The sequence below is a fragment of the Bolinopsis microptera genome, chromosome 6 (assembly GCF_026151205.1).
Source record: "Bolinopsis microptera isolate Bmic1 chromosome 6, MBARI_Bmic_1.0, whole genome shotgun sequence".
NCBI lineage: Eukaryota > Metazoa > Ctenophora > Tentaculata > Lobata > Bolinopsidae > Bolinopsis > Bolinopsis microptera.
In genome coordinates, this window is record NC_087077.1 from 11,522,830 (window position 1) to 11,642,079 (window position 119,250).

A 119,250-nucleotide genomic window follows, 5' to 3' on the forward strand; every position below is an offset into this window, starting at 1 on the left:
AGGCTCCACATTGTTTTTAGTTTATTATACAAGATAATATGGTCTCTCGCCTTATCAGTTGCAACCTTCATTAAAATCAAGATAATCGCTTTAACCGCAGTGCGACATGCAATGCGTAAGATCATAGTCAGGCGCAAGCCAGCTCTTATCACTAACAGTTCGCCCAAATAAGGAATAATAACAGCGTAAAGTTTAGGGTCGGTAAGGCAATTGGAGTTTGGGTTCGGTAAGGCAATATAAATTTGGGGATTGAAGTAGTTCGAAGTAACCAGAGAGATGGTTAGACGTATACATTTGGGGATAACACAAGATAGCTGGAAGGAGCTTCTGAAACTGAATTGTGTTGCTTCATAAATATTATCTGAATGTGTTCATGCTGAACTTTTGCTGTGCTGCAAGCAAAGTGCCTGTAAGACGTTTTTAGCCCGGGATACCAAAATTAAGTACATGTTTGATGTTACTATTTTAGGATGCACGAAAGTTAAAACAGTTTTTAATGAATATCTCCAAAACTAAGCACTATAAACCCTATGTTGCTTTATAGCTTGTATGTAAATGTGGCCTTTGCAGTTAGTTTGAGCTAAAAGAGAGGCCCCTAAAAGAGAGGCCCCTACAACGTTCAGAAGCCGAGATACAAAAGTCATATATTTGCGCCTGAGGGTAATTTAGAAATTTCCCCCCTAGGGTTGGAACTACTGATAGAAATTGCGTACCTTATCAATTCTGATCCAGAATGACCTTACAAAGGACCTGGTTTCTAGAAAAGTTGTAGACACCAAACTGCATACTCGATTTCAATTAGCTTCTAGAGTAGATTTTTTTCACTTCCCCAGTGAAAATCAGTTTTTCTGGATTTTTTCCAAAAGTAAGCATTTTGGGCCTTTATGACCTTTATAGTGTCGATATAAACATGTGCATTGCAGTCATTTTAAGCCAAAGTTTGAGTCTCTAAGACCTTCAGAAGCGGAGATACAAATTTGATGAAATTTGTGCCTACGCCTGAACTTAAAATTAGTTTTTTGCAGATATCTCGGAAACAAACAATTTTAGACCATATATTGATTAGTAAGTTGTATATAAATGTGGCCATTGCGGTGATTTTAAGCTAAAAATTAAGTCTCTATGACCTTCAGGAGCCGAAATACGAAAATCCCGTATACGCGACTGAGGGTAATTTAGAAAATTTGCCCTGTAGGGTTGTCTCTAGCGAAACAAATTGTCCACCTAAACGATTTTGGTTTAGAATGACCTAACAAACAACCCTGTGTTGTCAGAAATAGTACACATCGAAGTGCACACTCAACTACACCCTGCTACTAGAGTACATGTATTTGTTAACTTTTCAAAACAACATATTTTATGGCTATGACTCTATGATTGGCAGAAGAACTATCAAATAATGAGTTTAAAGGGTTTTGAGGACACCTCACAGTAGAAAAGAGGTCTCGTATTCTGAGTGTGACAAGGTTTACGAAATGTTGCCTTAAAGCCGTTCGATCACTGCCCTTTAGGCCTACATTATATCATAATTGTTAGATTGACCTAATCTACTATATTTTAGACCAAAAAATGCTAATTGGGCAGCTATGGTAAACAATGTCACAAAAATGTGACATTCTTTACATAATAGTGCCTAAAAGCAATACATTTTATTTTTGAGCAGTGCATATGGGAGTATGGGTCACGTGGCTAATGTTCAGAACTTATGAACACGCTAGATTAATATATGTTAAAATTAAACCATTATCGTCAAAAACGCTGTTTTAGAAATTTACCAATTTCCTCAAACTTCAATGAACGTGTCCATAAAGTACCCTGACATAATAATCAAAAAGAGATGATATTTTACCAAAACCCATAATCATGGGTAGAGTGGACCGCTGCCAGTGTCTCTCTTTCCCAAACAAAAGGAAATGATATTAATTTGATTGACCGTTCTCAAATGCAAAATGATACCGAGAATGAAATCGGTCGCTCGCTTTTCCCATTTATTTACAATTGTAATAGATTAAGACGAACTACCCAAAGGCAGCTGTACTCGGCAATAAACATTCAATAAACTTCAGCTTATTCAATAAGTAATAACTACCACCCTTGTCCCTTACCCCGAAATACTAGGTATATCGACCCGAACGCAACCCAAAGAGATTTTTACAGCATCTGATTGATGTAATCAATCGAAACTTATTTATACAATTCGTAAGCCGTGAATGAATGGGAAAAGCGAGCGACCGATTTCATTCTCGGTATCATTTTGCATTTGAGAACGGTCAATCAAATTAATATCATTTCCTTTTGTTTGGGAAAGAGAGACACTGGCAGCGGTCCACTCTACCCATGATTATGGGTTTTGGTAAAATTGATTATACTTACCACTTTAAAAGTCGTTTTCAAGCACATAATAAAGAAAATATTTACAAAAACTCACTATACTATTTACAAAAACTCACTATACTAGTATATATATACTAGTTTATTTAATAAGCATTCTAATTATAATGAGTATAACACATATAATATGTGTTGTACTCATTATAATTAGAATGCTTATTAAACAAACTAGTAAAGTCGTTGAGCTATAAAATCTGGATTGCGTGTGTGGGGGAATTGGGAGATGAGGTTTTCCAATATACGGCCACTATATACGGCCACTATATGCGGCCACTATATGCGGCCACTATACGGCCACTATACGGCCTATCATGGCCGTATAGTGGCTGTATCATGACCGTATAGAGGCCAAATCGCGTCTCCCAATTTCTCGCGTGTAGATAACACCGAAATATCATCACTGAGCAAAGACCCAATTTACATTATTAAGAAATGTTATTAGTATCATGATATAATAACAATTTTCGTATCTTGAGTTTTAATTGTCCTGCCACGCTATGTTGGTTCGGTACTAGGTCAAATAATAGGTCAATAAATGGATTTTATTCTAACGAGTGGTACTCAAGGATCGACCGGGACCTCTTATTGGCCGGGCCCGGGACTGGGAAAAAGTGCCGGGACCGGGATTAAGCCGGGACCGGGATTAACCGGGATTGGGACCGGGATCGTAGCTAACCAAAATTTTACTTTCAATATTCTTTGATCTTATAATGCATAATCAATAATGGCGTTAGGTGCAGTATTTGAACAATGTGCTATGTCAGCAAGTTGGTTGATCAAGTTGGTTGATCAGTGTATTGGATTTCTAGAATATTCTACATTCGATTTTAGCGTAAAACATATTACTGGTATTTGGTTATCCGAATCTATTGGAGTCCGATTAGCCGTCGCGTTGTGGTTTATCAGGGCGACTCTTTACCTACAAGGCCATCCCAAGCCGCCAAAGAGTTCCTTATCTCCAAGTCTAAGAGAGAGGTGGGCTTCCGACAAAGAATGGGTAAAAGAATCAGTGCGAACAGTGATATCGAGAAGGGAAGAAACAGTCAGAGAGATTGACGATGATCATGATGCAGCATCTTGGAACCAACTGACCAACTCCTACGCAGTACTTCAGACGGGCCCGGATCTCTGAACAACGTGGTAAAGGACGAGGTTACCAGATATTTGAAGGAAAAGCTGGAGCCCCAGAGACGTGATCCCCTGGAGTTCTGGCGAAAAAATCACACTCTGCACCCCATCTGAACCAGCTTGTCTGGATCTATCTGTGTCCACCTCCTTTCTCAATCGAATGAAGTGATTGTGAAAGGCGAACAACATTGTAGGGGATAGCAGACTGAGCCTCCTGCCGGAAAACTTAAAAGGAAGAGCCATAAACTACGAAATATATATCAGCTCAAGTTCCCTCCTGATTGGTTATTGGTTATATTACCTTGCCCCGAACAATCTTAACAAATATGACTCGGACGACGAGAGTATGCCTATGGTTACGGAGTTTAATGACGAGGCAGTTAGATTTACTGACGAATCAGATTATGAGGACGTTAATTTACTGACTCTGACACTATACAACCTTGGTATCCTTTACTGATTACAAGCACAGCTCACCACAACAAACCAGCACTTAACTCTTACACTAAAACCTGTTATCCTTTACTGATTACAAGCACAGCTCACCACAACAAACCAGCACTTAACTCTTACACTGAAACCTGTTATACTTTACTGATTACAAGCACAGCTCACCACAACAAACCAGCACTTAACTCTTACACTAAAACCTGTTATCCTTTACTGATTACAAGCACAGCTCACCACAATAAACCAGCACTTAACTCTTACACTGAAACCTGTTATCCTTTACTGATTACAAGCAAAGCCTAGCTCACCTAACAAACTGGTACTTAACTCTGACAGTGTTTTGTTGATTAATTGGTAAAGAATATTGCTAAAAATTTCAGTTTTTCAAAAAAATCGTTCATTTGTGCACACATTTTGTTGATAATTTAACAAAATTAATATCATCAACAAAAAAAAACAAAAAAAAAAATCTCAGTTCGGTCCCGGTCAAAATTCGGCATTTTAGCCGGGATTCCCAGTCCCGGCCGATTTTTGATCGGGACCGGGATTAAGCCGATATCCTGGTCGAACCTTGGTGGTACTCGATCCTATTTCTACAGAGAAGTCCTGGAGAAATCTTTGGACAGTCTAAAACGATTTTGTCAGAAGTCGAATATATTAACCAAAAAACGCTTTGGTTATAAAAATCATAAAATGCTTGAAATATGGAAATCAGTTCAAATCTACTAGTATTATTTGTTACTCTATAATTTATATATTATTATGACGTCAATATACTTATAAATTATGATCTGAAGCTCTTAAAATAGAATTACATGATCAACAGGGCGTAACTTTCTTATCTGATTAAACAGTTTTTAATCGGTTTTGATTGTTCACCTTCCCATGTTATCTTGATCTAGATTGGGTGAGAAAGGGCGCGACTGTCTGGCAGCCATGAATGGTTTGACCATGCTTCGATCTATTTATAACTGCAAAAGACTAAGTATAATACACAATACAAAGATACAAACACTGTCAGTACCGATGTTGCCAACCTTAAAGCTAAAGTGATATACCCATTTTTGGCGTGACAATATAGTGATAATTATAACTTAGGAATAGGACCGTCTGAACAATAGTTCGATACCATTCGATCACATTCCGAATATTTTGCCGCCCTTATTAAGGTCATGCAGCTATACTAAAATATATGAAATTAAAGATCTATCAATGAATAAACAACCAATGAATTTGTCAGGTGACCCTTACGTTGTGGTGATTTTAAACGGACAAAAGGTTCATAAAACGGCTGTAAAACACAGCACTCAACAACCTTCTTTCAACGAGACTAAACAGGTTGGCATTATTTTTGCGTTCATAATTTAGGACATATTAGGCATTAGAGTTATGTGGAACTATCCTCACAACTGTTCAGTAATTAACAGAGACACAGCTTTTGTTATTTCATCACTTAACATCCAATAACAGAGTTGGTTTCACTTCCAAATTTATAATTAAATTAGAGACAACAAAGAAAATGCGTTAAAGCGTGGTCCTGGTCAGTGTTATCACAAGGTTTTATCTTGGAGTCGCATTATCGGATCAAAAAGGCCCTGAGGCCTGAGGGTACAAATATACGGTGGCGATTAGAATTGAACCATGCTTTGTGTAGGTTCATAGTACACGTTGAGTTGGTGTTTATACGGTTGGGGCTAATGTACAAACGGTTGAACTAAACCCGAACCATAACCGGAACCCTAACCTTATACAGAGTGGTTCGGATGCACGACATGATCTGATCACCGTGGGACCCCTGATATCAGGGGTTTTAGTTGTCGGCCTCCCGAGTGGTTCAATTCTAATCGCCACCCTAATATAATTTTGATAGATAGTTTCACTTCCAAAGGTCGTTAATCATGGTAACACTGTCAAATGTGCGAATGAATTGCTTTATCATTATGATGACACGTTTCGATATCGAAGTTTAAGATTTGATAACGACTCTCAGTTAAAAAAACATTTTCAGAGCCTGCTGTCCGACGTGACCAAATCTCATCTCACGCTCAATGTTTACGATGAAGACAAGTTTGGGGCTGACACTTACTTAGGATCTATCGAGTTCAACTTAGTCAGACTGAGGACTAGTCATCTCGAGGTAAGAACTAGAACCAGGTCAGACTGGACACAAGACGAAGATAAGTTGAATCGAACACGCTCTCAGAGCATTGCTATCAGGTATTTGTAGTACAATGCTCGATTATGCAGAATAAACATTAATGAATAATGAAACACAGAGGATAAATAAATAAATATGTTCATTGTCCAGTGAAGCATACGATAAAGAAATTATGTAACCACAAAGACGTACAATCTATGATTCACGATAGTCTTCAAAGATAGTTTCACTCCTTAAATAGCTGGCCAGCGATCCAAGTGCTAATCGTGAACTGGAAATCTCATTAAACATAAGAGGGTTTCAGATGTCAGTGCCAGATAAAAATCAATGTCACTGTTAACACTAACAGCAAAGTGGTGATTGGATGTCGTGGTGAAACTTGGGCGAACAAAAGTGCGACATCTCGGATTTGGGGTTACTAACATTCAAATTGGCAATCATGATTGAAAGTTGCTGATCCCTATAAGAAGCTGCCAAACCTAGTCAACCCTAGTAGTAGTCAAACGGTACTTATATATTATAATGGTATATAATATAGTGCTGCCATTTTCTGACAAATGTGCTTAAAGACCACTTATAAGAATCAGAGGTTTTTAAGCACTTTTGACACATTTTCGACAAATTTTGGCATTTAAAACGGTCTGCAGTTCTAAAAGGGGGTTTCTGGGAGCTGGAGATTGGTTCTAAAATGATCTTTAGCAAATTTATTAGAAATTTGTACCTTTACCTTTTTCTGATAAGTTTTATTTTCTAAATATACGCGTACGTGCAGATTCATTAATCGTTCGTGATGCAGCTCCTGTTCTAAAACACTTTCTAAAGTATATAGCTTACTAGCTGCCACTCCTCTCTCAATAAGAATTTAGCTACTTGAGTACCAAAGGATCGCATTGTGCCATAAAGTTTGATTGCTCACACTTAGGTACGTCAATGTGAAAATAGCACAGTACGCTATTAGTATTAAAAGATTAAAGTGTATCAAGAGCTGTTAAACGTCAAATTCCAAATAAGAGATTTGCTGTCTCACTAGTTAATGGACTATTCATGCATACTGTTTCATGGTTTATAGCTTTATAGTAACTTCTAATTTATAATTACTACTTATCGTTAACAAATTATTTCAGTTCAAAGCACTGCCACTAGAAAGAGCAGAGAAGGAAGCACATGGATCCCTCTACATCTCACTATCCTTCAACCCAATGCCGATCATTAATCCTATTCTTGTTAATCATTACAAATGAAAGTTAGCATTGCCATAAAGTTGTGATCAAATAAACTTTAAACTTAAAAGCTAATTTGAGTAATAAGTCAAAAATGTTAAAAGGACGCATGAATTGTTTTTTGATCGAACTCATCTAACATACGTGTCAAACCTAAATTGTAATTACACAAAGTTTTTATGGTTTACACAGCAAGGAATGCATTTCAGTTTCCATGCTCATTTACCAAAATTGATTAATTTACCATTACTGAGTTTTGATATTTAGTAGTAAGTAAAACTGATATATTTGAGCAATGTTAAAATATAGTAGTACATAATGATATAACTGTTTAAAATAATAGCCAACGGAAGTTTTAAAATAACACTAACAAAAATTGAACCTTGCAATGCCGATACAAGGGTGTATCACTTGTCATACGTTGTATGACCCGCCGCGCACGAGTGCGCGGCTCCCCCTGTATCGTTGAAACTCTACTATAGTGAAGCGACAGTGGGGGTCACGACGTGATACAATGTATCACCACGTATACTTATAGTTATAGCTGGTGCTCAGGTTGCCATTACTGCGCCCATGTTGCCCATAGGTTTTGTTATTGATGAGATAGATGCCATCGTTTAATGAGATTTGTGCTGAACTTGTAGCGCGATGCGTTACTGTGCCGCGCCGCGCACTCAATGAGGCTTCTCACAGCCTGGCTAGATCGGCGAGATGCGCTACTGTGCCGCGCCTAGCTGCCATGAATTGACATCGTCAATTAATGCTGAACACATAACCTAAACCCATGACAAATGTGTATCGTGCATGTATACCTATAACTATGTATGAGTTTTAAATGAGGTGATGCAAAGGATGAGCTTTTAATAAGTACAGCAAGGCTTGTTTACAAACAATGGAATTGTGTGCAGGGTTCTGGGTTAATTGTTAGAAGCCAACTATTAGATAATATACCAGCAAAATGCATTATTATTTATATAGTAAAGTCAATAAAAAAGAGACTGAAATTTTATGGTGTTTCACCGAATTGATTTCAATCTTTCATTTGTAGTGTGATTAGAAATAAACTGACCGATAAGTGAATTTATCTATTTCTTGAATCTATTATATAATTATATTATATACAGGGCCGGGGGGGGGGGGGCAAAATTCAGTATACAAACGTTGGGTCTTATACTTCCACCGTGTTTTATATTTGAGAGTTTTTGCTTTGCAGATGGTATACTGTACCTACTAGTTTGAGGATTCCGTCTCCAAACTTTGAAAATTCGAATATTTTAGACCACGCCCATTCAATATTAAAACACCTATATTGTTTTGTTTGAACATGCTGGACCTAGCTGGACTGTGGACGCCTAATTTTCTCAGAGACGGTAGATTATTAAATGTTGCATCTGATCTGAAAAAAAATTGGCAAGATTGATTAGAAATGCAACGAAATTATCAAAAATTTTGTGCATCTCGTTTGTATAAGCGCGATGCGTTACTGTGCCGCGCCGAGCTGCCATGAATTGACATCGTCAATTAACATCTCGTTAAAAAAATTGAATGGGTGATTATGTTACATGACGCAGCCTTAACGATTCTCATAACGTTTAACGGGGTGGTTAACCATTAACGGGGTCATTTAATTACGTGATTAGGTAAGCCAATCCACAATCACCTGATCACACGTAATGAATAAACTCGTTATCAGTTATGCTTTATATCTCGGTCATCTGAGAAGCTTAATTGACGATGTCAATTCATCGCAGCTCGGCGCGGCCCAGAAGCTAGAACTCTCATTTTTTCAGGACAAACGTAATTTATAAACACAATTCAATAAAATTTGGCTTGAGCCGACTATCAATATTTAAACTAGGTAGTGCGCCATCAACAGTGAGCCGCGCGTACCGACTGTAGGATGGTTTTTTAGCGCTAATTTCGGCCAGCACAATTTTCTTCAAACAAATAGATATTAAGTATCCTTCCCGACCTCCGATTGCAACAAAAATTGGTAAGCTTACTCATAGACTTACAAGAAAAGTGTCCGAAAAGTTTAAAGCATATCCAACCGTCAGACATTATGTAAAAGCTAAAAGCAGCGTATTTTGCCCCATTTTGATCACTACATCAACTCCGATATCCACCAAATTTTTCGGACAGTTGTGAAAGCCCTATTGGAAGGTCGTCGCCAATTTTCAGAATGATCTCATTCAAGGAACTGAAGATATATCCAAATAATACGACAAAAATCAACGAATTTGGTCAAATTACGCGACTTTTACAGCTAATTTTGCTCCAAAAGCCGCGCACCATCAAATATGGCACCTAGGCGAAACTCACTGATCTTTCCAAAAAGGTATGACAAATTTGGTATTGTGAAAATTCTCACAGTCTCTAGAAAACAATGGTACAAAAATTTTTAAAATCCGAGCAAGTTTATTTTTATGGTGCACCCCCTATTTAAACTTTAACTATCAGTATCAAATTAATGCGAATATAAACCTTCATTTACAAAAATGAACACGAATATTTTTCGGTTTGAAAAATTCCTCGAACCAGTGGTGGCGGTGCTGGTAGTAAGTCATACCAGAAATAACTATTTCAATCGGGTAATTAAGGCCAACGTTTGCAAACTGAATTTTGGCCACTCATATAATATAACCATATTATATACAATTACGTACAAGTAACACCCGTTAACCCTTACCAGCTAACCGATTAATTGTAGGCCGTGCGCCATCGACCGTAAGACGCGCGCGCTGACCATTGAATAGTTTTTTAGCTCGTATTTCGGCCAGCACATTATTTCGGAAACAATCTTGACGGATGTTACTCTGTACTCGTCTAAATTTCTTCGAAGTAGCGCCGTAGCGCGCTTTCTTCTCGAAATGTTGCCCGACGGCAAGTGCTACGAAGTAGCGCGCGCCGCGGGCCAGACCATTAACAATGGTCAAAAACAATCAAAAAGTTATAATACTTCCCATATTGACATACGTTGCATGCCACTTTTCGCGCGCGAAGCGCGCGCCGCCGAAGAAATTTGGTCAGCGTACGTAAACACTTATGTTCTACTAGACTGAACCTAAATTAGTTTGAGCAATTTCGATGGTCAGAATTTGATTTATCAACAAATTTATACTTGACCATTGTTAATGATCTGGCCAACATTTCGAGAAGAAAGCGGCGCGCGCTACTTTGAAGAAATTTAGACGAGTAACATTCGTAAAATTTATACTTATTTTGTCATTTTTAGACCTCTTAGCTTAATCAAATCAAGGCCAATCTCTCCCAACTAAATAAGGTTTAGTAGTTAAGTATGATTGGAAGGTTCTGACAAATTTTCAGCATGATTTATGTTCAGGAATCGAAAATATGATAAAATAATACGACAAAAATCAACGAATTTCGTCAAATTACGTGACTTTAACACCTAATTTTGCTCCAAAAGCCGCGCACCATCAAATATGAAACTTAATTAACGATGTCAATTCATGGCAGCTCGGCGCGGCACAGTAGCGCATCTCGCCGATCTAGCTGTGAGAAGCCTCATTGAGTGCGCGGCGCGGCACAGTAACGCATCGCGCTACAAATATGGAACCTAGGCGAAACCCATTGATCATTTGAAAAAAGTATGACAAATTTGGTACTGTGAAAATTCTCACAGTCTCGGATGATGATTAATCACTCCACACTCTACACTCGACTGTCACGTGACTTTTTCAACCCGTTCTCTAGCTGGTCCTGAACGACTATTCGAAACCATAACCCTTTAATCTGATCCCAACCCTAACCCTTACCCAATCCTTGGCCTTAACAAAAGCATATGCTGAAACCCTAACCCTAACGAGAAATTAGACTAACTTCCTTATACGGTCATATCACGTGATCGAGACAGTTTTTCGCCAATATCTCGTCAGGGGGGCATTTTAACCCTATGCACAGGAGGAGCAAAGTGCAAAGAAACTGCCACAAACTGCTACAAACTGCTACAAACTGCTACAAACTGGCACTAACTGCCACAAACTGGCACTAAATGCTACAAACGGGCACTGACTGCTACAAACGGGCACTAACTGCGGCAATCGCGCTCACGCATTCGCGCGCCGTTTGTAGCATGAGCAGTTAGTGCCCGTTTGCATGTAGCAGTTTGTAGCAGTCGCGCGTGGCGTGCGTTGCGCAGTTTGTGGCAGTTTCTTTGCACTTTGCTCTTGACGGATGTTACTCGTCTAAATTTCTTCGAAGTAGAATGGCAAGTGCTGTCAGGCTATATATTTCCAGTCCTATATATTACACCTTTAGTTTATATTATAGGACCTTTGGCTTATATACTGTTACCTTAACTTTGTTATCTCTCAGGATATATTGTTAACTACATGTGCTTGTGTTAATCCTTTGAACACTCTTTTACTATACCCAGTGGAGTATCATTGCCTCGGAACACAGGCCGACATTATATCCTCAAAGAATGATTACAGCAATTGAAATTCCTCATCTGGCTAAAGGCCAGAAAATCGCACAGTTTCAGAAGGTTTTCTTAGCGGCTACAGCAACCCTTAAACCTGAACAGCAGCTTGCATGTTTACCAGTTTATATTCACCGGACTGAGGGAGAGAAGCAGCTCGCATTCACCGCATCAGAAGAGGAAGATGTGAAAACAGCTTTTAAGTTCCTTGAAGATCTCATTGATGGCCCACCATGTCAGTTCACCGAAAGCATGACATTTTTCAACTTGCCGCCGGTTAATACTTCGATGGATGGGATACGGTCTTATTTCTTCCAACTGGACGAGTTAGCCAGGCGTGCTAAGATCCCATCTGATGTCTTCATCATGCGGTTTCTGACAAACGTACCTGGGGGGAAGAAGCTGTTTGAGTGTAAGAAAGATAAAATCAAAAGCGAACTAGATGCAGCCGGTGTAGCCAGCTTTTTCAAAGACTGTATGGAAAAGCTTCAAAAGAATTCAGCAAGTTCAGAGGCTTCGACTAGTGAAACATTTGCATTCCCGGTAGAGCAAGAAGAGCAGATACCTCAATGGGCTCGGGAGTAACTGAAGGAGGTGGATCAACTTCGTTCACGGTTAGAAGTGACAGATGAGGAGGATACTGAAATGTATGCTGTCCAGTCAGATCGTAAGTTTGAAAAAAAAGACAGACCAATATGTGATATCTGTAAGAAGACAGGTCACCTTAAAGCAACATGTTATCAAAGAGTCTGTAGCTGTTGTGGTGGAAAAGGACACGATGAGGAGAGTTGCCCCTCCAAGAGAACCTCTAGGAATAAGAAGTTCCCTCCAAAGCGGAACAACCATGACAGAAGATGACTATATGACAGCAAAGTTGAAGGACAGATTGAGTTAGGTGAGAGCTGGCATCCTAGACAGTTTCTTGTAGACAGTGGGGCAGAAATCTCTATCATTGTGTGGCAGTTCTGCTACCACACACGAGATAAAGAGTATCGATGACCGCCCAATTAGGAGCAAAATAAGGAGAATTCCAGCAAAATGGTCAAAGGAGATTGACACACAGGTCACAGAAATGATAGAACATGATATCATAGAACCATCTTCCTCACCTTTCAACAGTAATCCCCTACTGGTCTCGAAGGATGACAATTCAAAACGATTTGTGGTCGATTTCAGAATGGTTAATCGTAACACGGTGCAGGATACTTACCCTTTGCCCACTGTTGAGGAGCTGGTAGATGAGGCCTTTGGGTGTACCCTCTTTTCTCAGCTGGATTTGGCAAGTGGCTACTGGACAGTGCCAATTTCTGAGAGTCATCGTCACAAAACAGCATTCAGTATACCCCGGGGAAAGTATCAGTTTAAGAGAATGCCGTTTGGGTTGAAGAATGCACAGGCAACGTTTCAGAGAGTCAGAGGTGTATGGACAAGATTGTAGAGGAGTGCAAGGAAAAGGGTGCAATCGGCATAGATGCGTATGTTGACAACCTGATTGTGTGCTCCACATCCATGGAAGAGCATATCAATACCCTTGAGATCCTGCTGCAAGTGCTGGAGAGCAACAACATGTCACTGAGAAAGGACAAGTGTGAGTTTGCGTACCAAGAGATCCAATTTTTAGGATTCAGGATAGATGGGAAAACCCTGAAACCAGGAACCAAAAACATGGCTAAGATTAAAGAATTCCCGGCTCCCACTACAAGGAAAGAGCTACAAAGCTTCTTGGGCTTAGCCAATTACAATCGCAGATTTATTGATGGGTACCTACTCTGTGATATGTTCCCCGTTGAATCGCCTAACATCGTCAAAGGTCCCGTTTGTTTGGACAAGTCAAGAACAAGCTGCATTTAACAAGTTAAAGACCACCTTTCATGCTGCTCTTTCGCTGTTCATACCAGATTGGTCTAAGCAATTTGTGATAAGAACAGATGCTTCTAAGATTGCAGTGGGGAGTGTGCTTGGGCAGTATGATGGGGATGGTTCGTTCAAACCCATTGGTTATCACTCCGAGACCCTTAACCAGAAGAATACAAAGAACTGGTCTGCTACAGAGCGAGAACTTTATGGTATCATAAGTGCTAGCAGAAAGTGGAAAGCTTTTTGCTATGAAAAGATCACGTTCTATTCGGATCATGAGCCACTGAGGAACATTCATAGACAGAAAGATCCCAGAGGGAAAATCGGCCGTTGGATATTAGAGTTAGAGAATCTTGATTACTGCATCAAGTACCTGAAGGGAGCGGACAACCAGGAAGCAGATTACTTGAGCAGAATAATGGGGAGTGATGCCCCATCAGAAGACCCTTCAGTGTTTGTGTTAGGGGAGAATCTGCTCCGAGAGGCTCAGATGAGAGACAAAGATATTGCTGAAGCAATAGAATCACTCCGCCAGGACAAGATCGTGGATAAAGGCTTATTCAGGAAATTCTTGAACCTGAAAGTCTCTAATAACCTACTATGCAAAGGCTCCCGGGTCATTGTACCTCAGGGGATTGCCCCATATATCATCCAAGAATACCACGGACAAGGCCACCCAGGAATCGATAATACCTGCCTGATGCTATCTGAAAGGTTCTATTGGAGGGGTATGAGAAAACAAGTGGAGTCGTTTGTTTCTAACTGTAGAACATGTACACAGTGCAAACATGGACCTAAGCCTAAAGCACCAGTGCAGGATCATAGAGAGGTTGAGAAGATCTTCGAGATGATTTCTATGGATCTAGCATCCATGCCTGTGTCCAGGAGAGGCAACGGAAGCTTTCTTTTGGTGACAGATATATTTACCAAGCTGATGACAGCAATAGCTTTACCCAATGCACGGGCTGAGACAGTCGTGGACGCATTATGGTGCAGATGGTTCAGCTACTATGGGCTTCCTAAATTACTGCAATCAGATCAGGGAAGTAATGTTGATGGCACCAAAGTTAGACAACTGTGTGAAGAATTTGCAATCAAAAATCTCCGATCTTCTGCATATCATCCAGCTGGTAATGGCAGTGCAGAAAGAGCTATTGGGTCCCTCAAAACAATTTTGCGATCTATGTGTCTATCTAGAGGCATCCCTATTACTCAATGGGATGAGCTCCTGCCAGAAGCTATATTGATGTTTAATAACACTCAAAACAAATCTTCGAAATTCTCTCCTTTCGAGGCTGCTTACGGAGTGTCAGCAAACTTGCCAATCGACAATAGGTTGGGTGTTAATCAAAAAGAAGCTCAAGACACACGGTTGGTTAGGCAAAACATCCCTCTCAACAAGCAGGAGTCTCGACTAAGCTATCAGAAACAGGCTAACAAGACTACTAACGTCAACGAATACCAGGTCGGGGACTGGGTTCTTCTAAAAAGAAACCATGGTGAATATCCCAAGATGAATCCAATATGGGATGAAATTTTCCAGATCTCCAAGAAGATTGGAAAAAACTGCTGGGGAATTGTAAACTTCGTTTCCGGCAAATCCAAGGTAGTTCATCACGACCAGATTCAGCCTGCAGGCACGAAGCAGGATGCCTCTATGGTTATGGGTAGCTAAGTTCCGGTACAAAACCCTCAGGCACCAGCAGGAAAAGTTTATGTTGATAACAGCCTCCCTCAGCGTAACTTACCACTGATAGATCGGCAACAATTTGCGAACAATGTTTTCAACATGCCAACGAGTGCAGTATTTGCCCCATCAGCTCCACAGCCGGCACCATCATCCCCACCTACAGAACCCTCAACAACTACAACCACCAGATCAGGGAGGGTAGTCAGGCCCCCAAATAGACTAATCGACCAGTTATAGGTCACACAATTTATAAATTTATAAACTTGAATATGTTATTGAAAGGATACAATTTTATTATTGAATGGAAAGATAAAACAGATTTATCATTGAAATTTATATTTTTCTACGAATTTGCTAATTTTAAGTCAATTTTTATAAATAAGTTATTTTGACTATTGAATTCCCATGCGCATGGGTTATTTGTATTTTTTAATTTATTTGACAATATTTGAGAATTTAATCCTGGGAGACTTTATTATATCTATTTCATATAAATATTGAGCACTTATAGGATCTTATAAAGATTTTATGCATTCACTTTGAAGGGAGGTAGATTTTTTAAAGGGGAGAGTAATGTCAGGCTATATATTTCCAGTCCTATATATTACACCTTTAGTTTATATTATAGGACCTTTCGCTTATATACTGTTACCTTAACTTTGTTATCTCTCAGGATATATTGTTAACTACATGTGCTTGTGTTAATCCTTTGAACACTCTTTTACTATACCCGGCCAGTGGAGTATCATTGCCTCGGAACACAGGCCGACAGTGCTACGAAGTAGCGCGCGCCGGGCCAGATCATTAAGTGTGAAACAAATTTTAAACAAATTTAAAATTTTATCCTTTATTTTACAATCATAATATAATAATATTTATAAGCCTCCGTTTTGAAAGTTTTAAATTTTAATATATTCACATTTCTATTTAAAATTCAATTTAATGTATAAGTCAATAACTGGCCGCCAAAGCCGCGCATTTTTTTTGAAAACAGGATTAAATTGTTTATGATTATACGTCAAATAGAAATAAATTTAAACTATCCGTGGTTTTTTAAATAAATTATAATCTTACCTAAATCCAAAGCCAGCTTTGTAAAATTTACTATTAGATCATAATATATTGTCAATTCTCAATATTTACAATGCAACATTTCATTAATTTACATACAAGCGTACTCCAGCCCCTGCACGCATCCGTTCTTATGCGGCGCGGCTCAAGCCGCGCACGCACGTATTATTTCATACTTTTTGCTTTCTAATAAATATCGTGTCAATGTGTACGTCTAAATGTTCATGTTTTGTGTAAACCGAATCCAATTGAGATTAGTGACAAGGATAAGGACCCAAGTGCCTGTACGGCTTTTTCGGACCCCTGTGGACCACTACTCTTGAAATCGCTCTACAACTATTGAACATTTATAACTGTTATATAATATATAACGTCATTTGAAAATTATTATCATTAATCTATAATCTAACTGTCTTGCTGAGGGGAGGAGTAAACGCTTCAAAAACTAAAATATAATACTTACAACATACAAAATTTAAAACCATCAACACGGTTAATATCAAGGGCCAATTTGGTATACTAGTTAGTGTAATAAGCGCCAAGCGCGAGCACAGAATTTTTTTTCTCCGATTGTACAAAATTATATATCAATGTTTTAGTCAAGATGTAAATAATTTTTATCCACCGTGTAGCAATGTTAGCTCAGCGTTCATCAAGATTGCGATTTTTACGCCGCGCACTCGTCATACGCATGAAAAAAATCGAATCGACGATAGAAATCGAGCGCTATGCGCACATTATTCGCTTCTTCACTGTTAATTTCTGGTTGATTTCATAAACGTTTTGTTTGAAACGCTTGAAACCAAGAGTTGTCCACTATTTTATTGCAATTATCTACTTGAAGTTTCTTTTTATGTTATCAAACTGTTTAAAGTGGAATATTTTCTGTGCTTGATTATACACTGTAATTACATGATAGGGCCTTGCTAATGTAAATTGGCAATTACAAATCACTTAAGTTTTCAAATCTATCGCTCAGCTTATGACCTATCTTAAAGTTCAGCTGCTTGGTTAAATTAAAGCTGGGCACAAATATCATTTTTGCAAAGAATTCATTCAAAAGCAAGTAAAGTAAGTAAGTACAGCACATAGCATGTTCTAGCAGTATTGCTATTCACTTGATCTTTGATTTTACTCTGTGTTTCGGAGTTTTTGTTAAGTAGCAGGGTCCCCTGTGTTTTACTGACCAAATTAAGCCGCAAGTCTATGACTGCCTACCTCATTTTAATTTAATTAAAGAAGTATAGAACTGTATGACATATGTCTCTCTACTTTATCCGTTTACGTCTGACCGGTTGCCATTTTTCACTCTATGGTTATATACTTCTTTGTACATAATTCTGACAACAAATATAAAAGTGCCAAGTGGGTATCTATGTAATTTTCGTATCATTTTAAATTTAATGGTTACCTTCATATACCCAAAGTTTAATGTTATATCTCACTGTACCATATTCATTAACTTATAGCTTATGACATATTATATGTTTTGATTTTATGTCCAGCCTATACTCGAAAGGTATTCTTCTAACAGTTTTTGACTGACTTGAATGTCCTGCACAGCAGTTTGAAGCTTCTTTAAATTATTTTTATTCTTATTGTATTGCTGTGTAAATTTAATTATAATTCTAATTTATTTCTAATTCTCACTTTAATTAATTTTCACTTCGTTACTTTTCATAATGAATGTTTTTGGCACATCAGAATGAGCAAATGAATCGGGAGAACTGCTTCCTTTGACTCTGTCAAGTAAGTACATTATTTCCAATGTATTTGTTGTTTTGATAATCTTTCTTCGCTCTTATGAGTGGGACAATCATTTATTTTAATGATATTGTTGACGAAGTGAGAATCTCCACTCAGTGTTTTTAAAACAATGAGTTGAGATTCTCAACTCAGTGTTGATATAACTCGGTTTCTGTTTGGAGTAAGGAACTAATTTTGGGCATCAGGCTGTTGAGTTTTTATCAAATTAACTCGGCTTCTGATTGGAGTATAAAAGAGCTAAATTTGGGCATTAAATGATCATATTTAGTAGAGCGTAATTAACTCCTCAGACTTCAGGTTAATGAGTTACTACTGTCATATGACCACACCCTTTTGAGCTCTCGCGAGTAACAATAACAGCACTTACAATCAAAATAACTCAGTTTCTGATTAGAGTAAGGAGTAAGGAGCTAAACTTGGGCATTGAAGTGTTCTAAATTATCACATTGAGTGGGTAGAGTGTTATTTAAAAATCCTCAGACATCAGGTTATTGAGTTATAATACCCCAAAAACTTCTTACGCTCTTGCGAGTAGCAATTGACACATTTCATACTAAATGTTCATCTTGGACATGAAATTGTTCAAAATCATCACATTAAGTGGGGTAGAGCATGGTTTTAAAGTCAACATGCTTTAGATTGTTGAGTTATTAGTCCATATCTTATTTTACGGATCATCACATTGAGTGTCGTAGAACATGGTAAAATCTTCAGACTTTTTGCTGTTGTATTTAAGACAATATATGAAATGAAATGAGCTATTTATATCCCGCTCATATGATTAACCAACAACACAAGGAAGGTGGTTAACCATGTCAGAGCGGCTGACTGTGAGTGATGTGAGCAAATGTGTAAAAGTGAACAAAACTATAACTCATCATACCGTAAGGCAAATAATGTTTTAGTAAATAATATTAATGTATTATAAATCAAAATCTTATGATATTGTTATTATCTTAACAGTTACTGCTGTAACTTACAATTTTAAATTTGTATTCCTTGCATTCCTTGTATTCCTTGTATTCCTTGTATTCCTTGTATTCATTGTATTCCTTGTATTCCTTGTATTCCTTGTATTCCTTGTATTCCTTGTATTCCTTGTATTCCTTGTATTCCTTGTATTCCTTGTATTCCTTGTATTCCAGTACGTAATAAAGGGTGTTTAAGCTGGTATTTCAATATTTGCTCAATATTTGCTCAATTTTCACAGATATCATCAAGAGTTTTGTGACAAAGTAAACTTATTTGTGCGACTGTATGATATTATCGTAATTCCCAGTACTTCCAGATCATCAAGTAATCCTACTGCACTACTCAGAATTCCTTGTCAGGGTGCCCTAAACATTCCTCATATATTTCCTTAAATGCAACAGCATAAAGTCTGATTTTAAAACCAAAATTGAGCAAATATTGAAATACCAGCTTAAACACCCTATATTACGTACTGGAATACAAGGAATACAAGGAATACGAGGAATGTAAATTTAAAATCTTAATTTGCAACAGTAACTGTTAAGATAATAACAATATCATAAGGTTTTGATTTATAATATTAATATAATTTACTAAAAAGAAAAAGAAAGATTTTGAAAATAAATATTTAGTTTACAGTCCTCCTGTTAATGCTTAATCAATTAACACTAATACAACCACGCACCAGTCACATAAATTATTATGTGGTGGTTATACGTTTACAGTGTCATAATTGAAACATCTTATTACATGGTAAAAATAGGTTAATTTTGTCACAAAAAATATTATAACTCTGTTTGCTCCTTGCTGGAAGATAACCAGTTTGTCGAAATTTGTATGATGAAAAAGTTATATTGAATTCTAATAGAGGTATGGTGATCTTCAAAATAGGGCATGCATTGTTAATGTCGCCACATAATTTGTTGTGAAAGTTTGATAATTTTTCGTTCACATCCATATCCTTATTATTGTTGGAATTGATTAATACAAGAAATATAGTAGCCCATACCAGTTTTCTGCATTAAATTTATATTGTTGAGGCACAAAATGGTAATTCTGTCACTTTTTTGTGACTTTAAGGTAGCATTGTTAAACTTGAGGTTTGATGTGCTGGACAGTGGACAATAATCTACCACTTATTTCTAAAAGAATATTGAAATCTAATAGAGGTATAGTTCTTCAAAATAAGGACAAGAAAGGTTGACTTCCTTACATCATTTTTTGACAATGTTAATATCAACTGTCCTCTCTTGGATAACTCTGACCAAACGTAAAATGAAGGCAATCGGTTTAAATCTCATATGAAATATTTTCAGGTACTGATTCTATATAACGAGGTCTGATCGTCATCTTCTTACAGCGTTCGATGTCTCTGTGAAGGTAAAATGGTGACATCCTCTGGATCAGGCAGAGGTCGAGTGTTATCGGGATTAATACAGATTGATGATCCCGCTCGTCGGAGAAGATAAAGGCCTTGCTCAGCAATGGGTAGGGTTTGCAGTTTAGATAGCCATGTGGCACGCTGCAACTAAATTATTCGAGATTCTTCTCGAATAATTTTCAAGACTTGATGTCAATTTATTATTGGAGAAAATGGAGATTTACGAAGGTCAATAGATGCCAGGGTCGGATTGAGCTGACAAAGCTCAAGATGAAAAGGTAATTTAATACTCAGATCATAATGTTTTGTTGCATTTACCTAGAAGTTAATTGTTTTGGAAATATGCTGTGTAATAAAGGTTAGTAAGTTCTAAAAACATTGAATTAAAGTGGACGCCAACCTTCAGAGAAATTTAAATTTATTACCTTCCCAACCTCACTTTAACTCTGTATGTTAATGTATTCTTGTGTAAAATTGTATTGATCCCGTTTGATGCGACAAGGAAAAATGCTCTTATCAGGAAATGAATTTACTCAACGTTTCAATGTAGCAACATCGTATTCATGATCTCAAACTATTTGTTATATGGTAGTGTTGAAAGTATTAAAATAGTATGTTAACAAGCATTTCGTTCTTGGAAAGAATTGGCTTATATATCATAAACTAACGATGATTATTTCAATTCAATCAGGATAAGAAGATTAAGAAGCACAAGTTCAACTTCAACTTCAACTTCAACTTCAACCTCAACTTGTTAGAACTGGAGAAAGAAGTACCACACCGTACTCAAAACCCAAACGAGATATCATTGATCTTATTGACGAGGAAGAAACAATGAAAGAACTGCAAGACTGCAAGAGCTCTTAGACAGCTCTCCCACAAAAAGTACAGCCAGCACAGACAGTTTTGCATATGCTGAAGTTGTTCACAAGGAATTTTTTGGCTCATTGCTCTAAACCGAAACGATAACCATACATATCAATATCTTCAAAATCAGTATCTAGGACGTGTAAGGTTAGGTTTTATATTTATTCGCATTTTGAGATGTAACGGCCATTTCCACACTTAATAAATCTGTCGGAAATCCGAATTTATCTTACTGCAATCACGTATATATATCAGTTATCTGCGCTTATCGGCAACGAGCCGTTATATTATATTAATGCTTTTCAAACAAAGTTACAACGAATTCTTCATGTAGTAGGTACATCCTGGGTTTGGACAGGATATGCCCATTTAAAATATTTCCATCACGTTACATTACATAATTCTCAATAAATATAATAAATTTGTAGTGTTGTAATTAGTTCAAAGTTTTAATCGGTCTCGCCGCTTTATTCTGTATTTGCCTAACTCATTTAAGAGTGAGCACACGACAGTATAAAAAAAGCAGACGACATGGCGTCAATTTGGGGAGGACCAACTCCATTTCAACGGATCATACATCTTACATGATTATACATATTAAACATCGTTTTTGATTTATTAGATTTGGTCCATTACATAAGCGATTAAACGGATAATAATTGTACGTCATGTTGCCAGTTATGATAATCCAGGATAACTGCACTTGATAAAGGGAATAAAGGTCACTTTTCCTTAACATTTAAAAAGCTTGCACATACTGAGGTAATTTATGTAGTTAAAGTGGATACCTCCCGAACTACCGTAATTTAATATACTCAACGGATTAAAAATCTTAAATACGTCCTTCGAGGTCACATTTCACAGGACAAAAAATGCCTACCCATTTTATTTTAATATTAATAAGTTATTTGAATATTAATAAGTCCGGCATCAACTTGAATTATTCTTAATATCATAACTCGCAAGGTCTTGTGAAAGGATTAGGGAACGTATTTTAACTTAAACTTTATTGCTGATATCTAACTGAGAAGGAAATCTGCTGTATTTTTGTTATAAATTTATTCGAATCATAGTACATATTATGAGTAATGGTTTTAAAAATATTTCTTATCTGATGATGTAATAAAATTGTTTACGAGAAACAAATGTTACATAAACGCTAACCAGTTTTGAGGGGTACAAATGAAGAGGACTTAAAGGCTGTACATTTTTTACCGTTGATTAAAACTTACATCTATGGAATGATTAAAAAGCAGCCGCAACCTTGCTATTCAGCAAGTCTTGTTGTATGAAACAAATATTATATTGACTGCTAGTAAAATAGACATTTTAACTTCAAAATTTTAAACTGTATAAGCATCTCTCGATTCGATTCGATTAAGGGTCTGATTTTATAGCTTCATATTCGATTTGAGCTTCATATATGACTGTTAATGACTGTACATATGTTTTAATTGAAATTAAGTTCAATCAAATGCAATCAAATGCGCCGTTTATTTTTGAAATCACAAAAATAGCAGAGAAATGCCCTCTTCCATTAGACATGTAACTTAAACTTCAGTTTGACCTCTGTACTGCTGTTACTGCTAGGAAGGCATTCTTTTTATTTTACGTACACGCTATAAACAATAGCTTATTTTACGGATGTAGTATATCTAAGATTTTATCCAGTATGTATATATACAATAATTATACATGCTGGATGAAATCTTAAACTTAAACTTATGGCTCTGAACTTGTACTCACCGGCCTCACTATAGTTTAGCATGGTTTAAGTAGATAATAAAGTTAGTAGCTAAAAAATAAGCATGAAACCTGCAGCTTAAAGTCTGATAATAAAATTCTGGTGCAAATAGTATTGGATCCCATAAGAGTTGCGAAAATAACAAGAGAGCTTTTCGAATATGTTGCAAGGAAATCTGACCGAAAGGACCGTGGCCGTACTGCAAAAAGAAAAGGTTCGCCATTTTGTTGTTTGCTGAGAATAAGAACCATATGCTTTTAGCAAGAATTAGCGCCGGCGCGCGCGCCAAATTTATTATGTGTATGTAAAAAGTCAATGCGTTAACACTTTGATCTGAACGTGAACTCTTCGTAGCGCGGATCACTGGAATTTTTATTTTGAAATAACTCGCATACCAATGCAGGAATTCATAATATGAAGGTGTAGGACTCATAACACATTGATGAGATAAATATTGGTATCAAAATTTGACCAAAAAACTCATCGGATGATGGTAAGAAAACGTTTTTACACATTGACAATCAAAACCCAAAAAAAATAATATCAGTGTCAAATTAAGCGAGTGAAAATTGCTACACGGTGAATTTCGATGCTTCCGTATCCCCCGCACACTTTAAAAAGCATATAAACGATATTTGGACAAAAAAATTCTGTGCTCGCGCTTGGCGCTTATTACACTGACTATACCGCTATTTCGTTGTAATATCTAGTATATCTTTACATTTTAATACAATAATGAAATACAATAGGATACATGTTTCGAGAAAGAAAGATTGGTCCGATTATTAACAAAAGTAAACAAAAGTCCATCAGGGACTCCACGGAGTCGAAAAAGGTATACGGCTGCTGTCTGGTGCTGCTAGGCATTTATTGATCAAGATGTTTTATTGTATTGGTTTTTGATGATTCTATTGTTCGTGACTAATCAAGTTCTAAGTGGGGGTATAAAGTGCTGCTTAAGATACTTCGTCATTAACAATGGTAAAACTTTGCTCCTCCTGTGTATGTCATGGGGGGGGGGGGGGGGGGGGGGGGGGTGATTCGGAATCAGCGTTCGAAAATACATCGATTGAATTAGGTTTCAACTGTCGGGGGCTCTTTTTGTCATACGTTGTATGACCCGCCGCGCACGAGTGCGCGGCTCCCCCTGTATCGTAGAAACTCTAGTGACGCGACAGTGCATGGGGGTCACCACGTGGTACAAGGCTCTTTTAGAACAATCTCGAAGATCGATTGACTGATGTTATTGACAATGTTACTCGTCTAAATTTCTTCGAAGTAGCGCGCGCCGCTTTCTTCTCGAAATATTATGGCCCGAAGGCAAGTGCTACGACCATTAACAATGGTCAAGGTTAACTTTTCGCGAAGGCGGGACATATTATCATATTATGTCTGATATTTGTGATATAAACGCAATGTGTATCAATGATCAAAGTGATATTTCATTTTCCGTCTAACCCAAAAGTGGTGTTATAAAATTAGTCAAGACTCAAAATTCTTTTTAAAAAAAAAATTATTAATGATTTTTTATTATGATTTAATTTTACCAAAACCCATAATCATGGGTAGAGTGGACCGCTGCCAGTGTCTCTCTTTCCCAAACAAAAGGAAATGATATTAATTTGATTGACCGTTCTCAAATGCAAAATGATACCGAGAATGAAATCGGTCGCTCGCTTTTCCCATTCATTCACGGCTTACAATCAATCACATGCTGTAAAAATTCCTTTGGGTTGCGTTCGGGTCGATATACCTAGTATTTCGGGATAAGGGTGGTACTGGTAGTTAGTATTCATTCACGGCTTACAATCAATCACATGCTGTACAAATTCCTTTGGGTTGCGTTCGGGTCGATATACCTAGTATTTCGGGATAAGGGTGGTACTGGTAGTTAGTAAATTAGCTGAAGTTTATTGAATCTTTATTGCTGAGTACAGCTGCCTTCGGGTAGTTCTTCTTAATCTATTACAATTGTAAATTAATGGAAAAAGCGAGCGACCGATTTCATTCTCGGTATCATTTTGCATTTGAGAACGGTCAATCAAATTAATATCATTTCCTTTTGTTTGGGAAAGAGAGACACTGCGCAGCGGTCCACTCTACCCATGATTATGGGTTTTGGTAAAATATCATCTCTTTTTGATTATAATGTCATATCAGGATACTTTATAAAATCGAAATATAAACTGATGTCTTCATTAATAAGGAGGAAGTTTCAACGATTTCGAAATTTTTACTTTAAAAACATTTCCTTGTGTTTAAGTAAGCATATCGGTCTATCACTGACTGAACATAAAACATTATAATCATTCAAGTTGCCATTAACTTCATTTATAATGACATTGAACTGTCGTGGTAAAGCAGAATTTGTTCGAAATCACGAATGAGCATAATTCTCACCGTTCGCACGTGCAAACTTTGAGCGGACGTTACGTGCGCATCCAATACTGAATCGCCGTAAATTTTTGCATAGCGGTATTTTATATATAGTTTGATAAGCGTGCAAAGTTTCAAAAGATTTCAAATAGAACTTGGATCACAACGGGACTCCAAAGTTGATAAAAATCGTGAAAACACCAATTTTCAGTGATTTTAGCAATTTTTAATCAATTTGGGCGTGTCCCCACGTGTGCAACTTTTTGATTTTCAACTTTAAAACTAGCCTAATGCACAATTTATACCTATAGGAAGCAGAACTGAGCTCCACAACCCAAGGGATAGCCCAACACCAGAGAATACTAAATCGCAAAATTGACGTTTTAAAAAAATAATTTTTCTAAAAAGCACTAACTTCAAAGGCAAATATCTTTATGAAGGAGTAAGATAAGAAAACTTTCCGGTAGATTTTCAGAATGCTTGAACAATTATCTAAGGTGAAAATTTCCTCAGATGTTGAAAAAAATTACTTTTAAATAGTGTTAAATCAATTTTAGAAGTTATTACTTTGTCGAAAATCAAGTTTTAAAAACGGTTAACTTGATGACGTCATCAAGGGGTGTTTATGACGTCAAATAATTTTTTTATACAATGTAAACTAAAGTGTAAACAATTATTTTAAAGACCTGTGGTCGGAAATGGCTGTATCTTTTATACTTTTGAATCTATGGACACCTAAATTTAGGATACAATTGACTATATTTGACTGTCAAAGCGTCTATCCCTGAGTATGTATCACGACAATCTGTCTTAAAACAGGGGTTCTAGAAAACCCACTTCCCGATGCTCCTGAAACCTGAAACTTTTTTTGCAGTCGATTTGGTCAACGTCTAGACGCCCTGAAAAATTTCAGATCTCTAACTCAATTTTAATATGGTTTTTAAGGCACCTGAATATGGCGATTTTGGGTTTTTTACCGAATTTCGTATAACAGTGCTGGCGAGTATTTTATGCAAATTTCTTAAAAATCTCAACATAACTATTTTTTATTCCTGTCATCTTTGACATCAAATTAGAATGTTTTGAACTAAAAATAAATCTGCTGAACGACTTCTTAATGCCTGAAAAACTCCTGCCGGAGGCGGCGGCCTTCGGCCGCCGCCTCCGGCCGGAGTGCACGCTTCGCGTGCACGAAAGAAGCTTGTAATTTCAGATCTCTAACTCAATTTTAATATGGTTTTTAAGGCACCTGAATATGGCGATTTTGGGTTTTTTACCGAATTTCGTATAACAGTGCTGGCGAGTATTTTATGCAAATTTCTTAAAAATCTCAACATAACTATTTTTTATTCCTGTCATCTTTGACATCAAATTAGAATGTTTTGAACTAAAAATAAATCTGCTGAACGACTTCTTAATGCCTGAAAAACTCCTGCCGGAGGCGGCGGCCTTCGGCCGCCGCCTCCGGCCGGAGTGCACGCTTCGCGTGCACGAAAGAAGCTTGTAACGTGTACCAAAGGGGGTATAATTATAGTAAAGGGGGTATAATAATAAATGGGGTACATAGTATACCCACAATAAATGCAACGGTCGTGCTTGCCAGCACTGTGATTTGCATTTTTGACACCACTTGGGTGTCTAAATTTTGGGCACTAAAATTTTTATTCCATGGTCAATTATTTATTTTTACATGCTGATTTGAAAAGCATTGTATTAAAGCATTTGGCCAGGTCAAAAAGTTTCAGTTGTATATCTTTATTCTTTAACGGCCGTTTTTATTTGGAAAGTCGCCGCGTTATTTGCCTGTTATTCCCACTTAAGCACTTACTGACTGACAAGCTTATCTATGATTACCATGCTTGAATTTAGGTAAACAACATACAACTCATTTCCAAGTTACGCTGAGCGCAACCGCCGAATGACTCAGCAATATGGAAACGCGCGCGCATAGTATTGCGCGCCGATGCTGTGCGCGCGCGTTGTCGGCCGAAACTTGGGAAGTTCCCGCTCTAATATTCAGACGACAGTGATGACTCATTAAGAGCACTAATTTCGACCACTTTCCCGGTCGAACCATACCAAATCAAACTAATTGACCCACGTGTATAGCCAATGTCCTGGCGGTGCTGAGCCGATGTAAAACTCTTCTGTAAACTCTTTTGTCTCTTGTAACTTGTTTATATTTTATATTTTAGTTATACTGTGTACTGTGTACAATAGTTATAGCGTATAGTGTGTAGTGTGTAGTGTGTAGTGGTTATTTTGTTGTAACGTGTCACTTTATTATTTGCTACCAACGTCAGCCTTGACTTACCATTTATTGTAAATGTAATTGGTACAGCATATATCAAAATTAAAACACTGTTTTCGATCTGACGGGTGATGGGCTCTCTCTGATGGGACATATAGTTCTAGGGGGTACCCGGGGTACGAGTTAACGAATAGTGTTCGTGTCCTTCCACAATCCCCTCTCATTGTGTTTTTGACGGAGGAGGAGCCTAGTTCATCCGTCTGCATCGCTTAATCGAGTTAAAAATTTAGCCAATAACAAACTAAATTACATGTTATACTGATATCAGATGTAGAGTTTATAACATACAAATTCTAAATTTTTGACGGCTGACGATGGTAAGTCGCTACGTTTAACTCGGGACTTTTATAGTCGTAAGTCTTGGAGCTCAAAATGTCTCGTGCTGTGGGCCGTATAAACGGCGCACACCACCGCCCCGCCTTACTGCTTACATTACTTCATGGTTGCAGGGCGGAGCCGGTGCCGTTTGTCTCGGCCTCGAGTGGCGAGTGCTTGCCCATCGAATACACGATTGAAACACTAATTATTTACTGGCATTCTACAGTTTCCAAAACGAAGTACGAAGGTATATTAACTTTGAGCTTTGTTTTGGCGACTGCTTCATCGATGGGCGAGTAGGTATTTGTTGTTTAGCAGTGTTGAATATTGGAGCAATTATATAATGTATATCTCCATCATAATATAGGCTAGTGTAAACATATATAATCAATAATACAAACAAATAGTATTATATTATTGGTAACTCGCTAGATTATAAATGTTATTTAAACACATATGTTTACGTCAATTATTACTAAAATTAATATTCTTTTTGCTTTAATATAATTACATGTCACATAATTGATTAGTTGAATGAAACGTGTGCTACAAATGTCTACGCCTCACGCAGAACTGCGTACCGCTTAGTACTTCATGCTTGAGCGGTACTGCTGTTCACAGAGGCGCGCATATAATAGCACTCAATTTAATCACAAATAACGAGCGCGCGGTTTTTGGAATTTCTCCATTATTATTTTTCGATCTATTAATTAGATCGCAGTGCTCACGGCCTGTACTGCGTGAACGACAGAAATATGTTTTAAATTATTTTGCTTCTGAAATTTTGGCTCTAGTAATTAAGAAATGCGACATGTAATTGTAAAATAACAATTAAATAGATCCTGTGCGCGGCGCCTACAGCTGACCTACGAATTTCTGAACAATTGAAAATTGTGGCTGTGTGCGCGGCGTACTGTATATGTGTTTGAAATTGAAATTTGAATTTATTTATGAATATAACATTATGTATTGATTGTTTTGTGGTAAATAAAAAATTTTTCTTTCCTTTAAAAAAAAAAATTTTCTTTCCTATTTAAAGTTGTTGACGAACGTTACTCGTCTAAATTTCTTCGAAGTAGCGCGCGCCGCTTTCCTCTCGAAAGAAGTTTGGCTTTTACAATTTAGTCCTGGAGGTTGGGGGTCAGGGGACTGTTTTGGAGTTTACCCGTCTGATTGATGAGGTGGGTACTCTTCCCTGCAGCCGTAGACTGGAAATCCTTAATTTGACAAGTGAAAATACTGGCAGAGTGGCGAATACGTGGGGACCTCATAAAAGCTTTTAAAGTAACAAGTGGTTTGGCTAATTGTGGATCGGGGATGTTTAGAATTGGCAGATCCGGTCTTAATCTTGTCCCAAGCAATAGATGTAGTAGAAGTTTAATTAAAATCAAAAATATCCAGAAGTAATTTCTGCCGGAGCAAGTTATTCCATATTGAAACAAACTCCCTCCGGACGTCAAGAACTATGTGACAGTTTTAAGCTTTAAAATTAAATTAGAAGGATTTAAGAAAGATATGATTTCTAAAAGTATTACAAATTATTGCTTTTTTTGGAATGTTTCTTATGAAGTTGTAGCAAGAATTGAGGGAGCCAGTTATCTCAGTAATAATAATAGTACTTTTACTCTTACTCTTACTCTCTCTCAATGAAACAAGAAATTTTTTCAATGAAACAAGAAATTTAATTTTAGCACATTTTTACAGAATAAAAAGATGTAAAACAATTCATAAAATATAATGCCCATTTGGTGTATGACTTTTTGTCCTGACTGCTAGTTTGGTTTATGAAGGACAGGTAACTAACGGGGCAAGGAATGCGCGTGCCTGGAAGCTTTTGCACACACCGAAACGCTAGTTCAGTTAAGTTTTTAGAGACAAGGCTCAGATTAGGACTAGAAGAAAAATTGTTAGTAGACATTAGAGGTTCTGTTTATAATTGTTACTCTAGCTGGCCCTGAACGACTTTTCAAAACCAAACCCAAAAAACTCATCCCAACCCAAACCCAATCCCTAACAAAAGCATATGCTGAAACCCTAACCCTAATGAGAAATCAGACCAACTTCTGTATACGGTCATATCACCAATCACGTGATCGAGACAGTTTGTTTCCGTTATCTCGTCAGGGGACTGGGGAGCATTTTAACCCTATAGGTCATAGGGGGGTGGGGGTATTTCTTATCATGTAATTAAGTAAGATAACACGTATATTTGCCAATCTTCAAGAACAAAATCAACAGGCCAAACTTGCTTTATTTTCAGTTTTATCATTGACTTGATGATATGATTATATGTCAGTTCTGCATGCATAGTTCATCAGCTCAGTAAGCTTTAGTCTGGACTTTGCCCGCAAGCCCTGTCAAATGTTCCAGTGGCAGGATAGATTGCCGCAATGGAAACTCATTATTGGATTGGAGTGGAATAAAGGCAGCGACCTCGCTGTCCGGGTGGTCAGCAACTCTGATGACCCGATAGAGGATTCTATGAAGCAGTACATACTGGTGACATGCCATGTGACATGGCATGTTGGTACCCTTGTTATAGCATTGTATATATTTGATTATTATGCAGTTGAAATTCTACTATTGAGTGTAGCTAAATTCATTAATAATCACTCTGTTTTAAGGTTTGTTAATTGATTATTTAAAAAGAGATCACACGTTCACGAACAGCACATATTAAAATCAGCGTCCTCTAAATTAAGCATATTAAGTGTGACATTATAATCTTAGCATTATTTATTAACATATTCAGAAAAAAAAGCAGCTGAAAATAAACATAACTTGAGAAACAAGCAAGCATAATCTATCAGTAACTGATATAACTGTACCTCGAAATGAGTATGAAGTATGAACTCATGTTAATGTCACATCTCTCTTATCGTACCACAAAACTTTATAATCAAATGGAAGCGGTATTCCATATTTCTAAGTTTGCTTAAATACATTTTTGAATACAAATTAGAGAACATCAGACAGTCGACCCCCTGATGAGGGATCTCCTTGCGTAGCTGGGGTGGCAATGCCTGACTGTGTTAAGGCTAGCATGTTTATGCATGGCTCATCTGCAACTGTTTCCACTGTCTTCAGCTTGTAACATTTTTTCCATGACCAGCCTTTTACTTCTGGGCTTTCATGATGTCTGCTAGTAGTTTCCGTCTGAACAGATGTTAGATATGTCTTTGGCGTCAACCTGAAGGAAATTGTGTTAGTTCACTTGCACACCAGTTATGTCTCATCACTGATGTTTTCAGTGATCACCAATCAATTGAAACGAGCATGTTGTTTGTTCTTTTAAAAAGGAATTTATCACGACACCTAACTAAAGTCTTACTCTCTTACACTCTTTATCCCAACTATTATTATCATTTCAACCCGATAACGTTCATCAAGTGAGGCAATGATAGTTGTAAAATGTGACATTGATAAGATTGCTTTGAAAATTTGGTAGCTACTTTCGATTTTTGCAATCCTAAGTATTGAATCAATACCATTGTTTTTGATGGCTGCACACCAGGACTGTCAATCCGACTCAACCTTTTTATGCCCCTGAAATCCAGGTCGTGAGTTAAAGATTGCATTATTCTCATAGGTGCTACACATTGCATTGGCAAGGCTTTCATTTTCGTAAGATTGCAACTGTGCAACAGCTTTGCCACTGAATTTGCACAATCTGGTGGCAGGTATTGAGCCTAAGTGGTTGATTAGTGGCTTGGAATGCATCTGATTTTACTAATGGTTATTCTGTCTACATCGATGTCTTTTTAAGTTTATGAGTGTTTCGCATACCGTTGATACCTAGCTTTTAAAATACAGATAAATTTCTCTCCAACAATTGCAATACCTTGATTTAAGATGACTTCCCAGTCCTATGGTGCGTCTCCGAGGTCTGCTTGGAAGTCTGAAATGATTGAGAAGAATACCGTTAGATAACATCATGAGACGCTGACTATTAATTTTTAATTTAAGGTTTAACAAAAACAAGAGTCGTAAGTTTTCCCAACTGTGATAAATGCTCAGCAAGTAAATTGAAAACCTTCCAATCAACGATCTGATCTGTGCTTGAAAATCTGCTCCTCGGAAGTAGAAAATAAAGGGATTGAATGCACTATTAGTGCAGGTCATTACGGTGTATGCTACCGTGAGGACATATCCATAACCAGTTGACTGAAATAAGTAGGTTATTATGAAATATAGGGTTTGTTGGTCGTCAGCGTGATCTTGCTATTAAAGTATTATACATTAGAATACGCTTTATATCAACCATGCGGCATGCATGGCACTTAATTTAGTAGCAGTCTTCATGAAACACTCAAAGGAAATCGTATTAAAAGTAACACCTACCGTATATAATTTTGTAGTCAGTTCTTTAGGAACAAATCCTAACTTGATAGCGAAGTTGAGTGTCAAAATGCACCAAAGAGGGATATAACACACCAGGAACGTAGCAATTATCATCAGTATTGTTTTTGTAGGTTCAATTAAAAACTTCTTCCGACATTGAGTAGAGATAGACTTGCTTGCGGCGTCACCCTACAAACAAGATATGAGATAAAGAGATGATAGCACTGATAAAGTGATAAGACATTCATTAATATTTCCCTGTATTGTCAGAAACACCAACCAACCGAACCATAAACTTAAAATATCTAAGAATTGATAAGAAATTGTTGAAATAAAATAACTAGTGAACTTGATAGAATTCGTAATCTAACAACTAACCTTGTTATTTTGTGTCGAGTTTTGCCCAAATCCCATGTTTTCAGACATCTTGTGACTCATATACACTTTTGGTATGATGATACCCGTACTAATAATTATTCCAATTCCTGAAAAAGTTTGAGATTCAAAATTTGAGATTGAAGCCCTTACAGTTGTGATGAAATAGCAACGATCAATGAAACAAGATTCCAATAATTCTAAGATAACAGCTATAAAACAGATCTATATAACAGAACTACCTATATGTCAATGTGTATAATACCTGGAATGACAAAGGGGAAGATCAGCACAAAGAAGTAGGTTGCTTTAAATGCTGCTGTGGTCCACCCATCTCTATCAAATAGGTCCTCCACCTAAAATAGTCACATTATGGGACTTTAAAATTTCATTCTTAGTAAGAGCTTTCAGAAAAACCTTCTTCAGTGTAAGAATTACAAAGTGGGGGGGGGGGGGGGGGGGAGGATAAAGGACGAAAGTTCCACCGAGCTCTGCAGTTTTACTAATTTTATGTAAACGTATAAAAGGTTTCATACCTGCCAAACATAGAGAAGTGCCCAGGGGTTGTACTTGTATTTGGTTTGGAACATGAAAGGAAAGAAGGAGATGGTGGTACAGATAACCCTGAGAAAAGACACTAGATTAATTTAATTTCACTATTTATATTCCTAATAATAGACACCAGATTTACGCTAGGAGTATCATTTTCAAATATTTGTTTAAACCTGACCAATGTAAAATTGCTCTTACCAAATGAAGATCACTATGGTGATGGTAGAGTTGGTGGATGTGTATTGTCGGATTTGTAGAGGGTAATACATGTGAGCACATCGTACCAGACTGAAGGGTTAAATATTTCAATCATTTAAATAACGGTATTCACTTGTGTCGTATTTTGGGATTTTTATATATAAAATATTTATAAAATATGCTATATCTAAATAATTTGATTGCTTTTACAATTTGAGCCGCAACCAAATAATGGACGTGGTTGGAAGAGATAGTGATGATTCCCTCAATCGAACTTTGTAATAATCTACGCTGCTTATCATTTCATCCATGAGATGAGCTATCTTTAAAACTCCATAGTATCAAATCAAAATAATTATCAAATCAGACTCAAGCAGTGCTAATAATGTCTCTCTGAAAAGAAGGAGATATCTTAGCCCCAAAAGCTACCTGAGGAGGAGCATGGTGTAGATGCTGACTCTGCTGCAGGTATTGTGGAAGATGCCCACAGCAGATCCGTACGAGGAACCAAGTTCAGATCCTTCAGTGAAGGAGGCCCTGAGTTTATGTTTTGGTTAATTATGGGTATTAATTAATTATGTGTGAGTATCTGTAAACTGAATTGAATGTGGGCGTGGTATTAGAAATACGACTTTCTGGGTAGCAAATCAAACAGAAACCAGGGAAACACCCTTTTTTCTGAGTGAAATCCTGTTCTAGGCGTGATTTGTAAAATTCAGTAAAAGGTTAGTGGCGATTACCTGTTTGTTGAGAACAAGTTCATGGCTACGTATGGTGTCGCAATAAGGCTCATCAATAGATCCGTCACAGCTACACTGAAAAATTGAAGACTTTTAAAAAAATTAAAAAAAACTTCATCTCTGACCTTATTATCTGAATACATTTCTAGATGATCTGCACAATGAAACGATGTATTAATATTTGGAATTTATCTTAAACTGACAGTGGCGTTCGAAATACTAATAAAGATATTAAAGTTTTAATATCATTGTAGTTATATAGAAGATGGCTCAAACACATGTTGAAATACTTCGAACTTTAAAGAGGAAATTCGAAATTCTTGTTGAGCTTAATCAGAGCTATTAAATACGATGAATTTTAGCGAAAACAATTAGGGTATTTTTAACGAAAATGCAAACTCTTAAACCATTTTCGCTAACTTATCAAAACAAATCATCATTCACTTACCATATAAACAGAATTGTTGCTCTATTTTTGGCGAGGTTCCAGAAGACATAGAGTGACACGGCATTGCCAACAACAGAGATTATCATGACAATCCACATAATACACCCAATAGCATAGTCGTACTCCGAGATGAACACTTCAGACATTGCTTCAGATTAAATAAGTTATTGTAATCGTGTTGGTGGTGGAAAAAATAGAACAGGTATTGAAAAACAAAACTTTGAAAAATTATCAAAAGTTCAGTAGAGATTCAGTTAGAGTGGTACTCAAGAGAGGTGAGTGACAAAAACTCAAGTCGTAAATTAAACATACTTATCCTTATTTTGTATTTATATGACTTGGTTACCAATGGCCCAAGTTAAGATCGTTTATATGCGTGACAGATATCGTAACAGCTGTATTAAACTGAAGTAAGTTTATTATTTATCTATTTTTTTTGAGTGGTGAGCTAATGAGATCCTGTAACCTTTGACACGTGATTAACACGTGGATACCACAAAAATACTATTTAGTTAAAGCACTATTTAGTTAAAGTACTATTTAGTTAAAGTACTATTTAGTTGAAGGACCATTTAGTTCAAATACTAATTATTAAATAATTTAGCTAAAGTACTGTTTAGTTAAATAACTATTTACCTTCATCACTATCAACGAGATAAACTTCAAAGTAATAAATTAATATAACAGATAAGTTCCCTCATAAGAGCACTTTGTGGGTAAAGAACCACGCAGAAAACAGATCAATAAATCACTATTTAGATACACCACACACAGAAAACAGATCAATAAATCACTATTTAGATACACCACACACCTTGTTTGAATCTTTAAAGAGTTAACCTTTCAGTACAAGAGACAAAGATGACACACCTTGTTGTGTATTCCCAGGGACTTTCTTCTAATATTAAATCTGCTTTTCTTCATCAGAGTCCTTTGATAACAGTCAATAACAGTCAAATCAAATATTAATTAATCTTCTTGAACTGCAACCATAAAACCTGATTGCCATGAAGGTTTTAGCATCAATAAATCTTCATCTGACATTTTATTTGTAAAGTTAATATCGTGACTTCCTCTATAATCTTATATATCTAAATCATTACCCTATCTAGGTTACATGGGGTGCGGTTCTTCGGTAAGTAAAACTTTGTTGAGAAGATGAGTATAATTATAGACGTTATAATTCTCTCCGGGAATTATATCCCCGAAAATTCGTGAACATTGGTAACTGATAATTTCCCACAAGGGTTACCACATTATCATAATATTATCAGGACAGAGTCACCTCAGACTGGCTGGCGGGAAGTTTTAAAACAAATAACAGTTGTGCACTATATATTACACACTATATTGTATCATGCGCACGTATCACATTACACATTATTTCATCCAGAACCAGAGGAAATTATAATACTATAATAGCTCGGCTAATGAGTGCTGAGCGCGATAATTCCCGACAGCTTGCTGGAGGGAACTCGCGGGCACGAAGTTGCGAGCTATTATATTTATAATACCTTCCGGTTCCGATTGCAGAAGGGGTGTAATCCGATACGTGCGCATGATACAATATAGTGTCTAATATATAGAACGCCAGTGTTATTTGTTTTGAAACTTGCCGCCAGCCAGTCTGAGGTCTAGGCTGATAATACCCTCGCTTCCCTTGCGGGATAAATCGTGCAAATTATCAGCTCTCAGTGTCCGAGTTTTAGTGGATATAATTCCCGGAAGGTATTATAACAAATGACACCTTGGCTTAGTTTCGTGCCCCGTGATCCCTCCACCAAGGCGTCGGGAGTTATCGCGGGTAGCACTCAACAGCCAAGGTATTATTTTATTATAACTAGATACACTACGTTCAATCAACAACAACAAACAAGATACAAGGGCAGGTCTCTCCCGAACGTTGGGATGGCCTGAGGTGCTCCGTGCTTATCTCCTTTTCAGTAACCCTAAGCATTACATTTCAGGCTGCAAAGAATGCGGTTGCCGTTCTACCACCTGAAGAAGAGGACCATATAAACAATGATCACACCACAGACAAAGTGGTTAATGGTGCTGACAATTCTGTGGAATCTGCCGTTAACTGTAATGGAAAAACCGAAACTATTAAGATGCCCACTGGTGACCCGATCACAGTGAGCCTCAGCCCGGAGTCAGAGGTACTACTACTCAAGAATGGAAACGTTAGAGTAGATCTAGCGTTAAACAGCGCTGCTGTTAGTGGTCCTAGTATTAATGCAAATACGGGGAAACCATTGGCGGCAGCTTTTGATGAATGCAACGAGAAAAACGTGGGTTTTTTGTACTTAAAAGCTTTCAATTCCAATGTATGCGTTTTTGTATAATGATCGAGCAATAAAACACTTTTAATAACGAAAGGTGTGATCTAAAAGCACTTACTCGTCACTTTAAAGGAATCCCACGTAACTTTATGGCGTTATTTCTCGTAATTTCTTGTTAGTTTGGGCAAAAACGAGGACATCAAACGAGTTATATCAGCCTTGCGTCACATCAGTATAAAACGAATTTTCCAATTCGAACTCCAAAATAGTCATTTATAGGACCATCATACAAAAGGAAAGTTGAGAACATTATTTTGTATAAATGTCTGTTGAACTGTAAGTATATGCTATTTTGTGTTTTCAAATTAAGAATCCGTTTTATATCGGTTGATGTGACGCAGGTTTCAGATGGAAAAATTGATAATAACAAAACTTTGGATACTGATAGGAGGGGGGGGGGGGGGGGTGCGGAGGGAGGGAATAGGACAATTTAATTAAGCATTCTCAAGTTTGCCATAATGCTGGCTGGATAAATTTGGACCCTTTGATATCGCGTCTGCTCGTTTATAAAAGGATTTTCTCATTTTGGAGCTCATAAATAAAAGTAAAACTGACTCGCATCAATGTCTATCTTATAACGAAAGCTCTAATATCGTTATCGAAAAGTACCTAGTGGTTAGATTCCGTTCAAATTTAGTCACAAACTTCTTTTGGCGATGAACTAAAGAATTCCGAGTTAATCTATAATTATGTTTTAGCATAACACAGAAAACTTGTAATTTTGACATTAATTTATTTTACAAATAAGTAAATTTATTTCACAAATAAGTGCATAACCAAGTTGAATTGATATGATTGGTTTTTATCAATCTAGTTATTTTACGTCAAGATAATGTGTAAACTAGAAGGTTACACCATCTGTCAGTATAAGTTATGATGTCAAGTACAGATTAGCATTTGATCGACATTGCGTCAAACATTTATCAGCCAGTAAATGGTTCCCAGCAAACTAAAAGCGATCGTAAATAATTAATACACCATATCATATTTAATGACTCGACTGTTATATACAATGGTCTCTGTACTCTATTCAGTACTAGCAGGAATCTGTCCAACTCTAAAGTGTCACGAGACATCAATATATATCAACCTTAATAAAACCAAGAAATCCGTGTGTGTGTGTGTGTGTGTGTGTGTGTATGTTTGAAATTTCCGAACGGTTATACAAAAAAGACGGTAAAAGTTACGGGACTGGTTTTTTCGGTATAGTGTCGACAAAACTCTGACGAAGCCCATAAGCAAATTGTTTAAAAAATCGGCCGGTGGTAAGTGGTTTAATTGATGATTTTGTTCCAGAAATGTGACATAAATGGATGGGAGAGAGAACGAGGAGGATAACATGTACCGTAATTAGTTTAGCCCCACGTAATATCAGAGCTCACTCTTGCGGCCGCTTTGTTTCAACTGTAGGGAGATTTCATACTTTCAGACAGCGTTATGCGTGTTTTCAAATATAATATGCGGGTGTGGTGCGGAGTTAACAAGGATTAATTTCTATAACGATTTAAATAAAAATAGAAAGCGGTTCAAGACGGGAGTGATAAGGTGTAATACTCGGTGTTCAGACCTTATGATCCTGGAGTGACTGTGGTGCTTCATGGCTAATAATGACTTAATTATCCACAAGAAATAACTGATTATGAGATTATTGTTTAAGAAACTATTGGGTCACCTAATGCGGGTTTTGACTCAGCGGGTAATTACTCCTACCCTTTTTAACTGCGGCAGTGAAATCCCGGCCGTAGGCCGGGTTACACTAGTATATTTATATTGTGATTTTGACAAAACTTGGGCGACCAAATTTCCGCACCGACAAATCCTATTCCTTTGCCAATTGTTTATTTATTCGTACTAGTCAAAAGACAATAAAAGCATTCGACCTAGCTAATATATATATATAATATATCTGTTGTCATTTTACTGACACCACGACATCGATTTTAACACGACCGTGAGAGACATACCATGCTTTTAAATATAGTCTCGCTTTATATATTATATAGTAAGATTGCTGTATTAATATTATCCTAGTAATATAATCATTACTTTATCAATATTGCTGCAGCACAAGATAGTAGTTGATAATATGTACACAGAATTTACACTGATATATATATTAGAAACTGACTTTTTTGTCGGGTAGAGCACTCTTGAAACTGGATTTCTCCGAATAAACACCATAATAGAAAGTAGAAACTGATACATGATACAGTAAAACCCGATTTACCGCGCCCCGATTAACCGCAAACCCCTATATACCGCGGCTTTTTTCTTTCTCTCAAACACCGCAGTAAATCGGGGTAAACATATAATAGTGAAACTTGCTACTCTTAAAAGCTCACAATATTCCCAACTACCTTACGAGATATATTTAAAAGGTACAAAAGTTGGCGGTTTTCCGAAAAAACACCATATTTTCGGACTGCCAAAATTTAGGTCACTATCATTATTTTCCCCAAATTACTTTTCACGTATTTTCCTTAATTATGACTTTGTCGATTTACTATCAATATAATAAGTTATGAATACTAGCAGAAACCCGTCTAACCCTAAAGTGGTGTCAATATGAAATAATATTTATTTATGTTGTGATTTTGACTCCACTGGGGGGGGGGGGGGGTCCAAATTCCGGGACCTAAAGTTCTTATTCCTTGACCAATTTTTATTTCTTTATACTGATAAAAAGGAAATAAAAACATTCAACCCAACCAAAAAAGTTTCGATGGTATATCTCTCACGGTTTTTGCGAAAAGTTGTGTCAAAGTTGATGTCGTGGTGTCAGTAAAATGGTAACAGATATATATAGAGAAATATATATATCGTCTCGCTTTATATATAGTAACTTAGTAAGATGATTCATCTAACAAATGAACACTAATAGTATTTGATCATGAATTGTTTTTAAAATGATTTTATAAATTAACATAGAATAAACAAATTCTATAAACGTCGAAAACCAGAAAATCAAGAAGATCAAGAAGAAATTGATTTGTACTTTTTCTATTTGGGAGTGTTATTTTTTATTGATTTTATCAAATATTGGGTTTATTTTTGTAAATTAAAGAAATGAAAAAAATGCCCAAATACCATGATTTAATTTGGGGTAGGAAATGTGGTGGTTTTTGAAGAAAAAAATCCAACATTTTCGTTCCGAAATCATTTAGGTCACGGGAATTATGTCCAATATAAATATGTGTTGTAAGGTAATTTGTTTCAGTTGGACGAACCAGCTCTACCAGTGGTGTCTACTGAAGTGCTTCCTCTATCTCCACCCCTCCCATCACACGTGGACAAACCTACTTCACAACAGTGAGCTATTCTAATTACTTTTTATTAACTTTTAAAAATCTTTGATTCAAGAATAAATAATTTAACTCTAAATTTAACTTTGATACAAATGTTCTGATTAACGCAGAATGCAGATCTTAATTTACTAGTTAGCGGCTGGAGTTTCTGACCTGATATGCGAAAGTAAAATTTTAAGAAATAATTTAATTCTCGTTAGACTCCCAACGTTAATATTTGACTCGTGTGACGTGAGAGCGAGATGCCGACTGCTGACGTTGGTTAATGCTATTAGAATTATACTCAGTATTTGCATACAGTTTGATAAGCAGTGGTCAATATAAGAGCGGTATTAATAATTTACAAATTAATTTTGGTCGACGGTAGTCGGGGGGAGCCAACTTCCTGTCAAATTGAAGGGCGGCTATTTAATGTTGACTGGTGATATAATGAGGTTTAAGTCGGATATCAAACAATCCTGCCCGCCCGGTTGTGGAAGCTTCAATTCTCTTAGGTACTCAGTTGGAGTCCTATTTAAAGTGTCCTGCAAGAGGGTCTGCACAAAGTGCCCTCTCTCCCGTGCTGTATCCGTCCACGAGTACAGATACTATAATGAATAAGGATCAAATGGCTTAAATGTCGAAACAGACTTTGTCAATGAGGAGAGAGGAGGGTGGGAGCAATCAAATATTGCACCTTAATCTGCTGTTTGATCTTAATCTATTGAATGGTACCTCTAAAATATTGATTTGATGAAAATAACCAATCTAACAATCAACTCGTAAACCACCACAACATTTACTAATACTATGGCCGTGTAGAGAAGATGGCTGTTCATAGTAGAATATTCAAATCAAAACAGTAGTCAACAGCAATATAATTAATCTCTGTTCCATAAGTTACATCACAAATAGAACGAATGAGTGAGTAAAAGACTTTACTGGGACTTTACTGTTCATGATCACACAAAAACAAAAATGTTCTTATGCCCTAGGAAGAAAGGTCCGGTTTTTATCACCCCTGCAGTTTCCCGCCTCCCACCTCCCATCCCCCCTGCAGCTTCTTGAACCACAAAGAGCAGGATAGATACGGAATTGAACACCGGTGGTGACAGTGATGCAGAGTTTGATGCGGACTTTTGGGTTGGATTGTATAAACCATCAGGCTGATCAAGCCTAGAAATCATCTGCCAAATTCAAGAATCACAGCTTAATTAAAAATTGAAAAATTATTAAATTTGTTACAAAATTGCAAACAAATTTGAGATTTTGATTCGCATTCGCATTAATTGACTGAATCAAATAATTAAATTAATAATAATTTATCATTTAATCAAATGATATAAATTATTACAAGACGTTTAACTTTAAAAACTGAATTGCTTTTTTTACAGAATAGTTTTTACATACTGTTGTATTTCTATTGTCCTTAATAAATTATGAATAAATATTAAAATCTCCACAATCTAAAATTACTTCATTCGATTTTAATCCGTCAAAATGATAAAATAAACTTTTAAAAATAATCTCACCGTGGTTACAGGACCTGGATACCCCACCCTCGCCGTGGTTACAGGACCCGGATACCATACCCTACCTCACCGTGGTTACAGGACCCGGATACCCCACCCTCGCCGTGGTTACAGGACCCGGATACCCCACCCTACCTCGCCGTGGTTACAGGACCCGGATACCCCACCCTACCTCACCGTGGTTACAGGACCCGGATACCCCACCCTACCTCGCCGTGGTTACAGGACCTGGATACCCCACCCTCGCCGTGGTTACAGGACCCGGATACCCCACCCTACCTCGCCGTGGTTACAGGACCCGGATACCCCACCCTACCTCACCGTGGTTACAGGACCCGGATACCCCACCCTACCTCACCGTGGTTACAGGACCTGGATACCCCACCCTCGCCGTGGTTACAGGACCCGGATACCCCACCCTACCTCGCCGTGGTTACAGGACCTGGATACCCCACCCTACCTCGCCGTGGTTACAGGACCCGGATACCCCACCCTCGCCGTGGTTACAGGACCTGGATACCCCACCCTCGCCGTGGTTACAGGACCTGGATACCCCACCCTCGCCGTGGTTACAGGACCTGGATACCCCACCCTACCTCGCCGTGGTTACAGGACCCGGACACCCCACCCTACCTCGCCGTGGTTACAGGACCTGGATACCCCACCCTCGCCGTGGTTACAGGACCTGGATAACCCACCCTCGCCGTGGTTACAGGACCCGGACACCCCACCCTACCTCGCCGTGGTTACAGGACCCGGATGCCCCATCCTACCTCGCCGTGGTTACAGGACCTGGATACCCCACCCTCGCCGTGGTTACATGACCTGGATACCCCACCCTCGCCGTGGTTACATGACCTGGATACCCCACCCTCGCCGTGGTTACAGGACCCGGACACCCCACCCTACAACGCCGTGATTACAGGACCTGGATACCCCACCCTACCTCGCCGTGGTTACAGGACCTGGATACCCCACCCTCGCCGTGGTTACAGGACCCGAATACCCTACCCTACCTCGCTCTGGTTACAGGACCCCGGGACCCGGATACCCCACCCTCGTCATAACTGTCAAGGGATATCTCGTATCTACATATCATGAGTCCGTTTTGAACTCTGCTGTGAAAGCTAAGGCAGAGGGTGCAGTAGCCTGATTTGCAAGACGTCCAGTATTGGAGAGGTAGGCCCAAGCGTCGAAGTATAATCTTCCCTGGTATCCGTGTCTGTTGCTATAGGTCTGTTGCTATAGGACTACAGTCGAGGTATTCCTGCTCAGCGGACTGCTTCATATTTACGGTCTTGATAGCATAGTTGGTCTCAACAGCTGCGACAGCAGAGACAGCCCAGCAAGATCCACACTTACCCTGGTGCTTAACTGCTGCAACTTTACCTTCGTTCCTCCAGTCCTTGGTGGACGCAGCAGGGACAGAAGACAGGACAAGTTCTTCTTCAGGGACCGGGGCAGAGAGGGAGATGTTCAGTCCGAGGTGCTATTGTTTCTCAGCAACTGTTAAGGCTGTGAACTGGTTGATTCCTGGAGAAGTTAGGTTGTTAGTGCTACAAGGGTGTTACAAATTGTAAGTGCTACTTTTCAAAATGAGATGTTTATCTGAGACCCACTTGTGTTCCTTGTTGAGTCTGAAAATCTGCTTCAGATCGTTCCTGAATAGCCTTAGTGATAGTCTCATAGGTCCTTCAGAGGGAGAGAAAGCCTTACCAAAGTCAACAGTGAACTCATTGAACACGGTTCTTCACATGTTCGGTCATTATCACGCGTGGCTCTTTATCACAAGAGCTGATCAGCCCGTAATCCGTATCACATTTTTATACTGAATTACAATTATACAGTGCTAAGTTTCAGTCTGCAAAGCGGACTTCATCGTAACAACCTGAAACCAACTTCCAATATATTTGCCGCGTACAAAAAAATTGGAGCTCCCAATATAGGCTGCTGTTAACTATTAAACTAAATTGAATTATTTGACTGCTAACACTTTCACAGACTGTTATTTATCATGAACACCTAGTGAGGTTACTAGTGAACTGGTTCCATCTCCAATAACTTGGTCACTAACTATCATATCATATGTTCTGATATTTCAGCTATAGCCAGCCCCCTGGTAACAGACTATAGTAACTATGGTAACTGACTATGATTTAATATTTCAGCAATAGCCCCCCGATGGAAGAATGGATGGTAGCTGACCAGGTGGCAGATACCTGCCCGACATCCACTACACAAACCCTTCAACATCTGACTGATTGTTTGAAATGTGGTCTAACTGGCACTCTGCTGGCTCGTGCCATCTTCAGGTATTTATTTTAACAAACATCCAAACGAAACTACGGGAGGAAGGGAGGGGGAGGGGGTCAGTATAATGAAATTGTACGATTCGACTTGATGCATAAACAATTTAAAATACATATAAAGATATAACACGAAACAATTATTAAAGTTCATTCGAAAAAAATGAAATTGAACATCATCCTTATTGGAAAACGACCGAAATTTCGGGTTTCGGCCGGTTTTGAACGTTTAGAGTCAGTTCGGGTTCGTAAAATAATTGACTGAGACGCAGCTGAATTTGTTCATCAATTCAGTAAAATGGTTTTCTCGGCAATAAAATCCTCTTGCTATACTGCAGAGTGCAGAACACGTCATTTATAGTTCGGTTCAGGTTCGGCAGAAATCGTCGGTTCCTAATTTTTGTTTTATTTGATGATAGCAAATGTATAATTTTGTATTATTAAATGAATATTTAAGAAAATAATATACTATGTGTAGTTATTTAATATCATACATTTGTTAAAATAGTACCAGGAAAGTCACTGGAATAATAAAATATGTTCACAATTTTTACCCGTATTTAAAACCTTTATGAAGATCTATGCGAAATATCAAAAATATCAGACGATTTGCAGACAATAAGCTTTTAACATTCTTAACTAAATAGTAAACTATAAGATAACTAAGATACCACAATCTCCAAGCGTTAAAACACTAATTCTCAAGATTCTCTAAAACTTAGCAGCTTATATTTGTGCCGGCTCTCACGCGTTTTTTAGAATCGTTACGTGGTACGACGTCTAGGAGTCGATGCTGTTCCCCGACTATTTACTAGATCTCGGTTGGATATTAAAAATACTACTCCCGATCAACTTATACAACGTCTGAGAAGCTAAAGATGATTTACTTTTTGCGAGAGATGCGACTTTGAGACTAGACTAATATGATGAAGATGACACATTATTATGCCTGATCAGTGATCATGTGTTATGTGCAGCAATGATATCATTTGTAAACGGTCAAACATAGTGAAAGTATAGGTTGGTGGTATGAGTGACATCTTAAAAATGCCTTGTCGCACCATATTTTTGCGACGTGTTAGTTGACACTTGACAGTCCTCGATCATATTCGGAAGAAATAATCCCACCAGTAATAGTATTTATTGGAAGATGTTTTTTATTTATTTTTTAAAGAGAGGCTGGGCCAAAATGGCCCACGAAAGGATAGCATTGGGATGCTCTGCCTACCTCTGGGGTGTGGCAACCCTGTGAAGGGTTGCCGGTAAAATCAAAGTGACTGGTGGAGGATGGTGTATAGAGTGACATGATTCAAAGTAATACGCTTTAATGCCAGCTGGGTTTGAAAGAGTATAAATAAGAGACGAGACAGCAAACTAAGTCACCCCAGTCTGATCCAGCTCTTCCGACATGTTTAAGCGTTTGGTGCGGTTTACGAAATTGACAATCGTGGTGATGTGTTGATTGTCGAATATATCATTGACAGAGAGGTAGTAGTCCTGGAAATATTGACCTCTAATTTGGGCAATAGCCGGACACTGTCCAAGGAAGTGTGAGACAGTTTCCTCTCCGTCGCCGCACATAGGACAAGCACTGGTGTTTGATTTGCAAATAGTGTGAAGGTATTGGAAGATGTGTAATGTGATTAAACGGATTAAACGAATTAAACGGATTAAACGGATTAAATTATTTGTTTTGAAACTTCCTGCCAGCCAGTCTGAGGTGACTCGGAGTCTGACAACCCTTGCGTGAAATTATCGGTTACCAGTGTCCACGACTTTTCGGGGGAAAAATTCCCGGAAAATATTGTAACAAATAATACCTTGGCTTAGTTTCGTGTTCGGGCTCAACAGCCAAGGTATTATCGTATTTTAAGTACCACTTCATACTTCAACTTATAAACCGCCCATATTGCGGATGAAAGTTTCATATCATCATTCGTTAAGCTGACTCAGTCATCATGAATATAAGCTGTCAAAAAGAAGTACGGTTTGACTTGACTGAAGTCTGTAAAGTAAATAGGTTGCACAGTGCTCATCTCCCTATTGGTTGAAGATGATAACAACCCTGACAAGTCGTTTAGTAAACACGTCAACTCAAGACCACTCTCATTGCCACTTATTACTTTATATTTTGGAGATTATGATAAATACGTGGATCATGGGTTAGATAGGAGAATAAAGTTTCAGTGGAGAAGGGAGAACAGGTGTTACCAGAAAGTTTGAGTGCTTACGATGATATTGATTGGAAATTTAACCAGAGGTAAACTCGGCACTAAATTGTGGGCTAGGGAGTTTGGACAAAGGAGGCGATGATAAAGAATTGAAACAGCATGATTAGGTATGCAATTGATTGGGGACTGGCCCGTAGAACCAGACAATGTTTTAACAGGAATCCAGCCTGTTTATAACATTAACTTCAAGAAGCCATATTATGTCGGTCGGTCCACTACAAGGGATTAGACGATTGATGATCACTCTTTGCCTGCTTTGATGACTCTATTTAGAATGTCGGTCCAATAATGCTCCTACCCCTAATAATAATACTCTTGCTACTACGTTGCAGGGGTATCTTCTGGAGAATGGATAGTCTTATCTTTCATAAATAATCATGCAGGGAAGAAATTATACTCTTGACAATTAAATTCCAGACTTTTTACACCTCACCTACCTTTTTAGCAACTAACTAAGAAAATGAGAAAAAAAAACTGGTTTGAAGTTCAATTCGGACTTTTCTGTTAAATTTTGGTCTGGTTAATTTTGGTTCAGCAACTAGTTCTTATCCCAATCTATCTTGCTCACAATTTGGCGGCCAATTTCCAAATTTTGCAATGCGAAATTCAGAATTTGGCCGCCAAATTTTTTTAGATGCCTAACTCAAAATTCTGTCCCAAAACCAAGGTCGAAATGCGATTCTACGTTGATTCTGAAAATTTCATGTAAAAATATTGAAACCCTATTGAGTTCTATTGTTTTGAGCGAAATCAAATATGGTCATATGGGTTTTGGCTTATAACTCAGTCATTTTTTGTCCAATCTTGATGAAAATTCATATACGAGTTCAAGGGACCACTAGCTACAAGTAGAGCACCTAAAATCTGGATTTTGGGCATGTTCAGGGTATTTGGCTAAATTGGGCCTAATTTGGGTCAAATATGGGTGTGGCTGCCCCGCGGGCACCGTTTGATGGTTGGGGTCCGGGACCCCCTCAAAAGTTCGGTCACCGGTCCTAGTTTGTTGGTCAGCTGCTATCTCGAAACCAAGTTTCACAAAAAAATCAGGGTGAAAAATCTAATTCTAAAACGGCGGATCAGTATAGTCACAGTCTAGACTATAGCGTTGTCGGATAACTAAATAAGATATTCCGATGAAGTACTTTACTGCTTTACATTAGATAGCTGCTACTCGGCTGTGTTCGAGTAATATTGCGATGTTTTATTAGTTATACGTATGTATAAGGAATAACTTCAAGACAAATCATGGAAGTTAAACCCTTGAAGTTCTGAAGGACAATTAATCATGAATAATATAACAGAATTGAATGCATTTTGACGGGTTTGGAATATTGAGCAGCAAACACGCTTTGAGTTTGCTAAATATCAACATAACTTTGTGCTAGTAAATCTTGCTTTTGAATGGCTCAACGTCAATACACCCTTTTTTAGTGTGCCGATCGGTAAAAATGGAGCACTGGTCGGAGGACGGAGGTGTGATATTTAAAGGAATGCGGAACTAGTTTGTTTGGAGAAGGTACATCCTGATCTCAAGTAGAGCATTACAGAGTTTTCATAATATGCAAACTACAAAAACAAGTTTAAAATTAATAAATAAGAGTAAGTTAGATATAAATGTATATGAATGAAACGCATTATAGTTGTAGTCTGTAACACAATTTAAAAACTGGTTAAACTATGTAAATGTTCTCTATTGGAGCCTTCTTCTAGTCTTATAGAAGTGAAAGCAAGCGAGCGTACTTGGAAGTAAATTACCAGTAGGTACATGACCATTAAATGACCGATAAAAGACCGGCTCTAGAGAAGGAGCCTAATTGTGTATTGGACTTAAATTCAATTGGTAAATTATGACGAGTCGCTGTGATCCTGAATTTGTCATCCACCCTCTTTAAACAAAAGAAAACATCGAACTGAAGATGTTAACAGAAAAGTTTTCTGAGAAAACCAATGAAATCAAATTTTACCAAGCAGTTGGGTGAACTTATCTTCCAAATGATATTGCCAGATTATTGTTTAATAGGGAAAGGGTTATATCAATCATTATTGACAAAATAAAAACTTCTGATAAGGATGTTACTTCGGTTAACTGTGTGATTCATAAGGTAACCAATCGGGAGCTTCAATATCTGAGTGGAAGTTAAAATCTTAACCGCGCAAGTAACCATGGTAACAGCACCTTATGGTGGTTGAAGTTTCTTCGCAGGTATTATCACACGAATAATGCCCATTAGACGCGAGTAAAACAGAAATGACAGAATGTTAAGATTAATATGTCGACTGCAAGTCGTTTCGGCAAAGACGAAGCAACTTATATGGGGGGTTGACACGTTCAAATTTGATCCTTGATTAGATTTCCTTTATCGATCAGATTCCACTGAAGGCAAACTCCCTTTATATAATGCATGTTTAACGGTCTCCTCATGCACAGTAAACAGGCCAAGCTTTTGTTAAAGCGGCAATATTACTCTCCGAACACTCGTGGCTTAATTGGATTACGAATAAATACGATTTAGGGTCCGACAAAATAATTAAGCATTGGTGCTCAATCACTTTACCTAAGCCAATATATCATGATATAATTATTTAATGACGGAATATCAACCTAGTAGATCAGCTTTGCGGAATAGTGCTTTTGTGGTGATTGCTATTGGCTTACCTCGAACAAAACCATTACCAGTATTACCATTCGCGGAATTAGATCAGAATTCAATTTCCACTCCGTCACGAGTTGTAAACTAGTGTTGCCCAGATATGACCACCGTTCTGTAGAATTCAGCTGTACGTATCTACCTACTAAGTATTATTGTTTAAACTTTTAAAGGAACCCGTGGATTATATAAATTATGAACAGGTCATCATCTCTAAAGCAGCGTCCTCCTGAAATAATATCATCTTCTAGAATCCATCATGATATCTAAAAGATGACTTCACCGATACTGTGGATTAATATATCATTACCTTATTTATCCAAATTGATGTCCCAGAAGTCTTAGCCATCAATCTTAGTCAGTGAATTCTCGCCAGTAGTGGCTTAGTGGGCGGGCCCAGTGCTACTCTCTAACCCGTCTAGTCAAATTTTAAGTTGGTTAATTTGTTTGGTTCGTAAGTTATGAAGTTATAACCATTCATAAGATTGTGACCCAGGTGAACTTAAAGATATGTCTATCTCGAAGATATATATATGTATATCTAGATATCAACTCTACTAATTTGCTACTCCGACGCTTGTGCAAAGATCATATCAATATCATGCTACGCAAAATAACAGCCTACCTAAGCTTCACTCGCAAATCTAATAAACACAAAATGCGACTTTTTATCATGATAGCAGGTGACATTATATAACAATATAAAATACATAATGTACAGGCTTGTCCGCCGTGGCTAAATGGATCGGCGGCGGCGTTTCACTAAAATTACACCGGCGGCGGCGGCGTACGCCGGCGTGAGCCGTGAAATCAAGGCCAACTAAATTGAGGTCTATGAAATATGAATATGATCATGTACTTAATTAGGGTAATTTAGACTTAACTTCGACAAATGATGTTGGTATATTGTTATGGTATTATCTGCTATCAAATAAAAGTTGAGACAAATTGATACAATTATTTTATTTAAGGTAAAATACATAAACAATAAATTATTGCTGAAATCAATGGATCTCTCAATATTTTTTGTTGGAAACAAAATCATAGTTTTTAGAACAAAACAGTGTATATTTGAAATTCTTAACATTCATCCTAGATCGCTGACTAGAAAGAATTAAACCTGCAGCCGACCAGGTTCTTTCAATTTCCGCACTACTGGCAGGTATACAATGCACTTTTCTTACTATGTTTGAGAGTATTGGGAAAGTTTTTTGCCTATCGGCCCAAAATCTAAAAAGTTCGAATTGTAAAATTTCTTCTTCAGTCAAACTTATGAGTAGGTACAAGGTATCTGCTCAGTTCTTTTGATAATCAATATTGTTAAGTTAGCTAAAGGTGTGTATCATGTGTGTGTTGCCCCTAGCCGCTAATCGCTATCAGTAACACTGATATCTTCAAATGAAGACAGAATTATTTTGAAGTCAGAAAATGCACGCCGTACGCCGATGTACGCCGGGGTGTATCGGCGGCGTTCGGCGTGGCAAAATCACCCGGCGGCGGCGGCGTTCGGCGGCGGCGGACAAGCCTGATAATGTATATAATTATAATATAACATATAACAATCTCGATGTATTAACCAGGTGGATCACGAGTAATATTAAGTGGCAGAAGGGAGGGTCCCAACAGCCGGAGAGTGTCCTGAGTAGAGGTGTAGCAGAGGATGAGGGCTACGCTGCTCTCTTCGCTGCTATGTGTGACCAGTGCTACATCAACAGTCACATGGTTCGTTAAAGAAATCTTTGTAGCAACTTAGTGCTGTCGTAATGAAGTGTTGTCGTAATAAAGTGCTGATGCAATAAAGTGCGATCGCAACTATAAAGTGACAAATGTTACCTCAGGCTCTTATAGCAGTTTGCTATCAATTTAAAAAGCCAAATTCAAAGATAGGATAATATGATGGTGATAATTTGCATATCTTGCCCTACATATTCTTACTGATGTTCAATATCCAGGTGAAAGGTCATATAAAGACACCTGACTACCTGCCAGGCTCCAATCCTGATCCTGATCAGCATTGGTGGAATGTTCTGGTTCTGGAGACGGGTACTTACACAGTGGACTGCTGCAGAGGAGCGGGGTTGGTCCGAGACGGTACTTTCCACCCTTTGTAGGTAACATTTGAAACTAGTTTTAACTGATTGTTGCTTTTTATCGCCTTCTTTTCTTATTTCAGCTACTTAAGCCTGGATATATTATTTATGAACTTTCAACAACTTCTGGACTCGTGGTACCTGAATAAATAATATAAAATCTGCAGACCTTAACCTTGGGTTGCTAGAGTAGACAGTAGTTTATCTCTAACATATCTTATGTTAGTGGAAGTGGAAGTAAAGTTAGAACAGTAGTACGCTAATAAGTTGAGGAAATGGTATTATCAGATCAAAATATTAACCACTAACCAGGTTCTATATCAGCCGTAAAGTGGTAAAATGCCGGGAACATCCCAAGTTTCAAATATATTCCTGATAACTTCAGACGGTAGACGACACCTATCAGTGGCATGCCACGCAGTTATACGCTCTTATATCCTAATATAGCTCATCTCCTGACAACAACTGCCATAAAAATCAGTTTCAAACGTTAAGGTTTATTAGGACAGGTACATGAGACAAGTTATGGTTTATTAGGACAAGTTATGGTTTATTAGGACAGGTACATGAGACAAGTTATGGGTATTCTACTTTGCCTGCGACATGGTGTTGTCATTCATTTGAGAATCATAGAACATTCCTAACATTCCTAACATCCCCAACATTCCTTTATCGTAGATCAAAATCTTTCGACCTTATGTAATGCGAATAACTGCCTAGTTGTGAATTTAGGCGAGACCAGTTAGAATTTAGAGAGTTTAATTTTATTAGATCTTTACGACGGGAAATTGATCTAACCTGTTTGATGGTCTGATGGTTCGAGTACGCACAATATTTGACAGATAGTTTTCGTGACATTCCGGGCTAAAATCATTTAGGTAGTCACTAGTCAACTTCTATCAGTAGCTCCAATCAAGAGAGCAAAATTTTTTAATTACCCTTTGGCGCAAATATATGATTTTTATACCTCGGCTCCTAAAGGTTGTAGGGACTTTTTTACTCAAATTGACTGTAATGGCCATATTTATATAGTTATATACAAGCTATGAAGCAATATGGGGTTTATATTGCTCAGATTTTGAGTTATTTATAGAAAATACAGTTTTTTAGCGCATCCTAAAATACTGCTGGATTTAGGTATCATGGCTATCCACTATCCAGCTCAACAAACGTAGCTCCAATCAATTTCACAAGCTCCTTCGAGCTATCTCAATATTTCGCGAGAAGAAACTGATTAACATTAAAAATAATGAGCAGCATTGCTAAAATAACTGATATATGAATGAAAAACGCGCCAGTGAGTGAAAAACTGGTTTTTATCGAGACACTGAAACATTAAGTTTGATTAATTTTGTAGTCACATGTGGGACTCTACCTTCTCAGGAAGCAAATTTCTGAGAAAGTATCCATTTTCTGTCAGATTTGCTTCCTGGACGGTTGACTAGCAAGTGTTTATCATCCCGGATATTGTCACTTCAAACGTATGATACAGAAAGAGGGATCAGTACTTCAGGAGTGAATTCTCACTCAGTCAGATAATTATAGTTTTCAGTTAATATTATAAGAGCAATATTCGCTTTCAATTATAAGAGATGAAGTACTGTCGCCCATTATCAGCACTAATAAACATCAGTTAAGTTGGTTCTAGTTCCAGTTTAATACGTTGATAAGATTAAAGTTAGATATACGGGTATATGCCTCACAGAATGGCCAAAAAAAATAAAGGTCTCTCAAAATCACAAAACACACTTTATTCCAGTTTTTATCTCATAAGAAGCTAAGTTGACACTCATATTTTTCTTCCCGGGGGTTGATTTAATCTCATAACCATTTTTTCTTTGAGAAAAATTGGCCGGAAAATCTTCCTCGAAAAAAACATGCCTCACAGAATGGCCAAATCTGAATTTCTATAATTTTTTGATGGAGATACTTTTTAAATTTCTATCACCACACGTTGTTAGAAAACCTATTAAGGAATGGGGTAATAACCTAAAACTCACGAAAAAACTGAGCTGTGAAAAATTATTTCACAAACAAAAAAAAATGCCTCACAAAATGGCAAAAAAAATGAAAACGAGAAAATTTTATTTTTTAAAAACCTTTGGCTCTTGTTTCAGGCATGCTGCTGGTATAAATATGCCTTTTTTTTTTTTTTTTTTATTTTTTTTTTTATTTTTTTATTTTTTATTTTTTTATTTTTTTTATTATAAATATGCAACCTACTAAAACCAATGGAGCCCTCCTCGGGGTCATTCCTCTCGCATTTGCGAAAGTCGTCCCAAAGGTGTAAAAGGAGGTCAGGATTTGTACTCGCCAAGCTCTTACATCGCTAATTGTTGACCATCGGCCTCCACTGAAGGTAAGTTTCTTTAGAGTGGAGGCCAACCGTCAGCTTGGGATGCAGGGCCAAGCGGGAAACAACGTCAAGGCCCCTTTCTACTTAGGCCATGTTGGTTTTGGCAGATACTGTGGTAATAAAATCTAAAGTGAATGAGTGAAATGAAGTGAGTGAAAAGGGTGTAAGAGAGGAGGCTGGAGGAGCTTGTAAGAAATTTAGGAAAGGAAGGAAGCAGGGCATGTACTACAAAAAGACAGCTACTAGTAGTACTGCAAGATTGTAACAATAACTGATAAAAATTAAATAACTTAGACAGCAATAAAAATGGAGTGGACATATTACCCTAATCGGCCAAGATCGACACAATAGAACTTCTGTGACCTATTTTATCTCCTTGAAGTGATAGCTTAAGAAGTTTGATATACCCCTGCCAGATCGGCAAGTCTCCTGCCTGAAATTTTTTGCTAATGTACCATTTGGCAACGATATTAAAATAATTTATAATTTGTGAAGTGTGATTACAGATTATAAAATTAATTTTAGTAGGATCTTCGTAATTTCTATCGATTTTCCTTTTAATAAAGTCTTCAAGTATTGTGATGAAGCTATTTGTGTGAATACAATGGAGGTAAATATGAGGAATAGTTTCTAAATATGTTTTACACAGGCTACACATGGGAGTATCTGTAACAATTTTCATCTTATGTCTCATGTATCTACAAGTTGTGATCCTCATTAAAAGTTTGTACTGAAATTGAATCAACTTAAAGTTTTTAGATACTAAGAAAAACAGGTTGCTTAGAACGACTGCCCAGTCGATGGAATGACTGTTCAAGTCGATAACCCACTGACGTAAAGGAGACAGCTCGTTTGGGCAAATAGAATCGTACATTTTATCCCGAATTTTGCTTCCCTTCACCTGCCCAGTTGCAGAATGTAAAAATTGAAGTTTTATATTCGGGTCAACAAATTCGATATTCCTTGAGTTAATCGTGGGACAGTTATATCTCCGTATCCCCATGATAATGTTACAGTAATCAATTTTGGAAATCGTATTCGGAGACAGCTCCCACTTGTTCATGAACATATCGTAGTTAAGGAGTGTACTTTGGTCTATAGAAAGGAAATCTGAGATGTAAAATATTCCCCTATCAATAAGATGATTGTTCCAAAGTTTGGACCCGATGTCAGTTATTGCTGGGTTGGACCACACACAGTGATCTATAGAACCCAAGGCTGCATTAGCCGAACTAATCTTCCACTCAGTGTAGCAATCAAGTACGTCCTGTGTAAAATTACAGTTGATATTTGCGAGACCGTTTTCTACAGAGATGGTGATATGCTCGGGAAATTTCAGTTGCATTATCATAATATCTTTCCAAGTGTGGTGAAAGGAATCATTTAGTAGCTTTGAAATAAGACTAGTTTTAAGACCTATAATAAAATCGGATAAATAAAATAGTCCCAGGCCTCCATGTTCCTTGTTTCGGGTTATGATTTCACGTTTTATTTTATCCCGTTTGCAACCCCAAAGAAAATGGAATATAATCGTGTCAAAAGTTCTGATAAAGGAAGCATCTGGTCTGGGGAGAGGAGGAACCAGGTATGTTAATTGGGAAAAGAGGAGAGTTTTGATAACTGTACATTTACCCATTACCGTCAGATCCCTCTTGTTCCACCTGTTAATCCAAGACCGAACCTTAATCAATTTATCATTATAATTACTGTTGACTATATCCATAAGTGAGCAATCATTCCTATAAACTATACCCAAAGCCGTAAAGTTATTTGTTAAAAAATCATTGCCGTAGTTCATTTGAAGGGACGCTAGAAGAGTTGTATTAAGGCGAGCACGACCTAAAGGAATACATCTAGTTTTGTCGATGTTAGCTTTACACCCCGAGCACTGAGCAAACGTTCTGAGTTCTACCATAACTGCCTCTACACTCTCTATTGAAGCTTTCAGAAACAGATCAGTGTCGTCTGCAAAGAGACTCTGTAGAATTTCCACACCCGATATGTTAATACCCCTGATATTAGGGTTGATCTGAAGTTTATTCGAGAAAGTTTGAGCCACAAGTAGAAATAGAATAGGAGAGAGTGGGCTACCCTGATGAAGACCTCTGAGGAGATAAATAGGTGCGCTTAAAAACCCATTAATATTTGCGTAGCTAAAGCACGCTTGAAAAGCCACTTTAATCAACTTAATAATATAATCACTGAAACCTAATTTTTCAAGCGTACTGAAGACAAAGTTATGTTCTACCGAGTCAAAACATTTTTCAAAATCAATCTGTAAAAGGAGACCCTCTTGTTCCGAGTCGTTGTTAAATGATTCCAGAACCATTGACATGAGAATAAGATTATCTGCTGTACTCCTGCCTGCTTGAAAGCCTGACTGGGTTTTGCTGATTATGCTGGGGATAGCTTTCATAATCCTATTCTTAGCTATATGTGTGAAGATTTTATAGTCAATGTTAAGCAGAGTAATAGGTCTCCAATTTTTTATGTAGTTAAGTTCCACTGGGCTTTTAGGCTTGGGAATAAGAGTAAGAATACCTATTCTCTGCGAAGGCGACAGGCATCCACTGTCAATAGATTCTAGATAGCAGTCGTAAATGATCTGCCTGATATCCAACCAAAAGGTTTTATAAAATTCAGCAGATAACCCGTCCCAACCTGGGGATTTATTGTTTGTTAACTTGTTCACAATAGCATCCATTTCGTGTAACGAAATAGGTCCCTCCAGAGTTTCAGTATATAAATATAAGGTATAAATATGCCTTGTTAACACCCCCATATAGGTGAAATTTCTTAGAACTGAACAAAAAGGGCATAATTTCCTACACCAAAAATGGCCATTTTGTTCATATTCCCTGATTTCATGATTTATAACCTTCATTCGGCTGTAAAAACACTCCATCTGGGGTGTTATTGTATGATAAATAGCTTGTGAATACTTTAGACCATCAAAACTAACATGTCTACATCAATAAAAGGAGTTTTAAATTTTGGCCATTTTTTGAGGCATATTTTGGCCATTTTTTAAGGCGTGTAGCCATTTTAGCGTTTTTTTCTTCCTATATTGAACAATGTTCGTTTTGTTTGATGAATACTATTCTTTAAACATCTTCTGTCATACTGGTGCCAGAAGTTCTCACCAAAATGCAAACTTAGTTCAAAAATTTGAAAACAAATTTTCAGTGCTCAAAATTTCTACATAAACAGTAATATTTATGCCAGAAAATGTAGTCCTAGTTAATGATTTCACCACAGGAAGTTTTGCCAGAAGACTTTTGTTTCATATGGTATCCACAAAACCTACCAGTCTTATACAAAAAATTAGTTACAAAAACATTTACAAATTTGGCCATTCTGTGAGGCTAGCCATTCTGTGAGGCATATACCCGTACAGAGAATGTGAAATATATTGAAGATTTAGTACAAACAACACTGCTCATAAGTGTCAAGGGCCAATCACTCGTTTGTGGGAGGAGAGGGGGGGGGGGGTTGAGACTTAAACTTATAATATAGTAGTGAGTATAATAATCTCTGCATCTAAAAAAGATAAGACCAGTATCAAAACAGTTATATTCAGACAAAAGCGGCCTCCAAAAATGGTGATTTTAGTTTGCATTTTGACTTCCTGTCCTAAGTAAAGCTGACATGTTACCTGTCAAATGTAAAGATGATTTCTCATTCCTAATATTTTCTATATTAAAGTGACAATTCCTTCAGAATATTGCATCTATGAAAAATATATTGGTCATTTTACGGGCTTTCTCTCTTCCTTTTCTTAGGGAGCATATTATATGAGACACGCCATCTCAGGAAGTTAGGACGCGAGGAGAGTTAGGACTCTTCGGACAACATTAAATCAAGTCCTTCTGTAATGTCCCGAACAAATATAATTACGAATTCAAAATCACACAATATTCCAAAACATCACTGAACAGTGAGTTTTTTATACTAAATACTATTAAGAAGGTGATCATATTAATTATTAAGATTATTATCTTGGTTCAACTGTTACCGGTTCTTGTCATTGGCTGATTTCTGGTTAGTAAGTAAGGAGTCGCAGGTAAAGGGGTTGCAATATTCGGTTAGAGAACTGTACAGTTTAAACTTTAAAGTTTAACGTGTTTAATAACGATAAACTTTACGGCGCAGAATACCAACGAAGTTATTCGAAATATCAAATATTCTACGGAACGCATCTTGCTCGGTAAAGGGATTCACCTTCAAACAGCTTCGATATTGTGAACAGTTTCGTTAGAATCCAGTTGTGAATTTAGAGAGTTTAATCATATCTTTGCACCAGGAAATTGATCTAAGCTGTTTGATGGTCTACTGGTTACAGTACGCATAATATTTGACAGATGAAGGTGTCACGTGACACGTCACTCACGCACCTTCTCATGTAAATTGTGAAATAGTTAGCAGCACCCTACCTACCTATACATACCTACCTGTATATATGAACAACAAAACAAATCACGAAATGTTGTTCAAGGATTGTTGTCAATGAAGTTTCCTCGATAAAACAAGGTTTTTTGCCCTGTGTACTAGTGTTACTGAGTTAGGTGGGGTCTAGACTAATCATATACACAAATTTAATAAATCAGTTGAAACTTGAAAAATAATGTCCAGAGTGTCCAACAGTCTGTTCCTCAGCTCATTTATCTCCTCATTATGTTTGATAATATGTTTACAACACTATTTCCTCATCTTCCCTCAAAACTGCCAACACCTTCCCTCAAAACGTTGCCTACTTTTCTATCTAATTATATTTCAGGTTCAATGATTTCTATTGGCTGCCACTTCCCTCGGAAATCTTGTACACCCACTACACTGATAATCCTGAATATCAAGGTTGTACCACATTCTACTCCCCTGTGAGTACACCGAATATATACTCTTAATTTTAGTATATCTGATGATAAATGTTAATAAATCTAATAATAAATATTTATAAAAGTATATTTATATCAACATATTATTTTTGAACAGACTGGATGTTTAAATATAGTATCTGTAAAAAGGCCCCTTCCAGCCATTGCCACTGCGAATTTAACCTAAAACCTGCCCAGTTAATAGCGAAGACTGCGAAATTACCACTCCTGCCTAGTAATCTAATTTACCCTGTCCAGATCAGCAGTATATTACACTAAATCGGCAGGTTTTCTCTTAATTTTTTATGTCAAAACCTGCCTAATTAACTAGTGATCCTGCATCAACAGCGCAGGTATTTGTAATTTGGCAGGTTTTCTACTAACTTGGCAGGATTTGCTATAAAATTATCAATCCTTTCCGGATGGATTACGGCAGTGATAAAGTTAAATCGGCAGGTTTTCCATTAACTTGGCAGGATTTTTTATAAAATTATCAATCCTTGCCGGATAGATTACGGCAGTGATAAAGTTAAATCGGCAGGTTTTCCATTAACTTTGCAGGATTTGTTATAAAATTATCAATCCATGCCAAATAGATTATAATGCTATAATCTTATTATGGCAGCGTTAAATTTATAAATTGGCAGGTTTCTTTTATCTTTCTTTTAAATTCTTAAGTTATTTGGAATTTTGCTTATTTGGCACCAAAACTAAAAGTCAATAAAACCGAGTTGATTAGCGCAGTCAAGAAATTGGCCGGAGTTGATAAAAAGCTGACAACCATGGCACTGAATCTCCAAATGAGAGGTATAGTACGCTATATACTTATATAGTACGGTACGTACCGCAACAATTGACCCCCTCCCCCCCCCCCCCCCCCCTCCGACAAATGACCCCCTGATGCAATCTACCCCCGACAATTGACCCCCCATGTAATTACACTGGGGGTCAATTCAGGGTTAGGGTAAGGGTTAGGGTCAGGGTTAGGGTCAGGGTTAGGGTCAGGGTTAGGGTTAGGGTTAGGGTTAGGGTTAGGGTTAGGGTCAGGGTTAGGGTCAGGGTTAGGGTTAGGGTCAGGGTTAGGGTTAGGGTCAGGGTCAGGGTTAGGGTTAGGGTTAGGGTTAGGGTTAGGGTTAGGGTTAGGGTTAGGGTCAGGGTTAGGGTCAGGGTTAGGGTCAGGGTTAGGGTTAGGGTCAGGGTCAGGGTCAGGGTTAGGGTTAGGGTTAGGGTTAGGGTTAGGGTCAGGGTCAGGGTCAGGGTTAGGGTCAGGGTTAGGGTTACTGGGTAACACGACTCCTGTCAGCGACATCTGTCCGACAGCGACATCTGTCCGACTCAGGGTACCAGAAAAAACGACATTTGTCCGAAATTGTGATCTGATTTCAATACAACACATTTCCAATTAGAGACGTGATCTGAACTGTTAATTTGAATACGTAACATTGCCAATTTGAGATATGATCTGAGCCATAGTGTACTACTAGTTTATTTTCGACCTAGGCAGGCAGGCATGAAGCAACTGCGTTGTGAATGGCGAGCTCGTAGTCCATGAGAATGTATTGTGGTTGGTAGCCCCAAGGCCTCAGAAGCCCAGGTGTCTATCTCCTCGAACATGTTGCGGTAGAGGGTCGTCGATTTTCCAGGAATGAGTCCTTAGAAGAGGGGGAGGTGCCAGCCGTCAGGGAAGAGTCCGTGGACTGTGAAGAGCTGATGGAAGAGATTAGGTGCGGATTTGAAGGTACCGTTGGGCGTTGACTACGCAATGCTCCGCGTCCACCATATGATCTGCGTTCTTAGGAGTCCCCCAAAGGAATGATCGACGAGTCTGTTCGTCCCATCCAGAGTCCCAGAGCATCATTGGACTGTTGTCGGTAGAGAGGATTTAGTTTGCAGGAATGGATAGCGTTTCCAGATCTCTCGGGTCTGTTTGCTGCAGATCTGGGTCTGTTTACTGAAGATTGGTTGCCATTGTGGATTGCGATAACTGATCTCCATACGGCTGCTATCCTATATGTACTCATGTAGGCTGTGTCCTGTGATGTGATCGACAGCTTGTTAGTGTACGGCTAGCACAATCCTGTCCTTAAATAGTCAATCACGTATCGATGGATCAGATCTCAATGGATCAAATCAGCATTCGAACAATGGGAGCAACGTCACGAAATTACCCGTGAGTTTGTGAAATACGAATGTGAACCGAAATTACAATATGATCCGAAATTCGGACAGATGTCGCCAAAAACGACTCCTAGCTGTCCGACAGCGAAATCTGTCCGAAATCCCCAATTCGGCTGTCGGACAGATGTCGCTGTCGGACAGATGTCGCCCAATCGGGTTACTGTTAGGGTTAGTATAATAAATATATTTGTTTGGTCAATTGCCGGGGGGGGGGGGGGTCAATTTTCAAGTATTATATCACTTGCACCGTTTAGCTCCACGTGGTTTCTTAAGCTTAAATACTTAACTGTCCTGTCAAGATAAAGTAAATCACTATCACCTCTCATTCTAAATAAGTTAGTAAGCAAGCATCTGATCATTTTAAAACAGTCACCTCCCAATTTAGCAAGTTCTTACATCTATATTACAGTCTACACCCTTCAATAATGAGATAATATGTTTGGCCGGTAGAGGGTCCGCAGTAGTCCCATTACAGCATTACCTCATTACCTTAGCATTGCTGTACAGTGTACAACTACTATAAGAGTATAAGATATACATCCTTCACCAAAACTGGTTTGTCCGCTTTCTATTACTAATTTTCCGCTGAAAGTGCCACATCAGTGATCAATCAATATTGGTAAATAGCAATAATTTGAGTTATAGGTTGACCTCCCACTTAGAGCATATGTGGGAGGTCAACCTATAAATTATAGTACGAGCTATTTCCAATTCGTGAATACGAATTTCGATTAAGGTCCAACTTATTAAGTGTCACTTTAACGTGTGACAAATTTCCGATCAAATATCTCATAATCTGAAAATAACTGCATATTTAGAACTATTATATTAATTGTAATGAATCACTTCATTCACTAAATCTTACAATGTGAACAATGAACAGGTAGAGGCACTGCAACTGAAAAAGTGCTGTCCTCACTACTTAAGAACATAGCAATCTAATCTAAAAATGGCAACCTAAGAACTGAAGTTAAGCAAACAGTTATTTTCCAATAATCGGTTTTTATACATACTTTTATACTCAAACTTATCATAGACCCCGTGTTGGTAACAGTGGATAATATGCAGTGGCGAAACGTACCTAAGAGGCCGCAGCTGCACCCCCCCTCCCCATCCCCTTCTGCATAGCAGGGGTTGCCGGAGTGTCGGGCGGTCGTTTCGCCACTGACTAGTGACTGCATGTATAAAAGTATAAACTATAGAGCCATGTAGGCATGTAGCATTCTGTACTTCTGTAGCTTTGCACAAACCAAGTCTCAGTCCTACACCCTACCTAGTAATAAGGTTATACGATCATTACAGTATTCCACATTGTACACTCAAATTATCCAAAACCCCTGCCAATATAGGTTTAATCACGCCACAAGTTGATTCAAATTATCTCAACTTACGCAGGATTTGCGTTAAATCTGCAGCATTCGACTTTATATTTAACGGAAAACCTGCCAAAATAGAGCAAACCTGCCGAGAGTAGGTGAAAGGTGAGGCAGGTTTTGTGTTAATTTTGCAGGCTTTTCTATAAATCAACAACTCGATTAAATAATTACGTGAGATAAATCTCTGCACGAATACGATAAATAGGCAGGTTTTCGGTTAATTTTGCAGGAATCATTTTAAGACTTCAAATTGATTATCAGTCTTAATGTAAAACCTGCCAAATTAAGTGGCAGGTGGCAATGGCTGGAAGGGGCCTGTAAAACATTGGTCCCGTTAGTCCATCTCAGCGTACAGTAAAACCTCCAAATATAAATGTGTTTATATTAACCTGCTAACTATATGGAAGTTTGACGCAAACAGCTAGTAACTTAATAACAATTCTACTAGCTAAACGCTAATAATAAATAAAGACACGGCACGCAAACAACTAATAATAACTCTAATAGCTCGTATCGTTCAACTTTTTAATAAACCGACCCCTCAGTTATACATTTGTAGTAAATGTTGGTCATTTACAATTTAAATTTAGATCACGTCATCAGGCCGGTACAAAGCCGCAGTAGTTCAAATTAAAAGAAGCTGCATTTTTACTAGCAAGTCGCAGATACCTCTTTCAGTTCCCTCAAGGTTTGCAAACTGTATGTCGACATACACTGTACATCGTCACGCATGTTATATCGCAATTTAGTAGAATGCCTTACGGGCATTTTCTGCTCGATACGCTAGGGACCCCAAATACTCCGTATTTTTTACCGTATAAGTTATTAAAAGTGGTCCTGAGATGATTAGACTAAGTTTACCCGGTTAAAACCCTATTTTCGGTCCAAAAATAGGCCAAAAAACCATATCTAGCTGCACAAGATAGTATCAATATTGTGCTATTATTTCATGATTTCCCCGGTCAAAAATCCAATAGAATGGCGATATAGGGATGTCGAGATACAGTGTGATTAGTGATTACCCTCTCTCGGTTCCCTCCATAATCCATATTTCAGCATATTTCAGCATATTATGTAGGCTGTAGTAGGCATATCTGGATTCTGGGAAAAGGTTTTCTATTGATATTCACATACTTACAAACTTATAAATTACAGAATGTCTCATATCTCAGTTGTCACTAAAGTGATCTCGTTATTACACGTACATTGAGCAATTGTTTGGGGGATACCATTACACTGTTGCTATGGTTACATCTTAATGACATTTGGAATTCATTCAAGAGTTGTAAACTCCTGTGTAAAGATCCTGATATTGCAAATTCATTGAAACCGAGAGTGTATAGTACACTAAATTACCATGACTTACCAACTTTACTCATGTTTATAAAAACTTAGCAACTCTTTGCTTGGTGCATTCTGTTTATCAGAGGCACAATTTAGAAAAATTGCGGTAATCCAGGTAATGTGCCACCGAAAATTGGGAGAATTTAGCTAAAACTGCCATTTTCTGACAAAAGACCACTCAAAAATTCGAGATTTTTTGTACTTTTGTCACATTTATGACACAATTTCGCCATCTTTCGGTTTCCGATGGTTTTCAGGGACATTTCTTGACCCAAAAAATAAACTTGGATAAAATAATCCAAAATTTTTAAAAACGGTCACATTTGTGAGGGAAAATATATACGTTTCAATTAAGAGACACCAATAACACAAATACGTTACACAGTACGTATCTTGCCCCATTCTATTTGGTTCGTCACGAATTGTAGCAAGCATGAATGACACTGGAAGGTGAGCTAAAAATTAACTCAACATATTAATGTTTTGAATTGGTGTTTCACTTGCTTTGAATTTAGGAACTTCCACTCCCAGTTGCCACTGGTTACAACTCAATCAGTTGACGTGGCAACTTAAATATTAACATGAACAATCAACATCATTGATACTAAGAAATTACAGTAATAACTAATATTACGGGGGAGTCTCCGTGATCTGACAGGTACTTATAAGACCCTAGTAACCTTAAACATCCCTTAAATATTACAGGACATTTTGTTTTTAAATCTGCTATGTGCCATCAATAAAAAATGTTAATAAATATGTTGATGTTATGCTATCGCAGTAGAACTAGAACCATATAACCTTCTGTGCTGGTTATAAAGCTTCCATCTTTATTTATTCCTAACATTTCTTCTCAGTGAGTCGACTCCAAACAAAAAATGCGGCCGCTTTTCTTTTGTGGATGGCCGCTCAATTTCCCGATCCGTGATGGCGTATTTATCATATTCCATACAACCTGTGGAGCCCAGTCTTTACTGTTTATAAGCATGCAGATATGGCGGAGTGACAGGCGATATTGTCGACCGGGTGGTGTAGTGGTAACACGATCGCCTCCCAAGCAGAAGACCCGGGTTCAAATCCGGTCGGATGCAAGTCGGCCAGTTACCAAGCTGTGATTTGGTACAGCTTCGGCTGGTGATACACACTCTCTGGCTCGTAGGACTAACCCCCCTACAGCTATAGTATAGTGCCTCGGCACAGAGTGGCTTAGGGTTACTGAAAAGGAGATAAGCACCTCAGGCCATCCCAACGTTTGGGAGAGACCTGCCCTTGTATCTTGTTGTTTGTATAGTGCCTAGTGGGATACGTACATGGTGAAATTAACAATGTACTTGGTCAGTTCAGCGCCACGCGCCAACAATTGTTTAATTCAGATTATTGCGCAAAATAACTTTGCGCAGGTTGGAACGTGGGCGATAACTGTGAGCGAGGTCACGTACGCAGTCACGTACGCGACACGACGGTCGCAGGCTACCGTATACGAAAAAAAAAACCTCGTTCGCTCAGGGACGTAGCCAGGATTTTTCTTTGAGGGGGGCTGTCAGTGAGCGAAGCGAGCCGACGCGTCCAATCAAGCTGCGCAGCGAGCGAAGCGAGCAAGCTGTGGCAGGGGTCTGGGGGCGCAGCCCCCAGCGGGGTCCAGGGGCGGAGCCCCTTGGCGGGGGCTAGGGGGGCGCAGCCCCCCGGAAATTTTTTGCGAAACAGGGTGTTTTAGACGACATTCGGCATTAAAGATATTTGTAGGACAGCATTAAACTGGGATTGAAAAGAATCAAGTACTCACGTAAATTTGGTAACTTCACAACAGCAATCTGCATTCTCCAATCAGAATTTACGACTTACTCAGGCCTCATCGTCTTAAGATTTTTACATTTCCTACGGTCTAGGGGACACTATTGACTATAATTATAGAAGTCTTCTAGAATGTTTGCTTGGATTTAATGACATATATTTACTAATCCACAGTTCAAATCTTTGACTGACTGCAGTCATAAACACAGCCCAGTTACCAGGCGACCATGGGGACTAGGGGGCTTATCTTTTTTCTGGGGTTCGATTTTTTCCGGGGGGGGGGGGGGGGGGGGCTGCCGCCCCCCTAGCCCCCCCCCCCTGGCTACGTGCCTGCGTTCGCTAACCCTTGTCCTTGACTCCAGACTCTTTTGTGCCTTCGAAACTTTGATCAGTCATGGATCGGGAAAGTTCATATCAGATGCAACTCTAGAACTATTCATTCTCTAAAATTGTTGATAAATATATGGAGTTGTCATGCGAACATTCAACTCTAGCACATTTCTAAGCAAATCAACTGCAACCACATGAGTGTGATCGAATAATATTAAAGAGTTGAAGCATTCAAGTACTGAAAATGTAAGCTGCTTATTAAATTGAAAGTTATTTTAATGATCCTGATTCCTGAAATAGAATTATTCGAAAATTAAAAATACTGCCCCAGTTGTAACGAGAAAATACTGCCCGGAAATAGTATTTTATTGCCGGTACAGTGTCGACCAGCTTGTCTGAGATTTCTTGCGAAACAGTCCCGCTGGTTACCAACTGTATAGTCTGTACTGTTGATCATGCATTCCGTGGAACACATAGAAAGTCCGAGACCGTAAAATTAATTTAATGATTTCCTGTAAATCAATTAACTACAAGGTGTTTGGTTATCATTGACGTCTGCTCGAGCAATTGTAGCTTTCTCGGGAAAGCGGAACAGCTGTTGCGAAATAAAGTCCAGACACTCATTTTACGACCAAATCACAAAATAAGATAATATAGTGTGCACTTGTTGCGAAATTGTTAAAGTACATTTCTATCATTCCCCTTAATATCATTCGCGGTAGTCGGAAACAGAACTGTTAATTTGAGCTCAACAGGTTGACCAGCTTATAATGGGATCGTCAAATTTAAGTAATTAACCTTTGCAATGTTCTTCTTTTGATTGGTCGGCGTCGACAGTAAGCCTTTCTTTATTCTTTACGGTGGCTTTCACAACGCGTCCCCATTCTCCAACTCCTGCTGCTGGAGAGAGAGACTCCCAAATTATATACCATAAATATATTAAACATAGATATCGACAACAGATTCCGAGAGTCTTGAAGTTCTGTTACCACCGCCCCTGGTGCAACCCCGCCGGGTTAACGACGGAGAGATCGGGACTTCCAGGGGATCGGTCATGGCCTGCTACGTGCAACTTGTAGGAGTATGCAATGTTCCTGTAACGTCACTGTAGACCGCTCCTTTATCGTTGTTTTGAGTGTCTAATCCAAAACCAAATCCTAGGGTACACGAGACGTGGAAGCCTGTGAGCGTGTTAAAGTCCTAGGGTTACACGAGACGTGGTAGCCTGTGAGCGTGTCAAATCCTGGGGTTACACGAGACATGTTAGCCTGTGAGCGTGTAGACCGCTCCTCTATTGTTGTTTTGAGTGTCCGATCCTAAACCAAATGCTAGGGTACACGAAACGTGGAAGCCTGTGAGTGTGTTAGAATCTGTTAAGTGTTTGAGTCCTAGGGTTACACGAGACACGGTAGCCTGTGAGCGTGTTAAATCCTGGGGTTACACGAGACGTGGTAGCCTGTGAACGTGTCAAGTCCTGGGGTTACACGAGACATGGTAGCCTTTGCAATGTTACTATTAAGGGGGGGGGGGGGGGTTCTCCCTGATTTTTTTGTGAAACTTGTTTTCGAGATAGCAGTTGACCAACAAACTAAGACCGGTGACCGAACTTTTGAGGGGGTCCCGGAATTTTGAGTTACGGTAGGCCTTTTAAAAAAATTGGCGGCCAAATTCTGAAATTTGCCGGGCGATATTTCAATTCATTTATTTTCAGGAGGAATGGATAATGCTACCAAAAACCACTCATCTCTACCATCAGTTAGTTTACAAGATTACTAAACGTTTTTTAACACTTATGTAAGTAACCGGTAACGGTCTAATACTTAATGTCTTGCATTGGTAGCATATTAAATTAAAACATAGTTGGTCAGTACGCACTGTACGAACTTTTAAAAGGTGCCGAACTGTACGAATTTTAAAAAGCTGTCGAGGAATTTTTACCGAATTTTAAACCACTTACCACCGACCGATTTGAAAAACCTGAATCATTTGGCTTCGTCAGAGTTTTGTCGGCACTATTTGGGCACTATACAGACAGACAGACACTAGACAGACACACACACACACACATCTATTGAGATTATTAGTATATATTGGTTATATTAAATCAAAGTTCTAAACAAGGGATAGTTTTAAAAACAACGCCCAAGTCTAATCTTTCCCTAAAATAAAAACTAAAAATCAAAAACTTCATTGCAATTCCCGCCAATATCTCTTGTCATAAGCTAAATTACGGAGATAATGCAGGTCAAAGATATTATTCAAATAAATATTTCTTTTACATAAATCATGCACAATCAGCGAGAATAGATTGCTTTGGGGTCTTCCTCTTCTCCCTGGTAAGTCCAGTGTATTGATGGCAAAAATGAGGAAGAAAACGCTGGTCCGTCAAAAGGACCCCGCAAAACATGTCCTAACATTCTCCACCGACTACGGGCCACTTTTTCTGACAATGGTTCAGCATTGCAGCGTTTATACAAGTTTTTGTTGGAGATGACTCCTGGGTACCTTATATTCAAAATAGTGCGAAGATGTCTGCGGTGAACAACATCTAGTTTTTCAAGGAATATTTTGGGGACGGCCCAACAGGATGAGTTGTACATAAGAACCGATACGACTAAAGCATTGTACAGTATTAGACGTTTGTTTAGGGGCAGTTTATCACTCCAGGCCTTCTTGTAATTGTTGAAAGCAGCATATCCCAGGTTTATGCGACGCTGAATATCAGCTTTGCTACACAAGACGGACCCTAGAGTGATACTTTTCCTCCATGCTTCATTCCCCGACACTAATTTTCCATCACTGTCGACTTCACCCGTACTAGCTAAATAAACATGAGTGAAGTCCGTTTTGTCTTCATTGACAAAGAGGTTCCATTTCTCGAGTATAGCTGTTGCCTGGGGCAAAATAGCTCTCAAGTTGTCTTCCTCTTCATCATTGAAGTCAACATCATCAGCATATTCAGTGTCAAGTGGAAGGCCAGCAATAGTAATCGGGGGAATCGGCCTATCTAAACTGATTGTTATAGTCCATCTAAGTTCATTCAAAGCACCAGCCAAGACAAGGGTGAACAGACAGCCGGATAGACAGTCACCTTGGAAAGCTCCAAGGAGACTTAAAAACTCAGCTGAAAGAACTCCATTTACCTTCACCCGTAGCTTTGTGTTGGACAACAACAACCGGACAATCCTCAGCTCATCCTCAGTACAGCCACACAGTTTCAGGAGTTCAAGAATCGTAGTGCGTTTGATCGTGTCAAACGCACTAGACATATCAATGCCCATGCGATGATACTCCCATTTCTTCCTTTGGACAACTGACAGTAGAACTCGCTGACACCAAACAATATCAGCACAAGAACGAGCGCGTTTATATGCACACTGCCATGGACCAGTGAAGGCGTTCACTTTTTCTTCTATCCTTTTAAGAGTAGCCATAGACAGAATTTATCTGGCTGCATTGGACAAGGTGAGTGGACGTAAATTCTTCAGAGGACCAATAGGTTTTTTTGGCTTCTGTAAGGGTGTTATAGTAGCCTCTCCAATGGAAATGGGAAAAGTATGTGACTTGAAACAACTGTTTATGATTCCAGCATAATGTTCATGGACTGTACTATTAGAGAACTTAATTAGCTCGTTGGGTATTCCATCGGGACCATTAGCCCTCCCATTTTTCAAGCTAGAGGTGGCTGCATGTATTTCAACTCCAGTAAAAGGGACATTGAGAGCACGTGGTAGACCCTCAAAAGGCTCGAGAGGTTGCTCATTGCGAGTCAGCTGTTTTTCGAGATAGTCTCTAACAACAGAAGCTTTCATGTCGTCAGATGCAATCAAACAGCCATTTTCATCATGAACACCAATCGAGTTATTAGGTGGTTTACTTTTCTGAAGATGTCTTACTGCTTCAAACATTTTCCTTAAATCGTTTGTGTTAGTAATATCACTATAGGTCTGATCAGCTTGAGCAGACCTCACTTCAACTAATCTTTTCTGGATATTATTAGTGAGGTGGTTGATGGATGACCTCAATGTAGATCGATCAAGAGATTGATTATTGTTAAGTAGCTGTCGGAGATCGTGACGCTTTTCAACAAGCTCTTTGAGAGTGTCATCACTGCTGTGATGTTTCAAGCGAGCTTTAGGTTTTGGGCCGATGGAAACATTGGCAGCATCACGAATATGAGACATAAGATTTTGAAGGTCGGCATTTGGATCGTTGCTGGTAACAAAATTTGAGAACTTGCCTTCAAGGGCCAAGTGATATTTATGTTGCATATCTTTGTTGCTTACAAGTTCTGATATATTATAAGAAGGAACACGACGTTGTTTAGGTTTGAAACAAAAATGAATGTTGCTGAAATTGATGCGAGCAATGACAAGTCTATGATCTGAAAATGTTTTAGTACCAGCATAAGTTCTTGATTGAGTCAAAAGACACTTAGATCTATTTCGGCATAGTATGTAATCTATTTGAGAGTATACAGGCAGTGTCTTCTTACTGTACCGACCAGCCGACCAATCCTTCCGCCAACCAGTAAATGATGTAACACGTCTGCTAGGTTGTATAAAACTAGTGTTCACAGCAAACAGATTATTTTCTGAGATAAAATCCAGTAATCTAGAACCATTTTCGTTCCTTTCTCCCATTCCGTATAGGGCCTGTCGTGATATCATGGATCGCTTAGGTTCCACCAGGATCTGGTAGTCCTCATAATTCTGCGGCCTCTATGTTTTGTCATCTCATCTATGCTCACACTCGCTCCCTCAACTTCTGTCTTAATCTACGGATATCGAACGAATTGTAACAAAAAGAATAAAAATTCACGTGTAAAGTTGCAAGTAATAATATATCTAATAGCTTGATCATATATTCAGCGACAATATTTACAAGGGAAATTGAAACTACATACTTGAAGATGTTGGCTTTACTGTTAAGAGATATCAATAATTCCGATTCAGCATAAAATTGAACAAGTTCCTCAGCCACCAAGGTCAGAATTCTGTTAATCTGTACCTTCGGTTGCTGGTCACTTCTAAGAAGTAATAATTGAAGCACTCTCCTAGTCGAAGGAATCGTTTGAGGTAACTCAAGTGGCTCTCCAATAAGGGAGGAAAACTTCATTTTTGAATGGAAAATTGTAACGAATTGAAAATGTAACGATTAAAATAATGCTTGCATTTCTTGCGTAATTTAGCAGCCTTTTTTAGCGTAATCTTGATTAAAATTTAAAACTGCTGCCATTGGTCGATATATTCTATCAGTAGAATAAGCTGTTGCAATTGGCCACATATTGTTAACTAATGCACCCTACTAACGCGTGTCTTACTCCGCAAAACCATCCAAAAGCTATACACTAATCCTACCTAATCTTACACTCAGCTCTAATGGCTATTCTACACTCAAACTAGAACATTCTAAAAGATCGATTATTACGCTGAAACCCTGCTGTGTACAGCTTATTGGCCACTGTGTATGTGCTAGTAGTCATATATGTGTGAAAAGATGCCGATAATACTTCCAGATTAATTACGAAAATTGAAATAACAGACACTTAAAAAAAGCTGCCCAACTGAAATTGCACAAATTGCAATACAACTGCCACATAACACAAGGTTTTTATACATATAAGTTTATTTAACGGGTGATACTCGTAAAATATTTGTTCCAAATATTACCTTCGACGAGTTTAACTCGGCGCAGGTCCTGGTAGGTTATAAACCTACAATTTTGTTTTAGTTTGTCTACCGCGTAACTATACTTGAATCCGTTAAGTAATAAGTTTAACTACATGATCGAGATGTTGATTGTATTGATGAAACATGGATTTTAAGACATAAGGAAGCATTGTTGAGTTCTGAAACCAAGTTTAATCGATTTCTCGTGCGATTTTAGGTCAGGAATGGTCATAAAAATAAATTTAAAACAATGACGATATTTTGGTAAATTTCTAGCTTTCTGCCAGAAAATAAATTTTCGGTTTCTATAGGGGTTTAATTAGGTATAAACTACAGTACAGCTATACTTACACCCACATTCACATGCATGCAAGCTCACCTGGTCCAATGAGCGGGAAACGGAGAGGAAGGTCTGGTGACGTCATAGTCACGTGACCTCAGGCTCATAATCACGTGACCTAAGACCCAATCAATTGGGTTCTGGCCTGGTCAGCCCCCTGTCACCCGATCTTGAGGTGACGTACGACACCTCGTTAACCCAATCAATGTCTGGAAGGCTGCAAATTTTCACATGCCAAATCCACAAGATTCTTAAAGAGTTGTGCGAGATGACAAAACATAGAGGCCGCAGAATTATGAGGACTACCAGATCCTGGTGGAACCTAAGCGATCCATGATATCACGACAGGCCCTACATTCCGTATTTCCCCATATATCTACCAAAACCCTGTTCAATATCAGAAGGGGATAATTTACCCAGTTTTGAATTAAAGTCACCCAGAAATTGCAACTCCACATTAGAGGGTACATTCTTGGCCTCTCTTAGCTGCCCATAAAAGTTATCCAATACAACTGGATTTTTACGGACTAGCCCCTGATGTGGACAGTAGGCTCTCTCTCTCTGTTCTGGTCAACGGTTTCTGGCCTCTTACTAAAAGATGGAGGCCTTCTCACCGTGCCCACAGAATGCAACTCCTGCTAGCTGCACGCCAGGACTCCCAAAGTATATACGAAATCATAAAATAATAAATATCAATGCAACAGACCCCTGGAGTCTTGAAGCTGTCACTACCTGTCTCAGAGCAAACCCACTTCCGTTGTAGTACTTCTGCGGGCAGACAAGGGACTTCCGAGCAAGGTCAAAGCCTGGGAGATATGTCTCTATGCGGAGATGGGCCTAGGTTGAGTTCCTAGTATGGGATTTAGCGAAAGTTCCTAGTGAAGAATCCTAGGAGGTTACCCAAAAGGGTTTTTCCCTATCCAGTCTTGTCGACTGTTCCACAAATTTGAAGATATGATTGTAGTTTACTGTTTTTAAGGTAGAGTTTACCAATTATCCTCATTCTGAACGTCATGATCTGGATGCACTTGCAGAGGAGGTGCTGGGATGTTTCTGCTTCTCCTGAAAAGTGTTCACAATCTTGCGTCTCGAAGTTGACGTTGTTTGCCACGTTCTGAAAATAAACTAGTGGGCTGTGACCTATCCTGAAAGGGCCATGTAAGCCATCTGATGTGAGTTCCAACAAAATTTTAGTTCCTGTATTTATATTTGTGGAGGAACATCTCAAGTGGAATGTTCCTTTGTCACTGAGTGTGGCCTAATTGGGAGGAAGGGTTCAGGTCCTATGGGGATGTTGTTGGATTGATCGTCCCTTGCGAATTCGTCCGCTAGTTCTTTACCGTATACTCCTTAATGTCCTGGAACGAAGTTCTACTCGATGAGAATACCTAGTGAGTTGAGTTGGTCTGAGATGTTCAAAACGAACCTGGAGTTAAAACTGGTGCTGTTAAGCGCTTTAAATGCAGCCTGGGAATCTGAGATCCTAAGTTATCATTAGTCCAGATACTTGCCATTGTATAACGCAAATAGCGGGTACGATTTCCTCAATGAACCTGAAGAAGGAATATCTGTCCTGAAATGATACCATGTATCGTCGAGCTAAAAAATGAATCAAAAATTAGAGTAAATCGTTAAACGTTGTATGTCCTATTTGCATCCCCTAAGCATTGCATTGATGTTTATTCCTGGTCCGGTTAGCTTTGCGTCTCAGAACTAAAGAGGTCCACTATGCTTTAGTGAGCTATGCTTTCCACCAGGGTACTGTAGATCTAAGGGTTCCCCGTGTAATGGGGCAGGCTGTGAAAAAGCATCTCTGCAGGATGTCCGAGATGAACTGTTTTCGAGTGTTGAGAACTTCCGCTGTAGAACTGAATAGAACCAGTTGCAGTAGGGGTGTCAGTCAAACACTGCTGGCTACTAGATGATTGTAGAGCGTCCAGTCACACTTCAATGAAGAGTGTGGCAAAGCTAACCCGGTCCCCTGAAAAGTGGTTACTGGAGGAAGAAGTGCCAGGAATTCTCACTATCAGTGTGTCCTCGTAGTCAGAGTTGACATCCCTAACACTGTCTTATCACGAGCCTGTGTCTAGCGTGTGTCAGCCCTAACGCATTAGCTGTCTTAACTGAAAAGACCTGAAAAGTGGTTACTGGAGGGAGAAGTGCCAAGACTACTCATTATCAGTGTGTCCTTGTAGTCAGGATGAGCGTATTGGAATCCCTATCTCTGTGGTGGGTGACTTCGATGGGACCTGAAAGCTGAAAGAGAATTTCCTGGTGATTTAATAGCTCTTAGAACTATGTATCTGTGTCTAACGTATCGTCGTTTGTGTGTGTACTATCTTGTAACCTGATATCTGAAAGAGAAATTTCCTGGTGCTTGGTAGCTGTTAGTGTTGACTTCCTGGTTCCTATGGGAACTTTGAGTTGGCAAGTCCCAACCTTTGTACTCAACAAGAGAGCACACCACCCGTTAGTGCCAACCAGGCCACACCACGTGGAGGTTCGGAGAGGATTTCGTGACCCATGGACAGTAGGCATTGATCACCCTGCAACGTAGGGGTGTACCGCTACGTGAGGGGATGCAAATATCGACATAGCATACCCGGTCACTGATGTACTTCCAGCAAACCACATAGTTCATCATGCGAGGACTGATTATAAAACCCAAGCCTCCATGGCGACTGTCCAACTGCTCGAACAGAAACAAGTTAAAACCGTTGCGCAAAACAAGGTTGTCTGATTCGGTGACTTTAGTTTCCTGCAGAGCGCAGATGTCGACATTGTACTTTTCACAGTCTAATCCTAGTAACTCACGTTTACTATGTAGGCTATCATCTTGCTGAACACCGAGCCCACGGATGTTAAATGTGGCGAAGCTGATCATTAATGCAATGGTTGTTGATACAAATGATTTCTTCTTCGGGTTAAATATGTTGGAGTTGGCGTCACCACCGTCTCCACCGCTGACATTACTCGAACGGACCATATATAATATATACTAGATTCGTTCGTTAATAATACTCACCGATTATAGCGAGGAAGAAGTCAATAGCAGCGATTATATTTATATAGAGCACATAGTTTTCCCAGCCCAAAACATTTCCAAGTTCAGTGATGTTCAGTCTTGGGATGTAGTGAACAGTGTTACTTGTCACGGAGGGAGGCATTCTTGCCTTGGTAAATTTCATTATAGGAGCGACCCCTGATGTACAGTGGTATAAAAGTCAGTCACAAACTGATGCCGACTATTTGGAGTATAAAATAAAATAAAATCTCGGTTATGTAATTCTCGTTATATAGCACCACGCAGGAGAAAATATCGCGTCTAGACCAAGAATATACCCTCTCACAGGTTGAGATGTATCGGGAGTGGGAATACTATATGTAATTTGCACGTTCATCTATAAAAGTTCAGCACTGAATTTTCTACTTTTCGATGTGCTGTGCACCTATGGAATGGTTGTTTTAGAAACAGCTTTTCAATTCAATTAAATAACTTTAAAATCTGGTTTATAAAATGCAATCATTTAATGAGTGCTGTAGCATCAATCCTGATCTCTATGATATATTAGTAGTGATATCGCAAAGAAATCCAATTAAAATTAATGATATTGCGTCAAATGAAAATTATTTTTAGTGGTCGCTTTCTTTGAACAAAATTCTTAATGATTTTAAACCATAAAATAAATCTTGACTCATATCTGATTTCGTGATAATGGTACTGGTAGATAAAGAGTATTTTAACCTCGCTAAAAGCACCGGTCGTTTGAAAAGATACTTATCTATCAAAGGCCTGACATCTGAGTTAATTTAAGTTCTTTCGATTAAATCCAAGTTCGAAAATTTATGAGGCGAATTTTTCCCGAACTAATCCCGAACTGAAAAAAGGTGCCGAACTGTACGAATTTTTTACGACTTTTGTACGAACTGACCAACTATGAATTAAAATAAACGATTATGATAAGTAAATAGAACAATTGAGTAGAAAACATAAACTTTGGTGCTCAAGGAACCTTAACTTTGGTAGCCAAGGATCTTTAACTTTGGTAGCCAAAGAACCTTAATTTTGGAAGTCAAGGAACCTTAACTTTGGTAGTTAAGGAACCTTAACTTTGGTAGCCAAGGAACCTTAACTTTGGTAGCCAAGGAACCTTAACTTTAATAGTCAAGGAACCTTAACTTTGGTATCCAAGGAACCTTAACTTTGATAATATTGGTGAACCCAAAAAACATCTTTGCTAACTTAATAAGTTACAACTTTTATAGTAGGTTAAGAAACTGTTATTGGTTCACGGTATTGAAGATTAGTGCTCAGAAGATAAGTTTTAACTTGTTAAAACAACTGTGATTAAATAAACTGTGATTAAATAAACTGTTTAACCTTAAGCATCTTGGTTTAACCTTAAGCATCTTGGAGTTGGTTTACTGTAAATTCACAATTTTACCTAACCAATCGCTAGTCGCTACTAAGTAAACTGCAAAACTTGACGGTTATTAATACTTTACTTTACTTTACAAACCAATCTAATAACACTGATTACAGATATAACTGCGAGATAACAGGAGAGTTGAAGGGATCGTTCCAGGCTGACAATGAAAGTTTACTTCACACAAACTTCACCCTTCCTTGCCACGTCATCTGTACTGCTCATATAATAAGGTAATGATATACAGCGACAAATTCAGTCAACTTCTTGTTCTAGAGTGCGAATCTTCTGTTCCTTCCTATAAGCATCACGTCATTCTTAAAGGTCGTAAAATAATAAGTCTCCGTTTTCGAGATGATACAACTACTACATATATATAACATTTACTTATTTACTACTTTACTAAGTGCAATTCTCAAAATTGTTGGGAATAGTTTAGAATAAATCAATTAAAATTCGTCTGTGGTTGAAGACAATTTGTACTAGTCAACGATGAGTCTCGCAAAAACAAGAATAATTTTGCGTTAAACTTTTTCGTAATCATTTTTCGCTCTTATGAGTGGCCCCCGCCTATCAAGTTAAACTTTTTGATCGGTTATTTCGTGATCTGACGGTTGAGGCTGAGTTGGTGTGTGGTTTGGGCAGGCACAGTTGGGGCACGAACCTAGTCTCAGTGTGAATAGTCCGAGCACAGTAAGGGAAATATTGTGAAATATCGTGAAATATTGTGAAATATTGTGAAATACTGTGAAATATTGTGAAATATCGTGAAATATTGTGAAATATCGTGAAATATTGTGAAATATTGTGAAATACTGTGAAATATTGTGAAATATTGTGAAGTAAGTAACAAAAAGTGCATTCAAAATAAAGCTTTTAGCAGCATATTAAATGTAGTGTATATCACGACCCAATATACACTCAACTAATTGAGCTCACATATCTTCATCGGGTAAATGGTATCCTGGATGCTCCCAATGCACACGTCATGAAGTTGTTGAGTCCGGACTCTACAGCCTGAGACTCTACATGGTGAGACTCTATTACATTTCAACAGCTATATCATAGGTCGGGATTGAATGAAATTTAATAGAATCTCATGCCGTAACGTCTCACGCCGTAGAGTCGCGGACCCGAAGTGGTCGTTCATTCCTACCCTCGGATGTTACCCCTTAAAACTAAAACGGGCTAATGGGCTCCCCTAAATGGACAGCTACTTTGAAGTCATATGTACCAATCAGAGGGCTGACTAGTTATTTCAGGGGGTGTTTACCACTTTGGCGATTTTAGGAACGGTCCATTAAATGAAGCCTATTTGATGTTTTCTGAGCAGCATGATTTTATAGAACAGTTTTCGCTAAATTGTGACCAAATCATGATCACCATTGGCTCAGTTAGACAAAGTATCAACCTATACCATTCATTTCCAGCTAACTCTGATACGCTGATAGGTTCCGACTGGATTATACTTTTATGCGAATCGTTTAAATACGTTAAGCATAATTACAAATATGCCAAATAATGTTACTACTTCACTCTCAAGATTAAGCGTAAATCGATTTAATCGTAAATCAGAGTTTCAAATTCAAAAATTAGTCACAGCAGTTATCACGAATATTGCATAATTAAGTTATTATTCAGTAAGTATTTAATTATCTATGGGTGCAAATACAGGGGAAATGGGGGTATATCTCTACTATAATTCAAAGAATTATTTATGTTGTACGACCGCCCACGTGCAAATCAAACGAAAAATATGAATTTGCGTAGTAACCATGGTAACGAAGGTTGTTACACGCACGTGCACGTGCAAGGATTTAAGAGAGGCATTTTGATCGGTTTTTTGTTATTACGTGGTGTTAAGTGCGAGCTATATTTTAATTGGCTGTATCTTCGGTTGTGATGGATATTTGTTTATGCTATGAAAACTGACTGCCAAATAAATAGAAAACTACTAGATTCATCCCTGTTACCACGGGTTTTCTAGTCTCTATTATAATTCAGAAAATTCTGTTTGTACTTACACTGTACGACCGCCCACGTGCAAATAAGGTAAAAAGCAAAAGCTTGCGAAGTGACCATGGTAACGAGAGTTGTTGCACGTGCAAAGATTGTTAAAACGGCATTTTTATCGGTTTTGGTGATATTACGTTGTGTTTAGTGCGAGCAACATTTTAATCGGCTGTATCTTCGGTTGTGTAGGATATTTTTGACGCGATTTGAAATTACTAACAAAAAATACTATACGCTTCCTCCCTGTGACCACGGGTTTTCTAGTATAATATAATCTTACTTATAATTCAGAGAATTCCCTTTGTATCTTTGTACGACCGCCCACGTGCAAATCAGACGAGAAATATGAAGTTGTGTAGTAACCATGGTAACGGTGTTAAAAGTCCACGTGCAAGGATTTGAGAGGGGTATTTTTATCGGTTTTTTTGTTATTACGTGGTGTTCAGTGCGAGCTATATTTTAATTGGCTGTATCTTCGGTTGTGATGGATATTTGTTGATGCTATAAAAACTTACTACCAAAAAATAGAAACCTACTAGCTTCCTCCCTGTGACCACGGGCTTTCTAGTCTTACTTATAATTCAGAGAATTCTTTTTGTACACTGTTCGACGGCCCACGTGCAAATCAAACGAAAAATATGAAAATGCGTAGTAACCATGGTAACAAGGGTTATAACACGCACGTGCAAAGCTAAAGATTGTTAAAACGGCATTTTTATCGATTTTGTTGATATTACGTTGTGTTTAGTGCGAGCAACATTTTAATCGGCTGTATCTTCGGCTGTGTAGGATATTTTTTGACGCGATTTAAACTTACTAACAAAAAACACTATTAGCTTCCTCCCTGCGACCACGGGTTTTCTAGTATATATATATTATATAGATCTATAATCTGCATTGCTCCTCTTATATGGGAATTTGGATGGCTTCCCTGAAAAAAAATCAAGGATTTCTTGCGTAGATTATCTGGACTGTATAAAGGTATAAGTACAAATGCATTAAACTCGATGATATGGTTCCCTTCTAATAGATTTTTAAACTAACTACAAATTGACTACTACGTGACTACTGCGTGACTTGACAAGTAGTCACGTGGCAGTCACGTGGTAGTCGTCTACTTGATCTGGTAGAGTTTTAACGGGAACTCAATGCTAATGCAGCACAAGAACACGCTGCTCACAAATTAAGACCAGTATTTATTACTTATTGCACAATCTTTCAGCGTTTGGCCATCTCTAATCAAATCAAATCAAACAATATTGAGACAAACATCATCAAATTTCATCATAAATATTACTTCAAAGTTAATAAATTAAACTATATAATGTACATAAACTCAGTGACTCAAGAATACGTTAGCATCCAGACACATAGCATCCAGACGCAACTGTATGCTTATGTGTCTGCAAGATTATTTCTTACACTTAAAGCTACATATTCCGTTCAGGCCCTTCACACTTTGTTTCTGTCTAGTTCTAATGTACCGTCACAATAGTGACTTTAATATACAGTGGGGTGCCATATATATCGTCATTTCTGTTAATGACAATATGAATAGTGTTAAACCAGTAACTTCTATCGAACCATAACTCCGCTTCCAGACCACCGATTAACAAAATTCAAAAGTGGGTGTTCAGAGAAAAATTTTCTCAGCAAACAGAGGTTGACCAGATTATGAGTTAATTAGCGTTCCAAAGTTTCACCAAAATAGAAAGTATTAAGTAACGATAGACCAGAACAGTTTGATCATACAATAACTATCATCAAGCTTACTGCAGAAGAAACGGGAAACAAAAAGTGTTCACCGAGGCATGTGTACCGATCAGGCATGTGTCCGTAACTAATTTGGATGACTTCGCACATGTTTAAATATAACATGGTGCTTGCTGCTGTGTTTTCCAAATGTAATTAAGGTCGTAGGTGCCCCAGGAGCTCTAATTTGATCGGATTTTCACAGTAGAGATTTTAGCTATGATGATGTCCAAGGTTTAAGCTATTTTTGGCTGGAGGCTATGGGGCTATTTCTTTAGAGTTTCATCGTTAAATTGAAGATTTCCAGTCGATAGCTGTTGGGATGAGTACAGTGTACACTCTTCGTTTATCAGACCTTTGGGTTTTTTCTAACGAGTAATGAACTAGATTTGACCGAATCAATAATTTGTAGATGGGTACTGTCACAGATTTTAAAATACATATTAAATGTATTATTTTTTGAATCTATAAGAACTTATCCTCAGATTGAACCCAAAGCAGAAGCTCCCCCCGTCGTATTCCTACGTACATCGAGACAGAGAGAAATGCACGGTATATTCAGGTTATCCACACCCTGGAACTTATCTTTTGAGGTTGGTGCGAGCTCAGTGCCTGTCACACTTGAATAGATAAAATTTAGTAGCGCGCGAACTAATAATTATATGAAAACATTATTTTTCATATTCAGTACATGAGGCGCGCGACGCAAACAAGCATGTTTTTATCAATTTATATCGTGTCTAACAAAGATTGCAATTAATTCGCAATTGCAGTGCAGATAGTCTTAAATCTTAAAAATCTATCCATAATCTAACCATATTATTTAGCAGCTTTCTGATGATGAATCAATCTTACTAATCAAACCTTTACAAGATTAATGGGCCAGACACGAAACGCCCTCAACGAAGGAATGGAGAAGATAGTCGAGCTCTCAGTCACCGTTTCAAAGGGACGAGGAACTGACACCCTGTATCCGGTTATAATGAACCGTTCCAAAGAGTTCCTACTTGTGGGTCCACTTATGGGACAACTTATCAGACATATGTCAGCTTATTTTCACTGTAATGTCAAAGGCGCATCTCAGGTGAGCTGTCGACTTGGTTTGATTTTTGTCGGGATTTGGAAATTATTTGAAGGATTTTTGTTGCACTTATTCTGACATCTAATTTCTAAAACGATTTTGTTAAATAATACAGTATTATAAAAATTAGACACGTAATACTAATACTTCCGGTTATTATTATTTCTAACCGTAATAGATTGTGTGGAGATACTGTCGTAATCATTTCCATTCCTCAGGTGTCCGTACTCGTTGGCGGAGATGTCTTTCCCCTCAAGAAGATAAGTGATGACAGAGACATATTAATCAGATCTAAAAATTCTGAGAGACGATTAAACCGTGCCAAAGACAATGAAACAGTAACAGTAACAGTAAATAAATCCCCAAACAAAACTGCTGATCCCTCAGAAACGACAGCAGTAGCATCTGAATCAGCCCTGACCCAAGCAGCATCTGCTATAGCAATAGCTGCACTTATGGCGGCTTCCAAAGAAGAAACGGCTCCCACAGAAACTGTGCCGTCTCCAATCAGCCCAGCGGACTATTACACTACCATCTGTGTGACACCAGCCTCTCCGCCCTGTGACTCAGTTCCCGACTCAGACGTCACCACAGTTTGGGCTGGGGAGGCCCTTGTTTCTAGCAGGGAGGTATTCCTTGCTGCTTTCTTCACAGAGAACATTGAATATACCAAGCTAGTCAGGTTCCACTCTAAACTCATATGACCAATACTGCTAAACAGTCTTGACTGAGGCGGCTTTATACCGGCAAGTTCATATTAAATGGTGAATTTTACCTGAAAGCTAATAATAATTAGACATCAAATTATAGATTTTGACTTCAGAGCACTCATTTTGGTGCCAATTTAATGCATGCGTTATTTTAAATTATTATGTAAAGATTACTTTAGTTTAGTGTAAATATTTGACCGATTGAAGCAAAGCCGTTATAAATAGACCCTAGCGGTCTAGCGTACAACAGATCCATGAGGAGAACTTATGATAATGAATGATAAAAACATCCAATTTCTTCTTGATGGTACGTTTGAGCCACCAATGTTATATTTGCAGCTGGAACATTTTACAAGGAAATGTAGCGGCCTCCGGATTTGTTTGCGTTTTAATGGAAAGATGGAAAGAGTTGTTATAGCTCACGTTTCATCTCCTACTGTTAAGTTCATGATTAATGGTAACGATTTGTATTCAACGTATAATAATTACTAGGTACACTTTTCTTTTTTTAACCTTCATTGCTCATGAACTTGTACTTAAAAGGTAATTTTAGTAGCGTCATTATCCTTTGAATTATTTAAAAACCAAATTTAATAAATCTTCTTTACAATGCGTAATACTAGTCATTTCTCTTTTCTCGGTAGATTCTCAAATACCCACCGAAAAAAGCATAACGAACTGCACATAATTTGCCAAATTATCAGACGGAACATACTTTTTATTTATTCACCTTATGTATTACATTTCATTTTAAAATCCTGTATAAACTTCAAAACATAAACTTTCTAGTCAGCTGAGCACATTTTTGACTGCGCTAGAATTTACACTAGGGGTTTCACTAAGGGGGTCAAAAGTTGGCAAAAGTTGGTGAAAGTCTTCAATGAATTGCCCCTAAAGAAGTAAATAATGACCTTCCTCATGAAAAATTGTCAGAATCTGACATGACGGAAGATATATATGTAATAATGTAGTGCCATAGCGAGCCATACCCTTTCCAAGTATAAGTACTACAAAATATAGTGTACACATGTTGTCCCATAATGTTCTGCGTATTGTTCATGTGCTGTAATTGAAGGGTCACAGCTAAACGACTTTACATTTTTATTAAAATTGTACCGATCTGACTTGTTTTATTGATATTTAATTTCATTACACAGTAAAGTTATAGAATATAGCACTGGATGCCTGACTCCATTATACGTTATCAATGTATCATATTCATACATTATACACTTGTACGGTGTACAAGAATTGACTCGAATCTGAACACATTATTTTGTTTCATTATGCATGTAAGTATTAGAGTATTAAGTCAGTAGACGCCCTTTGCTCCAAATTTTAGTCAACCTTACTGATCTTAGACCCGAGCAATTTTTATAATGTGTCCTTATAATGTGCTCAGTAGTAAAGTTCGACACGCTCTAAAGTTCGACACGCCCTAAAGTTCGACACGCTCTAAAGTTCGACACGCTCTAAAGTTCGACACGCTCTAAAGTTCGACACGCTCTAAAGTTCGACACGCTCTAAAGTTCGACACGCTCTAAAGTTCGGCACGCTCTAAAGTTCGGCACGCTCTAAAGTTCGACACGCTCTAAAGTTCGACACGCTCTAAAGTTCGACACGCTCTAAAGTTGGGCACGCTCTAAAGTTCGGCACGCTCTAAAGTTCGTCACGATCTAAAGTTCGACACGAACTAAAGTTCGACAGGCACTAAAGTTCGTCACGCTCTAAAGTTCGACAGGCACTAAAGTTCGACACGCTCTAAAGTTCGACACGCTCTAAAGTTCGACACGCACTAAAGTTCGACACGCTCTAAAGTTCGACACGCTCTAAAGTTCGACAGGCACTAAAGTTCGACACGCTCTAAAGTTTGACACGAACTAAAGTTCGACACGCACTAAAGTTCGACACGCTCTAAAGTTCGACACGCTCTAAAGTTCGATACGCTCTAAAGTTCGACACGCACTAATAAAGTTTGACAATTCCTGAAGATCGACTCTGTCGAACTGGTGATGAATTAAGATTTCGTTATTTATTACAAAATTCTATACTTCATTATAGATATCAGTATCCAACAGATGATTTTATAATTTAGTTGATGTGTAGCGCTTAGTGATAACAATTAGCAAGTAGGTTTACATTTTTGAGCTTTTAGTTATCTATTTTGCTTATTTATATATTTGCTGATTCCTAATAAGCAATTTATAGACTGATGACGACGTTGACATTATTAGCTATTTAGCTTTTAGATTTACTAAATTGCTAGGTACCAATGGTTTACCTAAAAGTTTAATGAATTGCTCTTGCTTCCGTTGTAATCACTTGTCATACGTTGTATGACCCGCCGCGCACGAAGTGCGCGGCTCCCCCTGTAGCGTCGAAGACGCTACAGGGGTAGCGACCGTGGGGTAGCGACTGTGGGGGTCACCACGTGGGGGTCACCGTGGGGGTCACCACGTGATACAAGTAATCACTAAATTTAAATTTTGTCCACTCCTAAGATTATGATTGAATTCTTCAATCGATACAGATAATCCGGATTTTACATGATACAGATAAGCGTCAGAAATAGAATCAATGCGACGGCTATCTTTGAGAAAATATTTCCCCGGTCAATCCAGGTTTTCCACGACATTCATAAATTGGGACTCGACTGTACTACGACAGTCACAGATAAAGAATGCCATACAAATTAATTTTAACGGAATGTTGACTACTTCTAAAGTAAGAAAGTAGACTGTCCGTTCATTAGTTTTAAAGACTGTCCATTATTGTTTATTGCACAATGCACATGGATATTGAATAGGGCTTTGAATTGTGAAAATAGCGCATTATTGTTGAATTCCTGGTCCCCTGACAGGAATGCTAGATTTACGTATTGATCTGGTTCATTTTGCAATGCAATTATACCCACTTCGTGCTCTACTAAAAAAATCAATTTTGCATTGTACAATCCTTCAAACAATGGTCCAATATATGCTATTGCTAAAAATTCTATTAATTATAGTGCCAGTGGATGTTGATGTATTGCAGAGCTGACTATATTATATATATTTTTATTTTATTTGCGCTATTTCAATGGATTCGTGGTGCTATTAATTTTCAGCACCATTAACTGGATTCATTTGCGTGATTGGTCAGGTTTCTAATAATACTTTAATGACACTTGATATTATTTTGTTTCTGCTTTTTTGGAATTTTCCTGAACTCAAATAGAATTCGCTCTTAACCCATATGAGTTACATTATAAGAACATGAGTGTAAGTAATTATATAAGAAAAGTATTTGTTCTGCTAAAATAACGTCGGGGAAAAATTAAGGCTGTAAAAAATTTCGTCGGAGAAAAATGTTGTCAAAAAAGTTATCGAATTGTCAACCTAAATCAGGCAACTAAATCAACCCCACTAGTTGCTGTTATGTACACCAATTGGAGCTACCGTTCAGGACTCGGCGATTCGACCCGCTTCATATAATGAACGACTCATCCTAGTGGCTCTTTGGCGTCAGTTATTCAGTAGCGAATAGCGATCCGTGCTTTATGACCTTGATGACAGCCTACCCGGTTGCTGTATAAAAACAAACTAAATACCACCCCTGACCTATTTTGGGAGCAGTCTAGAAAAGATTGCTACAGGAGCCAGCACGTGTCATTATGGTACTGGCTCATTATAGGTTAACGGGGATCTGACTAAAATTATTCCAGGTATTTTATTATTATATAACTTTATTCAAATCAAAAATAGAACATAAATGAAAATTTTAAAGATCTGATAAGTAGCCAGAAAAAAGAAATACTGATACACAATCTATAACAATTTCTTCCATCCCGCTCTATCAGAGGCTAAAAGTCTTAAATTGTACAAATCGTCTGTATTTACAAATGGAATGTTCCTACTACCTAAATCAAATTTAATAGTCCTAAGCAAGTTCGACTGGTGTCTGCCTACTCTACCCTTTTTTTTTCTTTTTTTTTCCTTTTTTTTTATTGAACAAAATATAATCAGCAACATCCAGACGAATATGATTGTCTGCATTTCGAGGCAGCAGTTTTGCGAAACTGTCAATGAACATCAAGCAATCATTGGCTTTTACTAAAAATATCGGCTTCGAAACTTTTTAGAATTTTACCAACGGCATGGTTTTTTTTTTCAACTTTACGGAATTCCCATACAATCATCTTGATTAGAGATTGGTAGAAGGGAAAATCACCACTGGGCACTGGGCGCTGGCATTATAGTTTTATTAATGTCTATTATCTTCTTCCACTGGTTAAACGAATCCTTTGCTTTCTATATTAATATATATTATATACTTATAAAAGAATCAGATACTGATGTAGCCGAGATTCGAGAACTAATATGGATTCTCGTAGTCTTTTGTTCAGAATTTCCGATGTCTTCTGTTCAAACTGTGGCTGGTGTAGGGGTGGGGTCACTAAGTTACATATTATTAAGTACCCTACCCATATGTAGATATTTAATCCTGTTGTAACTTATAACTCATCAGAGGGCCTTTTTATGGTTAATCTGGCCTTTTTATGGTTAATCTGGCCTTTTTATGGTTAATCTGGCCTTTTTATGGTTAATCTGGCCTTTTTATGGTTAATCTGGCCTTTTTATGGTTAATCTGGCCTTTTTATGGTTAATCTGGCATTTTTATGGTTAATCTGGCCTTTTTATGGGTTAATCTGGCATTTTTATGGTTAATCTGGCCTTTTGTTATCTTTAGTAATTACATATTGACAATCCCATTAATGTTTCCCCTCTTAATTTATGTATCATGCTATCATTGTGGGCATTATATATTTCCGCTCTGGGAGGATATTTGTTAAGGCCTTTATCAAAGATAACATTGGAATCATCTTCAAGTTCTACCGTCGGTGGTTTTATTACTGTGTTGCATGAGGCTTTGTGTATTTTGTCATTGCATTACTGTTCCACCATGGTGTAGGATTTGATGAAAAAGTGAACAATTCTATCGTCAATTCTATCGGAATGTGGCTGACAGTTAGCCACGTGAGAGAGCCCGCCCGACTCATGATCTTCATCTAATCGTTGAATTGAAACTGCATAAATGTCAATCTTATTATCTTCTTCGGGTACAGCTCTCAGCAGGTCTAATAGTAAACGCTCTTTTAGGTTGTTTTTATGAAAAATTGATACCCTCTAAACCTCGGGCACAAATTGTTGAACTAAATGTGCTTTGAAAATTTCCGAAAATAAAATTACAATGAATTCTCAAACATGTTCGTCAAAAACCCGGTTTGTTGATTATGACGAAAATGTAGTTTTAACAAGAAGTTCATTACTTGCTAATAAATGCTAATTAATTTGCTAATTGCTAATTTGTTCTGCTATGCGGCCGAGCGTGCTTAATTGTTCAACATCATTTCCTTAGTCTGCCGCTTCTTTTGTTGTGATCATCAGTTCTTGTTGTAGGTTTATAATATACATTGTCATTGAGACATTGGTAGAGTTTGGTCCCATTGTAGATAGATTTATTATCATTGTACGGGTATCGGCCTTACAAAATGACAGGCCTCACAAAATGACAGCCCACATAGACCATGCTGTATCTTAGGTTCCCTATACATTGAACCCTATTCCTTTTACTGTATGAAAGAAAAAGCATTAATTAACACTTCCCAAGGAATGATAATGACATAGAATCTATATTTCTTACACAAATATGGACGTTTTTGCTGTTCAGTCATTGCCCCGCCTAACTGTTACCCAGAATGGAGACCAAAGTTTAGAATTTAACCCCAGAAAACCAGGTACTACCATGACTTATGTCAATCAAAGACTACTCTGGTCAAATAAAAAAACTGATTTAGTGACTTTGGTAGAAGAAATGACAAAAAAATGACCTAGCCTCACAAAATGACAGTGTTATGCCTCACAAAATGACAGTTTTATTTTATGATACAAAGATGGCATATTAATATTGGATGCCCCTTGCCTAATTATTGGTATTCTTAAACCCAGTAAGCTTATGATGAGCCTAAATGTGTTTGTTTGATCATCAATTTTGATCAAAATGCCTCACAAAATGACACCGAAAAGCCTTACAAAATGACAATGTTTCAGATTGAATTACTTTCATCATCTAAAATGGATCAGAAGCAGTCAATACAAGAAGGAGTTAAAAATAATCAAAATCTGACAGTTAACAATCAAGTAGCATTACAAAAGTGCAGTTCTGGTATCAAAACTTTGATTTCAAACTCTTTGATTTCAAACTCTGATTTCAAAACTCAACGAAATGAAGCTTCTATTTTGTGAAAGCAGAGAGTAATAAAAACTCCTAAAACATGTCAAACGTTAACTAAACACTGAAAAGTGATCTATCCAGTCATAGAAAATATCAAATATAACCAAATACTGTGTTCAAGTATGAAAACAAAAAATGATTTTTACGCCTCACAAAATGACATTTTTAAAAATTTTTCAGAGTATAAAAAATGTTCCTTTTTTAATATATTCTGGTAAAAACAGAACTGGTATAATATAAACAACATATATATCTAACAGTAAGACACGTGAAAGAATAATGAAACTTTTTCCCAAATCGGATTTGAAGTGATGCCGTTTTGGGTTGTCATTTTGTAAGGCACTATCTCACGCGAAATTGCCCAACTTTTTTTAATCATCCTTTTTCCTGTAAAAGCTATTCTAATCTTCAATCTATTATATTTATCTAACTGTCCTAGGTGAAATCAAATTGCTATAGGCTGCTGTTAAAAAATGACAGCCGTGACGAAATTGTCATTTTGTAAGGCATGTTTTTTTGGAAGATTTCAAAGATGACAATTTGTATCGCAAAATTTACGGTTTTTCAATCAAATCAACCCCCGGGAAGAAAAATATACCTGTTGAACTACCTATCTGGATAATAAAACATGAACAAAACTCATTTTTGTGCATTTCAGAGCCATCTCCTTTTTCGTGTCATTTTGTAAGGCCGATACCCGTAGATATATTTAATATTTATCCAGTATAAGAAGTATTGTATTGTATCAGATGCCATCGTGGAGTAGGTGGTCTCCTGCACCTTTTCCCCCCTCGAAGTAATAGAAAAAACCTAGACATGCAACCTGCAACCCGAAGGTGATTGCAGCCCTTACGGAAGACTATAAGGACTTCATGCTTCTCTAATTAAATGATACATAACGATAACTTGTAAACCCCAGACGTTTCCAGTATCGTCATGAATCGATATACTTACTGAGCTTGGTGTCACTTGGCCATGAGAAAAGCTAAAGCTGGGATTGACCAAAAGAATTGTATAGAAATAAATGCCCTTCGTAACAGTTATTCCTCTGAATTGAAAAACGACGTATAGAGAATTGATTAGTAGGTGCAAAGTATGAATCAGTATGAATCGATGTATGAAGATTAGGTACACGGCGTACACCTCTGTGTAAATAGATGCAGGATAGGAAGTTTAAACATAAAATAATATGGTCTTTGTTATTACTTCGTACGTAGTATAAGAAGTAGAACGAGTCTTTATTCAGAATAACTATAAGAACGAGTATAAATTATCCCTGACAAAGCAGTGAAGGTGTTCTGTGTATACTTGGAGATGTTTATAAGCTGTACTTCTTAACATTGCTCAAACCTGCACCTATGAAGGCTGTGGCCTCAGAGTAAGAGCTTGATCATGATGTGTTGTATAATGTTATTAACATATAATGTGTTATATTAACAATGATATTAACATTTTACATGTCAAATAATTATAATATTTATAACAATAGTCTGTTTATTGTCAGTGCTAACGCGGTTGCTATCGCGTGAGGTAGGGTTGAGAACAAAGAAAAATGGGAGACAATGTCTTTACACAATATAAATTGGACTAATGAAAATGGTCAGATTCCTTCGGGAGCATGTAAGATTATATCCAAAGTTTGTTCGCCAATGGGGTGTGTCTGGGTGTCAAAGATCTTCAAGGTGGGTGCTACTTGTGATGAACTCTAGAAGGATGGGGTGGTAATACTCGGTCTGGCCGTCTGGAAGCCCATAGAATTCCAGTTCAGAAACCGAGTAAGGAGGTGCGGCTACTGATGAGAAGCCTCCTTAAAGTTTATTTGGGTTAGAAACGACATCTGGGTCCCTACCCTCGCACAAGATTATTCTCAATTTTCTTGTTGTGTTCCACAACTATACTTGAGGGACCACATGCAAAACTGGTATATCTGTTTTTGATAGTTTTGAGATAAATGCATTTTACTGATTTATAAGATTCTGGTATATCTGTCTATATACCATTTTGAAAACTAGAATTGTTCCAAACTGGTATATCTCCCGATATACCATTTTTTCTATACTATTTACAATAAAATAATTTAACTTGGGTTGGCTAAAGTCTATAAAATGTGTATAGATATACCGGTTTTATAGAAGATAAGTTTCTTGAAGGTGGTATATCTGCAGATATACCATTTTTTTTTCATGATTGTTAAAAGCTAAAATGGTATATTGTAAGTTATACCAGTTTTGGAAAAATAAAATTTCACTTTTTTTCAAAAATTTCTTCAAAATTGTTCAAAAAAAGTTCCAAAGATGCACCTTTTCATCCTGAAGACTATGTGCTACCTGTGCAAAATTGGTATATGTTCAGATATACCAGTTTTGCATGTGGTCCCTCACTTCTGTATACTTCAGTGATTGGGCTGATGACTCCAGTGAAAGGGCTGGTGACTCTAGTGAAAGTGCTGGTGACGATGAGAAAGACCATAAACCAGGGATTCCTTCGGGAGCATGTAAGATTATATCCAAAGTTTGTTCGCCAATGGGGTGTGTCTGGGTGTCAAAGATCTTCAAGGTGGGTGCTACTTGTGATGAACTCTAGAAGGATGGGGTGGTAATACTCGGTCTGGCCGTCTGGAAGCCCATAGAATTCCAGTTCAGAAACCGAGTAAGGAGGTGCGGCTACTGATGAGAAGCCTCCTTAAAGTTTATTTGGGTTAGAAACGACATCTGGGTCCCTACCCTCGCACAAGATTATTCTCAATTTTCTTGTTGTGTTCCACAACTATACTTCTGTATACTTCAGTGATTGGGCTGATGACTCCAGTGAAAGGGCTGGTGACTCTAGTGAAAGTGCTGGTGACGATGAGAAAGACCATAAACCAGGGATTCCTTCGGGAGCATGTAAGATTATATCCAAAGTTTGTTCGCCAATGGGGTGTGTCTGGGTGTCAAAGATCTTCAAGGTGGGTGCTACTTGTGATGAACTCTAGAAGGATGGGGTGGTAATACTCGGTCTGGCCGTCTGGAAGCCCATAGAATTCCAGTTCAGAAACCGAGTAAGGAGGTGCGGCTACTGATGAGAAGCCTCCTTAAAGTTTATTTGGGTTAGAAACGACATCTGGGTCCCTACCCTCGCACAAGATTATTCTCAATTTTCTTGTTGTGTTCCACAACTATACTTCTGTATACTTCAGTGATTGGGCTGATGACTCCAGTGAAAGGGCTGGTGACTCTAGTGAAAGTGCTGGTGACGATGAGAAAGACCATAAACCAGGGATTCCTTCGGGAGCATGTAAGATTATATCCAAAGTTTGTTCGCCAATGGGGTGTGTCTGGGTGTCAAAGATCTTCAAGGTGGGTGCTACTTGTGATGAACTCTAGAAGGATGGGGTGGTAATACTCGGTCTGGCCGTCTGGAAGCCCATAGAATTCCAGTTCAGAAACCGAGTAAGGAGGTGCGGCTACTGATGAGAAGCCTCCTTAAAGTTTATTTGGGTTAGAAACGACATCTGGGTCCCTACCCTCGCACAAGATTATTCTCAATTTTCTTGTTGTGTTCCACAACTATACTTCTGTATACTTCAGTGATTGGGCTGATGACTCCAGTGAAAGGGCTGGTGACTCTAGTGAAAGTGCTGGTGACGATGAGAAAGACCATAAACCAGGGATTCCTTCGGGAGCATGTAAGATTATATCCAAAGTTTGTTCGCCAATGGGGTGTGTCTGGGTGTCAAAGATCTTCAAGGTGGGTGCTACTTGTGATGAACTCTAGAAGGATGGGGTGGTAATACTCGGTCTGGCCGTCTGGAAGCCCATAGAATTCCAGTTCAGAAACCGAGTAAGGAGGTGCGGCTACTGATGAGAAGCCTCCTTAAAGTTTATTTGGGTTAGAAACGACATCTGGGTCCCTACCCTCGCACAAGATTATTCTCAATTTTCTTGTTGTGTTCCACAACTATACTTCTGTATACTTCAGTGATTGGGCTGATGACTCCAGTGAAAGGGCTGGTGACTCTAGTGAAAGTGCTGGTGACGATGAGAAAGACCATAAACCAGGGATTCCTTCGGGAGCATGTAAGATTATATCCAAAGTTTGTTCGCCAATGGGGTGTGTCTGGGTGTCAAAGATCTTCAAGGTGGGTGCTACTTGTGATGAACTCTAGAAGGATGGGGTGGTAATACTCGGTCTGGCCGTCTGGAAGCCCATAGAATTCCAGTTCAGAAACCGAGTAAGGAGGTGCGGCTACTGATGAGAAGCCTCCTTAAAGTTTATTTGGGTTAGAAACGACATCTGGGTCCCTACCCTCGCACAAGATTATTCTCAATTTTCTTGTTGTGTTCCACAACTTACTGAGCTTGGTGTCACTTGGCCATGAGAAAAGCTAAAGCTGGGATTGACCAAAAGAATTGTATAGAAATAAATGCCCTTCGTAACAGTTATTCCTCTGAATTGAAAAACGACGTATAGAGAATTGATTAATAGGTGCAAAGTATGAATCAGTATGAATCGATGTATGAAGATTAGGTACACGGCGTACACCTCTGTGTAAATAGATGCAGGATAGGAAGTTTAAACATAAAGTAATATGGTCTTTGTTATTACTTCGTACGTAGTATAAGAAGTAGAACGAGTCTTTATTCAGAATAACTATAAGAACGAGTATAAATTATCCCTGACAAAGCAGTGAAGGTGTTCTGTGTATACTTGGAGATGTTTATAAGCTGTACTACTTAACATTGCTCAAACCTGCACCTATGAAGGCTGTGGCCTCAGAGTAAGAGCTTGATCATGATGTGTTGTATAATGTTATTAACATATAATGTGTTATATTAACAATGATATTAACATTTTACATGTCAAATAATTATAATATTTATAACAATAGTCTGTTTATTGTCAGTGATAACGCGGTTGCTATCGCGTGAGGTAGGGTTGAGAACAAAGAAAAATGGGAGACAATGTCTTTACACAATATAAATTGGACTAATGAAAATGGTCAGCTGGGCCCTTTCATGAGACTGTTACCTAATGTTAAAAAGCGCAAGTGCTATGCCAATTTCATAATATAGAGCTGACATAGAAAGTTTTAACTAGGACTAACCATTGTATGAATATTAGATATCATTACCATTTACCTCGCCCTGGTATAAGAGTCGAACGTCTCAAGACATTGATAATATGATCTTTATAAATATATGTAATATCCGGAGACCGGATAAGATCATAATTTATAAGCCGCATTGCTGTGATGTTCCTGATAATTTCGTGGAATATTTTCCTTTGCCTGAAAAGAGCATTTACTCTAATACCCATTGTTTGCATTTACGAAATTATCAGACATTTATCAGAAACATTGATATGATCGTTACATGATTGTTATATTTTGTATAAATATTTGATATCATTATGCCTCGCACTTATAGTAGAGTCGAACGTCTCTTGGCATAGATATTATCGTTTTAATACTTTCTACCATTTAATACTTTTAACACAACCACATAACAAATAATTTGAGGCTCTTAAGATGTAGTTTATTTAAGAAGAATTCACGCCTAACATTGTGTGTTTCTCTTTGTGTCCAAATGCAACATATAGATATGATCGTACTATACAGATGACGATCGTATCGTGTCTATTGTCCAAATGCAACATATTGATATGATCGTACTATAAAGATGACGATATGTCTTGCGCTTTATAGTAAGCACAGCGTTTTAACAGTAGTGCATGATTAATTGATTTTATACATAACACTATAACACTAACAGCTTCACGCACGATATAATGTATGCCGTCTTGTAATGTTTCCTTGCGTTTTAGATTGGTCGGATAGAGTAATGGGAATTTGACGGTTTTCGAATTAATTTTCATTTTATGCTTAACTCTTTTGATGACGCCTTTGATTCTAAACTTAGAATCTGTTCTTTGTTTGTAGTATAGCTGAATAGTTTTACTTTTGACTGATAAAGAGTTTCCTAGGCCCGGTAATGGCAGAGCTGAACGAGCAAGGTGAAGAGTGGTTGGAGCTGACAACTTGAACTGGTGCTGAAGATAACAATTACAAGGAAATGGGAAACAGAAAAGATCATATCGTTAATGAGATGCATAAGCAGCCGACGTTGAGGAGCAGTATAACTGTAAACGTTAGCAAGGATGCACTACAGGACCCCTCTATGAAGAGACTGGACAAGTGGAGGTCCATGTTCCACATGTTCAACTTGCTAACCTTCACCGTGGCTCTTATTTCTCTTGGATTGTCTCTGCTTACCTACGCTTCTGCTACACGTAAATTAATGATTATTTAAATTTCTCTTCTGGGAAGTAAATGTGACACACTATGATGAGGGTTACTAGAGTACTAAAAATTCAACATATTTTGATGATTCACAAATGGTATGCCTCAGCTCAACATTGCCATGATAAATCTTTTTAGCGGATCCATTTGCACTACCGGCCGTCAATGACATACGTTCCAAATACCAAATTGGTATGAATGCTTACTTGTAGTGCACGTACAACTAAGTATGAATGGCTAACAATATGTTGGAACAGTATCTAGTACCGCGGGTTTGTCTGACAGCTCTTTATTTTCAGCCTCCCCCAGTACTGTAGCAGAGTACGAGTTACCCATGGTTTACTACGGTATTAATGGTGCCCTCATGACTGGTCACACTGCATTTGGAGCATTCGCTTGTGTCAAAGCTGAGAACCTGAAAGTTCTTAAGATCTACACCGCTATTGGTAGGATATATAATATAATATTATAATTACATTGTATTATGATGTTATGTTATAAGTAGATAAAGCACTTTGTGTTGAGCAATAATGAGGTAATATTATTGCGTAATTTTAGGTCTATGAAATGTCAAATTGTAATTAGGGTAATTTTTCAAATTACAGTGCTTACAATATATAGTAGTAATAAAAAGATAAAGCTTACCTTATCGGACATTAAATGTCCGTTCAAATTAAGTCCGACAACTACAAGGTAGCTCAATTAAATACATTAAATTAATGCCTTCGAGCGGTAATTTTAATGTCCGTTCAAAATTAGGTCCGTTCATGCAATGTCCGGTAAAATAACGTCCGATAAGGTATCTGCAAGTTTAAAAGGTCACTCATAAGACCTAGAGTAAAAATGGCAGCAGAACAATCAAACAACAACAATTCTTTGATTTTCCAGGTTTTCTCCTGGTTATAGAAGAGCTCGCTATAGGTTCTTGGATGTTGGCTACAATCCAAAACAGAATTAATGTGAGCAAATATAGTTTTTAGGTCCATCGTGATAATCATCTTATCTGCAAAATTGATCTCAAAATATAACAAGCGTCGATACAATATAGGTAGTTCGAACTAATTTCATCGGGGACCAGCTTTTAGTAAAACATAGACTCAAGATGCTGATGAGTGGTTCACAGCTTTCGTAACCACAACTATTTTAACTTTAAGCCGGAATTAATGATATAATTAACTAATTGTTTCAGGCAGTAATTAATAAAATAAGTAATTTGGAGTCTCAACACTCAAATCATGACCATGATGAAAGTCAGAAGAGGGACACTGTCGACCAGACTAAACGTTTAGCAAAACGAGACGACGATCACACCGAGGACCACGACGAAGACAGCGAGACGGTAAGAAATTAAAATCATCGTCTAATAGGACTCAGACAAAAATTGGTTGGGGAATATCGTGGCCTAAAAATGGCCTAAAAATTGAATTATGGCTGGAGTTGGACTCATATAGAAAGCTAGAAATCGCATAACCACAATAGCAAAAAATTAGATTGTGTTGAAAATTAATGACTTCTAAAAGTGTTTCTGTTAAATAAAACCATGCTAGATGTATATTGCACGATTAGACTATCAGTATCAGAACCCAGCTTGGCAGATTTAGTCGAGATATGATCTAGCGACTGGCCCCGGAAGGAGGGTAAGATACGGCCAGTCATGATCATAAACTCCAGCTTGATAGCTAGAGCTTTATAAATTTTCGCTCATTGATAAATATTCGCCCTGTTTTAATAGAAACTAACGGGAATTACCAGTACCTAACACAAATATAGCGAATAAAGTTACCTTATACACGATCAAAACTTCACTGCCTCTTCATAAAAATTTGTAGCAGTTTAATTGTAGGGGCTTTTATTATTGCCCACCATACTGCCTCAATTCAATCGAAATATGGGACTATTTAATACGGCCGATGAACGAACCAAATGATGCTTATGCATACAGAAATTACAGGTGAAATTAAGAAAATTGGGAGGGGGAGGGGATATATTAAAGTATATGGTGCAATATAACCACGAACCACGGCAATGTCAGCTGCAAATGCAATCACTCATTTTTGACTGATTTTCCAGATTTCAAAAGATGGTCCAAGAATCAAAGAATCATTGTCGACAGAATACGTATTGAGTGAAGAATGTAATTATATCCAAGAAATTGTGTTATACTTATACCCTATGCGATATGAAATATGGAGATAAAATATTAAAAAGTGGCTAGAGAAGAACACCTTGCAACCAACGTGGGTGTATTATAAACACGTTTTCAAATTCATTAAACTTGTAAAAATCAGGGACCATTAGCGATATGACGATAGTCTGTCCTATATAAGAGGATGATGATTGGTCGCTCTATTCTCGCTATCACGTGACAAAATATCACATGACAAGCTATCACGTGACAGACTAGCACTCATTTTCTAGGTGACTCTGGCAGATAACCCAAATCTTTATCTCTATGTGCGAGATTTAAGGTTAAGACTGGATCTGGAGGAGTCATTTTAGGGCCTACGAAATAATTTCCACCGGTAATTTGTCGAGCTGAACATCATGAACCCTTTGAACATCCTCGATTTGCTCGAATCTCAAAAATAGCGAGCTGAAGGTCAGTCTAACAGGTTCTATTCGGACGTATCGATTGGGCGAATACTAAATGGGCGTCAAAGCAAAATGTATTTGAGGGACCACATGCAAAACTGGTATATCTGAACATATACCAATTTTGCACAGGTAGCACATAGTCTTCAGGATGAAAAGGTGCATCTTTGGAACTTTTTTTGAACAATTTTGAAGAAATTTTTGAAAAAAAGTGAAATTTTATTTTTCCAAAACTGGTATAACTTACAATATACCATTTTAGCTTTTAACAATCATGAAAAAAAAATGGTATATCTGCAGATATACCACCTTCAAGAAACTTATCTTCTATAAAACCGGTATATCTATACACATTTTATAGACTTTAGCCAACCCAAGTTAAATTATTTTATTGTAAATAGTATAGAAAAAATGGTATATCGGGAGATATACCAGTTTGGAACAATTCTAGTTTTCAAAATGGTATATAGACAGATATACCAGAATCTTATAAATCAGTAAAATGCATTTATCTCAAAACTATCAAAAACAGATATACCAGTTTTGCATGTGGTCCCTCATTTATGGTCTGAGGTTTTTTTTTTTTTTTTTTTTTTTTTTTTTTTTTTTTTTTTAAATTTTTAATGAGGAACCTGCCAAACCCCAGGACACCAGGAGGATACCACTGGCAAAGCGGCTAATAGTACCCTCCGGTCTGTGTTGTACCGAAGAAGCTGAGTTAATCGATCAAGACTCGGCTTACCAGCCAAGAGGCAAAATCTGAGCGGCACCAAGGGTTCAGAGAGTGTCATTTCAGCTTCTCCGGTGCTGGATGCCCTGGGGTTTCACATGCGCCGTAGCAAAATAAATATAAAAACACACGCACACAATTTTTTTTATTCTTTTAGATAATACGTCGAATAAAGTCAGTGGATATAGAGTAATAAATAGCACATAAGATGGAGAGAAAAAGGAGAGATACTACTGGTTTTAAATGTGACTCTATATCAATACTAGTAGTGGAGATAACTCCACTGGCTACAACTTGTGAAATAGAGGGTAAAGGTAAGGCACGGCTGTAATTTCGAGAGAATAAATAAACAAGAGTGTATAGTGGATCCAGTACTTTGGGTATAAAATGGTCATCAAGGTATAACGTCTTTAAGGCACCGTATAATATCCGGTTTTTCACCTAATAAGAAAAGCTTAAGATGTTTAAGATATCGCTCCCAGAATAGGGGTTCCTTGTTCTGGAAACTCCTTCCAATAAACCAACAGCAAACCGAATTTATGAAGTTAACACTTTTATCTCTGTGCTTTAAGCAAATCAAATAGTGGCGATATGGGTCGTCATAATTTGCGTCAATATTCGATCTAATAAACAGATTTACTCCCTGTAGGAAAGAGCTTGTGGCTGGACAGTCAATAAATATGTGAGAGATAGTTTCGAGGTTGTGATTACATAACGAGCAATTTGGACTATCTTTTTCAATCTTCATTTTATATCTCATGTACCGACAAGTACTAATCCGGTGAAGGAGCTTATATTGGTACTGAATAAGTTTGAAGTTATTTGAGAAAGAAGTAAAAATATCCGTAAAAATACTAATCCAATCAATATCCGTTAAGGAGAGGTTAGCACTCCAGTTCCTCATTGGAGGAAGGGTGCTGGGATCTAAACGCTTAGACATGGTATCTCTAATGTTTCTACCTTTGATAGTGAGAGGAGTATCTCTAGAGTTGGGGGTATTCCTACCTCCCCAAAAGCGAAGTGAAAGTTGGGTATCGATAAATGTAATGTTTCTTGTAAACGTATCGGTATTATTAAATCGACGTATTCCCAATTTTATACTCGCATATTGAGTCGAAGAGATTATACTACTTGTTTGGCCCCACTTTCTCAGAAATTGCTGAAAACTTAAGAGGTTACCTTCCTCTGAAACGAAATCAGAAAGATAGATGATATTTCTATCAATAAGAATATCGTTCCAGAGCTTGGAGCCAATGTCCGTTATTACGTCGCTTCCCCACACACAGTGGTTGACTGTACTCTTACTTGACTGTGAAGAAATAGACTTCCAAAGCTTATAATGGCGAAGAAGGTTAAAGGTAAAACCAGTATTCTTTAATGTGAGACAGTTTTCTATACACACAGTTGGTATATTTGGGTGTAAAAGCTGATTGATGATAATATTTTTCCAGGCATGTTGGAAATTAGGATCGATAACTTTTCCTATAAGTGACACTTTTAAACCTATAATAAAATCGTTAGTATAGAAGAGACCTAGACCCCCACATTCACGAGGAGAAGTAACAATATCACGTGGTCTGAGGTTTACAAGGTTTACAACTATAAAATCGTTACGACATCAATAAAATGTCAGATGGACGTCCAAGTCCAACAAATGATCCACTCATGGTGTTGCAACACCAGATTAGCTGACAAGATTAGATGACAAGATTAGCTGTCGAGACCAGGGACAAAAGGATTTCGCGGCGATTTTGGCCAAAAATCGCGATACCGCGAATTACATTTCGCGGTATATTAAACTATACATCAAATTTGTCGCAAATAATGGGAAAAATCGCGATTCCGTACATGCCGCGATTTCCTTTTGTCCCTGGTCGAGACGGAGATTAATTTGAACCATGTCCACGCAATTATCTAATTATAGATTAGAAGTTTGCTTAGATTTGGATTTGAAAATGTTTCAAATTGGTGCACGTACGTCGTACAATAGTATATACTATATTCAGTCTTTTATAGACATTTATATATTAATATAATTAATTCTTAAGAAAATGCCGGGATCCTATGAAATAGGTTCTTAAATGATTTTAAGTTGTTGTAAATAAACTTCTGTTTTAAAAAACAGAAGTTTATTTACAAAATTAAATATCTTTTTTTATACTGCTTTTGACTTGATTATATTTTATTTTCAGTCCGAAACTGAAGATCATGCCGAAGATGATTCAAATTCAGTTGAGGCACATATAATTTATAAAGAAATAAACAAGTATTACGGGTGTTGCATGTACGCTCAAAAGTGGGTCGATGACGATGATCTTCATCCTGGTTAGTTATATTTGCTTAATTAAATAATAATTAAGATAATAAATATAATTTGCGATCTTATATTAGTACTTAAAATAAGGTCGCTGAATTCATCGATAATTCTATCCGTTTTAGATAATAATAATATGATAGTGAGTAGTTCAAAAGTAATTAAAAACAGTATACATTTGATAAAAACAGTATACATTTGATGTATAATTTTTGCCACCACTGTTGATACGCGGTCTCATACTTGCAGAGGAGGTGTACGAGCATTGTCTGACCAACGAGTATCTGTTCTGTGGTGTGAAGTTCGTTTTGTTCCCTGGGACAAAGAATCTGAAGAAGACAATAGAAACGAGTTGTGACTGCGAGATTAAAGTGGGGGAAGTCGTCACTGTGTGAGTAAACACGCTAAGAATGTAGAAATATATGGTCTTTAAGTTTTATTGAGAGTTTCGTTGAATAATGTTTAAAGGCTGTTGATTGTGAAACTTTTAATGTAGGGTATGAATATTTTGAATAATTTTGTTTTTTGAACTTTTAACAAACTTTAATTTTCAAACAGATAGTTAATTAATTAATTATTAATACATTTTCAGGCGGATTTTAAAGCAGACAGTTTTATTATTCATAGCACTACCCTCCCAGATCCTCTGTTTATTTGGAGTAGCTATGTTTATCAAGTTTGAAATTTCGTTCAGGAACAATAGTATGGTTGAAACGGTTTCGATACCAAATCCCTCTACGGTAATGAATAAAATTGATTAAATATAACTGAGATTTTCTATAATGGAAGAATTGTGCTCAGTTGGGATTTGTATTAAAAAGGCAATCAAGATTCTATCTATTCAAGAAATAGCTTGACCAATGTTTGGATTTGTTTGTGTTTGTGGGTTCTTCAGAAAATATAAAGAAAGGGTAAATTTTAATCATATGATCAATGATATTGTCTAGCAATCATAGCTTTCAGATAATCTTGATGCAAAATTTCAGTCAACATACCTTCTCATCCAGTCCACACAATTACATAATCTACTGATCGAATCTAAAATACTGACAGTAGGTACTCAGTACAGTGTTTTACTTATATTTCTGATTATGTAAGCGACCATTTCGATTTAACGAGTGTATATAATATTAATACTGTATCAGTTTTGAATTTCACGATCTTGGTTTTTATAGATTTGTTTTTCGACTATAATTGATTGCACTGATTCCATGCAAATGTGGATTCTGTTGGAAAGGTGAGAATTCTGGGAAATTGTTGTTTTGGTCACAATATACAGGCTGATCTGGAACTGTGATTATGACAATATATAAGTACAAAATGATCACGAAACATTAGTACGCTGTTCAACATCTGTACAATAATTTATGAAGCTCTCGAAATTTCGTAATTTTTGCAGCAATTTAAATATCTTCAAATATGCTTCCGACAAATGCTTCCCTTTTCTCACAAAAAGTGCTTTTAACTTACCCAAAACATATTTTCGGATGCTCTACTTGTAGCTGCCGTGTCTCTAGAGTTCATGTATACATTTTTATCAAACTTGGTCAAATATTGGCTAAGATCCAAAACTTATGATCCGAAACTCTATGTCCATATATGGGCATACACGTAACATTTGAAAGCTTTCAGCCCAAAAATTGGTCGAATATTAATATTTTTCAATTAGTTTTAGGTGACACATAAGAAATCGTCAAGTCATTCAAATTATTTTCATATAACCTTATTTTTGAAGAAAAACAACAAGTCAACCTTCATTTCTTCCGATTTTTGGCTTTTTAGAAAAAGCGCCCCCTATTGGCGCCCCTCTCCTTTTATCGACCCTCCCTAAATTTAGACAAATGAGCTGATTTTAGAGGACACGCCGACAAAATTTATAAAAAAAATGTGAGTGTATATTGTATAATGTCACGTTTTTTCCATCTATAAGACTTACAGTTTTCCCTACTCATACGCTTGCCTTAGCGTTAATGGTACGAGCCGTTATAGTTATACTACTCCAAATTCTCGACCCTACACCCTGAGCTGAAGCGACAATCCCAGTACCTGAGTACCACCACACTATTCTGAGTGACATTAATCCCCCAATTTACCTCCATAAAGTTGGGCTGCAGCCAGACTATCTGTAGAGAAACATAAAGTATCATTAATGCAACCAGCACCTATGCAGTGTGCAACCAGCACCTGTACAGTGTGCTACCAGCACCTGTACAGTGTGCAACAAGCACCTGTACAGTGTGCTACCAGCACCTGTACAGTGTGCTACCAGCACCTGTACAGTGTGCAACCAGCACCTGTACAGTGTACAGTGTGCAACCAGCACAGCTGTGCCCTTGATCCCGTTCTCAGACTGGTTGTTATTTATCAATTATCATCTAATTACACGTCAGGCCTTCAGCTCTCCCACTACGTCATTATATGAAGTGGAATGTAAAAGTGTGGACTTTTGCTTCCTAAAACTGGTCGTAATTGCGAAATTTCCTGTTTATTTACTTTGTGACAACATTCAACTATTCAATGAGGTGCTAACCCTTAGCCTTACGTGTTTATTATTTGTGTTAACATGTTGGTTTCGTACGGCTTTAAAATTTACATGTCACACTTTGCACTTTCGACGGACAAGGTTGTGTTTTGGAGGTAAGGAGGTAAGGACTAAGGACAGTTGAGTGGAGTTGGGTTAGAAACATATAAGAGATACGATGGTTTAACTTGTAGAAGCTTTCTTTGTCAGCTAGGAAAGTTGTTAATTTCTAATTTTTACTTTTTATAGATCTCACAAGGCCGAGCGTGATTGTGTAAGTTTTTTGTATTTTCTAGGGAGCATCTCGGCAGATGTCTAAACTTATAGCAACACTACAAATATATAGGTAACATGTATCGACTTCTGTCTAGAGCAGTGATGCTCTTTAGTAAATACCACAACCTTCTTATGAAACAAAATTTGCAATAGAAAGTCTCATCTATTTTACTTTCGAGCTTTTAGAATTGCACATTCAGCTGTCGTAATCTTATTAGAAGGTGGCTCTGTCTCTGTTGACAAAATTAAAAGTGGTCATTTTATTTTTGATCAAAGTACCAGGTATTCATATTTTGGTGCTTCATGTTTTTTTTTTGCAACTACAGGCGCTTCTATAATTTCTGGAACCATAATGAATCTGTAGAATATTGAAGTTTTGCATTTGGGAAATGTAAATTAGTTGATACTTGATACCTTTAGTAATAGTACGTGGCTCTGGAAATTTTACTGCACACGTCATTTTATTTTGGATCAAAGTACCAGGTATTTATATTTTGTTGCTTCGTGTATTTTCTTTGCAACTACAGGCGCTTCTATACAAATCTCTGGAACCATAATGAATCTGTAAAATATTGAAGTTTTGCATTTGGGAAATGTAAATTAGTTACTTGATACATGAAGTAGTGTGTAGTGTATACCTTTAGTATGTTCAATGTTCCCTGTACATTTTACTGCACACTTAAAACTTAATGACTTGAAGTTGAAATGTGAGTAATAGTCTATTATTATAGTATCATCCCAGCGGAGTGTGAAATGTGAAATAACATGACTCAATGAGGTTTTCAGCGACCGTTCAATTGTTATGTTGTCGTTTAACAAGCATCGACCTTGCTGAGGTTGCGTCACGTTTTGTTTTATCAGGTTACAGAACAAATACAATTATCTATATCATGTTGCCTCTGATCAGTTTATTTTATACATTTTTTTCTTCCTAATATTGTAATTTGACTGGCATATCGTGCTTCTTTTCTTAGGGGTAACACATAATGTACACTACAAATGCTTACATTTATAAAATGGACAAGTGGCGCCGAAAAATCTTGCCAGCACTGGAAACAAGCTCGATGGAGAAAATCGTTAGCCTTCTTTCGCGATATAGTATACGAACATCAGATCATTTCGGAACGGAAAAGCGCAACTTGTTGCACGAAGCAGCTGTCTGTGGTAGGGTAGATATTATGAAAATGTGTGTTTATCTTAGGACTCCTGATTATGTGAACATAAAAGATTCTAGGGAGCAAACAGCTCTGATGATAGCAGTTACCGGAGGACATCTAGATGCAGTAAGATTTCTCGTGCATCATGGAGCAGATATTGATATTAGGGACAGTGAGGATTGTACTGCGATATCACATGCTTTGGAGAACGATAATCATGTAATATTTAGATATTTACTTGATGGAGAGGTAGCAGAATGGGAATCTTGCTACTCTTTTAGCAGCAAACACACAAATAATGCTTTATTGGAGGCTACAAAAGGCGGAAAGTTAGCAACTATAAAATACCTCGTAAATGTTGGACTTGCTGTTGAAAACAGACAACATCTTCTGAATTCATCGATGGTTGCCAATGCTGGAAGGGGTGCGAAAGCTATGGTGGAAGAACTCAGATTTCTTGGGGCGGAAATGGATTTTTTAAGTGAGGCAGGATACACAGGTTTGATGTCAGCGGCAGCCCACAATCGTCTGGAGATGTTGCCTTATCTTCTTGACTCCGGGGCAGACATCAATCAAACGAACCAGCAAGAGGATACAGCCTTGATATTTGCTGCAGTTAATAATCATTTGGAAACTGTAGTTTATTTGCTAGAAATCGGAGTCGACATCAATCAAACCAATAACAGTGGTAATACAGTTCTGATAGCCGCTTCGGCGAACAATTGCTTAAAAGTTGTCATTCATCTGTTAGAAAGTGGAGTAGAGATCAACTTTGAGAATAAACGTGGATTTACAGCGTTAAGTGAAGCATTACTTAGCAGAAAACCTAATGTTGCAGCGTATTTATGTGGTCTATCTGAAAATAAAGTTAATGTTACTCTTGGAAAGTTTGATGTTGAGAGCAGAGATGATGGGTTTGGTGGCCAAACAGTACTGATGTGGGCCGTGCAGATGGATGAAGTGTCTATCGTGAAATACCTTGTTGAAATGGCTGGAGCTGATGTTAAAGTCAGGGATGATAACGGGTATACAGCAACCGAGGCCGCTTTAAAAGACAGGAAACCGAGTGTTGCAACATATTTGTGCGGTTTGTCTGAAGCAAAAGCAGAACTTGGTAAATTTGACATTGACAGCAGAAACAAGGACAGTCAGACCGTGTTAATGTGGGCAGCAGAACTTGGGGCAATGCCAATCGTTGCATATCTTATCAGAGAAGGTGCAGATGTCAATCTTAAAGATAATGATGGAAATACTGCGTTAAGTTTTGCTGTGAATTCCAAGAAGTTTGAAGTGGCCCACTACCTGTTTCTTCAACCGGGTATAGAAGATAGCATGATTCAGGCAGCAGAAATGGGACAGTTAACTGTTGTTAAGTATGCAGTAGAACATGGACTGGATATCAACTACATAAACGAAAGTGAGTGCACGGCTTTGAGTGTATCCCTACGAAGTTATATGACAAAGTTGAGGTCGGTGGCAGACTACTTGTGCACTCAGCCGGGTATAGAAGTCAGTATGATACACGCAGCAAAGATGGGACAGGTATTCGTTGTAAAATATGCATTGGAAAAGGGCCGACGAAAAATAAAATATGTTGGGAAGGGAGGCGTCACGATTTTAAGTGCGGCTTTGAACAACAGGAAGACTGAGGTTGCTGCTTACTTGTGTCGAGAACATGGTGCAGCTGCTGCTCTCGGCGATTTCGCTATTGAGGGGAAATGTGTTGATGGTCAAACAGTTCTAATGTGGGCTATCCGCACTGGAGAAGTTTCAATTGTCAAGTATCTCGTAGAAATAGCCGGTGCTAATGTCGGTTGTTTAGACGAATTTAAGAACACAATTCTGGACGTTGCCTTGAAAATATTACTTGCTCCCTTCGAGCATCAGCAACAGAAGATTGAAGTTGCAGATTATCTGTGCAGTTTGGCGAACTTGAGATCAGATATTCATCATGAGAAATTTGCCGTGAACACATTTGATGATAACGGTCGAACAGTACTGATGTTGGGTGCGTTAAAAGGAAAAATTAACCTTGTGCGATATGTTGCTGAGAAAGGTGGCCGGCCAGTGATCAACTACAGAGATTCGAAAGCGGGGACTGCCCTTGGTGTAGCGATGGAATCAGTGATCAACATAAGAGATGCAAAAGGGGGGACGGCACTTAGTCTAGCTATGGAGTCACGAAATGCCCATATTGCTACATATTTGTGTAGTCGGCCTGGTATTGAGCTAAGTGTGATCTACGCTGCAGAAACGGGAAAGTTGGCCGTTGTAAAGTATGCGGTGGAACAGGGATTGTATGTTAAATTTTATTTTGATGAAAATGGAAATAGTGCGATCGATGCTGCTTTGAGTAGGAACAATACTGAGGTTGCTGAATATTTAAGGAAACTGTATAAAAATAGATGGTAATAAAGAAAAGCTGGAAAGATATTTTCTTCGACTTCTAGTTCTCATTAACATCCATCTTATTTCAGCAACGAGTCATTTTACTTTTCCATATTATAATATATATGTTGCGTGCAGATTTACTTTCAATTTTGTAATAATGTTTTTAATTTAGATTTGATTATACTAGTACGGGAAAAAGTTAAAAGACTACTGTTGTACTCTCTTTTCACGAGTGTACACGTCATTTTAGACTACTAGTTCTTCTTCCTTTGTGGTTATTGGCCTTTTGTTATTAACCCTGAGCCCAAGCGACAATCCCAGTACCTGAGTGAAACTAATCCCCCAATTTACCTCCATAAAGTTGGGCTGCAGCCAAAATATCTGTAGAGAAACATAAAGTATCATTTTTAACGGCTTAGTGGCTCAGTTGGTTAATCTGCCTGGCATTGCTTGAGGTACCAGGTTCGATTCCCGACTCTGTCACTAGCCGTGGGGTGAGCGTCGTCGATGCTCAGCTAAGGATCCTGAGTGGTCTATGCAGCCCCCCGGTCCACTCAGCCAAATACTCGAGAAATCGGGTGTGAGGGTTAAATGAGGAGCTGCCCATTGCAGCAAAGTCTCGGGCGAAGAAAGTATCATGGTACACACTAGCTTAACCGTCACTGGCCTTATGTATAATTGAAATTTGAATCCTTCGGCTTCCTGTAATTGGCTGGTTACACAATTTTGTAACAATGTGGCTGTTGGAATGTCCGAAGTAAAATAAGTGTTGAGATTTTTAAAATGCAACCAGCACCTGTACAGTGTGCAACCAGCACCTGCACAGTGTGCAACCAGCACCTGTACCCTTCATCCACTTCTCAGACTGGTTGTTATTTATCAATTATCATCTAATTACACGTCAGGCCTTCAGCTCTCCCACTACGTCATTATATGAAGTGGAATGTAAAAGTGTGGACTTTTACTTCCTAAAACTGGTCATAATTGCTAAATTTCCTGTTTATTTACTTTGTGATAACATTCTGATTCAACTATTCAATGAGGTGCTAACCCTTAGCCTTACGTGTTTATTATTTGTGTTAACATGTTGGTTTCGTACGGCTTTACAATTTATATGTCACACTTTGCACTTTCGACGGACAAGGTTGTGTTTTGGAGGTAAGGAGGTAAGGACTGAGGAAAGTTGTTAATTTTTACTTTTTACTTTTTATAGATCTCACAAGGCCGAGCGTGATTGTGTAAGTTTTTGGTATTTTCTAGGGAGCATCTCGGCAGATGTCTAAACTTATAGCAACACTACAAATATATAACATTTATCGACTTCTGTCTAGAGCAGTGATGCTCTTTAGTAAATAGGTACCACAACCTTCTTATGGAACAAAATTTGCAATAGAAAGTCTCATCTATTTTACTTTCGAGCTTTTAGAATTGTTCGCGCCATGTCTCCGTTGACAAAACTAAAAGTGGTCATTTTATTTTGGATCAAAGTACGGTACCAGGTATTCATATTTTGGGGCTTCATGTATTTTGTTTGCAACTACAGGTGCTTCTATAATCTCTGGAACCATAATGAATCTGTAAAATATTGAAGTTTTGCATTTGGGAAATGTAAATTAGTTGATACTTGATACCTTTAGTACGTGGCTCTGGAAATTTTACTGCAGACCTAATTTTATTTTGGATCAAAGTACCAGGTATTTATATTTCGGTCCTTCGTGTATTCTGTTTGCAACTACAGGCGCTTCTATATAAATCTCTGGAACCATAATGAATCTGTAAAATATTGAAGTTTTGCATTTGGGAAATGTAAATTAGTTGATACTTGATATATGAAGTAGTGTGTAGTGTATACCTTTAGAATGTTCCCTGTACATTTTACTGCTCACTTAAAGTTAATGACTTGAAATGTGAGTAATAGTCTATTATTATAGTATCATCCCAATGGAGTGTGAAATGTGAAATAACATGACTCAATGAGGTTTTCATTTACCGTTCAATTGTTATGTTGTCGTTTAACAAGTAAGACTTGCTCATCGACCTTGCTGAGGTTGCGTCACGTTTTTGTTTTATCAGGTTACAGAGGGAACAAATACAATTATCTATATCGTGTTGCCTCTGATCAGTTTATTTTATACTTTTTTTCTTCCTAACATTGTAATTTGACTGGCATATAATCGTGCTTCTTTTCTTAGGGGTGATACATAATGTACACTACGAATTCTTACATTTATAAAATGGACAAGTGGCGCCGAAAAATCTTGCCAGCACTGGAAACAAGCTCGATAGAGAAAATCGTTAGCCTTCTTTCGCGATATAGTATACGAACATCAGATCCTTTCGGAACGGAAAAGCGCAACTTGTTGCACGAAGCAGCTGTCTGTGGTAGGGTAGATATTATGAAAATGTGTGTTTATCTTAGGACTCCTGATTATGTGAACACAAAAGATTCTAGGGAGCAAACAGCACTGATGATAGCAGTTACCGGAGGACATCTAGATGCAGTAAGATTTCTCGTGCATCATGGAGCAGATATTGATATTAGGGACGGTGAGGATTGTACTGCGATATCACATGCTTTGGAGAACGATAATCATGTAATATTTAGATATTTACTTGATGGAGAGGTAGCAGAATGGGAATCTTGCTACTCTTTTAGCAGCAAACACACAAATAATGCTTTATTGGAGGCTACAAAAGACGGAAAGTTAGCAACTATAAAATACCTCGTAAACGTTGGACTTGCTGTTGAAAACAGACGACATCTTCTGAATTCATCGATGGTTGCCAATGCTGGAAGGGGTGCGAAAGCTATGGTGGAAGAACTCAGATTTCTTGGGGCGGAAATAGATTTTTTAAGTGAGGCAGGATACACAGCTTTGATTTCAGCGGCAGCCCACAATCGTCTGGATATGTTGCCTTATCTTCTTGACTCAGGGGCAGACATCAATCAAACGAACCAGCAAGAGGATACAGCCTTGATATTTGCTGCAGTTAATAATCATTTGGAAACTGTAGCTTATTTGCTAGAAATCGGAGTCGACATCAATCAAACCAACAATAGTGGTAATACAGTCCTGATAGCCGCTGCAGCGAACAATTGCTTAAAAGTTGTCATTCTTCTATTAGAAAGTGGAGTAGAGATCAACTTTGAGAATAAACGTGGGTTTACAGCGTTAAGTGAAGCATTACTTAGCGGAAAACCTGATGTTGCAGCGTATTTATGTGGTCTATCTGAAAATAAAGTTAATGTTACTCTTGGAAAGTTTGATGTTGAGAGCAGAGATGATGGGTTAATTGGTGGCCAAACAGTACTGATGTGGGCCGTGCAGATGGATGAAGTTTCTATCGTGAAATACCTTGTTGAAATGGCTGGAGCTGATGTTAAAGTCAGGGATGATAACGGGTATACAGCAACCGAGGCCGCTTTAAAAGACAGAAAACCGAGCATTGCAACATATTTGTGCGGTTTGTCTGAAGCAAAAGCAGAACTTGGTAAATTTGACACTGACAGCAGAAACAAAGACAGTCAGACCGTGTTAATGTGGGCTGCAAAACTTGGGGCAATGCCAATCGTTGCATATGTTATCAGAGAAGGTGCAGAAGTCAATCTTAAAGATAATGTTGGCAATACTGCGTTAAGTTTTGCTGTGAATTCCAAGAAGTTTGAAGTGGCCCACTACCTGTTTCTTCAACCGGGTATAGAAGATAGCATGATTCAGGCAGCAGAAATGGGACAGTTAACTGTTGTTAAGTATGCAGTACAACATGGACTGGATATCAACTACATAAACGAAAGTGAGTGCACGGCTTTGAGTGTGTCCCTACGAAGTTATATGACAAAGTTGAAGTCGGTGGCCGACTACTTGTGTACTCAGCCGGGTATAGAAGTCAGTATGATCCACGCAGCAAAGATGGGACAGGTATTCGTTGTAAAATATGCATTGGAAAAAGGACGAAAAATAAGCTATGTTGGGAAGGGAGGCGTCACGATTTTAAGTGCGGCTTTGAACAACAGGAAGACTGAGGTTGCTGCTTACTTGTGTCGAGAACATGGTGCAGGTGCTGCTCTCGGCGATTTCGCTATTGAGGGGAAATGTGTTGATGGTCAAACAGTTCTAATGTGGGCTATCCGCACGGGAGAAGTTTCAATTGTCAAGTATCTCGTAGAAATAGCCGGTGCTAATGTCGGTTGTTTAGACGAATTTAAGAACACAATTCTGGACGTTGCCTTGAAAATGTTACTTGCTCCCTTCGAGCATCAGCAACAGAAGATTGAAGTTGCAGATTATCTGTGCAGTTTGGCGAACTTGAGATCAGATATTCATCATGAGAAATTTGCCGTGAACTCATTTGATGATAACGGTCGAACAGTACTGATGTGGGGTGCGATAAAAGGAAAAATTAACCTTGTGCGATATGTTGTTGAGAAAGGTGGCCCAGTGATCAACATAAGAGATGCAAAAGGGGGGACGGCACTTAGTCTAGCTATGGAGTCACGAAATACCCATATTGCTAGGTATTTGTGCAGTCAGCCTGGTATTGAGCTAAGTGTGATCTACGCTGCAGAAACGGGAAAGTTGGCCGTTGTAAAGTATGCGGTGGAACAGGGATTGGATGTTAAATTTTATTTGGATGAAAATGACAATAGTGCGATCGATGCTGCTTTGAGTAGGAACAATACTGAGGTTGCTGAATATTTAAGGAAACTGTATAAATAGTATCAAAGAAAAGCTGGAAAGATATTTTCTTCGACTTCTAGTTCTCATTAGCATCCATCTTATTTCAGCAACGAGCCATTTTACCTTTCCATATTATTATATATATATATTGCGTGCAGATTTACTTTCAATTTTGTAATAAAGTTTATAATTTAAATTTGGTTATACTATAGTACGGAAAAAAGTTAAGAGACTACACGTACGTGTTGACTGTTGCTTGCTTGATTGCTTAATTGCTTAATTCACAACATTCTGTCGTCTCAGAACTTTGAATTAGTCATGCCCAGAAATAGAATTGATTTGTGATTCAGTTTTGAAGTTTGAAAGTAGAATATTAATTGAGCTAGAGTCAGGGCTCATAGTCATACTTTCCGTTACTTAGAGGTTTGTGGCTATAAAATTACTTCCAATTCCATGATTGAGATTCTTCACTGCGTTTCAAATGGACTATTGGTTGTGTTTCATAATCACGTTCCTTTTACAGAAAGCGCCAGAATTGACAAAATCACGAAATCTCAGTCTATATAATACTTTTATACTTCTTTTTCCAACTGTTACTGCTGATACAATAATTTGGATCAGTCAAATGGATAAAAAGGTTTTTAAACCGACTTAACACTCCCAACTCCGATACTGCGTTTTATGTGTCCTATAAGTAGCTAACTACAAATAGTAAATACATATATATACTATTTGTTGGATTTTGTATCCAGTGACAAAGGCAAAGCTAAATATTAATATACTATTTGTCACTAAACTGGTTTTTACTAATTCGATCGCCTTAAAATTATCACGTCACTTTGGTTTTCATTGCTACACGTTGTATAATGTATACCTCTCTCGATCTAGTCTCTTGCAGGCGAAGAGTGCATGCACTCCGGCCGGCCTTTTGTGGCCGAAAAGAGGTTGCAACGTGTGTCAAGGTTTTTATGATTTTGCAGCCGAACAAAACGGTTTAATTTGACATAAAGTTAAACCCTTCACCTTGACCTAGCCATGAGTCTACGCCGACACGTACTGCGTGACGCGTTTTTTTCACAAGTAATATAATCCTGTGTGGCTCTTTCTAAATCGCTCGCCCAAACCGTAATAACAATTTCAACTTTTGCGCGTCTCCTAAATGCGCGTTAGTTATCTGTGATAATTTAGCACCGGCGAACCACATGGTCTGGCCTATAGCAAAGTTCACTCAAAACGTTCCGCGCCCGCGGATAAGTCAATATTTGTGGTTTTCAGCAGAAGGACTTTCGACAAAACTGTACCATAATATGGATTGGTCGAAAATAGAGTGTTTTAGTGAGTAACTTAGAATATATTTTTGATTTTCTCAAGATCTAACCAATAGATTTTCTTTAAACTTTTCAGTTAGTTACATGGCTATAAGACAGATAATCCGTGCAAGTTAAGTCGAAAGACAGATAATGTGTGAGAGTTTTGGAGAATTTCTATGTGCCAAACTTGAAGCAAACTACTGAGGATATATTATATAGAACCAGCGCAGCACTCCTGACAGCCAAACCAATATTGCAATTTATCCAATGCGAAAATACGCATTAACAGTTAAATGAAAAAAGTTTGGGCGAGCGATTTAGTGAGCGCGATCCTGTGTCACCTTCGGCGGTCGCACGTTACTGCAAGCGACGGGGCTCTGGTTAGAGCAACATACACCATAATCTCAACCCTAACCCTAACGAACCATACCTAGGAGCCGGCCGGGGTGGCTCTTACTAATTCGCTTACTGGGCCGCGCTCAGCCTGTCATTCCGCCAAATCTTTATTGAACATAATAGCCTGGGGTCCTCAGGTAATAATTCGCTCGCCCAAAAATTTCACGTGACTTTGGTTTTTATGGTTTTACAGCCGTACAAAACGGTTTTACATACAACATAAACCCTAATCCCAACCCTAACCCTAACCATAACCCCGAAGGTATCCATAACACTTACCACAACCCTAGCCCTAACCCGAGCCCTAAACAATCGAATTCATGTTTTACTAGCCTCTCTGCCTGTCACGTGACCAAAACGGTTTTTTGCCCATAACTCTTGACCATTGTTAATGATTTGGCCCGGCGCGCGCTACTTCGTAGCTCGTGCCGTCGGGCACGAGAAGAAAGCGGCGCGCGCTACTTCGAAGAAATTTAGACGAGTAATATCCGTCAACCAAAACTCTCCAGGGAAACATTTTTACTCTACGTCATGGGGGGTGATTCGGAATCTGCGTCCAAAAGTAGAACGATTGAGATCAAATTCATACCCAAAAGGCCTTTTCGCAAGGATTTTTTTAAAATTTGGGCGAACGATTTAGTAAAAGCGGGTCAGGGTGCACGATACAAATAAACTTGCTCGGATTTAAAAAATTTTGTACTATTATTGTTTTTTAGAGACTGTGAGAATTTTCACAGTACCAAATTTGTCGATCATACCTTTTCAAAAAGATCAGTGAGTTTCGCCTAAGTGCCATGTTTGATGGTGCGCGGCTTTTGGAGCAAAAGTAGCTGACAGCTGCAGTAAAAGTTGCGTAATTTTACCAAATTCGTTGATTTTTGTTGTATTATTTTGGTATATCTTCGGTTCCTTGAATTTGATAATTCTGAAAATTGGCAACGACCTTCCAATAGGGCTTTCATAACTGTCCGAAAAATTTGTATCATGTCGTGACCCCCATCGTCGTTTTTAACGGGTGATTGATACTCGTAAAATATTTGTTCCAGCGTGCGTCCTGGTAGGTTGTAAACCTACAAGTAATCTGTGAACGACCCCATAGGATTAAAATTATGCTCCCCGGTAACTTTCTAAAAAAGTGTTTCTGGTTTCAAGAGCAAGTTTTTCAACCCCCCCCCCCCCCCCCCCCCCCCCCCCCCGTTGTAGCGCGATGCACTACTGGGTCGCGCGCGCATCAAATAATGCTTCTCGCAACTACTTCGGTAGATCGGCGAGATGCACCACTGTGCCTCACCGAGCTGCGAAGGATTGACATCGTGAATCAACCCCCCCCCCCCCCCCCCCGTTACACCACTGTAATGCAGTGTAAACCACATTTATACTGGTACTCAAATGCTAAACTATTTTTTATGTTTTCTAACTCAAACTTCATGAGTCGACATCAAATATTTTGCAATGTATCTAGAATCAATGTGTGTATTTATATAAATCACTTTGGATACTTTTGAAAGAGAATAATAAGCTCCAAAATGCTTTTCCCCGTAAAAGTACAATAGCGTGAGTAGCTTTTGTCAAGGTGCCTCGAAAGTGATCTTAAACGATTCCCGTTCAATTTGATCAATGCACATCAACTTAAAGCAAGTTATAAAACTATTTCATACGTATCAAATTGGATATGCTTTCGCAGGAGATATAGCATGCGCCATGATCTAAAAATTAATTTCAAGACATTTTACTGTAAAACACAGGTTTATTTTTTCTTGATAACAGTCAAACCCAGTGGCTGAAATTTAAAATCAGCTAAGAATCAATTTGTTCAACCAATTTTTTTAATGTTTTCATGTTATATCTTTAAAAATGGATATCTTGCATTATGGCATTTAACGGCCAAGAGATACAATAGCTGAACTCCTAACCACTGTTTTCAAAGACGTTGAAACAGAACCTCAGCTTTTCTCCGTTCCTCACACACTTAAACTATCAAATGGAACAAATAGACAAGATGGTGCAAGACTGGACATCAGTGCGAGATCGTTCTGGTCGCCACTGGACAGGGCATTTACAGATGTAAGGGTACTTCACCCTCAAGCCCAGTCCAACAGTGACAAGAGCATCTCGCAGATGTACCAATCTCACGAGAATAACAAAAAACGTGAGTACAATGACAGAGTCCTCAATGTAGAAAAGGCTACCTTCACACCACTGGTGTTCAGTACTACAGGAGGAATGGCAGTTGAGGCTTCTCAGTTCCTAAAACATCTCGCTGAAAAAATCAGCCTTAAGAAAGGCCAACGGTATTGTGATGTGATGTCATTTGTCAGACGCAGATTGCGCTTCGATCTACTCAGAACCTGTATAATCTCTATCAGGGGATACAGAGGTACCAGAACTCTTCCACCCACGGCAATACGTGATTTGGACCTTAACCTGATCAACACTCCTAAACCCTAAAAGGTCATGGAGTGCTTGTTGGATGGGGTCTAAACTGCTTTTTGTTGTGTTGTGAATTTGTTATTATATAATATTATTGCAAAGGGTTTTTATTTTTACCTCAGTTTTTAAATTTTGTACCATTTTTAAAGAATTTTTATATTGATTGAAATAAATTTTCGTGCACATATAGGGTCATTGCTATATTATGTGTATATTGTTTAAATACTTTCAACACTACTATATAACAAATAATTTGAGTTCAGGGATGGAAGAAAAGAATGTACCCGAGAGGGCGCCGACGCTAAAGAAGAAACGAGAAGTAAAGATAAGCCCCTCAAAAGCTAAGTCAACAGCTGAGGATGTTTCTGCGCCTGCTGCAGAAGAAAAATACTGCCCATGTGAAATCTTTATGGCTGATGAGTTATCTGTGGAATGCGAAGCCTGTAAGTTGTTCTGGCATTCAAGTTGTGTTGGCCTGTCTGGGTTGACAGATGATATGTTAGGACATCTGACTAACTGGAAGTGTCCCATTTGCTTTGTGGCACCCCACACAGTTAAGGACACTGATGACCAGAGAGCTGTCAGGGCTATTGTCAAAGAAGAGCTCCAGAAGTTCACACCAGCTTTGGCGAACTCCTTAAAAACAGTTCTAAACAACAGCACGGACAAAAGTGTGAAAAAAGCTGTAAGTCTCTATTCAGATATTACAGCTAAGTCTCAACAAACTGTTCTGAAAAATCTAAGAAGTTCAGAAACAACCAAAGAAGTTGTCCAGCAGGTACAACGTAACATTGATGCAGATAGGGTGGAGAGAGAAAGAAAGAAGAAAAATGTCTGCATCCTGAAGGTACCGGAAAGCACCAATAACAGTGTCAAAGATCGTGAAAAAGAAGACATCGACTTTTGCATCAACTCACTTGAGATGGAAAAGGGAGACATTGTGTCCTGCTTTAGAGCTGGCAGAGTCAATAAAGACATACCAGAGTACTGCAGGCCCCTTATTGTCAAACTCTATGACGTAGAAGACGTAAAGTACTACACAAATGGAGGGAGAGGAATCCGGTCAAAGAGTGGTCATTGGATAAATGAAGATTTGTGCAGAGCTGACCGTAAGGCAAATTTTCAAGCACGGGAGGAAGCAGAGAAGAGGAAAAAGCAGAAGAACGCAGAGAAGAGTCAGAAGATCGAAGAGAAGGAAGCTACAGTTGCAAAGGAATAAGCATATTGTATACTAATGCTAGTGGATTCTTTAACAAAATAGATGAAGTAAAATGTTTATTGATGCTAAACAAGAACATTGATATTATATGTGTCACAGAGACACATTTTGATAATGATATTTTAGATGCTGAAGTTCAAATTGACGGTTACACAATTTTAGAAAAGACCGTGACTTTAAAATTGAATCTTCTAAAAAGGATTTTAGTTCTGGAGGAGGGTCCATCATTTATGTTAAGAATTATATTAATTCATCATTAGTAAAAGAAAGTTGTAATGCACTTGATTCTTTAGCTGTATTAATAGATACTGCAAGTGGTAAACTTTGTATTGGATGTATTTATAGATCACCATCTTTAAATTCTGACCAAAATTTAAAATTAATTTCTTTTCTTAAAAATATTTGTAATGTTAATAATGATTTTGAAACACTCCTGGACTTTAATTTACCAGATGTCTCTTGGGAGACTGGTTGTGTAAATGGAGGTTTGGTCAGCACTAATAAGTCATTCTTGAATCAAGAAATCTATATTGATATGTTTAACGAAGCAGGGTTGTCCTGGTATTTTACTACTGAAATAACTAGGCGGCGGGTTGTAAAGGATAGACTCCAAGAGAGTCTGCTGGATCAAGTACTTTCCACCAATGATGCGCTTATTAATAAATGCACAGTGCTGTCCCCGATTGGCAAAAGTGATCATGTCAGTGTGGTAGTCGATCTAAGTGTTTCTGTAGATTCAATTAAATGTAAAGAGAAGATTCTGAAACCATCATGGGGTAAAATAACTAATGATGATATTTTAAAGTTTAGTATTGAAAATATTAACTGGGATTTTAGTTGCTCTAATGATGTTCAGCTTATGTGGGATGAGTTACATGGCAAACTTACGACTGTTGCTGGGATAGTACCGACTAATTCGGTCTATAAAAACAACAGACCTGTGAAGCTGCCATGGGACACATCCTCATTGAAGCGCATTCAGAGAAAGAACAAAGATAAAGCATGGACTGCATTTGATATTGAACCTTCTAGTGTTAATCTTAGTCATGCAAGTAGTAAACAGCTCATCTATGAGAATGAGGAAGTGAAAGCAAAGATAAGATATGAGAAGAAGATAACTTCCAATTTAAAGATCAATTGTAAATCATTCTATTCTTATTTGAGAAATAAGAGAAAGGTTAAAGCTTCGGTACCAAGTTTAGATAAGGAAGACGGTACAAGGACAACTAGTGCAGGGGAGTCTGCAGAGGTACTTGCAAGTGCCTTTAGTTCTGTGTTTGTTAATGAGCCACTCGGCCCATTACCTAGAAGTTATAGTAAGAATTATACTAATAGTATATCTGATGTTGTTATTACCTTTGATAATGTTAAAAAGTAACTTAGTACAGACAAATCCGTCTGAAAAAATCGATCTGCTGACACACGAAGCTTTCAGAGGATTTTTGACGTTTTTGAGTCCTAATAGATGCCCTCTATGGCTGACCAACTTTTCCAAACTTTTCCACTTGTCTTCAGGCCACTTTTTGCCACTTTACCACTTTTTACCACCTTTCTTGTTTGTCGAATATCTTTAGTTGTGAGCATCGTAAATGGTTGCGGATTAATCGAGTGTGTTTATATTACCATGAAGAAAAACTTTTGTTCTAACAATTTTTACGTCAGATAATCAGTTAATTGGATAATTATCAATTAGCTAATTAGCAAAATTCTAAAAAATTTTTATTGGCTCAAAATGATCGAAATAGCTTAAAACACGGAGAAAAGTAGTTTTTAGAAAAACTTTGAAAATTTTTCACTTACATTTTTTTTCGAGACTTGGAAAAATTTCGAAAATTCAAAATATTTTTTCCCGCCAAAAGTGATCAAATTGCATGAAACGCGGAGAAAAATGCTTTTCAAAAAAACTTAGTGAATTTTTCGTTTCAAGAATACTTAAATCACCAATATTTGTAGTTGGAGTTCAGTAAATAGCGGCAGATTTCAGTAATCAAGAATTACTAAGTGGAAAGGTCTGAAACTGAAAATCGTTAACTATACGATATAAGAGTTTCATAACTAATTACAATACAGCCTTATCAATTTTCACAGAAACTGCACCAATGGCACAGTCAAGATCGAAAGATGAAACGATAGCCTGCTGTACTATCAATTTATTGATTTCAATGATGAATCAGTGGGGTTAAGATAATCACATTTGTAATAAATAAAACCTCTTTGTACCGTCAATTGTGCTAATCTAAACCGGCCTACCTAAGTACCTGGATTACCAGACCTCTTCTTTTCCTCAACAATCAAACCAAGTTGTTCATATCGCATTTGGTGGGCGATGAAGTACATATCGAGCTGTATAGTATTCAATCACAATACAACACAATGCAATACGTGTATATTATATTATGGCCCTTAATGAGGTATATGAAACGTTCTATACCATACACTTCATGTTTCTCCCGTGAGAGGCCCGGTATGGAGAGGTTTTACAGTTTATCACGAAACGTCTACTTGGCCTCATGACTCTTTGACAGCTCAAAGAGGGCAAGAAAAGACCAGAAAGCTTAAAATGTCAGCTCGGTCTTTTCAATGCTCTTCGATCTGTCCCACATTTATTCCCGAGCTGATCATCATGGGCCCTGAATATCGTGCGGAAAGAACCTGTATTTTTACTTCACAACGTCCGGATTTCAGATCAACATCCTCAATGACATTAACAATCCTTCCTGATCAGGATCTGTCTCTATTAGCAATTTCCAAAATATCCTGACTCTCGTGGAACATTTCACTGAATGAATTATTACCGGTTCTTAAGTTCTTTACCAGTACCACCCCTTGCCCGACGCTCGTATCTAAATCTTATCCTTGCCCGTATGTTACCCTTGCTGATTTTACTTTTAGCCGACCCTGACATATGGGGGTGATTTTATCCCCCATAGCAAATGAAGCGGTATGCAGTACAATACAAAACAAGTAACAGTAGATGTTGGAAGGTGTATTTGCACTTGCTTCCTGGACCTGGCTGTTCCTTAGTTTCCCTGGTCTGTTTTTGCCTTCTTCGAACTGTAAATGAGCCATGAGGCCAAGTATACGTTTTCGTGATAAACTGTAAAACGTCTCTATACCGGGTTTCTCACAGTATTAAGCGTTATATAAACCATATACACGTATTGTGTCGTATTGTGATTGAATACAGCTCGATATGTACTTACATC

At 38.0% G+C, this 119,250-nt stretch overlaps 5 protein-coding genes across 6 annotated transcripts; 4 read left to right on the plus strand and 1 right to left on the minus strand.

The window, feature by feature from the left end:
* Positions 1 to 31,287: 31,287 nt before the first annotated feature.
* On the minus strand, positions 31,288 to 34,945 carry LOC134817393 (follicle-stimulating hormone receptor-like). The gene is made up of 8 exons (XM_063826533.1): positions 34,800 to 34,945; positions 34,352 to 34,426; positions 34,041 to 34,148; positions 33,612 to 33,701; positions 33,398 to 33,485; positions 33,127 to 33,217; positions 32,865 to 32,971; positions 31,288 to 31,335 (listed from the first exon to the last, which is right to left on the minus strand). Exons 1-8 carry the CDS (start codon positions 34,943 to 34,945, stop codon positions 31,288 to 31,290), a joined length of 753 nt encoding a protein of 250 aa, XP_063682603.1.
* A 970-nt stretch (positions 34,946 to 35,915) lies between these two features.
* On the plus strand, positions 35,916 to 82,091 carry LOC134817057 (uncharacterized). The gene is made up of 12 exons (XM_063826146.1): positions 35,916 to 35,934; positions 36,767 to 37,090; positions 40,359 to 40,450; positions 44,126 to 44,269; positions 50,723 to 50,864; positions 51,095 to 51,249; positions 58,366 to 58,465; positions 67,193 to 67,236; positions 76,037 to 76,153; positions 80,171 to 80,278; positions 80,559 to 80,769; positions 80,985 to 82,091. The coding sequence occupies exons 1-12, from the start codon at positions 35,917 to 35,919 to the stop codon at positions 81,468 to 81,470; spliced, it is 1,941 nt and encodes a 646-aa protein (XP_063682216.1). The 5' UTR covers position 35,916; the 3' UTR covers positions 81,471 to 82,091.
* Positions 82,092 to 93,481: 11,390 nt separating this feature from the next.
* Positions 93,482 to 100,837, plus strand: LOC134817137 (uncharacterized). Of its 2 annotated transcripts, none has more exons than XM_063826257.1 (8): positions 93,482 to 93,585; positions 93,714 to 94,019; positions 94,329 to 94,475; positions 94,936 to 94,988; positions 95,219 to 95,368; positions 99,544 to 99,676; positions 99,915 to 100,056; positions 100,258 to 100,837. In XM_063826257.1, the coding sequence occupies exons 2-8, from the start codon at positions 93,803 to 93,805 to the stop codon at positions 100,424 to 100,426; spliced, it is 1,011 nt and encodes a 336-aa protein (XP_063682327.1). In that variant the 5' UTR covers positions 93,482 to 93,585; positions 93,714 to 93,802; the 3' UTR covers positions 100,427 to 100,837. The 2 variants fall into 2 exon arrangements, with proteins under 2 accessions (XP_063682327.1, XP_063682326.1); XM_063826256.1 differs by having other exon boundaries at positions 93,483 to 93,585; positions 94,918 to 94,988.
* A 2,732-nt stretch (positions 100,838 to 103,569) lies between these two features.
* LOC134817138 (ankyrin repeat domain-containing protein 17-like) lies at positions 103,570 to 106,106 on the plus strand. Its single transcript, XM_063826258.1, has one exon. The coding sequence runs from the start codon at positions 103,641 to 103,643 to the stop codon at positions 106,029 to 106,031; it is 2,391 nt and encodes a 796-aa protein (XP_063682328.1). The 5' UTR covers positions 103,570 to 103,640; the 3' UTR covers positions 106,032 to 106,106.
* A 3,233-nt stretch (positions 106,107 to 109,339) lies between these two features.
* LOC134817394 (alpha-latrotoxin-Sg1a-like) lies at positions 109,340 to 110,728 on the plus strand. Its single transcript, XM_063826534.1, has one exon. The coding sequence runs from the start codon at positions 109,340 to 109,342 to the stop codon at positions 110,726 to 110,728; it is 1,389 nt and encodes a 462-aa protein (XP_063682604.1).
* The last annotated feature ends 8,522 nt before the right edge of the window (positions 110,729 to 119,250 follow it).

Bases quoted from the DNA above. Each gene is read 5' to 3' on its own strand.
- LOC134817393 (XM_063826533.1), bottom strand. From the start codon at position 34,945: ATGTCTGAAGTGTTCATCTCGGAGTACGACTATGCTATTGGGTGTATT. The intron at 34,427-34,799 runs GTAAGTGAATGA...TCAATTTTTCAG, and splicing joins GCAACAATTCTGTTTATATG to TGTAGCTGTGACGGATCTAT. The intron at 33,218-33,397 runs GTATGAAACCTT...TGACTATTTTAG, and splicing joins CACTTCTCTATGTTTGGCAG to GTGGAGGACCTATTTGATAG.
- LOC134817057 (XM_063826146.1), top strand. The intron at 50,865-51,094 runs GTTCGTTAAAGA...TTCAATATCCAG, and splicing joins GCTACATCAACAGTCACATG to GTGAAAGGTCATATAAAGAC. The intron at 80,770-80,984 runs GTGAGCTGTCGA...TCCATTCCTCAG, and splicing joins ATGTCAAAGGCGCATCTCAG to GTGTCCGTACTCGTTGGCGG.
- LOC134817137 (XM_063826256.1), top strand. From the start codon at position 93,803: ATGGGAAACAGAAAAGATCATATCGTTAATGAGATGCATAAGCAGCCG. The intron at 94,020-94,328 runs GTAAATTAATGA...CTTTATTTTCAG, and splicing joins TACCTACGCTTCTGCTACAC to CCTCCCCCAGTACTGTAGCA. The intron at 94,989-95,218 runs GTGAGCAAATAT...TAATTGTTTCAG, and splicing joins CAATCCAAAACAGAATTAAT to GCAGTAATTAATAAAATAAG.
- LOC134817138 (XM_063826258.1), top strand. From the start codon at position 103,641: ATGAAAATGTGTGTTTATCTTAGGACTCCTGATTATGTGAACATAAAA.
- LOC134817394 (XM_063826534.1), top strand. From the start codon at position 109,340: ATGGATGAAGTTTCTATCGTGAAATACCTTGTTGAAATGGCTGGAGCT.